General features: G+C 45.0%; 2 protein-coding genes across 3 annotated transcripts in view; one reads left to right on the top strand and one right to left on the bottom strand.

Moving 5' to 3' along the window:
• The window catches only part of LOC143766875 (uncharacterized), a 24,745-nt gene extending 11,720 nt beyond the window's left edge, over nt 1–13,025 (top strand). Inside the window, exon 7 of one of the 2 annotated variants that reach the window (XM_077254873.1) lies at nt 11,794–13,025. In XM_077254873.1, coding sequence (XP_077110988.1) covers nt 11,794–12,899 — 1,106 coding nt within the window. In that variant the 3' untranslated portion in view covers nt 12,900–13,025. The remainder of the gene's footprint in view (nt 1–11,793) is intronic. The other variant, XM_077254872.1, reaches the window with a different exon arrangement.
• Nucleotides 13,026–76,612: 63,587 nt separating this feature from the next.
• On the bottom strand, nt 76,613–138,546 carry LOC143766854 (uncharacterized). Its single transcript, XM_077254841.1, has 11 exons — nt 138,512–138,546; nt 120,802–120,951; nt 120,493–120,672; nt 120,287–120,410; nt 118,563–118,648; nt 117,585–117,734; nt 117,276–117,455; nt 117,070–117,193; nt 116,889–116,986; nt 116,600–116,690; nt 76,613–78,592 (listed from the first exon to the last, which is right to left on the bottom strand). Exons 2-11 carry the CDS (start codon nt 120,877–120,879, stop codon nt 76,812–76,814), a joined length of 2,892 nt encoding a protein of 963 aa, XP_077110956.1. The 5' UTR covers nt 120,880–120,951; nt 138,512–138,546; the 3' UTR covers nt 76,613–76,811.
• Between the last annotated feature and the right edge of the window lie 5,633 nt (nt 138,547–144,179).

Here is a 144,179-nt window from a genome sequence, read left to right as displayed (position 1 = left end):
GGTGACAGCAGCACAGAGTATTTCAGGAGAGCAGTGTGCTGGTCTATGGGAGGTCACAGAGGGAGATATATGGGGAAGGAGCAGGGTGACAGCAGCACAGAGTATTTCAGGAGAGCAGTGTGCTGATCTATGGGGGTCACAGAGGGAGATATATGGTGGAGGAGCAGGGTGACAGCAGCCCAGAGTATTTCAGGAGAGCAGTGTGCTGGTCTATGGGGGTCACAGAGGGAGATATATGGTGGAGGAGCAGGGTGACAGCAGCACAGAGTATTTCAGGAGAGCAGTGTGCTGGTCTATGGTGGTCACAGAGGGAGATATATGGTGGAGGAGCAGGGTGACCGCAGCACAGAGTATTTCAGGAGAGCAGTGTGCTGGTCTATGGGGGTCACAGAGGAGATATATGGTGGAGGAGCAGGGTGACAGCAGCACAGAGTATTTCAGGAGAGCAGTGTGCTGGTCTATGGGGGTCACGGGGAGATATATGGTGGAGGGAGCAGGGTGACAGCAGCACAGAGTATTTCAGGAGAGCAGTGTGCTGGTCTATGGGGGTCACAGAGGGAGATATATGGGGAAGGAGCAGGGTGACAGCAGCACAGAGTATTTCAGGAGAGCAGTGTGCTGGTCTATGGGGGGTCACAGAGGGAGATATATGGTGGAGGAGCAGGGTGACAGCAGCACAGAGTATTTCAGGAGAGCAGTGTGCTGGTCTATGGGGGTCACAGAGGGAGATATATGGTGGAGGAGCAGGGTGACAGCAGCACAGAGTATTTCAGGAGAGCAGTGTGCTGGTCTATGGGGGTCACAGAGGGAGATATATGGTGGAGGAGCAGGGTGACAGCAGCACAGAGTATTTCAGGAGAGCAGTGTGCTGGTCTATGGGGGTCACAGAGGGAGATATATGGTGGAGGGAGCAGGGTGACAGCAGCACAGAGTATTTCAGGAGAGCAGTGTGCTGGTCTATGGGGGTCACAGAGGGAGATATATGGTGGAGGGAGCAGGGTGACAGCAGCACAGAGTATTTCAGGAGAGCAGTGTGCTGGTCTATGGGGGTCACAGAGGGAGATATGTGGTGGAGGAGCAGGGTGACAGCAGCACAGAGTATTTCAGGAGAGCAGTGTGCTGGTCTATGGGGGTCACACAGGGAGATATATGGTGGAGGAGCAGGGTGACAGCAGCACAGAGTATTTCAGGAGAGCAGTGTGCTGGTCTAGGGGGGTCACAGAGGAGATATATGGTGGAGGAGCAGGGTGACAGCAGCACAGAGTATTTCAGGAGAGCAGTGTGCTGGTCTATGGGGGTCACAGAGGGAGATATATGGTGGAGGAGCTGGGTGACAGCAGCACAGAGTATTTCAGGAGAGCAGTGTGCTGGTCTATGGGGGTCACAGAGGGAGATATATGGTGGAGGAGCAGGGTGACAGCAGCACAGAGTATTTCAGGAGAGCAGTGTACTGGTCTATGGGGGTCACAGGGGGAGATATATGGTGGAGGAGCAGGGTGACAGCAGCACAGAGTATTTCAGGAGAGCAGTGTGCTGGTCTATGGGGGTCACAGAGGGAGATATATGGTGGAGGAGCAGGGTGACAGCAGCACAGAGTATTTCAGGAGAGCAATGTGCTGGTCTATGGGGGTCACAGAGGGAGATATAAGGGGAGGAGCAGGGTGACAGCAGCACAGAGTATTTCAGGAGAGCAATGTGCTGGTCTATGGGGGTCACAGAGGGAGATATATGGTGGAAGAGCAGGGTGACAGCAGCACAGAGTATTTCAGGAGAGCAGTGTGCTGGTCTATGGGGGTCACAGAGGAGATATATAGTGGAGTAGCAGGGTGACAGCAGCACAGAGTATTTCAGGAGAGCAGTGTGCTGGTCTATGGGGGGTCACAGAGGGAGATATATGGGGGAAGGAGCAGGGTGACAGCAGCACAGAGTATTTCAGGAGAGCAGTGTGCTGGTCTATGGGGGGCACAGAGGGAGATATATGGGGGGAGGAGCAGGGTGACAGCAGCACAGAGTATTTCAGGAGAGCAGTGTGCTGGTCTATGGGGGTCACAGAGGAGATATATGGTGGAGGAGCAGGGTGACAGCAGCACAGAGTATTTCAGGAGAGCAGTGTGCTGGTCTATGGGGGTCACAGAGGGAGATATATGGTGGAGGGAGCAGGGTGACAGCAGCACAGAGTATTTCAGGAGAGCAGTGTGCTGGTCTATGGGGGTCACAGAGGGAGATATATGGGGGAGGGAGCAGGGTGACAGCAGCACAGAGTATTTCAGGAGAGCAGTGTGCTGGTCTATGGGGGGCACAGGGGGAGATATATGGGGGAAGGAGCAGGGTGACAGCAGCACAGAGTATTTCAGGAGAGCAGTGTGCTGGTCTATGGTGGTCACAGAGGGAGATATATGGTGGAGGAGCCAGGGTGACAGCAGCACAGAGTATTTCAGGAGAGCAGTGTGCTGGTCTATGGGGGTCACAGAGGGAGATATATGGTGGAGGGAGCAGGGTGACAGCAGCACAGAGTATTTCAGGAGAGCAGTGTGCTGGTCTATGGAGGTCACAGAGGGAGATATATGGTGGAAGAGCAGGGTGACAGCAGCACAGAGTATTTCAGGAGAGCAGTGTGCTGGTCTATGGGGGTCACAGAGGAGATATATAGTGGAGTAGCAGGGTGACAGCAGCACAGAGTATTTCAGGAGAGCAGTGTGCTGGTCTATGGGGGGTCACAGAGGGAGATATATGGGGGAAGGAGCAGGGTGACAGCAGCACAGAGTATTTCAGGAGAGCAGTGTGCTGGTCTATGGGGGGCACAGAGGGAGATATATGGGGGGAGGAGCAGGGTGACAGCAGCACAGAGTATTTCAGGAGAGCAGTGTGCTGGTCTATGGGGGTCACAGAGGAGATATATGGTGGAGGAGCAGGGTGACAGCAGCACAGAGTATTTCAGGAGAGCAGTGTGCTGGTCTATGGGGGTCACAGAGGGAGATATATGGTGGAGGGAGCAGGGTGACAGCAGCACAGAGTATTTCAGGAGAGCAGTGTGCTGGTCTATGGGGGTCACAGAGGGAGATATATGGGGGAGGGAGCAGGGTGACAGCAGCACAGAGTATTTCAGGAGAGCAGTGTGCTGGTCTATGGGGGGCACAGGGGGAGATATATGGGGGAAGGAGCAGGGTGACAGCAGCACAGAGTATTTCAGGAGAGCAGTGTGCTGGTCTATGGTGGTCACAGAGGGAGATATATGGTGGAGGAGCCAGGGTGACAGCAGCACAGAGTATTTCAGGAGAGCAGTGTGCTGGTCTATGGGGGTCACAGAGGGAGATATATGGTGGAGGGAGCAGGGTGACAGCAGCACAGAGTATTTCAGGAGAGCAGTGTGCTGGTCTAGGGGGGTCACAGAGGAGATATATGGTGGAGGAGCTGGGTGACAGCAGCACAGAGTATTTCAGGAGAGCAGTGTGCTGGTCTATGGGGGTCACAGAGGGAGATATATGGTGGAGGAGCAGGGTGACAGCAGCACAGAGTATTTCAGGAGAGCAGTGTGCTGGTCTATGAGGGTCACAGAGGGAGATATATGGTGGAGGAGCAGGGTGACAGCAGCACAGAGTATTTCAGGAGAGCAGTGTGCTGGTCTATGGGGGTCACAGAGGGAGATATATGGTGGAAGGAGCAGGTTGACTGCAGCACAGAGTATTTCAGGAGAGCAGTGTGCTGGTCTATGGGGGTCACACAGGGAGATATATGGTGGAGGAGCAGGGTGACAGCAGCACAGAGTATTTCAGGAGAGCAGTGTGCTGGTCTATGAGGGTCACAGAGGGAGATATATGGTGGAGGAGCAGGGTGAGAGCAGCACAGAGTATTTCAGGAGAGCAGTGTGCTGGTCTATGGGGGTCACAGAGGAGATATATGGTGGAAGGAGCAGGTTGACTGCAGCACAGAGTATTTCAGGAGAGCAGTGTGCTGGTCTATGGGGGTCACAGAGGGAGATATATGGTGGAGGAGCAGGGTGACAGCAGCACAGAGTATTTCAGGAGAGCAGTGTGCTGGTCTATGGGGATCACAGAGGGAGATATATGGTGGAGGGAGCAGGGTGACAGCAGCACAGAGTATTTCAGGAGAGCAGTGTGCTGGTCTATGGGGATCACAGAGGAGATATATGGTGGAGGAGCAGGGTGACAGCAGCACAGAGTATTTCAGGAGAGCAGTGTGCTGGTCCATGGGGGTCACAGAGGGAGATATATGGTGGAAGGAGCAGGGTGACAGCAGCACAGAGTATTTCAGGAGAGCAGTGTGCTGGTCTATGGGGGGCACCATGTTCAGTGCGCGGAGCAGCCAGGGATTGTACATAGAGCGCTGTATTTTATACACATGGATGGACCGTCTGCTCCACAGAAATCCAGGAAACATTTCTGCGGATTGATGGCCTGTTCTGATCCAGACATTGCATGCAGACCCCATTCCCCTCCTCAGATCCTGTCTTCTCCATCCTGTCCTGGCGATGTGTGAAAGCGAGGCGACAGGCGCAGTCTGGGGTGACGCTGGGAAGGAAATGTCGCCATATAGTAACGATAAACATGAGACCCCTCTCTTCAGCTGCCTCACCAGCCCTCCCCTGACTGCACCTAACTGGAGGTCATGCTGCCCCCTCTATTACCCCAGACCCGCGTGCAGGTGCTCAGCCAGAACCACCATAGAATGGGTCCCCTTTATGAAGATAATACTGCCTTAGTGTTCTCACATAATACCGCCATATAGATCACACATAATGCCGCCATATAGATCACACATAATACTACCATATAGATCTCACATAATGCCGCCATATAGATCACACATAATGCCGCCATATAGATCTCACATAATACTACCATATAGATCTCACATAATGCCGCCATATAGATCACACATAATGCCGCCTCATACATCTCACATAATACTGCCATATAGATCACACATACCACCATATACGTCTCACATAATATCACCATATAATTTTCACATAATACTGCCACATATCACACATAATCCCACAATATAGTTCTCATATAATACCGTCATATAGCTTTTACATCATTCCACAATACTGATCAAGGATAATACTGCCATATAGATCACATATAATACAGTCATATAAATCACACATAATGCCATCATACAGGATGACCCCCGCAGCTCCTGTTATTGCACGCACTGAGCTGTGTGTGCAATGGGGAAAGACATGCAGGGGGGAAAGGAGTGCATAGGACAGGATTAGATACACAGCTCAACAGACAGTATTGCACAGGAGAGGATTAGATACACCACGGTCTGATGTCCTTGATCAGTGGCTGCAGTGAGAGGCTGGGCGGGATCAGCACAGAGAGACTCTTCCCCTCCCCCGTGTTACCTCTCTGCATGATTAGGACAACAGACCGCAGCACTTCATCTTCTCTAGGGATTCTAGAGATCACACACCAGGCAGCAAAGAAGAGGACAGGGAACGGCCGCTGACAGTGTGAAGGGGGGACAGCTGCCCCTCCAACAGCACGGCTCTCGGTCACAGTGGAGCTCACAGGTACACTCCACTGTGGGCTGAAGAATGATGGCGCCGACCTCCTGCCTCTGCTGTGATGTGGAGACAGCCCAGGGGGCGAGGCCGGATCGCAGCAGGGAGCAGCTCAATGATAGGTATGGGGTCGGCTCCCGACCGCAGCTTCCTATGCCCAGGGCTGCCGTATTTGCAGAGTGTAAGTGTCATGCTGGGACTCTTACACTCCTGCAAAGCAAAATGGCGGTGCCCAGTGGCTGCAAAAACAATTAATAATAAAAAAGATCTTAAAGTCAAAAAAATTAATTTTGTATTAAAAATAATTGTTTATATAAACAATCGTTTTTAATACAAAAACAAAATTACGGCACCTTCCCTTTAAGGACGGACTGGATGGGTGCGAGAGTGTTAGAAAATAGGCCACAGAGGAGGATGTTGAAATAGTCGAGACGGGAGATGACTAGGGCATGCACAAGCATTTTGGTAGAGTGAGGGTTGAGGAAAGGAAGGAATCTGGAGATATTTTCGAGCTGGAGGCGACAGGAGGTGGCGAGAGCCTGGATGTGCGGATTGAACGGCAGGGCAGAGTCCAGGATTACTGCGAGGCAGCGGATGTCCGGGACAGAGGAAAGTGTGATTTAATTTATTTTGATAGATAGATCAGGCAGGGAAGATGTGCGAGATGGAGGAAAGATAATTAGCTCAGATTTCGTTTAGCCAAGTGACAGCGTACGTAGAATGTGCTGACAAGATAGAAAATCACTTGAAGAAAAATATTATGATGGTCCTGTAAGAGAAAGCGGAGGGTAATGATGCTGTTGGCTTCCTAGAACCCTGAGATCTTATCGGATGAATCTCCCTTCTCTCCCTTCTGTGCTGCTGAATGTGATCATATGGACCCTACAAGACCAGGTCCAGTCTTTCTGGCCAAACTTCACTTTTATGATCGACAACATTAAATGTGCAGTGAGGCCAAGTGTGAATTTCTGGACAATAACAGAGTTTCCCTTTATTCTGACTTTTCACTTTGTATTAAAACCGACTAACTTCCAGGAGGATTGTGATAATCTACATAAACCCATCACACCGGTGCCATGATATATCTCTGAGCTGTGCGTGGCTGATGGCTGTAATATACATTTATTCCCGCCTGCAGGAGATGTGTTGGCTCCAGCCCTGGTTTCATGGATTCACTCCACCTCATAAATTACATTGTTTTATCCTAAGAAATTCAGATTACTGCACAATCTCTCCTGAAATGGGGAGAAATATTATTTTCTCTAATCTTCTGGTCAGGATTCATAGTAGCTCCAATGGTCCACCATAAATGAGTGCAACTCTGGTTTACTGTTGTTTAATCTGTATTTGTAGTTTTCAGTTAATGAGATTCTCGTGCTCTGGGGTGGGGCTGTGGGCGGGGCTTTATGTGGTGCTCGTGGGCGGGGCTTTATGTGGTGCGCTGATTACATATGCATCTGTATTGGCTTATGACAGGTCGCTGATCCCTCACTGACCTGCCCCCCATTTTTACATAATGCATATAATAGTGCTGATATTATTGTTGATAATGCCTATAATATTGTGGCTATTGGGATGCTTAGAAAAAAATTACATCCAGCAAAATGATACCAGCAGCATCTATCTCTTACTTATAGATGCTACTGCGCAGGCGCCGCCATTTACCTTATGACCTGCTATAAGCCAATACAGATGAATATGTAACCAGAGCTCCACATAAAGCCCCGCCCACAGCCCCGCCCCAGAGCACGAGAATCTCATTAGCTGAAAACTACAAATACAGATTAAACAACAACCACAAGACAGATTTCATCACCAGGTATCGGTGTAATCAGTATAACGGCAGCGACCTGACAGTGTCTGTAGTCACTGAGCACAATCCTGCTGACAGGTTCCCTTTAAGACATCTCCGCTCTGCACTATTATACACAGTTCTCTTTAAATGTGTAATATTTCTTCTTGAAACTCATCTGACAGAAAATATTGGAGCTTCCGATAGTTTAGATTGTGAAGTCACCGAGCCCCGTGCTCTAATTACCCCAGAGAGGTTTCACCACTAGCTCCTCATTTATTACTGATGGAGACTGTTCAGTTTGAGCATTTCAGTAGATGTTATTGTCTATAGTCAGTTTTTGATTACAGTAGTGTCCAAAATACTCTGATTTATCCTCTTCCCGCAGCCAGTTTTGTGTTCTTAATCAGGCCCCATTTTTACAATCTGACGTGGTCACTTTATGTGGTGATAACTTTGGAATTATTCACAAAGGATAATAGAAAACAAATGGATCTTACAAATTATTTTCCAACTTCTCACAATACCCTACATACGACTGTACACTACTCTCTGGGCACATGGCAGTGTTCAGGAGGGAAGGAGCGCCATTTAGCTGTTTGAATGCAGATCTAGCTGGAATAGTTTGCAGACACAATGTATTGGGAGCAATGTTCGTGGTCAACTGGCAGCTCAAAAGATTTCCACCATGAACATGCTTGGCACTATCTTCTCTGCTTTCCATATCCCAAGGATTGCCTTGCTCATCACCCTTTAACACCATTACATGGATCTGGACTTACACTGGGAGCCCTAGGCTTGGACCATGGTGTTACCTGCTATACTGTGGTATTAGATGGCAAGAAGAATAGTCAGGTAGCTGGGTCAGAACCAGAAGGACAGAATCAGAAGACACGAGTAGTCAGTAAACGGGCCACGGTCACAACAGGAAACAAATACACAAAGTGCAAGCTGAGCACAGAGGACTGAACCAGAGGAGAACAATGCTGTATCTGGCAGATTCCGGCCATGTGCTTTGAGCTTTAGTAGGGTGTGGTACTTTCCAATTGGCTGAAGTAGAGAGCAGATTACTCCAGCTGGACAGCAGGAACAGATCCCAGATGAGATTGGACACACCATATGCAGAAGCCCTAATATGACTAAATGACAGAAAACCAGAAGAGGCGAAATCCCCATAAAGTGTTTCCATTTTATAAATTAATTCACTGAGGGTTATAATCTATACATATGTTGTCAAAATTGTTGGTACCCCTCGTTTAATGACAGAAAAACCCACAATGGTCACAGAAATAACTTGAATCTGACAAAAGTAATAATAAATAAAAGATCTATGAAAAAGAACAAATGAAAGTCAGACATTGCTTTTCAATCATGCTTCCACAGAATTAAAATAAATAAATAAAACTCATGAAATAGGCCTGGACAGAAATGATGGTATCCCTGAAAATAATGTGACAAAGGGACATGTTAAATCGCGGTGTGTCCACTAACTAGCATCACAGGTGTCTACAATCTTGGAATCAGTGAGTGGCCGGTATATAGGGCTACAGATACTCACTGTCCAAAAACAGTTATTTCATAAAAATGACAAAGTTTATATTACACGAAAGTCACAAATAAATCATGATAAAACAGTTTATCAATGACAAGGCACATAGAGAGCTTCTGTGTGAAGGACACAAAAACAGTGGCACTGAGAAAAAGCAGGCTGGGCAAGCAAACAGAGGTCATAAATCTCCACCTCTATAAACTTCAAAGCAATAGCAAAAAGTGCATAGTGCAAATAATGTGCAAACATTATACCAATTATCCGAAAAAGTAGAGGGCTTAATATGGCTTAATGTGGGAGAGTATACATCACTGTAAATAAACCCATTAGCCAAATATCACTACCCTAGGGAAAAAAGCGACACTCAAACAAGTCCTACTTACCCATGTCGCCTGTCAGCGTGTGTCCAGGGCAGCCCTGATGCGTGTTTCGCATGGGCTTCTTCGAGAGGCTGCCTCCTGAAAGTGCGTCGGGGCTGCCTTGGACACACGCTGACAGGCAACATGGGTAAGCAGGACTTTGAGTGTCGCTTTTTTCCCTAGAGTAGTGATATTTGGCTAATGGCTTTATTTAGAGTGATGTATACCCTCCCACATTAAGCCATATTAAGCCCTCTACTTTTTCGGATAATTGGTATAATGTTTGCACCTTATTTGCACTATGCACTTTTTTGCTATTGCATTGAAGTTTATTAAGGTGGAGGTGTATCACCTCTGTTTGCTTGTCCAGCCTGCTTTTTCTCAGTGCCACTGTTTTTGTGTCCTTCACACACAAGCTCTCTATGTGCCTTGTCATTGATAAGAGGTTTTATCTTGATTTTTTTTTGTGATTTTCTTGTAATATCATGTTTTCAATAAACTGTTATTTTTATGAAATAATTATTTTTGGACATTTACTCCGTGTGTTTGTGCAGGAATTATCTAGTTTTGAGTGTCCTTGATCATGTTGATCTAATCCATTGAAAAGGTATGTATTTGGACCTGTTTAATTAGTATGTATCAGTGGTTTTTGTTCTCAGATACTCATTGTTCTGTTGGGTGACATGTACCAGGGGAAGCGAAGGAAAGAGTTGTCTCAGGAGAGTAGAAAGAAAATCATAGACAAACATGTTACAGGTAAAAGTTATAAGACCATCTCCAAGCAACTTCATGTTCCTGTGACTACAGTTGCACATATTATTCAGAAATGTAAGATCCATGGGACTGTAGCCAATCTCCCTGGACGTGGCCGCAGGAGGAAAATTGATAACAAATCAAAGAGACAGATAATACGAATGATAACATAAGAGCCCAGATAATCTTCTAAACAGATTAAAGGTGAACTTCAAGCTCAAGGAACATCAGTGTCAGATCACACCATCCGTTGTTGTATGAGCCAAAGTGGACTTCATGGGAGTCAACCAAGGAGGACACCATTGTTGAAAAAAATCATAAAAAAGCCAGACTGGAATTTGCCAAACTACATGTTGACAAGCCACAAAGCTTCTTGGAGAATGTCCTATGGACAGATGAGACAAAAATTGAACTTTTTTGCAATGCACATCAGCTCTATGTTCACAGACGGAAAAATGAAGCATATCAAGAAAAGAACACTGTCCCTACTGTGAAACATGGAGGAGGCTCTGTTATGTTCTGGGGCTGCTTTGCTGCATCTGGCACAGGGTGTCTAGAATCTGTGCAGGGTACAATGAAATCTCAAGACTATCAAGGGATTCTACCGAGAAATGGGCTGCCCGACAGGAAGCTTGGTCTCAGTCGCAGGTCATGGTTCTTGCAACAGGATAAAGACCCAAAACACACAGCTAAAAGCACCCCAGAATGGCTAAGAGGAAAACATTGGAGTATTCTGAAGCGGCCTTTTATGAGCCCTGACCTAAATCCTATTGAGCATCTTTGGAAAGAGCTAAAACATGCATTCTGGAAAAGGCAACCTTCAAACACGAGACAACTGGAGCAGTTTGCTCCTGAGGAGTGGGCTAAAATACCTGTCAAAAGGTGCAGAAGTCTCATTGACAGTTACAGGAATCGTTTGATTGCAGTGATTGCCTCAAAAAGGTTGTGCAGCAAAATATTAAGTTAAGGGTACCATCATTTCTGTCCAGGCCTATTTCATGAGGTTTATTTTTTTCTAATTCTGTGGAAGCATGGTTGAAAAGCAATGTCTGTCTTTCATTTGTTCATTTTTATAGCTTTTTTATTTCTTATTTCTTTTGTCAGATTCAAGTTATTTCTGTGATCATTGTGAGTTTTTCAGTCATTAAATGAGGGGTACCAGCAATTTAGACCACGTGTGCAGGAAGAATGAATACTTTGACTCCACAGCCACTTTCCAGAAATTAACACGCAGTGGATATTGGAGAGTGAAAATGACACATTTGCCATTTTATTACCCAGCACATAGTGCCCAGATTGTGCTCCAGGAAACACACACCGCAAATTAAGTGGATTCTTCTCACTATATAATATTGCTAAATACAGGAATCCTTAATGTTGTTTGAGCACACTGCAAGACTCAGAAGTGAGAGCGGGTTTGCTGGATTGGTTTATAGAAATTCTGTTACTTTTCAACAGCCTTTGAGCCACTTATAGTGTGGGAGCCTCTGTTTTTCCACTGACAGATGATAGACCTGAGCGGGGACTTGTTTTTGTGAGATGAGAATTGGTATTATTTTCGCCTACATAACATTAATTGGTTTCTTTTTATTCGATATTTGGGAGGCAGATTGAACAAACAGTTGAACACCACACACTACTGGTTCATACAACAAGGTTTTCTATTAGACTGTCAACTGTCATTGTCTTGGTAAATAATTAAAGTTTATTAGATAGCTTGCCATTTTTATGGACAGTTTAAGTACAATTGTTCAAAAATGTAAAACTCAAGGATATTTTATTTAAAAAAAGTTTATCTTCGTAGATGACTGTACCAGGATATCAGAGGGACAGCTGACATCTTCAATATTTAAATCTGATGATTTTGAGATCCTACAAGATACAACTGAAGTAATTGCTGTTACTCCAGATATATCATCATCCATTAACAGCAAAGATCTGTCATCTGATCCTATGAAACAGGTCCCATCTTCTGATTCATTACTGACTACTAAGGAAAATCAAAGTCACAAAAGAGGCATTAAAAAACAAACTGCTCCTAAACCAAATAAGTCGTTTTCATGTTCAGAATGTGGGAAATGTTGTACCTCGAAATCAGCTTTGGTTACTCACCATAGAACTCACACGGGAGAGAAGCCTTTTTCATGTTCAGAATGTGGGAAATGTTATAACCGGAAATCAGATTTGGTTAATCACCATAGAACTCACACAGGAGAGAAGCCTTTTTCCTGTTCAGAATGTGGGAAATGTTTTGCACATAAATCAAAATTTGTTAACCACCAGAGAGCTCACGCAGGAGAGAAGCCTTTTTCCTGTTCAGAGTGTGGGAAATGTTTTAACCGCAAATGGAATCTTGATGAACACCAAAGAACTCACACAGGGGCGAAGCCTTTTTCATGTTCAGAATGTGGGAAATGTTTTATCATGAAAGGGAATCTTGTTAGGCACCAAATAATGCACACAGCAGAGAAGCCATATTCATGTTCAGAATGTGGGAAATGTTTTAAAAGGAAATTAGATCTTGATCGTCATCAAAGAATCCACACGGGGGAGAAGCCTTTTTCCTGCTCAGAATGTGGGAAATGTTTTAAACAGAAATGGCATCTTTTTAAGCACCAGAGAACTCACACAGGGGAGAAGCCTTTTTCCTGTTTAGAATGTGGGAAATGTTTTCACCAGAAATGGCATCTTGGTAGTCACCAGAGAACTCACACAGGGGAGAAGCCTTTTTCCTGTTCAGAATGTGGGAAATGTTTTAACCAGAAATCATATTTGGTTACTCACCAGAGAACTCACACAGGGGAGAAGCCTTTTTCCTGTTTAGAATGTGGGAAATGTTTTAAATTGAAAGCACTTCTTGTTAAACATCAGAGCAGTCACACAGGGGAGAAGCCTTTTTCATTTTCTTAATGTGGGAAATATTGTACTTGGAAATCAACTGTTAATAAACATCAGAGCCGTCACATAGCAGAGAAGCCTTTTTTATGTTCATAATGTTGGAATAGTTTTAACCAAAATTGAATCTTCTTAAATGGGTTGTCTCTTGTCATTCCTCATGTTTGTTGAAAAAAGGGTAAAACTAAACTTTATTAATTCCAAATGTAAAACTATACCCATAATTTACCCTCTGAAGGTTAGTCAGCAGGTGACTAGTAGAAAAAACATGTACCCCACAGTTTAGTATATAGGGTGAGGTGATGTATACACACACACTCTCCAAGCCTCTCATTTCTACGGGTTTCATCGTCCTCACCAAAGGCGACTCATCAGGAGACTATTTAAGATTGACCTATATTCAAGCGAGACTAAAATCATGTTATCCGAAACAGTCAGAAAACCAGCCACATATTGGCAGATCCCAGACCTCAAACTATATACTTTGTAAGTTTATAAGCCACTCCAGTGTCAGGAATAGATAGTATGTGACAATACAGTATAATTCTTGTGTTTTTCTCCTATAGGGACTGGCCTACTTTGGTATTGTAACAGCTGTTAATTAGTAGTGCAGACAAATTGTCCGGGACTAAACTCCGGTTTTCAGACGGCCCAATATGTACCACTCAGGGAAAACTTACCTGCTCCAAAGATCAATAGCAGCTTCTAACTAATGGCCATGCTGCGGTCTGTCAAGGAATGAGTGCAATATCGTTATAAAGACTAGGGATGTGTGCAATCATAGTGTCTGGAAGATCTGTGCCAGTATTTAGTATGAATATGGAAATTATCTCTGAAAGTTTAGCGTTCCCTGAGTGGTATATACTGTATTGTCACATACTCTCTATTCCTGACACTGGAGTGGCTTATAAACTTACGAAGTATATGGTTTGAGGTCTGGGATCTGCCAATATGTGGCTGGTTTTCTGACTGTTTCGGTTAACATCATACATGATTTTAGGGTTTTCTTCATCTAGTCCCGCTTGAATATAGTTCAATATTAAATAGTCTCCTGATGAATGAATCCGATGAATATTAATTTCTCGTAAGTAGCGGCACACGTGACCGCCGGCATCAGCAGGAAGCCGGTGACTGACACTGCGCACTACTGAAGAGCAATGAATACTCACCGCTCTCTGTGCGCACAGTCCCGGCGAGTACTCTGGCAGCTGTGCTCTGCTTGTGATGTCCCTGCCATGTGCTGCTTACAAGCATAAAGGAGCTGACAGCATCGGAGCAGGACGCTGCGAAGGACCACCGGGTAGGTAAATGTGATGTTTTATTTTTAATGTTTTCTGATGGGGCCATGCATACCAGGATGGGGGTGGGGGCCAATTATAAGGATTGGGCCATGCATACCAGGATGGTGGTCGGGGGCTATTATAAGGATTGGGCCATGCATACCAGGACCGGGATGGGGGCCAATCATACCAGAATAGGTATGGTGCCTTACATACTACGACGAGATGGTGGACCCTGCATATCAGGATTAGGATGGGGCCATGCATACTAGTATAGGGATGAGGGCGATCATTCCTGCTAGGATAGGGATGAGGAGTAGTGATGAGCATACTCGTTGCTCGGGTTTTCCTGTGCATGCTCAGGTGGTCTCCGAGTATTTGTTAGTGTTCGGGGATTTAGTTTTTATTGCCGCAGCTGAATGATTTACAGCTATTATCCAGCCTGAGTTCATGTGGGGGTTGCCTGGTTGCTAGAGAATCCCCACATGTATTTGGGCAGCACGGTGGCGCAGTGGTTAGCACAGCAGCCTTGCAGCGCTGGAGTCCTGGGTTCAAACCCCACCAAGGACAACATCAGAGTTTGTATGTTCGCTCCGTGTTTGCATGGGTTTCCTCCGGATTCTCTGGTTTCCTCCCACATTTCAAAGACATACTGATAGGCAATTTAGATTGTGAGCCCCATCGGGGACAGCGATGATAAATAAAGATTATTATTATTATTATAAGCTGGCTAATAGCTGTAAATCATTCAGCTGAGGTGATGAAAACTAAATCTCCGAGTACTAACAAATACTTGCAATGAGTATACTCGCTCATCACTAATGAAGAGGAATGCATACCAGGATAGGGATGAGGGGGCCTTGTGTATCAGGATAGAGGTGAGGGGCCATGTGTATCAGGATGGGGGTGAGGGTACCATATATACCAGGATCGGAGATATTAATTACAGAATTGACCACAGTTTTTGCTTCAATTTTTTTTCCAAATTTCCTCCTCTAAAACCTAGGCGCATCTTATACCCCAAAAACTACGGTGTATATATCTTTTTTTCTCAGTGAACTTATTCCTCATGTTTGGCATCATTAAAATATAAGCACTCATATTCTGCTGGTTTGCCGGCTCCACTTCAGCAGTTTCGAGACTCACTGTACTGGGGCTTATGTGAGGTTCTTTCATCACACGAGCCCTGCACCCGATCAGCGGCAGCTTCACTGCTCCTTCCTTGGGACGTATTGAACATGAACAGGAAGCCAGGGTCACGGCTGCTCTCTGACTGCCTCATGATGCTTGATTTGTCCAAAGGTGGGGACAGTGACGTCAGCGCTGATTGCGCACAGGGCTCACATGACAAAAAAACCTCAAAATAGCCCCAAGAACACAAGTGCAACACCAGTGAAACGGCGCCACAATGGGAGGTTTGTATGAGGATTTTATTTTAACAGGACCAAACATGAGGAATGAGAAGGGCTTGTCCAACTAGTTGTCATTAAACCTTTATAAACATCTAAAATCCCACACAGGTAATAGCCTTTATTATACCTAGAGGGTGAGAAATGAATTACAGGAAAATCGTATTTTGTTGACCCTCAAAACTAACTCAGACGGGGAGAACCTATATATATTATTGACAAATTGTACAAAAACATGATGCGTGCAACGTGCGTTCAAGGAGAGAATATTATATGGGAGTTTTATAGGATAAACCAACAGAAAATAAATGACCCAAAACAAACATTTATCAGTAACAATAACTCATCTTTATTAGGTAAAGTATAAAAGATAAATAAAGGTAAAAAGCTGAACCGCACAGCCACGTCACTTAGAGCTACCACAGTCCATGAGTGGTGTGACCGGAGAGCCTGACATCCAGATGGAGGTGCTCACATGGAAAACAACAATGCAGCAGATAAGAACTAGAAAAAATGCGGCAGCACTCACCAGCTTCGGTGTGGTCTGAGTCCTTTATTGAGACATGTGAAACATCACCATTATCTTCACGGCACGGGGGAGTGTGAAAAGGGAGGAGGTGAGCAGGGATCGACGACGGCCGTTTCGCGCCAACAACAGCGGGACCCGTGGAAGCGCTGTTGGCGCGAAACGGCCGTCGTCGATCCCTGCTCACCTCCTCCCTTTTCACACTCCCCCATGCCGTGAAGATAATGGTGATGTTTCACATGTCTCAATAAAGGACTCAGACCACACCGAAGCTGGTGAGTGCTGCCGCATTTTTTCTAGTTCTTATCTGCTGCAAAGTATAAAAGAATTGCACCATTTTCCGATACCCATTGCATCTCCATTTTTCATGATCTTGGGTTGGGTGAAGGCTTATTTTTTGCATGCTGAGCTCACTGTTTTAATTATACCATTTTGATGCAGATACAATCTTTTGATCGCCTGTCATTGCATTTTAGTTTCAATAAGTTTTATTTAGATAGTATACAACAGTTTGGATAGGTTCTCCTACACAGGGGAGGTGTAAATTTCAGTAATAATTAACAAATACAAATTTTTACATACGGGGAGACAAAACAAAGATAGGAAGGGACAGTACAAAAGGAAGACAAACAGGTAATCCACGGTGTGTTTTACACGAGCTTATTGTCAACTATCGCAGGGAATGGCAACAACATAAAATAGTCAGAATTTCAGATTCAGATTAGGTCATTCAGGGGATGTTAATTTAAGGTAGAGAAAAAGAATATAATTTATAACAAGATCTGCTTAAGCACAGACATGTGATTAAACCCTAATCCCATGTTTGGACATCTTCCCCAAGTCCTTCAGGTCCCGTCTCATCAGGGTGACAAAAGCAAGGCCTGATTTAGTTGCGTGTTCGGATCTAGATCTATCCTCAGGTTCCATATCTTAACCCCTTCACCCCCAAGGGTGGTTTGCACGTTAATGACCGGGCCAATTTTTACAATTCTGACCACTGTCCCTTTATGAGGTTATAACTCTGGAACGCTTCAACGGATCTTGGCGATTCAGACATTGTTTTCTCGTGACATACTGTACTTCATGATAGTGGTAAAATTTCTTCGATATAACTTGCGTTTATTTGTGAAAAAAAACGAATATTTGGCGAAAATTTAGAAAATTTCGCAATTTTCCAACTTTGAACTTTTATGCCCTTAAATCACAGACATATGTCACGCAAAATACTTAATAAGTAACATTTCCCACATGTCTACTTTACATCAGCACAATTTTGGAACCAAAATTTTTTTTTCTGACGGAGTTATAAGGGTTAAATGTTGACCAGCAATTTCTCATTTTTACAACACCATTTTTTTTAGGGACCACATCTCATTTGAAGTCATTTTGAGGGGTCTATATGATAGAAAATACCAAAGTGTGACACCATTCTAAAAACTGCACCCCTCAAGGTACTCAAAACCACTTTCAAAAAGTTTATTAACCCTTCAGGTGTTTCAGAGGAATTTTTGGAATGTTTAAATAAAAATAAACATTTAACTTTTTTTCACACAAAATTTATTTCAGCTCCAATTTGTTTTATTTTACCAAGGGTAACAGGAGAAAATAGACCCCAAAATTTGTTGTACAATTTGTCCTGAGTACGCTGATACCCCATATGTGGGTGTAAACCATTGTTTGGGCGCAGGGCAGAGCTCGGAAGGGAAGGAGCGCCATTTGACTTTTCAATGCAAAATTGACTGGAATTGAGATGGGACGCCATGTTGCGTTTGGAGAGCCCCTGATGTGCCTAAACATTGAAACCCTGTACAAGTGACACCATTTTGGAAAGTAGACCCCTTAAGGAACTTATCTAGATGTGTGTTGAGCACTTTGACCCAACAAGTGCTTCACAGAAGTTTATAATGCAGAGCCGTAAAAATAAAAAATCATATTTTTTCACAAAAATGATCTTTTCGCCCCCAATTTTTTATTTTTTCAAGGGTAAGAGAAGAAATTGGACCCGAAAAATTGTTGTGCAATTTGTCCTGAGTACGCTGATACCCCATATGTGGGTGTAAACCATTGTTTGGGCGCAGGGCAGAGGTCGGAAGGGAAGGAGCGCCATTTGACTTTTCAATGCAAAATTGACTGGAATTGAGATGGGACGCCATGTTGCGTTTGGAGAGCCCCTGATGTGCCTAAACATTGAAACCCTGTACAAGTGACACCATTTTGGAAAGTAGACCCCTTAAGGAACTTATCTAGATGTGTGTTGAGCACTTTGACCCAACAAGTGCTTCACAGAAGTTTATAATGCAGAGCCGTAAAAATAAAAAATCATATTTTTTCACAAAAATGATCTTTTCGCCCCCATTTTTTTATTTCCCCAAGGGTAAGAGAAGAAATTAGACCACAAAAGTTGTTGTGCAATTTGTCCTGAGTATGACGATACCCCATATGTGGGGGTAAACCACTGTTTGGGCGCATAGCAGAGCTCGGAAGGGAAGGAGCGCTATTTTACTTTTCAATGCAAAATTGACTGGAATTAAGATGGGATGCCATGTTGCGTTTGGAGAGCCCCTGATGTGCCTAAACATTAAAAACCCCCACAATTGACACCATTTTGGAAAGTATACCCCCTAAGGAACTTATCTAGATGTGTTTTGATAGCTTTGAACCCCGAAGTGTTTCACTACAGTTTATAACGCAGAGCCGTGAAAATAAAAATTCTTTTTTTTTTTCACAAAAATGATTTTTAGCCCCCAGTTTTGTATTTTCACAAGGGTATCAGGATAAATTGGACCCCAAAAGTTGTTGTCCAATTTGTCCTGAGTATGCTGATACCCCATATGTGGGGGGGGGGAACCACTGTTTGGATGCATGACAGAGCTCGGAAGGGAAGGAGCGCCATTTGGAATGCAGACTTAAAAGGATTGGTTAGCAGGCGTCACGTTGCATTTGCAGAGCCCCTGATGTACCCAAACAGTACAAACCCCCCACAAGTGACCCCATATTGGAAACTAGACCCCCCAAGGAACTTATCTAGATGTGTTGTGAGAACTTTGAACCCCCAAGTGTTTCACTACAGTTTATAACGCAGAGCCGTGAAAATAAAAAATCTTTTTTTTCCCACAAAACTTATTTTTTGGCCCCCAGTTTTGTATTTTCCCAAGGGTAGCAGGAGAACTTGGACCCCAAAAGATGATGTCCAATTTGTCCTGAGTACGCTGATACCCCATATGTTGGGGTAAACCCCTGTTTGGGCACACGGGAGAACTCTGAAGGGAAGGAGCACTGTTTTCCTTTTTCAACGCAGAATTGGCTGGAATTCAGATCGGATGCCATGTCCCGTTTGGAGAGCCCCTGATGTGCCTAAACAGTGGAAACCCCCAATTATAACTGAAACCCTAATCCAAACACACCCCTTACCCTAATCCCAACAGTAACCCTAACCACTCCTCTAACCCAGACACACCCAACCCTATTCCCAACCGTAAATGTAATCCAAACCCTAACCCTATCTTTAGCCCCAACCCTAACTGTAGCCCTAACCCTAGCCCCAACCCTAGCCCTAACCCTAACCCTAGCAATAACCCTAGCCCTAACACTAGCCCCAACACTAGCCCCAACCCTAGCCCCAACCCTAGCCCCAACCCTAGCCCTAACTCTAGCCCTAACTCTAGCCCTAACTCGAAAATGGAAATAAATACATTTTTTAATTTTTCCCTAACTAAGGGGGTGATGAAGGGGGGTTTGATTTACTTTTATAGCGGGTTTTTTAGCGGATTTTTATGATTGGCAGCCGTCACACACTGAAAGACGCTTTTCATTGCAAAAAATATTTTTTGCGTTACCACATTTTGAGAGCTGTAATTTTTCCATATTTGAGTCCACAGAGTCATGTGAGATCTTGTTTTTTGTGGGACAAGTTGACATTTTTATTGGTAACATTTTCGGACACGTGACATTTTTTGATCACTTTTTATTCCGATTTTTGTGAGGCAGAGTGATCAAAAACCAGCTATTCATGAATTTCTTTTGGGGGAGGCGTTTATACCGTTCCGCGTTTGTTAAAATTGATAATGCAGTTTTATTCGTCGGGTCAGTACGATTACGGCGATATTTCATTTATATCATTTTTTTTATGTTTTGGCGCTTTTATACGATAAAAACTATTTTATAGAAAAAATAATTATTTTGGTATCGCTTTATTCTCAGGACTATAACTTTTTTATTTTTTTGCTGATGATGCTGTATGGTGGCTCGTTTTTTGCGGGACAAGATGACGTTTTCAGCGGTACCATGGTTATTCATATCAGTCTTTTTGATCGCGTGTTATTCCACTTTTTGTTTGGCGGTATGATAATAAAGCGTTGTTTTTTGCCTCGTTTTTTTTTTTTTTCTTACGGTGTTTACTGAAGGGGTTAACTAGTGGGGCAGTTTTATAGGTTGGGTCGATACGGACGCGGCGATACTAAATATGTGTACTTTTATTGTTTTTTTTATTTTATTTAGCAAAAGAAATGTATTTATGGGAATAATATATATATATTTTTTTCTTTATTTAGGATATTTTTTTTATTTATTTTTTTACACATGTGGGGACTTTTTTTTTAACTTTTTTACTTTGTCCCAGGGGGGGACATCACAGATCATTGATCTGGCAGTGTGCAAAGCACTCTGCCAGATCTGCGATCTGCTGTGCAGGGCTGCAGGCTTACCAAGTGTCTGCTCTGAGCAGACACTCGGTAAGCCACCTCCCTCCCTGCAGGACCCGGATGCCGCGGCCATCTTGGATCCGGGACCTGCGGCGAGGAGGGAGGTAGGAGACCCTCGGAGCAACGCGATCACATCGCGTTGCTCCGGGGGTCTCAGGGAAGCCCGCAGGGAGCCCACTCCCTGCGCGATGCTTCCCTATACCGCCGGTACACCGCGATCATGTTTGATCGCGGTGTGCCGGGGGTTAATGTGCCGGGGGCGGTCCGTGACCGCTCCTGGCACATAGTGCCGGATGTCAGCTGCGATATGCTGATATGCAGCTGACACCCGGCCGCGCTCCCCCCGTGAGCGCGGCCGATCGCGTATGACGTACTATCCCGTCGGTGGTCATACGGGCCCACCCCACCTCGACGGGATAGTACGTCAGATGTCAGGAAGGGGTTAAAGAAGGAGTCCAACATATTCGCTCTGGTGGCTTCAATACGCTCATATAGCATGATAGCATTCATCCTCTTTCTTACCAGAGATATAGAGAGTGAAGGGGACTTCCACTTCACCGCTATGTGGATTTTGGCGGCCATAAATAGAAAATTTACCAATCTGTGTAAGTTATTAGTGAATCCTGGAGGTTTTGCCCCCAGGAGAAAGAGAGAGGGGTCTAATTGGACTGTCCCTCCAAACATTTCTTCAACGAGAAGTTTCACTTCATGCCACAGGTCTGATACCCCTGGGCAAGTCCACCAAATATGTTTCATATCGCCTAGTAAATTGCATCTCCTGAAATATTTGTCTGAAACATTTGGGTAAATGCTATGAAGTTTTGCTGGGACACGATACGTTCTGTGGAGAACTTTCAGAGAAGTCTCCACAAGAGACGACTGGTGGCTACCTCTTGATAGCGTATCGCAGCATCGTTGCCAACTCTCCACAGACATAGTGAAGCCAAAATCCTCCTCCCATTGTACCATATATTTTATTTTTTTGTTGTCGTGTGGAGGATAGATGGATGGTTGAGTAGACTAATGATATTGTTCCCCTTCACAGAGGGTCATTTAGACATTTTTGTTCAAAGCTTGAAGCATTGAGAAAAGACTCATTTTGAAAAATTTGTTTGGCAAAGTGAAGAATCTGGTTTACACGTATGGCTTCTCTTGTTGGGGGGTTATATTTCTGAATAATTTCTTGCCTATTAAGTAATGTGTTAAATGGAGATAAAAGGTGTTTTAATATGGAGATCCCTTTTAGCTTCCACCATGAAAAGAGATGGGGTTCAAGGCCAGGCAGAAACATTGGGTTGTTAAATAATGAGATTAGAGGGGAAGGGTTGGACAGGACTTTAATTTGAATCTTACTTTCCTCCAGAGTATTAAGGAGTGGGCTGTGAAAGGCACTGTGATGGTCAAACCCTGTGGAAGCTTTTCTGTAGTCCATATGAGACCTGGTAACGAGAATGGCTTTGTGAGAAATGACTCCAAGAGAACCATCTAGGTTTGCTGGTATGTGTACATGTGTTAGTTAGTTGAGCTATTTGGGCTGACTTGAAATATAGTGCGAAGTTGGGCAAAGATAATCATCCCAATCTCCGGTGGTGAAACATAATTTTTGTGAGATTCTAGGTCACTTTCCTTTCCACACAAACTTAGAAATCATAGTATGTATATTGAGTAACGTTTTAGTTGGTACCGCAATCGGGAGGGATCGGAATAGATATAGAAAGCGAGGTAATGATACCATTTTTACTGCATGTTTTCTACCAAGCCAGGACAGTGTCAAGGGGGACCACCTAGCTAAGTCAGCCTAAAGGTTCTGTATAAGTGTGGTGTAGTTCTATTTGAACAGTGTCGACTTATTGGTTGTAAGGTTAATCCCAAGGTAGGTCAGGTAATGCTCCTTTCTTGTGAACTTATATTGGGAGATTATATTGCTTTGCACATCTTTTGGAGTGTTTACGAATAATGCTTCAGATTTTTCTATATTTATCTTAAGGCCTGAGATCAATTCAAAATCATGAAGGAGGGAGAACAGATTGGGAAGGGTGGTATGAGGATTGGTTAAGGCAGGGGTGGGGAACCTCAGGCCCCTCGATGACCTTCTATCAGGCACCCGGGCAGATTCTTAGGGACCGCATTTTTGAGCAGGAAGCTGTATTTTGATTGCCACAAGCTCATTATTTTATTCTTGCTCTTTTAGCACACACATGCAGTGTTCACTACTGAACAATGAAGGACATACAATGAAAGATTACGTCCTGAAACCAGTGCCAGTCAGGATGTACTTCGTGGGCGGAGTTTGTGTGCCCCCTGAAGTATGGTATAAATATCCAATTGGCCCTTGGCAGAAAAAAAGATTACCCACCACTGGGTTATGATCAAGAGGAGGTCATCCGCAAAGAGACTGACTTTGTAATGATCTCACAAGTTATCAGGGCCCGTTATGTTGGGGGTTCCATGGCTAGGGCAAAAAGGGCCGGTGATAAAAGACATCCCTGTCTATTGCCTCGTTGTGTATTTATAGGGATTGGATGTGTCAATGGATGCTTTAGATAAGCTGCAGGACTGTCATATAATAGCTGAAGACAAGAGATGAGTGTGGGAGAGATGCCGAGTTTGGACAGGACCATAAAGAGGTATGGCCAGGATAATGTATCAAAAGCTTTTTCGATGTCCAAAGCCAAAGAGAGGCTTTTTGTGGTGGTTTGCTGAGTGAATGATATTTAGATTCCTCCTGATATTATCTGGCGCTGGTCTCCAGGGTATGAAGCCATCCTGATCATGGTGGATAAGAGAGAGTCTTATTAAATTATTACAATCAGTAATGATTGATGTGAAAATGTTTAGGTCTATGTTTAATAGTGAAATAGGTCTGTAATTTTTTGTTAGTAAATGGTCTCTTTTAGATTTGGGGATCACAGTCACGTGAGCCACGTAGAATTAAGGGGCATGTGGGATCTATTTAAGAGTGAATTACAAAAACACTTAATGTTGGGCATAAGTATCTCACTGGATTTTTTATAGTAGATTGGCGTAAGGCCATCGGGTCCAGGTTCCTTTCCTTTTTTTAGGTTTTTAACTGCTGAGATTATTTCTTCTTCAGAGATATCAAGATGAAGTTGTTGGGCGTGGGTTCTGTAATGTTGGGGAGATGCAGGTCTTGTAAGAAGGATTGTAGGAGTTATGGTGGGGGTGGCTGCGGAGTGGAGTATAGTTTCTGATAATAGGCGTTAAATGTGTTGTACATAGTATCCGGGTGTGCTGATATCTGTCCTGTAGAGTATTTTATGGAGGTTATGGTGTTAAGCGATTCTCTCATTCTACGTTTACGTGCTAATATTCTATTGGATTTGTTGGCCTGTCTATAAAATGTAGCTTTGGTCCAAGTCAGGGCTCTCTCTGTCCTAGTGGTGAGAGTGGCTTCTAATTGTAGCTTAGTGTTCAGTATTTGCTTGGTTAGGTACAAAGATGTGGAAAGTTGGTTGGCTAGTTCGAGTTTTAGAAGTTTGTTTTCCAAATTTGTTTGCAAGCCTGTTCTCTACCTTTTCTTGTTAGCCGCTAGCTTGACTAGGGAACCAGTCATATATTTCTTGTGTGCTAGCCAAACTCTTCCTGGGGAGGATTCTCCTGTAGTATTGTCCTCAAAAAATCTACTCATATCCTCTATAATTAGGGTATTAACAATTGGATCTGTCAGTAACGATTCATTTAGCCTCCATCTATACAACCTGGATGTGGTTATATTGAATTTAAAAATCGAAAGGACCGCGTCGTGGTCAGACCATGAAGAAGTGTATAATATTGCTGAGAGTGAGTTAGCTATTTTTAGGTGGAGATCAATTCTGGAATATGTGTTTGTTTTATGGGGTGAGGAGGAGTATGTGTATCCAGGGGCGGACACAGATAGCTTGGGGCCCCTGTGCAGGAAATGTGTCTGGGCCCTTTTTTTTAAAGTGGCAAAGCTATATATATATATATATATATATATATATATATATATATATATATATATATATATTTTAAAATTTACTTTATTTAAGCTGGTAAAAGCATATATTCATGTACACATGTTGGAAAATATAAAAACAATATAATAGGTAATTTTAAAATATATAACCGTGCCATTAATTTCTTGGTATTTGGTCTTAAACTCTGGTGGTTGGTATTTGTTAGTTATGTGAGTGGTCCCCACTCAAATCTATTTGTCAGCACTCTGGTTTACTTTTAGAAAAATTGTTCTTTTTACACATATATTTATACTTGTAAGGATATATAGAACTTTTCACTCCCTAAAGTGCTAACAAATTTCTTGCCTATATATATATATATATATATATATATATATATATATATATATATATATATACTGTATATAGCCACACACACATACGTGTAAGTAGTAGAGCGTCGGGTGGTTTTGTCAAACTCAATTTGACAGGTGGACACGCCCCTATCAAAGTGTGTCAAAGTGTGTAACTCCCTCCCCTCCCTGTCAGCAGCTGTGTGCCTGCTCCCCCTCCCCTTTTGATATAGTTTAATTTGTTAATAACAGTGAATGTTATCCCAGTAATTGTTTTATATTAGTTGTTTATATGCTATATTAAGATTAGTCTTATTTGACAATCCGCTGGTAGGGAGAGTGAGGCTGTGTTTCTGCAGTATTAATGGCTAGTGGTGTTCTCATTTATATGTGATTTATAATGCGCACATTATGTATGTGGGCATATTACAACACCCGCAAGTATGACTGTGATTATTATCACAGTAAGTGTTTTTTATATTAGATCTTTCGTTTACTGGTTTGGGATTATTGAGTCTGATACTATATTTGATAGATTATCCCAGCTCGCTGTCTATTCTGAATGAGTCTGTGTACAGGATGCAGGGATGCAGTCAGAAAGTGGTGATAGAATAATTTTCAACACTGTCAGGGTGTGTGTTAAGAGGTGTTTACCAAATATGTGCTCTGACCAGCAGATAATAATTAAAATCGCATAAAGTGTGTTAAATAGACATCATACGGATATCGTAGTGAGTCAAAATGTATTAAATTGATTACTGATACGATTCCAGCAAATTGATAATAAATTGTTATCAAAGTGGCAGCAAAGCATATTAAATAGATATCACACCGAAATCATAGTGTATCAAAGTGTATTATTACACCTATTATTATATAGGCCCTTTTATTTATAGTACATGCATGTACTATTGGAAGCGTCTGCTTCATTCTGAAGAGCACCCGATCTGAGCATATGTGGCTGACAGTATAATGACTGTTGATTAGCGTTTATTTATATTTAAATAATATTTTTCTCTTTTATTGACAATTTGATACAGCTACAGTATTTATATAGGTAGGACCCTCTTTTATTGACAGTTTGATACTATAAACAGTGCTGATCTTTGTAAAATAAAGAACGAGAGAACTTTTTCAGATAAAAGTAATAACGTTTATACAAACTTCTTACAAAATAAATATCAATGCTGCATCGTACAAAATAAATAGCACGATGATTACACATCATTACACTTCTTATAATGCGCACATTATGTATGTGGGCATGTTACAACACCCGCAAGTATGAAGCGTGGTGTTTTTATACGTTTATAAAAAGCAAAGACACGGTAATGTAAAAATGTAAAAGATTTTTATTGTAAAATAAACACATCTCAGAGACATTTCAATGATTCTTGCAGAGTATAAAAGCAATCACATTAAATAGCATGAGGCTGTGTTTCTGTAGTATTAATGGCTAGTGGTATTCTCATTTATATGTGATTTATAATGCGCACATTATGTATGTGGGCATATTACAACACCCGCAAGTATGACTGTGATTATTATCACAGTAAGTGTTTTTTATATTAGATCTTTCGTTTACTGGTTTGGGATTATTGAGTCTCATACTATATTTGATAGATTATCCCAGCTCGCTGTCTATTCTGAATGAGTTTGTGTACAGGATGCAGGGATGCAGTCAGAAAAAATGTGTGAGTCTCCTCTATTCCTTAAATAAACACAAAACAGATGTGTGTCTGCATGACATACATTCGAGACAGAGTTTCTGAGTTTAACAAGATATAGTATCACTGATTTTACAAGTGTTCAGTAAGTGGTGATAGAATAATTTTCAGTTTAATTTGTTAATACAGTGAATATTATCCCAGTAATTGTTTTATATTAGATGTTTATATGATATATTAAGATTAGTCTTATTTGATAATCCACTGATAGGGAGAGTGAGGGTGTGTTTCTACAGTATTATTCTGCTGTGAGCTTGAATGAGTCTGGTACTATAATTGCTAACAGCTGCTAAGAGTTTCTGTGATGGAGATACAAACATTCCACTTGCTAGCAGCTGTTAAAATGTATCTGTACTGACCACTAACTAGACAGACAGACTTTCTGTGTTGGAGATACAAACATTCCACACAAGCACTCCTTAAACCACACAGAAATAATTTGATGTTGTGATTATTATCATAGTGTTGGTTTGTTTTATATTCTATTAGATTTTTATATTAAATGCAACTGCTATGAGTTGAATGAGTCTGATACTACAACTGCTAGATTATCGAAATTGTTATCAAAGTGACAGCTGCTAATAGTTTCTGTGATGGAGATACAAACAATCCACTTGCTAGCAGCTGTTAAAATGTATCTGTACTGACCACTAACTAGACAGCCAGACTTTCAGTGTTGGAGATACAAACATTCCACACAAGCACTCCTTAAACCACACAGAAATAATTTGATGTTGTGATTATTATCATAGTGTTGGTTTGTTTTATATTCTGTTAGATTTTTATATTAAATGCAACTGCTATGAGTTGAATGAGTCTGATACTACAATTGCTAGATTATCGAAATTCTTATCAAAGTGACAGCAAAGCATATTAAATAGATAACACACCAAAATCATAGTGTATCAAAGTGTATTATTTTATTTACAGTCCCAATAATATTTATTCTCTTTTATTGACATTTTCATACACCTATAGTCCCAATAATAGGGCATATTATGTATATTCTGTGTTTATGCATCATTATTTCATACTGTGATTCTCATTTTATGAGCTTTATAACACAGCAGACTGATTTACGGACATATTATGTATAATTATTAGTTAATTGGCCAGTCATTTATCAGTTTTTCATACGTATCACAGAAAGATTTTAGCTTGATCTGTCCGAGTTTGCGGGCAAATTATGTATATTCTGTGTTTACGCATCATTATTTCATACTGTGATTCTCATTTTATGAGTTTTATAACACATCAAACTGATTTACGGCCATACTATGTATAATTATTTTAGAATGAAGCAGGCCCAGAGACGCCCCAACCTGTACAGATAATGTTCAGTGTTAGTGTGATACAGCATTGTGTTATTATTCCAGGCTGTAACATTTCTATTCCCACAATTTCAACGATCTCTTGATTTTTATCAGAGTCGGTATTCACATATAATAATAATAATAACCATCGGTGATATTATGTATATCATGTGTTTTGACAGGTATAAAACGGTTATTTTATACATGACTGGTATATGAATATAAAAAGTAAAAATCATCACATGTACAATTAATATACATCATTACACTTCTTACAAAATAGATAATATACAGTATATAGTTCAGTGATAATTGTTACAGTATTTTATTTTCCTGGTGTTACTTTTGTTCATGTATTACCGGATTCTTCTGCAGTTGTGATTCTCACCTTTCTATATAAATAGTGCAATAATTCACAGCCACGGCCAGTTTTCCGTTAAAAATATGAATATTATTGAATATAATGTTTTACATATGTTACAGTTTTATTTTTTATTTTTATTTTTTATTTTTATTTTTTTATTTTCCTGATGCTACTTTTGTTCGTGTATTATCGGCGTCTTCTTCAGTTGTGATTCTTACCTTTTCTATATACATATGGGCAAATGAATTGTCCAGTGCCAGCATAATTTTTCAGCGTGGCCAGGGGTTGTGTTTAACTATCCTTTTAGAGTGTCTAGTAGTTTTATATTCTTTGTCTGACATATTTCTACACAAAGCTTCAAAACTATTTTGTAATTTATAATGTATCACAGTAGTTTCATATGAAGTTACATCTTAGGCTCTGTTCAGACTATTGTAATATCTGTAGCTTAAAATAGAGCCAAATAGCTACTTTCAAATCCGGACATACAACATTGATTTTAATGGGGTCTAAGGGGATTCTATCAAGCTTTTCCACATAATAGTTATGGAAAGAATAATGCTACAGAATTGGCCGCTCCAGTTATAAAACAAAAATGATGAAAATTATCCTTGATGATAATGTGAAAAAGGCTTATGCAGTGGGTTTATGGATCTCTACAATAAACACCATGTGTAGAAATTTGGTTCTAGAACTTGTTGGATTAGTGAATATAATAACGTTTGGCATATTTTATAACATACAGCTAATGATTCATGCTTTTAACTTGTATGTAACTGGCTAATGTTACTAATACCCTCTAACATGGGGTCATGGTTCTGCATTTTCTGAAGAGTTGAGCTTCATCTCCATCTTTCTTTAATTCTACATTATTTTATCACATATTAATTTCACAGTTGTCTGTGCGGGCTGTTTGCACACAGCCTTCTTGAATTCAATGTTTGTAGATTTTTTCTGTCATGGAAAAAAAAAAAAAAAAACGTGTACGTTAAAACATAATTAAAATAAAGAATAATGACCTAGCTGGTTGTTTGGGTGATATTGTAAAATAAAATACTGTAACATATGTAAAACACTATATTCAATAATATTCATATTTTTAAAGGAAAACTCTCCATGGGTGAGAATAGTGTACATTCAGAAGCTGCAAAGAGAATTGGCCATGAGTGCAGCGGTAATGCTCAGTGAGCTGCGGGTACGCTCACATCTTGTGCCGTACTACCTTATATGTTTTGTTTGCGGCAGTTCAGAGAAACCAAAAAACCATACTACAAGACCACATGTATTTATGTTACACAGTATGGCGTAGACTGGATAGAAATGTAACAAAGCTTTAAAAGTATACATAAGTTAGATTTCTTTGAATAAAAATAATTTGTCTTATATTATTCACTGAAAGGAAGCAAAATTTACGGTATACATAGAACGACAAAGAGCTGAAACAAACTATAACTAAAAGTCAAATTATAAAGAAATTAAGATTTATTATCTGCAAAAGTGGAGAAACAAACTTTGAATGTTTTGTAATTGTAATATTCAGGAGTCTGCACATTTATGTTACTTGGTGACTCTAAAACCCTATCTTGGGAGCAGAAATAATTGTAATGACTAACAAAATCCAAGGAAAAAAAAATAAATAAATAAATAAAAATAACTGAGTGTAACAATTGCCAAGTAGTAGAAACAGTAAATGATTTTACAATATCACCCAAACAACCAGCTAGGTCATTATTCTTTATTTTAATTATGTTTTAACTTTGTACACTTTTTTTTTTTTTTTTTTCCCCAAGACAGAAAAAATCTACAAACATTGAATTCAAGAAGGCTGTGTGCAAATAGCCCGCACAGACAACTGTGAAATTAATATGTGAAAAAATAATGTAGAATTAAAGAAAGATGGAGATGAAGCTCAACTCTTCAGAAAATGCGGAACCATGACCCCATGTTAGAGGGTATTAGTAACATTAGCCAGTTACATACAAGTTAAAAGCATGAATCATTAGCTGTATGTTATAAAATATGCCAAACGTTATTATATTCACTAATCCAACAAGTTCTAGAACCAAATTTCTACACATGGTGTTTATTGTAGAGATCCATAAACCCACTGCATAAGCCTTTTTCACATTATCATCAAGGATAATTTTCATCATTTTTGTTTTGTAACTGGAGCGGCCAATTATGTAGCATTATTCTTTCCATAACTATTATGTGGAAAAGCTTGATAGAATCCCCTTAGACCCCATTAAAATCAATGTTGTATGTCCGGATTTGAAAGTAGCTATTTGGCTCTATTTTAAGCTACAGATATTACAATAGTCTGAACAGAGCCTAATATGTAACTTCATATGAAACTACTGTGATACATTATAAATTACAAAATAGTTTTGAAGCTTTGTGTAGAAATATGTCAGACAAAGAATATAAAACTACTAGACACTCTAAAAGGATAGTTAAACACAACCCCTGGCCACGCTGAAAAATTATGCTGGCACTGGACAATTCATTTGCCCATATTTATATAGAAAAGGTAAGAATCACAACTGAAGAAGACGCCGATAATACACGAACAAAAGTAGCATCAGGAAAATAAAAAAAAAATAAAAATAAAAAATAAAAATAAAAAATAAAACTAACATACGTAAAACATTATATTCAATAATATTCATATTTTTAACGGAAAACTGGCCGTGGCTGTGAATTATTGCACTATTTATATAGAAAGGTGAGAATCACAACTGCAGAAGAATCCGGTAATACATGAACAAAAGTAACACCGGGAAAATAAAATACTGTAACAATTATCACTGAACTATATACTGTATATTATCTATTTTGTAAGAAGTGTAATGATGTATATTAATTGTACATGTGATGATTTTTACTTTTTATATTCATATACCAGTCATGTATAAAATAACCGTTTTATACCTGTCAAAACACATGATATACATAATATCACCGATGGTTATTATTATTATTATTATTATTATTATATGTGAATACCGACTCTGATAAAAATCAAGAGATCGTTGAAATTGTGGGAATAGAAATGTTACAGCCTGGAATAATAACACAATGCTGTATCACACTAACACTGAACATTATCTGTACAGGTTGGGGCGTCTCTGGGCCTGCTTCATTCTAAAATAATTATACATAATATGGCCGTAAATCAGTTTCATGTGTTATAAAACTCATAAAATGAGAATCACAGTATGAAATAATGATGCGTAAACACAGAATATACATAATTTGCCCGCAAACTCGCACAGATCAAGCTAAAATCTTTCTGTGATACGTATGAAAAACTGATAAATGACTGGCCAATTAACTAATAATTATACATAATATGTCCGTAAATCAGTCTGCTGTGTTATAAAGCTCATAAAATGAGAATTACAGTATGAAATAATGATGCATAAACACAGAATATACATAATATGCCCTATTATTGGGACTATAGGTGTATGAAAATGTCAATAAAAGAGAATAAATATTATTGGGACTGTAAATAAAATAATACACTTTGATACACTATGATTTTGGTGTGTTATCTATTTAATATGCTTTGCTGTCACTTTGATAACAATTTCGATAATCTAGCAATTGTAGTATCAGACTCATTCAACTCATAGCAGTTGCATTTAATATAAAAATCTAATAGAATATAAAACAAACCAACACTATGATAATAATCACAACATCAAATTATTTCTGTGTGGTTTAAGGAGTGCTTGTGTGGAATGTTTGTATCTCCAACACTGAAAGTCTGGCTGTCTAGTTAGTGGTCAGTACAGATACATTTTAACAGCTGCTAGCAAGTGGATTGTTTGTATCTCCATCACAGAAACTCTTAGCAGCTGTCACTTTGATAACAATTTCGATAATCTAGCAGTTGTAGTATCAGACTCATTCAACTCATAGCAGTTGCATTTAATATAAAAATCTAATAGAATATAAAACAAACCAACACTATGATAATAATCACAACATCAAATTATTTCTGTGTGGTTTAAGGAGTGCTTGTGTGGAATGTTTGTATCTCCAACACAGAAAGTCTGTCTGTCTAGTTAGTGGTCAGTACAGATACATTTTAACAGCTGCTAGCAAGTGGAATGTTTGTATCTCCATCACAGAAACTCTTAGCAGCTGTTAGCAATTATAGTACCAGACTCATTCAAGCTCACAGCAGAATAATACTGTAGAAACACACCCTCACTCTCCCTATCAGTGGATTATCAAATAAGACTAATCTTAATATATCATATAAACATCTAATATAAAACAATTACTGGGATAATATTCACTGTATTAACAAATTAAACTGAAAATTATTCTATCACCACTTTCTGAACACTTGTAAAATCAGTGATCTTGTTAAACTCAGAAACTCTGTCTCGAATGTATGTCATGCAGACACACATCTGTTTTGTGTTTATTTAAGGAATAGAGGAGACTCACACATTTTTTCTGACTGCATCCCTGCATCCTGTACACAGACTCATTCAGAATAGACAACGAGCTGGGATAATCTATCAAATATAGTATCAGACTCAATAATCCCAAACCAGTAAACGAAAGATCTAATATAAAAAACACTTACTGTGATAATAATCACAGTCATACTTGTGGGTGTTGTAATATACCCACATACATAATGTGCGCATTATAAATCACATATAAATGAGAATACCACTAGCCATTAATACTACTGAAACACAGCCTCATGCTATTTAATGTGAAAAAACATCGGTGGGAAGCAAATGCATTTTGCTGTACTGATTGATGAAACATGTGGATGCTGATGTTTGTCAATGCATGTTGTGTGTGTGTGAACAGGCTATGCGGACATATCCCAAGCAGTACGATCACAACTGCTTATGTGATTATGTAGGAGCCAGTCCCTGCTTGTCGTTTCTGCAATTAGAATGTGTTCAGTGATAATGAAGCACACCTTATAGTGGATAAAGACTTGTAACAACATATTATTTTGTAAGAAGTTTGTTGCTGTATATTCAAGCGATACTATTTATTTTGTACGATGCAGCATTGATATTTATTTTGTAAGAAGTGTGTTTACAATAAAAATCTTTTACATTTTTACAATAAGGTGTCTTTTGCCTTTTTTATAAAACACTTGTAAAATCAGTGATACTATATCTTGTTAAACTCAGAAACTCTGTCTGAATGTATGTCATGCAGACACACATCTGTTCTGTGTTTATTTAAGGAGTAGAGGAGACTCACACATTTTTTCTGTGTTACACCGCATTATGCCATTGTGTAACGTAGTCCGTCTAACGGATGCAAGTAATGTAATGTGAACCCAGCCTAAGCAGCACATGGCAGGGATGTCACAAGCACAGCACAGCTGCCGGAGTACTCACCGGGACTGTGCACAGAGAGCAGTGAGTATTCATTCCTCCTCAGTAGTGCGCAGTGTCAGCCACTATCTTCCTGCTGCTGCCGGCGGTCACGTGTGCCGCTACTTAAGAGAAATGAATATTCATTGGATTCATTCATCAGGAGACTATTTAGTATCTACTATATAAATGTCTAAGGGTCACTTCCGTTTGTCTGTCTTTCTGTCACGGATATTCATTGGTCGCAGCCTCTGTCTGTCATGGAATCCAAGTCGCTGATTGGTCTCGCAAGCTGCCTGTCATGGCTGCCACGACCAATCAGCGACGGCCACAGTCCGATTAGTCCCTCCCTACTCGACTGCAGTCAGTGCCCGGCACCCGCTCCATACTCCCCGCAGTCACCGCTCACACAGGGTTAATGCCAGCGGTAACGGACCGCGTTATGCCGTGGGTAACTCACTCCATTACCGCCGCTATTAACCCTGTGTGACCAAGTTTTTACTATTGATGCTGCCTGTTGTGAATTCTGCTCTTGGGTTCCCTCCGGTGGTTGTTGGTGGTAATACAGTTGTTCCTGGGTTGCAATCCTGGACAGGTGTCCCTGCTGATTGCAGCTCTGACTGGGGTATTTAGGTCTGCAGGATCCATTAGCCCTTGCCAGTTGTCCATTGTTCCTGGAGGTTTAGCACCTCTGTCTGTTCCTCCTGCCCTGCTGCCAATTCAACAAAGATAAGTGTCTGGTTTTGTTTCTTCAGCACACATGCAGTGTGCTTTACAATTCTGAGCTATTCATTGTGTTTTCTTGTCCAGCTTAGACTGTGTTTGGATTTTTTCAGTCATGTTGGATTCTCAGGAGATGCAGATATACATTCCATGTCTTTAGTTAGATGGTGGAATTTTTGTATTATCTGCTGTGGATATTTTTAGGGTTTTAATACTGACCGCTTAGTATTCTGTCCTATCCTTTACTATTTAGCTAGAGGTGCCTCTTTTGCTAAATCCTGTTTTCTGCCTGCGTGTGTCTTTCCTCTAATACTCACAGTCAATATTTGTGGGGGGCTGCCTATCCTTTGGGGTTCTGCTCTGAGGCAAGATAGAATTCCCATTTCCATCTATAGGGGTATTTAGTCCTCTGGCTGTGTCGAGGTGTCTAGGATGTGTTAGGTACACCCCACGGCTACTTCTAGTTGCGGTGTCAGTTTAGGGTTTGCAGTCAGTACAGGTTCCACCTACTCCTGAGAACGTCTCATGCGGCTCCAAGGTCACCGGATCATAACAGCTGCCTATGCAGCGTCAATAGTAAAAAGATCTAATGTTAAAAATAATTTAAAAAATAAAAAAATATTATATACTCACCTTTCGCCGCCTTTCCCGCTCCTCGCGAATCTCCGGTGACCGCTCCATGCAAGCGGCCGGTTTCGGTGCTAAGGATGGTATGCGACAAGGACCTGCCATGACATCACGGTCATGTGACTGCAACGTCATCACCGGTCCTGCGCGCCTGCGCGAGAGGGACCTGCCATGACGTCACGGTCATGTGACCGCGACGTCATCACAGGTCCTGTACTCATACCAACCCTGGGACTGGAAGGGACTACAAGGGGCCCTCAGAAGTTGAATATATGTTTATTTTTTAACCTGTGACATACGTGGCTGGGCAATATACTACGTGGATCTGTGCTGTATACTACGTCACTGGGCAATATACTACATGGATCTGTGCTGTATACTACGTCGCTGTGCAATATACTACGTGGCTCTGTGCTGTATACTACGTCACTAGGCAATATACTACGTAACTGGGCAATATACTATGTAACTGGGAAATATACTACGTGGCTGGGCAATATACTACATGACTGGGCAATATACTACGTGGCTGGGCAATATACTATGTGACTGGGCAATATACTATGTGACTGGGCAATATACTACGTGGCTGGCCAATATACTACGTGGCTGGCCAATATACTACGTGGGCTGTGCAATATACTACGTGGACATGCATATTCTAGAATACCCGATGCGTCAGAATCGGGCCACCATCTAGTTGTACTATATTCAAGCGGGACTAGACGAAGAAAACCCTAAAATCTTGTATCATGTTATCCAAAATAGTCAGAAAACTAGCCACTAGGGTTGAGCGATTTTTAGTTTTTTAGGGTCGAGTCGGGTTTCGCGAAACCCGACTATCTCAAAAGTCGAGTCGAGTGAAATCAGCCAATTATCGCAAATAGTCGGGGATCGACCAAAACACGAAACCCAATGCAAGTCAATGGGGAAGCATAGTCGGCAGTGAGTGGAGGCCAGGAAAATACCTACAGTGCCCATTTTAATGGCAAAAACATCCATTCTTGGTACTGAAGCTTGTCAATCTTAATGTACCTTATAATAATACAGTCATGGCCAAAAGTTTTGAGAATGACACCAAAATTATATTTTCACATGATCTGCTGCCCTTTGGTTTTTATTAGTGTTTGTCTGATGTTTATATCACATACTGAAATATAATTGCAATCATATTATGAGTACCAATAGGTTATATTGACAGTTAGAATGAGTTAATGCAGCAAGTCAATATTTGCAGTGTTGACCCTTCTTCTTCAAGACCTCTGCAATTCTCCCTGGCATGCTCTCAATCAACTTCTGGACCAAATCCTGACTGATAGCAGTCCATTCTTGCATAATCAATGCTTGCATTTTGCCAGAATTTGTTGGTTTTTGTTTGTCCACCCGTTTTTTGATGATTGACCACAAGTTCTCAATGGGATTAAGATCTGGGGAGTTTCCAGGCCATGGACCCAAAATCTCTATGTTTTGTTCCATGAGCCATTTAGTTATCACCTTTGCTTTATGGCAAGGTGCTCCATCATGCTGGAAAAGGCATTGTTGGGCGCCAAACTGCTCTTGGACGTTTGGGAGAAGTTCCTCTTGGAGGACATTCTGGTACCATTCTTTATTCATGGCTGTGTTTTTAGGCAAGACTGTGAGTGAGCCGATTCCCTTGGCTGAGAAGCAACCCCACACATGAATGGTTTCAGGATGTTTTACAGTTGGCATGAGACAAGACTGGTGGTAGCGCTCACCTCTTGTTCTCCGAATAAGCTGTTTTCCAGATGTCCCAAACAATCGAAAAGGGGATTCATCAGAGAAAATGACTTTGCCCCAGTCCTCAGTAGTCCACTCCCTGTACCTTTTGCAGAATATCAGTCGGTCCCTGATGTTTTTTCTGGAGAGAAGTGGCTTCTTTGCTGCCCTCCTTGAAACCAGGCCTTGCTCAAAGTCTCTCCGCCTCACAGTGCATGCAGAAGCACTCACACCAGCCTGCTGCCATTCCGGAACAAGCTCGGCACTGCTGGTAGTCCGATCCCGCAGCTGAAACAGTTTTAAGATACGGTCCTGGCGCTTGCTGGTCTTTCTTGGGCGCCCTGGAGCCTTTTTGACAACAATGGAAGCTCTCTCCTTGAAGTTCTTGATGATGCGATAGATTGTTGACTGAGGTGCAATCTTTGTAGCTGCGATACTCTTCCCTGTTAGGCCATTTTTGTGCAGTGCAATGATGGCTGCACATGTTTCTTTAGAGATAACCATGGTTAACTGAAGAGAAACAATGATACCAAGCACCAGCCTCCTTTTAAAGTGTCCAGTGATGTCATTCTTACTTAATCATGACTGATTGATCGCCAGCCCTGTCCTCATCAACACCCACACCTGTGTTAATGGATCAATCACTAAAACGATGTTAGCTGCTCCTTTTAAGGCAGGACTGCAATGATGTTGAAATGTGTTTTGGGGGTTAAAGTTCATTTTTTGGGCAAATAATGACTTTGCAAGTACAGTGATTGCTGTTAAGCTGATCACTCTGACATTCAGGAGTATATGCAAATTGCCTTTAGAAAAAATGAAGCAGTAGACTTTGGAAAAATTAATATTTGTCTCATTCTCAAAATATTTGTCCATGACTGTAGTTAGGCATTGGACATTGGGGTCATTTGGCTAAAGTTGTGGGGGATATGGCTGGGTCAAGTATTTAGTGGGCCCAGGAAATGTGGACCACGTCACGGCAGTGGAGCAGGGAGAGGTAAGTATTTCAACTTTGCAAGTGCTGTGATCCTGAGCAAGCAGGGGGGGCCCACTCGTTCACATTGGCACTGGCACAGGGCCCCTCAAAGTACGGTGGTGTGTTTGCACGGCGGGGGCGCCTCCCACCGGCAGCAACAGTTTTGCGTACTATGAGGGGCCCTGTGCCAGTGCCAGTGCCAATGCGAACGAGTGGGCCCCCCACCTGATGAAGGAACCTGCACTTTCATCTGCACCTTCCTCTTTGTCCCCGTGTAAGGTGGTATACTATGTGGGAAGGGGAACCTCACTTTCAACAGGGTCAGAATCTGGCTGTGTAGCGTGCAAGGGGAATGTAGCGGTCTGAGTCAATGTACCAGCAGAGTCATCTAGCACTGGCTGGGCAATGGGCAGGATGAGGAGGACACACAGATATAGGCCCAAATAATAAAGTGGGCTAAATGCAGTTCAAAATTGGTAACCGGACTAACCAGGTGGCATTGCTTTATTCAGTGGAGGACAACTGTAATGAGAGGCTGACACAGAGAGTAGGCCCAAATCAGTAAGTAGTCTAAATGCAGTTCAAAATTGGTAACAGTAGTAAACAGGCGGCACTGCTTTGTTCAGTGGAGGAGAACAGCAAGGAGCGGCAGACACCGTTAGTAGGCCCCAACCCAACTAGTAGGCTAAATGCAGTGTAATATTAACAACTACTTAACGAGAGTCTGAAAATGGAAGTTCAGGACAGGAAACCAGGAGAACAGCACGGAGCGGCATACACCATTAGTAGGCCCCAACCCAACTACTAGGCCAAATGCAGTGTAATATTAACAACTACTTAACGATAGCCTGAAAATGGAAGTTCAGGACAGGAAACCAGGAGAACAGCAAGGAGAGGCATACACCGTTAGAAGGCCCCAACCACACTAGTAGGCCAAATGCAGTATAATATTAACAACTACTTAACGAGAGCCTGAAAATGGAAGTTCAGGACAGGAAACCAGGAGAACAGCACGGAGCGGCATACACCGTTAGTAAGCCCCAGCCACACTAGTAGGCCAAATGCAGTGTAATATTAACAACTACTTAATGAGAGCCTGAAAATGGAAGTTCAGGAAAGGAAACCAGGAGAACAGCATGGAGCGGCATACACCATTAGTAGGCCCCAACCACACTAGTAGGCCAAATGCAGTGTAATATTAACAACTACTTAACGAGAGCCTGAAGATCGAAGTTCAGGACAGGAAACCAGGAGAACACCTTGGAGCGGCAGACACTGTTAGTAGGCCCCAACCAAACTAGTAGCCCCACTGCAGTTTTAAAATTCCGATAGGCTGAAAACCTGACAATTGCAGGTCATTTTTTTTAAGAGGACAGCTGTATTGAGTGGCACAGACAGACACTGCTAGTAGGCCTTACACCACAAAGTTGGCTCGACGCAGGTTTAAAAAAGCTTACATGGGTACATGGTCAGCATTGGTGTGCTCAGTGGAGGACAATTGGAAGGAGGGACCGCAGACAGACTTAGTAGGCCTAAAATAAAAAAAGTAGGCTCTATGCACTTTTAATTAGTTTCCAGGGGTACACAGGCAGCATTGGTGTGGTCAGCGGAGGACTATTGGAAGGAGGGACCGCAGACAGACTTAGTAGGCCTAAAATAAAGTAGGCTCTATGCACTTTTAAATAGGTTCCAGGGGTACACAGGCAGCATTGGTGTGGTCAGTGGAGGACTATTGGAAGGAGGGACCACAGACAGACTTAGTAGGCCTAAAATAACAAAATAGGCTCTATGCAGCTTCGATTATGTGGCAACCTGGAGACACCTTGGAGCGGCAGACACCTGTCATGATCTCAATGGCAAGAGAACATAGCATAAGCATATATAGGAACTAGCTCTTGGAAGATGGGAACTGAGCTGACCATGAACTAAACCTAACGCACAACTAGCAGTGGCCGGGTAGCATGCCTACGTTGATTCTAGATGCCCAGCACCAGCCGGAGGACTAAATAAAGCTAGCAGAGGAAAATATTAGTCCTAGCTCACCTCTAGAGAAATACCCCGAAAGGAGACAGAGGCCCCCCACATGTATTGGCGGTGAGTTGAGATGAAATAACAAACGTAGTATGAAAATAGGTTTAGCAAATTTGAGGTCCACTTACTACATAGCAGAAGACAGAAAGGACACTTTCATGGTCAGCTGAAAACCCTATCAAAAACACCATCCAGGAATTACTTTAAAACTCTGGCATTAACTCATAACACCAGAGTGGCAATTCCTGTTCACAAGAGCTTTCCAGACACAGTAACGAAACTACAGCTGTGAACTGGAACAAAATGCAAAAACAAACATGGACAAGAGTCCAACTTATCTAGTAGTTGTCTAGGAGCAGGAACAAGCACAGAGAGGCTTCTGATAACATTGTTGACCGGCAAGCAACTAACAGAGCAGCAAGGTTATATAGCGACTCCCACATCTTGATGGGAACAGGTGAACAGAGAAGATGAAGACACCAGTTCAATTCCACCAGTAGCCACCGGGGGAGCCCAGAATCCAAATTCACAACAGTACCCCCCCCTCAAGGAGGGGGCACCGAACCCTCACCAGAACCACCAGGGCGATCAGGATGGGCCCTATGAAAGGCACGAACCAGATCGGAGGCATGAACATCAGATGCATTCACCCAAGAATTATCCTCCTGGCCGTATCCCTTCCACTTGACCAGATACTGGAGTCTCCGTCTGGAAACACGAGAGTCCAAGATTTTCTCCACAACGTACTCCAACTCACCCTCAACCAACACCGGAGCAGGAGGCTCAACGGAAGGCACAACCGGTACCTCATACCTGCGCAATAATGACCGATGAAAAACGTTATGAATAGAAAAGGATGCAGGGAGGTCCAAACGGAAGGAAACAGGGTTAAGAATCTCCAATATCTTATACGGGCCGATAAACCGAGGCTTAAACTTAGGAGAAGAGACCCTCATAGGGACAAAACGAGAAGACAACCACACCAAATCCCCAACAGAAAGCCGAGGACCAACACGACGGTGGCGGTTGGCAAAAAGCTGAGTCTTCTCCTGGGACAACCTCAAATTGTCCACCACCTGCCCCCAGATCTGATGCAATCTCTCCACCACAGCATCCACTCCAGGACAATCCGAAGATTCCACCTGACCAGAGGAAAATCGAGGATGAAACCCCGAATTACAGAAAAACGGGGACACCAAAGTGGCAGAGCTGGCCCGATTATTGAGAGCGAACTCCGCCAATGGCAAAAAAGCAACCCAATCATCCTGGTCAGCAGACACAAAACACCTCAGATATGTCTCCAGGGTCTGATTAATCCGCTCGGTCTGGCCATTCGTCTGAGGATGGAAAGCGGACGAAAAAGATAAATCTATGCCCATCCTAGCACAGAATGCCCGCCAAAATCTAGACACGAATTGGGTCCCTCTGTCAGAAACGATATTCTCAGGAATACCATGCAAACGAACAATATTTTGAAAAAACAGAGGAACCAACTCGGAAGAAGAAGGTAACTTGGGCAGAGGAACCAAATGGACCATCTTAGAAAAACGGTCACACACCACCCAGATGACAGACATCTTCTGAGAAACAGGCAGATCTGAAATAAAATCCATCGAGATGTGCGTCCAAGGCCTCTTAGGAATAGGCAAGGGCAACAATAATCCACTAGCCCGAGAACAACAAGGCTTGGCCCGAGCACAAACGTCACAAGACTGCACAAAGCCTCGCACATCTCGTGACAGGGAAGGCCACCAGAAGGACCTTGCCACCAAATCCCTGGTACCAAAAATGCCAGGATGACCTGCCAACGCAGAAGAATGAACCTCAGAGATGACTCTACTGGTCCAATCATCAGGAACAAACAGTTTATCAGGTGGGCAACGATCAGGTCTCTCCGCCTGAAACTCCTGCAAGGCCCGCCGCAGGTCTGGAGAAACGGCTGACAATACCACTCCATCCTTAAGGATACCTGTGGGCTCAGAGTTACCAGGCGAGTCAGGCTCAAAACTCCTAGAAAGGGCATCCGCCTTAACATTCTTAGAACCCGGTAGGTATGACACCACAAAATTAAACCGAGAGAAAAATAATGACCAGCGCGCCTGTCTAGGATTCAGGCGCCTGGCGGTCTCAAGATAAATCAAATTTTTGTGGTCAGTCAATACCACCACCTGATGTCTAGCACCCTCAAGCCAATGACGCCACTCCTCAAAAGCCCACTTCATGGCCAAAAGCTCCCGATTCCCAACATCATAATTCCGCTCAGCGGGCGAAAATTTACGGGAAAAGAAGGCACAAGGCCTCATCACGGAGCAGTCAGAACTTTTCTGCGACAACACTGCCCCAGCTCCGATCTCAGAAGCGTCGACCTCAACCTGAAAAGGTAGAGCAACATCAGGCTGACGCAACACAGGGGCAGAGGAAAAACGGCGCTTAAGCTCCCGAAAGGCCTCCACAGCATCAGGGGACCAATCAGCAACATCAGCACCCTTCTTAGTCAAATCGGTCAATGGCTTAGCAATATCCGAAAAACCAGCAATAAATCGACGATAAAAGTTAGCAAAGCCCAAAAATTTCTGAAGACTCTTAAGAGAAGAGGGCTGCGTCCAATCACAAATAGCTTGAACCTTGACAGGATCCATTTCAATGGAAGAGGGGGAAAAAATATATCCCAAAAAGGAAATCCTCTGTACCCCAAAAACACACTTAGAACCCTTCACACACAAAGAATTAGACCGCAAAACCTGAAAAACCCTCCTGACTTGCTGGACATGAGAGTCCCAGTCATCCGAAAAAATCAGAATATCATCCAGATACACAATCATAAATTTATCCAAATAATCGCGAAAAATATCATGCATAAAGGACTGGAAAACTGACGGAGCATTAGAAAGACCAAAAGGCATCACTAAATACTCAAAGTGGCCCTCGGGCGTATTAAATGCGGTTTTCCACTCATCCCCCTGCCTGATTCGCACCAAATTATACGCCCCACGAAGGTCAATCTTAGAGAACCACTTGGCCCCCTTTATGCGAGCAAACAAATCAGTCAGCAACGGCAATGGGTATTGATATTTAACAGTGATTTTATTCAAAAGCCGATAATCAATACATGGTCTCAAAGAGCCGTCTTTTTTTGACACAAAGAAAAAACCGGCTCCTAAGGGAGATGACGATGGACGAATATGTCCCTTTTCCAAGGACTCCTTTATATATTCTCGCATAGCAGCATGTTCAGGCACAGACAGATTAAATAAACGACCCTTTGGGTATTTACTACCCGGGATTAAATCTATGGCACAATCGCACTCTCGGTGCGGAGGTAACGAACCAAGCTTGGATTCTTCAAAGACGTCACGATAGTCAGACAGGAACTCAGGAATTTCAGAGGGAATGGATGATGAAATGGAAACCACAGGTACATCCCCATGAGCCCCCTTACATCCCCAGCTCAACACAGACATAGCTCTCCAGTCGAGGACTGGGTTGTGAGATTGCAGCCAAGGCAATCCTAGCACCAAATCATCATGTAGATTATACAGCACCAGAAAGCGAATAATCTCCTGGTGATCCGGATTAATACGCATAGTTACTTGTGTCCAGTATTGTGGTTTATTATTAGCCAATGGGGTGGAGTCAATCCCCTTCAGAGGAATAGGAGTCTCCAAAGGCTCTAAATCATACCCACAGCGTTTGGCAAGGGACCAATCCATAAGACTCAAAGCGGCGCCAGAGTCGACATAGGCGTCCGTGGTAATAGATGACAAAGAGCAAATCAGGGTCACAGATAGAATAAATTTAGACGGTAAGGTGCAAATGGAAACAGATTTACCAAGCTTTTTAGTGCGCTTAGAGCATGCTGATATAACATGAGTAGAATCACCACAATAGAAACACAACCCATTTTTCCGTCTAAAATTCTGCCGCTCGCTTCGGGACAGAATTCTATCACACTGCATACTCTCTGGCGACTTCTCAGTGGACACCGCCAGATGGTGCACTGGTTTGCGCTCCCGCAAACGCCTATCGATCTGAATAGCCATTGTCATGGACTCATTCAGACCCGCAGGCACAGGGAACCCCACCATAACATCCTTAATGGCATCAGAGAGACCCTCTCTGAAAGTCGCCGCCAGGGCGCACTCATTCCACTGAGTAAGCACAGACCATTTACGGAATCTTTGGCAGTAAATTTCCGCTTCATCTTGCCCCTGAGATAGGGACATCAAAGTTTTTTCTGCCTGAAGCTCCAAATGAGGTTCGTCATAAAGCAACCCCAAGGCCAGAAAAAACGCATCCACATTGAGCAACGCAGGATCCCCTGGTGTCAATGAAAAAGCCCAGTCTTGAGGGTCGCCCCGGAGCAAGGAAATCACAATCCTGACCTGCTGTGCAGGGTCTCCGGCAGAGCGAGATTTCAGAGACAAAAATAATTTGCAATTATTTCGAAAATTCTGAAACCCGGATCTATTCCCCGAGAAAAATTCCGGCAAAGGAATTCTCGGCTCAGATACAGGTGCATGACAAACAAAATCTTGCAAATTTTGTACCTTCGTGGCGAGATTATTCAAACCTGCAGTTACACTCTGAAGATCCATTACAAACAGGTGGACACAGAGCCATTCAAGGGTTAAGAGGAGTTAAGAAGCAGCTAGACAGCAATTAAGGGCTAGGCAGCAAAACTCTGAGGGAAAAAAAAAAAATTTCCCTTCAACACTTCTTTTTCTCCTGCTTCAGCCCAAACAATTAACACTTTGCGGGCCGGTCAAACTGTCATGATCTCAATGGCAAGAGAACATAGCATAAGCATATATAGGAACTAGCTCTTGGAAGATGGGAACTGAGCTGACCATGAACTAAACCTAACGCACAACTAGCAGTGGCCGGGTAGCATGCCTACGTTGATTCTAGATGCCCAGCACCAGCCGGAGGACTAAATAAAGCTAGCAGAGGAAAATATTAGTCCTAGCTCACCTCTAGAGAAATACCCCGAAAGGAGACAGAGGCCCCCCACATGTATTGGCGGTGAGTTGAGATGAAATAACAAACGTAGTATGAAAATAGGTTTAGCAAATTTGAGGTCCACTTACTACATAGCAGAAGACAGAAAGGACACTTTCATGGTCAGCTGAAAACCCTATCAAAAACACCATCCAGGAATTACTTTAAAACTCTGGCATTAACTCATAACACCAGAGTGGCAATTCCTGTTCACAAGAGCTTTCCAGACACAGTAACGAAACTACAGCTGTGAACTGGAACAAAATGCAAAAACAAACATGGACAAGAGTCCAACTTATCTAGTAGTTGTCTAGGAGCAGGAACAAGCACAGAGAGGCTTCTGATAACATTGTTGACCGGCAAGCAACTAACAGAGCAGCAAGGTTATATAGCGACTCCCACATCTTGATGGGAACAGGTGAACAGAGAAGATGAAGACACCAGTTCAATTCCACCAGTAGCCACCGGGGGAGCCCAGAATCCAAATTCACAACAGACACCGTCTCTACAACCCAGACCCAACTTGTAGGCCTAATGCAGTGTTGTTTCAACAACTACTTAACAAGAGCTGCAAGATAGAAGCTAGGGATAGGCAACATGGAGAACACCTTGGAGCGGAAGACAGTTTGTAGACCACAACGAAACTTGTGGCCCCAATGCAGTTTTAAAATTCCGACAGGCTGAAAACCAGACAATTGCATTTTTTATTTTTTTAGAGGACAGCTGCATTGAGTGGCGCAGACAGACACTGCTAGTAGGCCTTACACCACAAAGTTGGCTGGCTGCAGGTTTAAAAAAGGTTACATGGGTACACGGGCAGCATTGGTGTGGTCAATGGAGGACTATTGGAAGGAGGGACCGCAGACAGACTTAGTAGGCCTAAAATAACAAAATAGGCTCTATGCAGCTTTGATTATGTGGCAACCTGGAGAACACCTTGGAGCGGCAGACACCGTCTCTACAACCCAGACCCAACTTGTAGGCCTAATGCAGTGTTGTTTCAACAACTACTTAACAAGAGCTTCAAGATAGAAGCTAGGGAGAGGCAACCTGGAGAACACCTTGGAGCGGCAGACACTGTCTCTACAACCCAGACCCAACGTGTAGGCCTAATGCTGTGTTGTTTCAACAACTACTTAACAAGAGCTTCAAGATAGAAGCTAGGGAGAGGCAACCTGGAGAACACCTTGGAGCGGCAGACACCGTCTCTACAACCCAGACCCAACTTGTAGGCCTAATGCAGTGTTGTTTCAAAAACTACTTAACAAGAGCTTCAAGATAGAAGCTAGGGAGAGGCAACCTGGAGAACACCTTGGAGCGGCAGACACCATCTCTACAACCCAGACCCAACTTGTAGGCCTAATGCAGTGTTGTTTCAACAACTACTTAACAAGAGCTTCAAGATAGAAGCTAGGGATAGGCAACATGGAGAACACCTTGGAGCGGAAGACTCAGTTTGTAGACCACAACGAAACTTGTGGCCCCAATGCATTTTTAAAATTCCTACAGGCTGAAAACCAGACAATTGCAGTTTTTTGTTTTTTTTTAGAGGACAGCTGCATTGAGTGGCGCAGACAGACACTGCTAGTAGGCCTTACACCACAAAGTTGGCTGGCTGCAGGTTTAAAAAAGGTTACATGGGTACACGGGCAGCATTGGTATGGTCAGCGGAGGACAATTGGAAGGAGGGACCACAGACAGACTTAGTAGGCCTAAAATAAAAAAAAGTAGGCTCTATTCAGCTTCTATTATGTGGCAGGGGTACACAGGCAGCATTGGTGTGGTCAGTGGAGGACAATTTGAAGGAGGGACTGCAGACAGACTTAGTAGGCCAAAAATAACAAAATAGGCTCTATGCAGCTTCTATTATGTGGCAGGGGTACACAGGCTGCATTGGTGTGGTCAGCGGAGGACAATTTGAAGGAGGGACCACAGACTTAGTAGGCCTAAAATAACAAAATAGGCTCTATGCAGCTTCGATTATGTGGCAAGGGTACACAGGCAGCATTGGTGTGGTCAGCGGAGGACAATTGGAAGGAGTGTCTGACACAGTTAGTACTCCCAAAAAATAAATAGATGTTAATGTGTCGCAAAACAACAAAAAAATAAAAAAGGGTGGCACACTTAGGTACAGGGGTGGGCTCCTCTGCTGACTTTCAGACATAGTAATTTGGCTCAAAGTATTTACTGGTGTAAACATAGGACACGGCCCCTGACTATTTTAACTAGCAGCATACATGTCAACAAATTGGTATTGGCACTCTCTTGCGGCCGGCGGTACAGGCCCAGGGCCCCTCATGTTACAACGGTGTGTCTGACGTTGGGTTCGCGCCACCACCGCCAGAGACACTTCATTGTACTATGAGGGACCCAGTGGCAATGCCGTCGACCAAAAGTGGGCACACCCACCTCTTCAGACAAACGGCACTCTCACGGGTGCTTGCACCAAGTGGCGAGACCACGGCCCCGTGGGGGGAGTTAGCCCATTTAGGGAGGTGTAAACATGTCGTATGCTGGACAAACGGCAGCTGCAAATTAAGAGATTGGAACAGTCAGTAAGACCAGTCCACAAGCAAGACCTTTTTATAGGAAAGCTAGCTGTCAGCCGGGAAAGGTGGGGCAAAATAATTAGAAATCCATGAGTGGTTCATTTTAATGAAGGTTAGATCATCAACATTTTGGGTAGCCAGAGGAGTCCTTTTTTCGGTCAATATTGAACCAGCAGCACTGAATACTCTTTCTGATAGCACACTAGCTGCTGGGCAAGCAAGGTCCTGCAATGCATATTCGGCCAATTCAGGCCAGGTGTCTATTTTGGATGCCCAGTAATCAAATGGGAATGACGGTTGAGGGAGAACATCGATAAGGGATGAAAAATAGTTAGTAACCATACTGGACAAATGTTGTCTCCTGTCACTTTGAATTGATGCTGCAGTATCTGTTCTGTCTGCGGTCATTGCGAAATCACTCCACAACCTGGTCAGAAAACCCCTCTGTCCAACGCCACTTCTGATTTGTGCACCTCTAACACCTCTGCCCTGTTGCCCCCTGCAGCTCGTGTGAGAACCATCACCGGCGCTGTGTGCTGGGAATGTCTGAATCAAACGGTCTACAAGACTTGCTTGTTTGGTTGCCAATATTTGTTAAAGGTTCTCATGTGGCATGATATTTTGCAATTTGCCTTTATAGCGAGGATCAAGGAGGCAGGCCAACCAGTAATCGTCATCGGTCATCATTTTTATAATGCGTGGGTCCCTTTTGAGGATACGCAAGGCATAATCCGCCATGTGGGTCAATGTTCCAGTTGTCAAATCTGCACTTGTGCTGGGTTGAGGGGCAGTTTCTGGCAAATCAACGTCACTTGTCTCCCTCAAAAACCCTGAACCTGGCCTTGCAATGCCACCAGATTCTATTGCCCCCTGAGAAGATTCCTCATCCAAAATATACTCATCCCCATCATCCTCCTCGTCCTCCTCCTCTTTGCCTGCCACCTCGTCCTGTAGACTGCCCTGCCCAGACAATGGCTGACTGTCATTAAGGCTTCCCTCGTCCTCGGCTGCAGACGCCTGCTCCTTTATGTGCATCAAACTTTGCATCATCAGACGCATTAGGGGGATGCTCATGCTTATTATGGCGTTGTCTGCACTAACCAGCCATGTGCATTCCTCAAAACACTGAAGGACTTGACACAGGTCTTGTAGCTTCGACCACTGCACAGCTGACAACTCCATGTCTGCCATCCAACTGCCTGCCCATGTATGTGTATCCTCCCACAAATACATAACAGCACGCCTCTGTTCGCACAGTCTCTGAAGCATGTGCAGTGTGGAGTTCCACCTTGTTGCATCGTCGATGATTAGGCGATGCTGGGGAAGGTTCAAAGACCGCTGATGGTTCTGCATACGGCTGGAGTGTACGGGCAAAGTCTGCGCACTTTGAGGAGCAGGTCGGGTAACCCCGGATAACTTTTCAGGACGTACTGCACCACCAGGTTTAAGGTGTGAGCCAGGCAAGGAATGTGTTTCAGTTGTGAAAGGGCTATGGCAGCCATAAAATTCCTTCCGTTATCACTCACTACCTTGCCTGCCTCAAGATGTACAGTGCCCAGCCATGACTGAGTTTCTTTCTGCAAGAACTCAGACAGAACTTCCGCGGTGTGTCTGTTGTCGCCCAAACACTTCATTGCCAATACAGCCTGCTGACGCTTGCCACTAGCTGTCCCATAATGGGACACCTTGTGTGCAACAGTGGCAGCTGAGGATGGAGTGCTCGTGCGACTGTGGTCTGTGGACGAGCTCTCGCTTCTGCAGGAGGAGGAGGAGGAGGAGGGGGGGCGAACGCCTACAGCCAACTGTTTCCTAGACCGTGGGCTAGGGAGAACTGTCCCAATATTGCTGTCCCCTATGGACCCTGCATCCACCACATTAACCCAGTGTGCCGTGATGGACACGTAATGTCCCTGGCCATGCCTACTGGTCCATGCATCTGTTTTCAGGTGCACCTTTGTACTCACAGATTGCCTGAATGCATGGACGATGCGGTCTTTTACATGCTGGGGGAGGGCTGGAATGGCTTTTCTCGAAAAGTGTCAACTGGGTAGCTCGTAGCGTGGTACAGCGTAGTCCATCAGGGCTTTGAAAGCTTCGCTTTCAACTAACCGGTAGGGCATCATCTCTAACGAGATTGGTCTAGCAATGTGGGCGTTCAAACCCTGTGTACGCGGATGCGAGGATGAGTACTTCCTTTTCCTAACGAGAGTCTCATGTAGGGTGAGCTGGACTGGAGAGCTGCAGATGGTGGAACTAGCGGGGGTGCCGGTGGACATGGCAGACTGAGAGAGGGTTGGAGATGGTATTCTAGCTGGTGCCCTACATGCAGTGTTTCCTACCACGAACCTGGTGATTCCCTGACTGCTTTGGCCTGGCGACGAAACCTGCACATTTACTGCAGGTGGTGCGGTAAACGGTGGGCTTACAGTGAGGGAAGGGATGTAGCGTTGCTGACTAGCTTCATTGGCAGAGGGTGCTACAACCTTAAGGGATGTTTGGTAGTTAGTCCAGGCTTGCAAGTGCATGGTGGTTAAATGTCTACGCATGCAACTTGTATTTAGATTTTTAACATTCTGACCTCTGCTGAAGGTACTTGAACATTTTTGACAGATGACTTTGCGCTGATCATTTCGATGTTGTTTAAAAAAATGCCAGACTGCACTCTTTTTACTATCAGATACCTTTTCAGGCATTGCAGACTGAGCTTCTTTAACCGGATGGCCACGCTGTCCTACAACTGGTTTTGGTTTTGCCACACGTTTTTGGCCAGATACGGGCCCGGTAGATGGAACCAGTTGCGATGTTGATGCCTGCTGCGGCTCCTCCTCCTCCGCTTCAGAGCTACTGCCGCCTTCACCCTGTTCCCCCAATGGCTGCCAATCGGGGTCAACAACTGGGTCATCTATGACCTCCTCTTCTATGTCATGTGCAACTTCCTCTGTGTTAGGCCGGCGTCACACTCGGCGTAAGACAATACGGTCCGTTTTTTACGGCCGTAACACGGGCAACGCCTCACCGCAACTCAATGTAAGTACAGATCACTCAGATTTCCTTCATTCCCCAGGGCTTACAACCACGAGCGAGTGCATTAGCGCCGCTCATGGCTGTAAGATAATTAACCCCTTCAGATGGATTACTTCGTGGGACGTGACGGTTCACCAGAGGGTATGTATCTTGTGCGTTTATTATTTTGCCAAGCGAGGGTGTTCTGATGGATTGAGAGAACAATAAAATACTTAAACAACCTGTGTGTTTATTTCATTAAAATAATTTTTAATAATGTGTGTGTGTGTGTTTTTTAACCCTTTCAGACAATTGGATTAATAATGGATAGGTGTCATCATTGACGCCTCTCCATTATTAATCTGGCTTAATGTCACCTTACAATAGCAAGGTGGCATTAACCCTTCATTACCCCATATCCCACCGCTACAGGGAGTGGGAAGAGAATGGCCAAGTGCCAGAATAGGCGCATCTTACAGATGTGCCTTTTCTGGGGTGGCTGGGGGCAGATGTTTTTAGCCACGGGGGGGGGGGCAATAACCATGGACCCTCTCCTGGCTATTAATATCTGCCCTCAGTCACTGGCTTTACCATTCTGGCGGAGAAAATTGCGCGGGAGCCCACGCCAATTTTTTCCGCCATTTAACCCTTTATTTTAGCAGCTACAGTGCCCACATTTTGCACATACACACTACTAACATTAGTAGTGTGGAATATGCAAAAAAAAAGGGGATATGAGATGGTTTACTGTATGAAAACCATGTCTCATATCATGTCGGGTTTAGGCAGGAGAAATGAAAAGCCGGCAATTGAATTACCGACTTTTCACTAACACCGCTGCGTATTTCTCGCAAGTCACACTGCTGGTCCGTGTGGAATCCGTATTTTTCTCGCCCCCATAGACTTTCATTGGCGTATTATTTGCGCAATACGCTGACAAACGCAGCATGCTGCGATTTTGTACGGCCGTAGAAAGCCGTATAATACTGAACCGTAATATACGGCTGATAGGAGCAGCCCCATTGAGAATAATTGTGCCGTTTGTTTGGCGAGTTTTACGGACGTATTTTCTGCACTCTTACGTCCGTAAGACTCGCTAGTGTGATGCCGGCCTTATCGTGTAAGCCGGTGCTATAGCGTTCGTGACGGGGCTCTATAGTCTCATCAGGGTCAGATTCTGGATCAGTACACTGCGAGGGCAATGTTCTGATCTGAGTCAAAGGAACAGCATAGTAATCTGGCTGTTGCTGTGCATCTGTGCACTCCATGTCCGATTCATCTTGTAATGGGCATGGCCTGTTAACAATTTCCCTTTCTATCCCAGGAACGGTATGTGTAAAGAGCTCCATGGAGTAACCCGTTGTGTCGCCTGACGCATCCTTCTCTGTTGTTCTTGGTGAAGAAGACAAGGAAGCGACTTGTCCCTGACCGGGAACATCCACTGACGACGCGCTGCTTTTACATTTAGCAGTTTCCGAAGAGGAGGCGAAAGAGCTAAAGGCAGAGTCAGCAAGGAAAGCCAAAACTTGTTCCTGCTGCTCCGGCTTTAAAAGCGGTTTTCCTACTCCCAGAAAAGGGAGCATTCGAGGCCTTGTGTAACCAGACGATGACGCTGGCTCAACAACTCGAGACTTAGGTGCTATATTGATTTTCCCACGACCACCTGATGCTCCACCACCACAACCATCATTACCAGCTGGCAATGACCGCCCACGGCCACGACCTCTTCCACCAGACTTCCTCATTGTTTGAAAAACGTAACCAAACAAACGGTATTTGTTACTGTAAAACCAGTTACAAGGTGTACTGAAACTTGTGGTGAATTTATATCTCCCTTTATAGGTAGGTGAGACTGCAGGGAAAATCAGGCCCAATGTATAACAGTACACAGCTTAAGTGGCAGACAGATATGCCACTAACAGGACTGACGCAGATGCACACACTACCATTAAAAATCTCCCCCTTTTTATTTTTTTCTGGGAGAATATTGAATAAATCAGGCCCACTCTTAGGCTGTGTGCACACGTAGCATATTTTTCGCGGTTTTTCGCTATAAAAACGCTATAAAACCGCGAAAAAAACGCTACCATTAAGCATCCTATGTAACAGAATGCATTCCGCATTTTTTGTGCACATGCTGCATTTTTTTCCTGAGCGGAATCGCATTCCAGAAAAAAACGCAGCATGTTCATTAAAATTGCGGAATCGCGGCGATTCTGCACCCATAGGAGTGCATTGATCTGCTTACTTCCCGCATGGGGCTGTGCACACCATGCGGGAAGTAAGCAGATCAAGTGCGGTTGGTACTCAGGGTGGAGGAGAGGAGACTCTCCTCCACGGACTGGGCACCATATAATTGGTAAAAAATAAAAGAATAAAAATAAAAAATAGGGATATACTCACCCTCGATGTCCCCCGCAGTCTTCCGGCCTCTCCGCTGCACGCTGCTGCTTCGGTTCCTATAGCTGCTGGGCGGTGAAGGACCTGCGATGACGTCAGTGTCTTGTGATTGGTCGCGAGACCGCATGTGACCGGTCACGCGACCAATGACGTCATCTCAGGCCCTTCACCGCACAACATCTATAGGAACGGACGCCTGCAGGTGAGTATAACCATTTTTTTTTTTATTATTATTTTTAAACATTCTTTTACTATAGATGCGGCATAGGCAGCATCTATAGTAAAAAGTTGGTCACACTTGTCTAACACTATGTTTGACAAGTGTGACCAACCTGTCAGTCAGTTTTCCAAGCGATGCTACAGATCGCTTGGAAAACTCTAGCATTCTGCAAGCTAATTATGCTTGCAAAACGCTAGTTTTCTGCGGGTATATGCATGCTAATTCTGCATGCGATATACCCGCGGCAGGAGGCGCAGAATTGCCGCGGAAATTTCCGCGGAAATTCTGCAACGTGTGAACTTAGCCTTATACAGTATATTTTCTGTGACAGAAAATGAAAGACAGATGCCACAGACAGGACTGGCAGGGCTGCAGATTTGACAATCTTAATCTCCCACTTGTTTTATTTTTTTCTGGGAGAATTGTGAAGAAATCAGGTCCACTGTATTAGAGTTTATTTTCTATGGCATAAAATAAAAGACAGATGCCACAGACAGGACTGGCAGTGATGCAGATTTGCCAATCTAAGGCTAAGTTCACACGTTGCAGAATTTCCGCGGAAATTTCCGCGGCAATTCTGCGCCTCCTGCCGCGGGTATATCGCATGCAGAATTAGCATGCATATACCCGCAAAAAACTAGCGTTTTGCAAGCATAATTAGCTTGCAGAATGCTAGAGTTTTCCAAGCGATCTGTAGCATCGCTTGGAAAACTGACTGACAGGTTGGTCACACTTGTCAAACATAGTGTTTGACAAGTGTGACCAACTTTTTACTATAGATGCAGCCTATGCCGCATCTATAGTAAAAGATAGAATGTTTAAAAATAATAAAAAAAAAATGGTTATACTCACCTGCAGACCTCAGCGGCCTCCGTTCCTATAGCTGTTGTGCGGTGAAGGGCCTGTGATGACGTCACGGCTTGTGATTGGTCGCGTGAGCGGTCACATGCGGTCTCGCGACCAATCACAAGACCGTGACGTCATCGCAGGTCCTTCACCGCACAGCAGCTATAGGAACCGAAGCGGCAGCATGCAGCGGAGAGGCCGGAAGACTGCGGGGGACATCGAAGGTGAGTATATCGCTATTTTTTATTGTAATTCTTTTATTTTTTACCAATTATATGGTGCCCAGTCCGTGGAGGAGAGTCTCCTCTCCTCCACCCTGGGTACCAACCGCACTTGATCTGCTTACTTCCCGCATGGTGTGCACAGCCCCGTGCGGGAAGTAAGCAGATCAATGCACTCCTATGGGTGCAGAATTGCCGCGATTCCGCAATTTTAATGAACATGCTGCGTTTTTTTCTGGAATGCGATTCCGCTCAGGAAAAAAATGCAGCATGTGCACAAAAAATGCGGAATGCATTCTATTACATAGGATGCTTAATGGTAGCCCTTTTTTTCGCGGTTTTATAGCGTTTTTATAGCGAAAAAAAAGCGAAAATATGCTACGTGTGCACACAACCTTAATCTCCCACTTGTTTTATTTTTTTCTGGGAGAATTGTGAAGAAATCAGGGCCACTGTATTAGAGTTTATTTTCTGTTGCAGAAAGTGGCTTGAAGAGATCTAACAAAAAAAAAAAAAAAAGGGACTGTACTACAATTACTATCTCCCTACAGTAATCTCAAAAAAGTATGGCAGGCAGCAATAAAAAGGATGCTGCACACAAAAGTCTAAAGTGTGGACAAACAAACAAGATAACTGTGCAGAAAGGAAGGAGTAACAGGATTTGTGCTTCGAAAAAAGCAGTTGGTTTGCACAGCGGCGTACAAACAGCAATGCAGCTATCAGGGAGCCTTCTAGGGCAGCCCAATGAGCTACAGAGATGAGGAACAAAAATCTAGCCTCCACTGTCCCTGCAAACAAAAGGTGGTGTTGGACAGTGGAAATCGCTACAGCACAAGCGGTTTGGGGCTTTATGTACCCTGCCTAATTCTATCCCTGCTTCTGACGAAGCGGCAGCAACCTCTCCCTATACTCAGATCGGCAGCAGTAAGATGGCGGTCGGCATGCACGCCCCTTTATAGCCACTGTGACGCCGCAGAAAGCAAGCCAATCACTGCAATGCCCTTCTCTAAGATGGTGGGGACCAGGACCTATGTCATCATGCTGCCCACACTCTGCGTCCACCTTCATTGGCTGAGAAATGGCGCTGAATGCGTCATAGAAACGTGACTTTGGCGCGAAGGTCGCCGACCGCGTGGCCGACCCCACAAAGGGATCGGATCGGGTTTCATGAAACCCGACTTTGCCAAAAGTCGGTGACTTATGAAAATGACCAATCCGTTTCGCTCAACCCTACTAGCCACATATTGGCAGACCCCAAACCTCAAACTATATACTTCGTACAGTAAGTTTATACACCACGCCAGCTTCAGGAATAGATAGTATGTGACAATACAGTATATACCGCTCAGCGAACAACTATCAGAGATAATCTCCATATTCATACTAAATAATGGCACAGATCTTCCAGACATTATGACTGCACTAGTGATGAGCGAATATACTTGGTACTCGAGATTTTCCGAGCACGCTCGGGTGTCCTCCTAGTACATGTAAGTAGTCAGAGATTTAGTTTTCAGTGCCAAGTACATGTGGGGATTCTCTAGTAACCAGGCAACCCCCATATGTACTTATGCTGGCTAATAGATGCAGCTCTGAAAACTAAATCTCCGAGTACTTACAAATACTCGAAGGACACCCGAGCGTGCTCGGGAAATCTCGAGTAACGAGTATATTAGTTTATCACTAGATTGCACACACCCCTAGTCTTTATAACGATATTGCCCTCATTCCTTGACAGACCGCAGCATGGCCATTAGTTAGAAGCTGCTATTGATCTTTGGAGCAGGTAAGTTTTCCCTGAGTGGTACATATTGGGCCGTCTGAAAACGGAGTTTAGTCTAGGACAATTTGTCTGCACTACTAATTAACAGCTGTTACAATACCAAACTAGGGCAGTCCCTACAGGAGGAGAACACAAGAATTATACTTTATTGTCACATACTATCTATTCCTGACACTGGAGTGGCTTATAAACTTACGAAGTATATAGTTTGAGGTCTGGGATCTGCCAATATGTGGCTGGTTTTCTGACTGTTTCAGATAACATGATACATGGATTTAGTTTTTTTGGTCTAGTCTGGCTTGACTATAGGTCAATATTAAATAGTCTGAGGCGCACAGCCGGCGGCCGGAACGCCGAGGAAGTATAAAGCTCTAGGCGATACTTCAAACCAACGGCAGGACAGTCAGTTACAGGCGGGCTGTCTCACCTAAATCACCTACGAAGACATAGGGGGCAACCTGTGGAGAGGGGCGACTCTAGGGTCCCGGAAGAGCTCCGAGCCTACCCGTCATACGGGTGCGTCCCAACCGTAACATCAGGGAGGGACGGATTAGCAGAACATCATCTAATCGAGTTGTGAGGGAACACGAGAAACAGACACAACAGTTGTGGGGACTATCCCGTAAGCACAGCAGGGAAGGACCACAACACACAGCGCTAGCAGGTAGGCACAGATTTCTACCTGCAAAGGGAATTCTGGAGGTGCCATCGGACCGGCCGGACTTGCGCAGCCTGGTTAACCGTATTCCGGATTGAGGACCCAGAGACCTTCAGTAAAGAGACTGCACCCCCTGTGTCCTCGTTATTTACTGCGACCTACACTGCACCGCAACATCACCACCATCTACATTGAACTGCAACCCCTTTCATCGGGCGCCCGTCGGCAGGGTCACGGACCGGGCCTAGCCACCGTGACAACCCCAGAACTGAGACAGAGAGGCCCGGGACCGGGTACCCCTCGACCCTGCGGCGGTGGGGGCGCTGCATATATATTCTGTATTTATATTTACTTCAGCGCAATCTATGTGAAAAGCCGGTAATTCATTTGCCGGCTTTTCATTTCTCCTGCCTAAACCCGACAGGATATGAGACATGGTTTACATACAGTAAACCATCTCATATCCCCCTTTTTTTTGCATATTCCACACTACTAATGTTAGTAGTGTGTATGTGCAAAATTTGGGTGCTGTAGCTGCTAAAATAAAGGGTTAAATCGCGGAAAAAATTGGCGTGGGCTCCCGCGCAATTTTCTCCGCCAGAGTGGTAAAGCCAGTGACTGAGGGCAGATATTAATAGCCAGGAGAGGGTCCATGGTTATTGGCCCCCCCTGGCTAAAAACATCTGCCCCCAGCCACCCCAGAAAAGGCACATCTGGAAGATGCGCCTATTCTGGCACTTGGCCTCTCTCTTCCCATTCCCGTGTAGTGGTGGGATATGGGGTAATGAAGGGTTAATGCCACCTTGCTATTGTAAGCCAGATTAATAATGGAGAGGCGTCAATTATGACACCTATCCATTATTAATCCAAAAAAGAACATATAAGGAAGTCATACGCCAAGTAAAATTACAAACAATTTTTATTGATATATTCTAACATTAACATACATAGAAATATAAAAAGGAACACAGACAAAGACACTGCCAACATAGGCATGTACCAAAAATTAGCACCATATAGTATCATACATATACAATATGTGTAGAGGAAAGCCACTACCATAAATAGATTCACCATTAATGTATCCTAAAAATTTTTGGTACATGCCTATGTTGGCAGTGTCTTTGTCTGTGTTCCTTTTTATATTTCTATGTATGTTAACCCCTTCACCCCCAAGGGTGGTTTGCACGTTATGGACCGGGCCAATTTTTACAATTCTGACCACTGTCCCTTTATGAGGTTATAACTCTGGAACGCTTCAACGGATCCTGGTGATTCTGACACTGTTTTCTCCTGACATATTGTACTTCATGATAGTGGTAAAATTTCTTTGATATTACCTGCATTTATTTGTGAAAAAAATGGAAATTTGGTGAAAATTTTGAAAATTTCGCAATTTTCCAAATTTGAATTTTTATGCAATTAAATCACAGTGATATGTCACACAAAATACTTAATAAGTAACATTTCCCACATGTCTACTTTACATCAGCATCATTTTGGAACCAAAATTTTTTTTTGTTAGGGAGTTATAAGGGTTAAAAGTTGACCAGCAATTTCTCATTTTTACAACACCATTTTTTTTAGGGACCACATCTCATTTGAAGTCATTTTGAGGGGTCTATATGATAGAAAATACCCAAGAGTGACACCATTCTAAAAACTGCACCCCTCAAGGTGCTCAAAACCACATTCAAAAAGTTTATTAACCCTTCAGGTGTTTCACAGGAATTTTTGGAATGTTTAAATAAAAATGAACATTTAACTTTTTTTCACACAAAATTTAATTCAGCTCCAATTTGTTTTATTTTACCAAGGGTAACAGGAGAAAATGGACCCCAAAAGATGTTATAAAATTTGTCCTGAGTACGCCGATACCCCATATGTGGGGGTAAACCACTGTTTGGGTGCATGACAGAGCTCGGAAGCGAAGGAGCGCCATTTGACTTTTCACTGCAAAATTGACAGGAATTGAGATGGGACGCCATGTTGCGTTTGGAGAGCCACTGATGTGCCTAAACATTGAAACCCCCCCACAAGTGACACCATTTTGGAAAGTAGACCCCCTAAGGAACTTATCTAGATGTGTGGTGAGCACTTTGACCCACCAAGTGCTTCACAGGAGTTTATAATGCAGGACCGTAAAAATAAAAAATCATATTTTTTCACAAAAATGATCTTTTCGCCCCCAATTTTTTATTTTCCCAAGGGTAAGAGAAGTAATTGGACCACAAAAGTTGTTGTGCAATTTGTCCTGAGTACGCTGATACCCCATATGTGGGGGTAAACCACTGTTTGGGCGCATGGGAGAGCTCGGAAGGGAAGGAGCGCCGTTTGACTTTTCACTGCAAAATTGACAGGAATTGAGATGGGACGCCATGTTGCGTTTGGAGAGCCACTGATGTGCCTAAACATTGAAACCCCCCCACAAGTGACACCATTTTGGAAAGTAGACCCCCTAAGGAACTTATCTAGAGGTGTGGTGAGCACTTTGACCCACCAAGTGCTTCACAGAAGTTTATAATGCAGAGCCGTAAAAATAAAACAAAAATTGTTTCCCACAAAAATTATATTTTAGCCCCCAGTTTTGTATTTTCATGAGGGTAACAGGAGAAATTGGACCCCAAAAGTTGTTGTCCAATTTGTCCTGAGTACGCTGATACCCCATATGTGGGGGGGAACCACCGTTTGGGCGCATGGGAGGGCTCGGAAGGGATGGAGCGCCATTTGGAATGCAGACTTAGATGGAATGGTCTGCAGGCATCACATTGCGTTTGCAGAGCCCCTAATGTACCTAAACAGTAAAAAAAAAACACAAGTGACACCATTTTGGAAATTAGACCCCCTAAGGAACTCATCTAGATGTGTTGTGAGAGATTTGAACCCCTAAGTGTTTCACTACAGTTTATAACGCAGAGCCGTGCAAATAAAAAATATTTTTTTTTCCACAAAAATTATTTTTTAGCCCCCAGTTTTGTATTTTTCCAAGGGTAACAGGAGAAATTAGACCCTATATATTGTTGTCCAATTTGTCCTGAGTACGCTGATACCTGACATCTGGGGGGGAACCACCGTTTGAGCGCATGGCAGAGCTCGGAAGGGAAGGAGCATCATTTGCAATGCAGACTTAGATGGATTGGTCTGCAGGCGTCACATTGCGTTTGCAGAGCCCCTAATGTACCTAAACAGTAGAAACCCCCCACAAGTGACCCAATATTGGAAACTAGACCCCCCAAGGAACTTATCTAGTTGTGTTGTGAGAACTTTGAACTCCCAAGTGTTTCACTACAGTTTATAACGCAGAGCCGTGAAAATAAAAAAATAAAAAATGTCCCCCCAAAATTATTTTTTAGCCCCCAGTTTTGTATTTTTCCAATGGTAACAGGAGAAATTGGACCCCAAAAGTTGTTGTCCAATTTGTCTTGAGTACGCTGATACCCCATATGTGGGGGGGAACCACCGTTTGGGCACATGGGAGGGCTCGGAAGGGAAGGAGAGCCATTTGGAATGCAGACTTAGATGGAATGGTCTGCATGGTGACATTGCGTTTGCAGAGCCCCTAATGTACCTAAACAGTAGAAACCCCCCACAAGTGACACCATTTTGGAAAGTAGACTCCCTAAGGAACTCATCTAGATGTGTTGTGAGAGCTTTGAACCCCCTAGTGTTTCACTACAGTTTATAACGCAGAGCCATGCAAATAAAATATTTTTTTTTTTCCACAAAAATTATTTTTTAGCCCCAGTTTTGTATTTTCCCAAGGGTAACAGGAGAAATTGGACCCCAAAAGTTGTTCTCCAATGTGTTCCGAGTACGCTGATACCCCATATGTTGGGGTAAACCCCTGTTTGGGCGCACGGGAGAGCTTGGAAGGGAAGGAGCACTGTTTTACTTTTTCAACGCAGAATTGGCTGGAATTGAAATGGGACGCCATGTCACGTTTGGAGAGCCCCTGATGTGCCTAAACAGTGGAAACCCCCCAATTATAACTGAAACCCTAATCCACACACACCCCTAACCCTAATCCCAACGGTAACCCTAACCACACCTCTAACCCAGACACACCCCTAACCCTAATCCCAACCCTATTCCCAACCGTAAATGTAATCCAAACCCTAACTTTAGCCCCAACCCTAACCCTAACTTTAGCCCCAACCCTAAATGTAGCCCTAACCCAGCCCTAACCCTAGCCCTAACCCTAACGGGAAAATGGAAATAAATACATTTTTTAATTTTTTTTAATTTTTCCCTAACTAAGGCTACATTCACATTAGCGTTCTGCGCCGCAGCGTCGGGCGCCGCAGCGTCGCCGCATGCATCATGCGCCCCTATATTTAACATGGGGGCGCATGGACATGCGTTGCACTTGCGTTTTGCGACACATGCGTCACTGCGGCGCACGCGTCATGGCGCAGAGGACGCAGCAAGTTGCATTTTTTGTGCGTACAAAATCAAGCAAAAAAAGGACGCATGCGTCGCAAAATGCAGCGTTGTGCATGCGTTGTGCATGCGGTGTTCCTGCGTTGTGCGTTGCATCGCCGACGCTGCGGCGCACAACGCAAATGTGAACGTAGCCTAAGCGGGTGATGAAAGGGGGTTTGATTTACTTTTATAGCGGGTTATTTAGCGGATTTTTATGATTGGCAGCCGTCACACACTGAAAGACGCTTTTTATTGCAAAAAATATTTTTTGCGTTACCACATTTTGAGAGCTATAATTTTTCCATATTTGAGTCCACAGAGTCATGTGAGGTCTTGTTTTTTGCAAAACGAGTTGTCGTTTTTATTGGTAACATGTTCGGGCACGAGAGATTTTTTGATCGCTTTTTATTCCGATTTTTGTGAGGCAGAATGACCAAAAACCAGCTATTCATTAATTTCTTTTGGGGGAGGCGTTTATACCGTTCCGCGTTTGGTAAAATTGATAAAGCAGTTTTATTCTTCGGGTCAGTACGATTACAGCGATATCTCATTTACATCATTTTTTTATGTTTTGGCGCTTTTATACGATAAAAGCTATTTTATAGAAAAAATAATTATTTTGGCATCGCTTTATTCTGAGGACTATAACTTTTTTATTTTTCCGCTGATGATGGTGTATGGCACCTCGTTTTTTGCGGGACAAGATGACGTTTTCAGCGGTACCATGGTTATTTATATCCGTCTTTTTGATTGCGTGTTATTCCACTTTTTGATTGGCGGTATGAGAATAAAGTGTTGTTTTTTGCCTCTTTTTTTTTTTTTTTTTTTTACGGTGTTCACTGAAGGGGTTAACTAGTTATGTAGTTTTATAGGTGTGGTCGTTACGGACGCGGCAATACTAAATATGTGTACTTTTATTGTTTGATTTTTTTTTTTATTTAGATAAAGAAATGTATTTATGGGAATAATTTTTTTTTTTAATTTATTTATTTAGGAATTTTTTTTTTATTTTTTTTTTTACACATGTGGACATTTTTTTTTAACTTTTTTACTTTGTCCCAGGGGGGGACATCACAGATCGGTGATTTGACAGTGTGCACAGCACTCTGTCATATCACCGATCTCACTGACAGGGCTGCAGGCTTACCAGCGTCTGCACTGAGCAGACACTCGGTAAGCCACCTCCTTCCCTGCAGGACCCGGATGCCGCGGCCATCTTGGATCCGGGACCTGCAGCGAGGAAGGAGGTAGGAGACCCTCGGAGCAACGCGATCACATCGTGTTGCTCCGGGGGTCTCAGGGAAGCACGCAGGGAGCCCCCTCCCTGCGCGATGCTTCCCTATACCGCCGGTACACCGTGATCATGTTTGATCGCGGTGTGCCGGGGGTTAATGTGCCGGGGGCGGTCTGTGACCACTCCTGGCACATAGTGCCGGATGTCAGCTGCGATAGTCAGCTGACACCCGGCCGCGATCGGCCGCGCTCCCCCCGTGAGCGTGGCCGATCGTGCTGGACGTACTATTCCGTCCTTGGGAAGTAGGGCCCACCCCACATGGACTGAATAGTACGTCCAATGACAGAAAGGGGTTAATGTTAGAATATATCAATAAAAATTGTTTGTAATTTTACTTGGCGTATGACTTCCTTATATGTTCTTTTTTGGTATAGTGATATTGGAAGTGCCATATATTTAGGCCTAGTGCTTTTTTGATATATTGCCATTATTAATCCAATTGTATGAAAGGGTTAAAACACACACACATTATTAAAAAGTATTTTAATGAAATAAACACACAGGTTATTTTAGTATTTTATTGTTCTCTCAATCCATCCGGAACACCCTCGCTTGGCAAAATAATAAACACGCAATATACATACCTTCAGATGAACCATCACGTCCCACGAGGTAATCCATCTGAAGGGGTTAAATCATTTTACAGGCAGGAGCTGCGCTAAAGCACTAGCTCGTGTCTGTAAGCCCCGGGGAATGAAGGAAAGCTGGGTGATCTGTACTCACATTGAGTTGCGGTGATGCGCCCTCTGGTGGATGAACTCATATGAACTCGAGCGTGGGAACTTTTCCAAGGCTGCAGTTCATGAGTTCATCCACCAGAGGGCGCATCACCGCAACTCAATGTAAGTACAGATCACTCAGATTTCCTTTCATTACCCGGGGGATTACAGACACGAGCTAGTGCTTTAGCACAGCTCCTGGCTGTAAAATAATTAACCCCTTCAGATGGATTACCTCGTTGGACGTGACAGGTCATCGGAAGGTATGTATCTTGTGGGTTTATTATTTTGCCAAGCGATGGTCTTCTCATGGATTGAGAGAACAATAAAATACTAAAACAACCTGTGTGTTTATTTCATTAAAATAATTTTTAATAATGTGTGTTTTTAACCCTTTCAGACAATTGGATTAATAATGGATAGGTGTCATAATTGACGCCTCTCCATTATTAACCTGGCTTAATGTCACCTTACAATAGCAAGGTGGCATTAACCCTTCATTACCCCATATCCCACCGATACAGGGAGTGGGAAGAGAGTGGCCAAGTGCCAGAATAGGTGCATCTTCCAGATGTGCCTATTCTGGGGTGGCTGGGGGCAGATGTTTTTAGCCAGGGGGGCCAATAACCATGGACCCTCTCCTGGCTATTAATATCTGCCCTCAGTCACTGGCTTTACCACTCTGGCGGAGAAAATTGCGCGGGAGCCCACGCCAATTTTTTCCACGATTTAACCCTTTATTTTAGCAGCTACAGCGCCCAAATTTTGCACATACACACTACTAACATTAGTAGTGTGGAATATGCAAAAAAAAAAGGGATATGAGATGGTTTACTGTATGTAAATCATGTCTCATATCCTGTCGGGTTTGGGAAGGAGAAATGAAAAGCCGGCAATTGAATTACCGGCTTTTCTAGAGAACACCGCTGCGTATTTCTCGCAGGTCACACTGCTGGTCCGTGTGGAATCTGTATTTTTCTCGCCCCCATAGACTTTCATTGGTGATTTTTTTTGCGCAATACGGTGACAAACGCAGCATGCTGCGATTTTCTACGGCCGTACAAGACCGTATATTACGGATGCGTAATATACGGCTGATAGGAGCAGCCCCATAGAGAATAATTGTGCCGTTTGTTTGGCAAGTTTTACGGACTTATTTTCTGCGCTCATAAGTTCGTAAAACTCGCTAGTGTGACGCCGGCCTTAAAGGGAAAGTGCCATCAAAAAAAATTTTTTTTACAGAAATTGTAAAAATGTAAAGAATTAATGTTTACATTTTCTTAAAAAATATTATCATTTGTTTATAATTTAGTAAAATATGAAAAATAATTTGAAAAGTTTTGGAATTTCAACTTTTAAACACTAGGGGGAGCAGCTGCTGAAATTTCAGAAAAACCTAGTGTCCAACTATCTCACATTACAGCACTGCAGTAATTATGGGCGGAGTCTACTGATGTGTGTGATCTCACTCCTCGCCTCCCCTTCTGGTGTTTGCTAAGGGATAAGAGAGGATGATATTCAGTAACCCAGTGAGCAGCCATTTTGTTGGTGACTCCAGGGTAAGGCTGTCGTAACACTAGCAGTATTTGGTCAGTATTTTACCTCAGTATCTGTAAGCCAAAACCAGGAGTGGAACAATCACAGGAGAAGTATAATAGAACCATAGGCTCCACTTCTGCATTTATCACCCACTTCTGGTTTTGGCTTACAAATACTGAGGTAAAATACTGACCAAATACTGAACGTGCGACGGCAGCCTTAGGCTACTTTCACACTAGCGTCGTTTGCAATACGTCGCAATGCGTCGTTCAGGAGAAAAAACGCATCCTGCAAAGTTGTCTGCAGGATGCGTTTTTTCCCCATAGACTAACATTACCGATGCATTGCGATGTATTGCCACACGTCGCAACCATCGTGCGACTTGCGTCGTGTTTTGGCGGACCGCCGCCACAAAAAACATTACATGTAACTTTTTTGTGCATCGAGTCCGCCATTTTCGACCGCGCATGCGCGGCCGAAACTCCGCCCCCTCCTCCCCGGACCTTGCAATGGGGCAGCAGAAGCATCGTAAGACTGCTTCCGCTGCCCACGTCGGGCATTTCTTTCACAGCATGCGTCAGTACGTCGGGCCGATGCACTGCGACGGGCCCGTATCGACGCTAGTATGAAAGCAGCCTTATACTGACAAGTAGACAGTCACCGAGGATGGCAGGCAGCAAGGATTCTGGGAGATATGTGGTGGAGGGAGCAGAGTGACAGCAGCACAGAGTATTTCAGGAGAGCAGTGTGCTGATCTATGGGGGGCACCATGTTCAGTGCGCGGAGCAGCCAGGGATTGTACATAGAGCGCTGTCTTTTATACACATGGATGGACCGTCTGCTCCACAGAAATCCAGGAAACATTTCTGCGGATTGATGGCCTTTTCTGATCCAGACTTTGCATGCAAAGACCCCATTCCCCTCCTCAGCTCCTGTCCTGGCGATGTGTGAAAGCGAGACAACAGGCGCAGTCCGGGGTGACGCTGGGAAGGAAATGTAGCCATATAGTAACAATAAAAAGGAGACCCCTCTCTTCAGCTGCCTCACCAGCTCTCCCCTGACTGCACCTAACTGGAGGTCATGCTGCCCCCTCTATTACCCCAGACCCATGTGCAGCTGCTCAGCCAGAACCACCATAGAATGGGTCCACTTTGTGAAGATAATACCGCCATATAGATCACACATAATACTGTCCTATAGTTCTCACATAACACCATCATATAGATCCCAAATAACGATGCCATAGTGTTCTCACATAATACCGACATATAGATCTCACATAATACCGCCATATACATCACACACAATACTATCAAATAGATCACACAATACTGTCATACAGTTCTCACATAATACCACCATATAGATCACACATAATACCGCCAGTGTTCTCACATACCGCCATATAGATCACACATAATGCCGCCATAGTGTTCTCACATAATACCACCATATACAGTTAGGTCCATATATATTTGGACAGAGACAACATTTTTCTAATTTTGATTACAGACATTACCACAATGAATTTTAAACAAAACAATTCAGATGCAGTTGAAGTTCAGACTTTCAGCTTTAATTTGGGGGTATCCACATTGAAATTGGATGAAGATTTTAGGAGTTTCAGCTCCTTAACATATACCACCCTGTTTTTAAAGGGACCAAAAGTAATTGGACAGATTCAATAATTTTAAATAAAATGTTCATTTTTAGTACTTGGTTGAAAACTCTTTGTTGGCAATGACTGCCTGAAGTCTTGAACTCATGGACATCACCAGACGCTGTGTTTCCTCCTTTTTGATGCTCGGCCAGGCCTTCACTGCAGTGGTTTTCAGTTGCTGTTTGTTTGTGGCCTTTCTGTCTGAAGTTTAGTCTTTAACAAGTGAAATGCTGCTCAATTGGGTTGAGATCAGGTGACTGACTTGGCCATTCAATAATATTCCACTTCTTTGATTTAATAAACTCCTGGGTTTCTTTGGCTTTATGTTTTGGGTCATTGTCCATCTGTAGTATGAAACGACGACCAATCAGTTTGGCTGCATTTGGCTGGATCTGAGCACACAGTGTGGCTCTGAATACCTCAGAATTCATTCGGCTGCTTCTGTCCTGTGTCACATCATCAATAAACACTAGTGACCCAGTGCCACTGGCAGCCATGCATGCCCAAGACATCACACTGTCTCCGCCGTGTTTTACAGATGATGTGGTATGCTTTGGATCATGAGCTGTACCACACCTTCGCCATACATTTCTCTTTCCATCATTCTGGTAGAGGTTGATCTTGGTTTCATCTGTCCAAAGAATGTTCTTCCAGAACTGTGCTGGCTTTTTTAGATGTTTTTTAGCAAAGTCCAGTCTAGCCCTTTTTTTCTTGATGCTTATGAGTGGCTTGCACCGTGCAGTGAACCCTCTGTATTTACTTTCATGCAGTCTTCTCTTTATGGTAGATTTGGATATTGATACGCCGACGTCCTGGAGAGTGTTGGTCACTTGGTCGGCTGTTGTGAACAGGTTTCTCTTCACCATGGAGATTATTCTGCGATCATCCACCACTGTTGTCTTCCGTGGATGCCCAGGTCTTTTTGCATTGATGAGTTCACCAGTGCTTTCTTTCTTTCTCAGGATGTACCAAACTGTAAATTTTGCCACTCCTAATATTGTAGCAATTTTTCGGATGGGTTTTTTCTGTTTTCGCAGCTTAAGGATGGTTTGTTTCACCTGCATGGAGAGCTCCTTTGACCGCATGTTTACTTCACAGCAAAATCTTCCAAATGCAAACACCACACCTCAAATCAACTCCAGGCCTTTTATCTGCTTAATTGAGAATGACATAACGAAGGGATTGCCCACACCTGTCCATGAAATAGCCTTGGAGTCAATTGTCCAATTACTTTTGATCCCTATAAAAACAGGGTGGCACATGTTAAAGAGCTGAAACGCCTAAACCCTTCATCCAATTTTAATGTGGATACCCTCAAGTGAAAGCTAAAAGTCTGAACTTCATCTGCATCTGAATGGTTTTGTTTAAAATTCATTGTGGTAATGTCTATAACCAAAATTAGAAAAATTTTGTCTCTGTCCAAATATATATGGACCTAACTGTAGATCACACATAATGCTGCCAGTGTTCTCACATAATACCGCCATATTGATCACACAATACTGCCACATACTTCTCACAATGCCGCCACATAGATCTCACATAATACCGACATATAGATCACACATAATACTGCCAGTGTTCTCACATAATACCGCCATATAGATCACACACAATACCACCATATAATTCTCACAATACTGATCAAGCATAATACCACCATACAGATCACATAATACCGTCATATAGATCTCACATAATGCCATAAGACAGCATGACCCCTGCAGCTCCTGTTATCACACGCACTGAGTTGTGTGTGCAATGGAGAAAGACATGCAGGGGGGAGAGGAGTGCATAGGACAGGATTAGATACACGGCTCAGCAGACAGTATGACACAGGATAGGATTAGATACACGGTTCACCAGACAGTATGACACAGGATAGGATTAGATACACGGCTCAGCAGTCAGTATCACACAGGAGAGGATTAGATACACGGCTCAGCAGACAGTATCACACAGGATAGGATTAGATACACGGCTCAGCAGTCAGTATCACACAGGACAGGATTAGATACATGGCTCAGCAGTCAGTATCACACAGGAGAGGATTAGATACACGGCTCAGCAGTCAGTATCACACAGGATAGGATTAGATACACGGCACATCAGTCAGTATCACACAGGAGAGGATTAGATACATGGCTCAGCAGTCAGTATCACACAGGAGAGGATTAGATACACGGCTCAGCAGTCAGTATCACACAGAAGAGGATTAGATACACGGCTCAGCAGTCAGTATCACACAGGAGAGGATTAGATACACGGCCCAGCAGTCAGTATCACACAGGAGAGGATTAGATACACGGCTCAGTAGTCAGTATCACACAGGAGAGGATTAGATACACGGCTCAGCAGTCAGTATCACACAGGAGAGGATTAGATACACTGCTCAGCAGACAGTATCATACAGGATAGGATTAGATACACGGCTCAGCAGTCGGTATCACACAGGAGAGGATTAGATACATGGCTCAGCACAGTATCACACAGGAGCGGATTAGATACACGGCTCAGCAGACAATCTTATACAGGATAGGATTAGATACACGGCTCAGCAGACAGTATCACACAGGAGAGGATTAGATACACGGCTCAGCAGACAGTATCATACAGGATAGGATTAGATACACGGCTCAGCAGACAGTATCACACATGAGAGGATTAGATACATGGCTCAGCACAGTATCACACAGGAGCGGATTAGATACATGGCTCAGCAGACAGTATCACACAGGAGAGGATTAGATACATGGCTCAGCAGACAGTATCACACAGGAGAGGATTAGATACACGTCTCAGCAGACAGTATCATACAGGATAGGATTAGATACACGGCTCAGCAGATAGTATCACACAGGAGAGGATTAGATACACGGCTCAGCACAGTATCACACAGGAGTGGATTAGATGCATGGCTCAGCAGACAGTATCACACAGGAGAGGATTAGATACACTGCTCAGCAGACAGTATCATACAGGATAGGATTAGATACACGGCTCAGCAGTCGGTATCACACATGAGAGGATTAGATACACGGCTCAGCACAGTATCACACAGGAGCGGATTAGATACATGGCTCAGCAGACAGTATCACACAGGAGAGGATTAGATACATGGCTCAGCAGACAGTATCACACAGGAGAGGATTAGGTACACGGCTCAGCACAGTATAGTGATAGATGCACGGTCTGATGTCCTGTCAGGAGCTAGAGTGAGAGGCAGGGTAGGAGCAGCACTGAGAGCCTCCCCCTCCCCCGTTACTTCTCTGCAGCTCCTGATAGAGGACATCAGACTGCAGCACTTCATCCTCTCTAGCGATTCTAGAGATCACAGCCACACACCAGGCAGCATAGCACAGGACAGGGAACTGCCGCTGCTGACAGTGTGAAAGGGGAGACAGCTGGAGCAGTGGAGCTGTCCCTCCTATAACAGCCCAGCTCTAAGGCCATGTGCACACGTTCAGGATTTTTCGCGTTTTATTTGCATTTTTTCGCTATAAAAACGTGATAAAAACGTAAAAAAACCGCTTAAATATGCCTCCTATTATTTACAGGGTATTCTGCATTTTTTTGTGCAAATGTTGCGATTTTTTCCACGAAAAAATCGCATCGCGGAAAAAAAAGCAACATGTTCATTAAAAATGCGGAATTGCGGGGATTCCGCACACCTAGGAGTCCATTGATCTGCTTACTTCCCGCACGGGGCTGTGCACACCATGCGGGAAGTAAGCAGATTATGTGCGGTTGGTACCCAGGGTGGAGGAGAGGAGACTCTCCTCCACGGACTGGGCACCATATAATTGGTCAAAAAAAAGAATTAAAATAAAAAATAGTCCTATACTCACCCTCTGATGGCCCCCGAAGTGTTCCCGCCTCTCCGGTGCATGCTCTCTCTTCGGTTCCTATAGATGGTGTGGTTCAGAACCTATGATGACGTCGCTGTCTTGTGATTGGTCGCGTGACCGCTCATGTGACTCACGCGACCAATCACAAGCCGCGACGTCATCACAGGTCCTGAACCACACCGGCATCTATAGGAACGGACGCCACTGAGGAGGTGTCTGGGTGAGTATAACCATTTTTTTTATTTTTTTTATTATTTTTAAACATTCTATCTTTTACTATAGATGCTGCATAAGCAGCATCTATAGTAACAAGTTGGTCACACTTGTCAAACAGTATGTTTGACAAGTGTGACCAACTTGTCAGTCAGTTTTCCAAGCGATGCTACAGATCGCTTGGAAAACTTTTGCATTCTGCAAGCTACTTACGCTTGCAGAATGCTAAAAAAAACGCGAAAAAAAACGATAAAAACCGCAAAAAAAAAAAATGCGGATTTCTTGCAGAAAATTTCCGGTTTTCTTCAGGAAATTTCTGCAAGAAATCCGGACGTGTGCACATACCCTCATACTGGAGCTCACAAACTGTGTTGGGCCTCTGCTCTGTGATGTGGAGACAGCCCAGGGGGCGTGGCCACATTAGAGCAGGGAGAAACAATGATAGGTATGCGGTCGGCTCCCAACTGCTGAGTCCTATGCCCAGGGCTGCCATATTTGCAGAGTGTAAGTGTCGTGCTAGGACTCTTACACTCCTGCAAAGGAAAATGGCGGCGCCCAGTGGCTGCAAAAATAATTAATAATAAAAAAGATATTAAAGTTAAAAAAAATTATTTTGTATTAAAAATAATTGTTTATATAAACAATAATTTTTAATACAAAAACAAAATTGCGGCACCTTCCCTTTAAGGAGAGATACATGAAAGGAATTAGGGATACGAAGAGAGGCAGGTAACTTAAGTTTGTAAGAGACGTTGTTAATACGTGCCAAAACCTCGAAAGGACCAATATAACGGGGACCCAGTTTATGTGAAGGGATTTTAAGGCGAATAAATCTAGAAGAAAGCCAGACCTTATCCCCAGGATGGAATACAGGGGAATCAAGACGCCTTTTATCAGCATGCCTCTTCATCCTATGCTGAGCTAGTTCGAGAGTAGACTTGGTCTCCTACCAAACCCTGGAGAATTCTTTAGACAGAAGATCTGCCGCTGGCACAGTAGACAGGAGGAACTGGTAGAGGAAGACCAGGGTGTTGTCCGTAGACAACAAAAATGGAGATTTGGTAGAAGCTTCACTGGTGTGGTTATTATAAGAAAACTCGGCCCATGGTAGTAAGTCAGACCAATCATTTTGATGAGCGTTGGAGAAATGCCGGAGATAAGTAACCAGGATCTGATTGGTATGCTCCACTTGGCCGTTAGACTGTGGATGATAGGCCGAAGAAAAATCAAGCGAAATGTTCAGTGACTTACAGAGAGATCTCCAGAAACGAGCAGTGAACTGAACTCCCCAGTCAGAAACAATGTGCTGTGGAAGACCATGAATGCGAAAAATATGTTGAACAAAAATCTTTGCCAGTTCAGGAGCCGAAGGCAGACCAGGAAGAGCAATGAAATGTGCCATTCTAGAGAAATGGTCCACAACCACGAGGATGACGGTACAACCACAGGAGCGAGGCAGATCAGTTAAGAAATCCATTGCAATATGTTGCCACGGAGCAGTAGGCATAGGAAGAGGAAGAAGAAGTCCGGAAGGAAGCCGCCTGGGTACTTTGTTCTTGGCACAGGAAGGGCAAGATACCACAAAAGCTTGGAAATCCTTCGAAAGAGGCGGCCACCAGTAGTAACGAGATATTAGATCAAGAGTTTTTTTGAAACCGACATGTCCCGCTAGCTTGGAAGCATGTCCTCAGATTAACACACGTCTCCTGTTCCTCTCAGAAATGAAAGTCTTAAGGTACCTTCACACGAAGCGACGCTGCAGCGATAGCGACAACGATGCCGATCGCTGCAGCGTCGCTGTTTGATCGCTGGAGAGCTGTCACACAGACCGCTCTCCAGCGACCAACGATGCCGAGGCCCCCGGGTAACCAGGGTAAACATCGGGTTGCTAAGCGCAGGGCCGCGCTTAGTAACCCGATGTTTACCCTGGTTACAAGCGTAAAAGTAAAAAAAACAAACAGTACATGCTCACCTGCACGTCCCCCGGCATCTGCTTCCTGACACTGACTGAGCTCCGGCCCTAACAGCAGAGCGGTGACGTCACCGCTGTGCTTTCACTTTCACTTTAGGGCCGGCGCTCAGTCAGTGTCAGGAAGCAGAGGCTGGGGGACGCGCAGGTGAGCATGTACTGTTTGTTTTTTTTACTTTTACGCTGGTAACCAGGGTAAACATCGGGTTACTAAGCGCGGCCCTGCGCTTGGTAACCCGATGTTTACCCTGGTTACCAGTGTAAAACATCGCTGGTATCGTTGCTTTTGCTTTCAAACACAACGATACACAGCGATCGGACGACCAAATAAAGTTCTGGACTTTATTCAGCGACCAGCGACATCACAGCAGGATCCTGATCGCTGCTGCGTGTCAAACGAAACGATATCGCTAGCGAGGACGCTGCAACGTCACGGATCGCTAGCGATGTCGTTTCGTGTGAAGGTACCTTTACCCGGAGGTAAAGAGGTCATAGATACTGGAGCAAGTGTGATGATTCTAGCGGGGTCAATGATGTGCGAGGATTCCTCCTCAGTGTCCACCGACAAGGACCTGGATAGAGCGTCAGCTTTGAAGTTCTTCTCTCCAGGCAGGAAGCAAAGTTCAAAGTCAAATCGGGAAAAGAACAAGGCCCACCTGGCCTGTCGTGGATTCAGTCGGTGCGCTGAACGGATGTATGCCAAATTCTTATGATCCTTAAAGATGACAAAGGGATGTAAGGCTCCCTCCAACAGATATCTCCACTCCTCTAAGGCCAATTTGATGGCCAAAAGTTCTCTGTTGCCAATGGAATAATTTCTTTCAGAAGAAGAGAAACTCTTGGAGAAGAAACCACAGGGCACAATACGACCAGTAGAAGACTTCTGAGAAAGCACAGCTCCGGCACCAACAGCAGAGGCGTCAACCTCTAGGAAGAACGGTTTATTAGCTTCAGGGCGATGGAGTAAAGGAGCAGAGGTGAATGCTTCTTTGAGAGAGTGGAAAACCTTTTCAGCCTCTGCTGGCCAAAGACGGGGATTGGCACCCTTCTTTATCAACGGGGAGATGGAAGCCGACAAGGAGGAGAAATGCGGAATAAATTGCCGATAGTAATTCGCGAATCCTAGAAAGCGCTGAATCGCCTTAACCCCAAGCGGACGTGGCCAGTTGAGTACGGCAGAAACTTTAGCCGGATCCATACACAGACCAAAATCAGAGATGATGAAGCCCAGGAATGGCAGGGACGACTGTTCGAAGGCACACTTCTCAAGTTTAGCATATAGACGATTCTCCCTCAGACGGAGAAGAACTTGCCGCACATGTCTCCTATGAGAAAGCAGATCCGGTGAAAACACAAGGATGTCGTCCAAGTACACCACTACACAGGTGTAAAGTTGGTCCCGAAAAACATCATTCACCAACTCTTGAAAAACTGCAGGAGCATTACATAAGCCAAAAGGCATCACCAAATATTCATAATGACCGTCTCTGGTGTTAAACGCAGTCTTCCATTCGTCACCCGAACGAATTCGGATCAAGTTGTAAGCTCCTCTGAGATCCAGTTTAGTGAAGATTCGTGCTCCACGCAGACGATCAAAAAGTTCTGGGATGAGAGGAAGTGGATACTTGTTTTTAATGGTGATGTTATTGAGGCCACGGTAATCAATGCAGGGATGAAGGGAACCGTCCTTCTTCTTGACGAAGAAAAATCCAGTGCCTGCAGGTGAGGAGGACTTCCGTATAAAGCCTCTGGCCAGATTCTCTTGAACGTATTCAGACATGGCTAAAATCTCGGAGGGTGATAGAGGATAAATATGACCTCTAGGAGGAGTAGAGCCGGATACAAGATCTATCGGACAGTCGTATGGGCGATGGGGAGGTAAGACTTCTGCTCCTTTTTGTTGAAAACGTCCGAAAAAGAGTGATATGCTGCGGGTAGATTCGCTAGCTCCGGAACCGAGGGAGAGAGACTAGCAGGCTTGACGGGAAGCAGGCATCTGTCTTGACAAAACTGTCCCCAGGATAGGACATCCCCAGTATGCCAATTCAGAGTAGGTTCATGGTTTCTTAGCCAGGGGAGTCCTAAAAGAAATGCATGGGATAAAGACGGTAAAACATAAAATGCCAACTATTCTCGATGTAAAGCTCCAATTTGAATCTCAATCTCGTCTGTGACAGAAGAAACGACCTCCCGCAAAGGCTGACCGTCGACAGAAGCTATATGCCTAGGAACCTCCAAGGATCTGACAGGAATCCCAAGCCTCTCGACCAGCTCAAGTTGAACAAAATTTCCAGCCGCACCGGAATCCACATAAGCCTCAAGAGAGAAACGACTGGAACCCATGTGTAAAATTACAGGCAAAATCAAAGGTGGAGAGGTATCATGGCTACCTAGGGAGGCCTCTCTTACCTGACCTAGGCGGAGGCGTTTCCCGGCTTCTGGGGACAAGAACGCAGAAGATGAAGTCTCTCCTTTCGGTGTTGTTCGGCAGGCTTGAGGCGATCAACCTGCATAGGCTCAGGGGAAGAAGAGGAAGAAGCTGCAGTGGTTTGGGAAAGAGAAGTACCACGTGTAACGGAGGAAAAACGAGGAGGTCTCCTCTCTCTGACAACCTCACGAGAACGCTCCTGGAACCGCAAATCAATGTGAGTCGCCAAAGAGATAAGGTCATCTAAAGCAGAAGGAGTATCCCGCCCTGCCAGCTCATCCTTAATACGGGAAGACAAACCTCGCCAAAATGCTCCCACCAAAGCCTCATTATTCCAACCTAAATCAGAGGACAGCATCCGGAAACGGATGGCATATTGAGCTACAGAAAGGATCCCCTGACAAAGGTTGAAAAGGGACTCAGTAGTCGATACCAGATGACCAGGGTCATCAAACACCTTGCGAAAGGTGTCTAAAAAGAGAGCAAGTTGAGAAACCACAGGATCAACTCGCTCCCAAAGAGGGTTCACCCACGCCAAAGCCTCGCCCTCCAATATGGGACACCACAAAAGCCACCTTAGCACGGTCAGTTGGGTACAGTAGCGAGGATAATTCAAAGTGTAGTTGACACTGGTTGAGAAACCCGCGACAATTTAGGATCCCCACCATACCGAGGTGGCCTGGCAAGACGGGGCGAGGGCTGTGGAGCGGACACCTGTACAGGAGCGAAAGCGGCAGTCTGAAGAGAGAGAAGTCGATTATCGACAGAGGCCATAAAATTCAAAATATGGGACTGAGTGTCCCGTTGTTGACTTAACTCTTGCTGAAGAGACGCCAACTGAGTAGTGTTACCAGGGTCGGTAGACTGTAACATCGCGAGACGAGACTCCATGTTCTTGAGAAAGGACATGATTCTAGTCTGGTTCTCTCGCAAAAAAAGTAACTCCTTTTGAGTGGCAGAGACAACAGCGGGGTCCATGGCCTGGTTATACTGTTATGCTGTAAGAATCAGGCTGCACTCGGATGTCACCCGAGTGCAGTTCTATAGTGAGTGTGACGATTCACAGGAGGAAAACGGGAAGTGGACCCTCTAGACCGCGATGACGAACCCCTCATGGACGAGCTGACCAGATGGACCGCCCCCTATACAGGGAGAGTTAGGGGCAGGCCCGTGAGGGACTATCGCCACGGAAGCTGGAGGACCAGGACGGGAGAAGACCAAGAAGAGGAGGAGATAGTAGGACCACAGTGTTATGCAATAAGAATCAGGCTGCACTCAGATGTCACCCGAGTGCAGTACTATAGAGAGTACTGCAGAGACTCAGGACTGATTGGTTCACTGCAGCAGTACAGGGACTGGCGGAGGAACTGAGGAAAACGCAGAGGCTAGCAGGATACAGGAGGAACACAGGATTGGCAGGACTCGGCAGGAACACAGGACTGGCAGGACACGGCAGGAACACAGGACTGGCAGGACATGGCAGGAACAAAGGACAGACAGGATAAACCCAAAGTCAGAGGGAAGGCGAACTTCATAGAGCCTAAGAGCGGCCAGGAACACCTGAAGGAAACAAATGATAACCAGGCACAGAGGGACGGCAGGAAGCAGTTTAAATACCTACAGGCAGGGTAGCACTTCCAAGTAACAGACCTCCAGTACCATAGAGAGGACAATAAGGAGAACCGACCTCAGGGTATTAGTCCTCCAAGACCATAGAGGAGACAGAAGATCAGAAGTGCACACGCGCAGCACTGAACCTGGTATGCGCGTGCGCACGAGAAGCAGAGGCCGGGAGCGAGCGCGGAGAAAGAGACGCTGACTGGGGAGGCGGCAGCAATGGTATGACATTAGTCACCTACAGAATAACCTTCAGAGGGTGAATTATGGGTATAGTTTAACATTTGGAATTAATAAAGTTTAGTTTTATACTTTTGTCAGCAAACATGAGGAATGACAAGAGGCAACCCATTTAAGAAGATTCAATTTTGGTTAAAACTATTCCAACATTATGAACATAAAAAAGGCTTCTCCCCTATGTGATGTCTCTGATGTTTTTTAACAGTTGATTTCCAAGTAAAATATTTCCCACATTAGGAAAATGTAAAAAGCTTCTCCCCTGTGTGACTGCTCTGATGTCTAACAAGAAGCACTTTCCATTTAAAACATTTCCCACATTCTGAACAGGAAAAAGGCTTCTCCCCTGTGTGAGTTCTCTGGTGACTAATAAGTTGCACTTTCCATTTAAAACATTTCCCACATTCTGAACAGGAAAAAGGCTTCTTCCCTATGTGATTTACCTGGTGTCTAACAAGATCTGGTTTCCAGTTAAAACATTTCCCACATTCTGAACAGGAAAAAGGCTTCTTCCCTATGTGATTTACCTGGTGTCTAACAAGATCTGATTTCCATTTAAAACATTTCCGACATTCTGAACATGAAAAAGGCTTCTCCCCTGTGTGAGTTCTTTGGTGTCTAACAAAACTCCCTTTCTGGGTAAAACATTTCCCACATTCTGAACAGGAAAAAGGCTTATCCCCTGTGTGAGTTCTCTGGTGACTAACCAATTCTGATTTCTGAGTAAAACATTTCCCACATTCTGAACAGGAAAAAGGCTTCTCCCCTGTGTGAGTTCTATGGTGATTAACCAAATCTGATTTCCGGTTAAAACATTTCCCACATTCTGAACAGGAAAAAGGCTTCTCCCCTGTGTGAGTTCTCTGGTGACTAATAAGTTGCACTTTCCGTTTAAAACATTTCCCACATTCTGAACAGGAAAAAGGCTTCTCCCCTGTGTGATTTTTCTGGTGACTAACAAGATCTGATTTCCGGTTAAAATATTTCCCACATTCTAAACAGGAAAAAGGCTTCTCCCCTGTGTGATTTCTCTGGTGACTAACAAGATTTGATTTCCGGGTAAAACATTTCCCACATTCTGAACAGGAAAAAGGCTTCTCCCCTGTGTGAGTTCTATTGTGATTAACCAATTGTGATTTCCATTTAAAACATTTCCCACATTCTGAACAGGAAAAAGGCTTCTCCCCTGTGTGAGTTCTCTGGTGACTAACAAGATCTGATTTCCGTTTAAAACATTTCCCACATTCTGAACAGGAAAAAGGCTTCTCCCCTGTGTGAGTTCTCTGGTGACTAATAAGTTTCACTTTCCATTTAAAAGATTTCCCACATTCTGAACATGAAAAAAGCTTCTCCCCTGTATGAGTTCTCTGATGACGAACAAGAAGCACTTTCCTTTTAAAACATTTCCTACATTCTGAACAGGAAAAAGGCTTCTCCCCTGTGTGAGATATTTGGTGTCTAACAAGATGCCATTTCTGGGTAAAACATTTCCCACATTCTGAACATGAAAACGGCATCTCCCCTGTGTGAGTTCTATGGTGATTAACCAAATCTGATTTCCATTTAAAACATTTCCCACATTCTGAACATGAAAAAGGCTTCTCCCCTGTGTGAATTATTTGGTGTCTAACAAGATTCCATTTCTGGTGAAAACATTTCCCACATACTGTACATGAAAAAGGCTTCTCTCCTGTGTGAGTTGTTTGGTGTCTAACAAGATGCCATTTCTGGTTAAAACATTTCTCACATTCTGAACATGAAAATGACTCCTTTGCTTTAGGAGCAGTTTGTTTTTGAATGCCTCTTTTGTGACTTTGATTTTCCTTAGTAGTCAGTAATGAATCAGAAGATGGGACCTGTTTCATAGGATCAGATGACAGGTCTTTGCTGTGAATGAACGATGATGATATATCTGAAGTAATGGCATTCACTTCAGTTTTATCTTGCAGGATCTCAAGGTCATCAGATTTAAAAATTGAAGATGTGAGCTGTCCCTCTGATCTCCTGGTACAGACATCTGCTAAGATAAAAAAAAAATGTTAATAAAATATCCTTGAGTTTTATATTTTTGAACATTTCTACTTAAACTGTCCATAAAAATGGCAAGCTATGTAAAAAACTTGAATTATTTACCAAGACAATGACAGTCTAAGGGTACTGTCACACAGTGGCACTTTGGTCGCTACAACGGCACGATCCGTGACGTTGCAGCGTCGCTTAATTATCGCTCCAGCGTCGTAGACTGCGGTCACACTTTGCAATGCACGGCGCTGGAGCGATAATTTCATGACGTAGTTGCGATGTAGAAGTCATATGGGACATTGGGAATATCGTGCACACCTTTGTTACACGCTGCGATCATGCCGCCACAGCGGGACACTTGACGACGAGATAAAGTTTCAAACGATCCGCTACGACGCACGATTCTCAGCGGGGTCCCTGATCGCAGTAGCGTGTCAGACACAGCGAGACCGTAACTATATCGCTGGAACGTCACGGATCGTGCCGTTGTAGCGACCAAAGTGCCACTGTGTGACAGTACCCTAAAAGAAAACCTTGTTGGATGAGCCAGTAGTGCTTGGTGATCAGCTGTTTGTTCATTCTGCCTCCCAAATATCGAATAAAAAGAAACCAATCAATGTTATGCAGGCGAAAATAATACCAATTCTCATCTCACAAAAAACAAGTCCCCACTTAGGTCCATCATCTGTCAATGGAAAAACAGAGGTACCCACACCACTAGTGGCTCAAAAGGCTGTTAAAAAGCAATAGGGTTTATATAAACCAATCCAGCAAAATCCGCTCTCACTTCTGAGTCTTGCAGTGTGCTCAAACAACATTTAGGATCCCTGTGTTTACCAATATTATAGTGAGAAAAATCCACTTAATTTACGGTGTGTGTCTCCTGGAGCGCAATCTGGGCATTATGTGCTGGGTAGTGTTGAGCGAGTATACTCGTTGCTCAGGTTTTCCAGAGCACGCTCGGGTGGTCTACGAGTATTTGTTAGTGCTCGGAAATTTCGTTTTCATCGTCCGCAGCTAAATGATTTACAGCTTGATTACATGTGGGGATTCCCTAGCAACCAGGCAACCCCCTCATGCACTAAGCCTGGATAACAGCCATAAATCATTCACCTGCGTCAACAAAACCTAAATCTCTGAACACTAACAAATACTCAGAGACCACCCGAGCGTGCTCTGGAAAACCCGAGCAACGAATATACTTGCTCATAACTAGTGCTGGGTAATAAAATGGCAAATGTGTAATTTTCACTCTCCAACATCCACTTTGTGCTAATTTCCAGAAAGTGGCTGTGGAGTCAAAATATTCATTCCACCTACATACGTGGTCAAAATTGTTGGTACCCCTCGCTTAATGACAGAAAAACCCACAATGGTCACAGAAATAACTTGAATCTGACAAAAGTAATAATAAATCAAAAATCTATGAAAATTAACAAATGAAAGTCAGACATTGTTTTTCAACCATGCCCCCACAGAATTAAAAAAAATAAATAAAACTCATGAAATAGAGTGTTACAAGTGCTGCTCGCAACAGCTGTGTCAGTCAGCGATCTTGTTATAAAAGTAAAAAAAAAACAGATAAGGCAGGTTAGGGTTAGTGTTATAGTTAGGGGTAGTGTTGAGGGTAAAGTTAGGGTTACTGTTAGGGTAAAGTTAGTGTTACTATTAGGCTAAAGTTAGGGTTACTGTTAGGCTAAAGATAGGGTTAGTGATACTATAAGGCCATGTGCACACGTTCAGGATTGTTAGCGTTTTTTTCGCGTTTTTTCGCTATAAAAACGTGATAAAAACGCGAAAAAAAACGCTTACATAAGCCTCCTATTATTTACAGGGTATTCCGCATTTTTGGTGCAAATGTTGCGATTTTTTCCGCGAAAAAATCGCATAGCGGAAAAAAAAGCAACATGTTCATTAAAAATGCGGAATTGCAGGGATTCCGCACACCTAGGGGTCCATTGATCTGCTTACTTCCCGCACGGGGCTGTGCACACCATGCGGGAAGTAAGCAGATTATGTGCGGTTGGTACCCAGGGTGGAGGAGAGGAGACTCTCCTCCACGCACTGGGCACCATATAAGTGGTCAAAAAATAAGAAATAAAATAATAAACAGTCCTATACTCACCCTCGATGTCTTGCCGCCTCCTCGCACGCTGCCGTTCGGTTTCTGTACCTGGTGTGCGCTGAAGGACCTCGCCGAATGACGTCACTGTCCTGTGATTGGTCGTGAGCGGTCATGTGACCGCTCACGTGACCGTGACGTCACGGGAGGTCCTGTGCGCACAGACCAGCTATACGGAACGGACGCCGGTGAGATGTCTGGGTGAGTATAAGCATTTTTTTATTTTTTTTATTATTTTTAAACATTCTATCTTTTACTATAGATGCTGCATAGGCAGCATCTATAGTAAAAAGTTGGTCACACTTGTCAAACGCTATGTTTGACAAGTGTGACCAACCTGTCAGTCAGTTTTCCAAGCGATGCTACAGATCGCAGGGAAAACTTTAGCATTCTGCAAGCTAATTACGCTTGCAGAATGCTAAAAAAACGCGAAAAAAACGGAAAAAAAACGCAAAAAAAAAAATGCGGATTTCTTGCAGAAAATTTCCGGTTTTCTTCAGGAATTTTCTGCAAGAAATCCGCAACGTGTGCACATACCCTTAGGGTTAGGGTTACTGTTAGGCTAAGGTTAGGGTTACTGTTAGGGTTAAGGATACTGTTAGGCTAAAGTTAGGGTTACTGTTAGGGTTAGGGTTGCTGTTAGGGTTACTGTAAGTCTAAAGCTAGGGTTACGGTTAAGGTTGCTGTTAGGCTAAAGTTAGGGTTACTGTTAGGTTAAAGTGAAGGTTACTGTTAGGCTAAAGTTAGAGTTTATTCTAAAATTAGGGTTAGGCTAAAGAATTAGGCTTTTCTCAATTGTATCCCCAATAATTTGGTCACCTCAGTCACGTCACGTCAGTCAGTGTTTTCTATTTCCGGAAAAAAATAAATAAAAACGAGTAAAATGGCCCATCAGTATTATAGTGCAGAGGAGGTTTATGCATGTTTATGTCCTGAAAGTGCAGTGCCAGATGGCGATATGGATTTCGAGGACTTTGGCAGCAAAGTCAATCCTCGCACACAAGGACCAGTACAACAAGAAGGACAAATAGCGCTTCTGAAGAAATGTCTGCAACTCAGGGAACAATGCCCAGTACTAGTGCTGTCCCTAGTGCTCGTGAATTGGTGCACATCAATTTCCAAGGGGCTTTGCATTTTGATGTAGCATTTCCCAGATGGGAGACTTTGGATTCTGCTACTCCATTCATCCCTAATTTTAATGCCATTCCTGGTATAAATGTGGAGGTGGAAAATTTTGGGCCAGTTCATTTTTTTATTTTTTTTCTGACAGATAGCTTGCTAGAGCATATTATCCTACAAACAAATTCATATACTGTATGTCCCAATTCATCAGCCAGAATCCACGATCCTATTATGCTAGGTCAAATTTATGGACACCAACTAATGTCCTAGAAATGAAAACATTTGTAAGACTTACATTAGCTATGGGGCTAGTTAACAAAAATTCAGTCCTATTGGTCCAACCACCCTGTTCAAACCACCCCAATGTTTTCTGCCATTCTTCCTAGGACCCATTATGAAATGCTTATGAGATTTTGTCATTTTAACGACAACAATCGATGCCTGCCCGAGATGCCCCAGAACATGACATACTATTCAAAATCAGACTCATCATCAAAGACTTGACAGAAAAGTTATTAAAGCTCTACAACCCAACAGAAAATATTTCCATTAATGAGTCCCTTGTAAAATTCAAAGGAAGACTGCACCTCAAGCAATTTATTCCTTCTAAGAGGGCAAGGTTTGGAATAAAACTCTAAAATGTGTAAGAGTTCAAACGGATACACATCAGCTTTTTGCATTTATGAGGGGAAAGATAGCCAACTAAACCCACCAGGATGCCCTTATCTGGGGACATCTGGAAAAATCGTTTGGAAGCTGATAACTCCATTTTTACAAAAAGGCTACAATCTGTATGTTGACAACTACTATACCAGCATACCCCTATTTAAACGTCGGGTTGAACATAACACGGAGGCAAAAAACGTCAGGGATTTCCACAAACATTGGTCCATGAAAAGTTCTGAAAGGGGCAGTCAGGGGCTCTATGCAATGGAGAGTTGCTAGCCCCTAAGTACAAGGATAAAAAAGATATTTTTATCCTGAGCTCGATGCACACAGATGCCACAAGGGCCACTGCAGATCAACAGGGATCCACTACTCCAAAACCTGTGCCTGTCATTGACTACAACAAATATATGGGGGGCGCGGACCTTGCAGATCAGGTTGTGATAGAAATATATATATCATGTAGATCTCATTTGCATGTATACTCATATATACTCACAGCTAATATATACATTATAATCAATGGCTTAAAATGGCTGACATAAACTGATATAAGGCAGACAGATTGTATGGGGGGTTTTCCAGGCAAAAGCAGAACAACGCCAGATGTATTAAGTGATGATCAGATGTCTCAACTTTGTCCTAGATGCAGAAAGATGCAGAGAGCTACATTTTAGTTGCTTAATCAGCATCCATATGTGCATTAATCACCATATTCCATATATATTTAGATAACCAATAACAGAGGAGCTAGACAATATGGTAATTAACTAACCACCCCTTTCTATATGCAATTATAAAACTATGTATGTATAATAAATCATCAGTATTGATGGAATGCTTTTCTGTCACAATGGTGTACAGTCCATTCTTGATGAGCGCTCAAAATACTCAGTCTTATTGGGAACGGCCGCAGCACACACTGGGATAGATTTATCCAAAGCAAATTTCCATAACATCTGGCGTCTGCTCGCGGGGCGTGGACGAAACACACGGGGACCCTGCTGACCGGAGAGACGGAGGTGTTTGCCACGACCTTAGCTTACGGGACGGAGACTGCGCAGCTCCATAAGTAAGGTAAGAAAATGTTATCATCTTACTTGAAAGTCCCCTGTACCCAGTCCGGGTCTATACCTCTTGCTGGTCAGGTGTGGTCACCACTGCATTCCCAGGTAGTGTAAAAAGTCCAAGCCCATATCCAAACCCTGGGATATAAGTCAAGGTGTCTGCTATGTGCCGTGTATGTGTTCTGTGTTTGTGTAAGATCTGGGAGAAAGTTGGAACGGTGACTGTTTTGCTTGTGGTTGCTGGGTAACAGACCGCAGGAGGTCAAATTGCTTGATAAGTTATTGCAGGATTCCCATGCATAGGAGGGACAGGTAGTCCCGGGGCAGGTGGTCCCAGGCTCCAGGCTCAGGTAGTGTTAACTTAGAGGGCTACTGCAGATTCCCGTAGTGCCGGCAAGCCAGTCAGGACGACCGGACCGGGATGGTAGATTTCCCGCTTGTGTTTCTCACTCAGGCGGTCCGGGCACAGGTGTGCCCAGTGCGATTGGCAGTAGTCTGTTCCCAGAGTAACCTGCACGTGTCACAGAATAATAAAAAGGCATCGGTTTCTCCGGGACGTCTGTATCTGTTCTGTTCATGTCACGTATTGCTGCTTTAAATGCATACAATTGTATAGAGAAGGGTTTTTTTTCCTTCCCCTTCTGCTGTAGCAAAGATATATGCATTGTAAATCAGACTGTCACAACTGTTTTTGCAAAGTTTCCTGTTTCTGCATTCTGAGTAGTGCTACAGTGTAGCCATTTTTTTGAAGAAGTGAAACTATGTTATCTATCATTTTTGCTGTGACATACTTGTTTTCAGATACATGATTTTAGTGACATTAGATACAGCAGCATAAGAAAAGGGGAAGTGTGTTATGATCCTTAGTGGTTGAGGATCACAAATTACTCCAGCTAAGAAACTAAACATAGGACAAGCTCTAGGGAGGTGGCAAACTGGACTGACCGCAAATCTGAACCTATCCAAACACACTAGAGGTAGCCGGTGAACGTGCCTAAAAATCCTAGACGTCTCGAGCCAGCCTGAGGAACTAACTACCCCTAGAGAGAAAGAAAGACCTCTCTTGCCTCCAGAGAAATAATTCCCAAAGATATAGAAGCCCCCAACAAATATTAACGGTGAGGTAAGAGGAAGGCACATACACAGGGGTGAAAACAGATTCAGCAAATGAGGCCCACTAATACTAGATAGCAGAAAATAGCAAAGGGGTCTCTGCGGTCAGTAAAAAACCCTTACAAAATATCCACACTGAGATTTCAAGAACCCCCACACCAACTAACGGTGTGGGGGGAGAAACTCAGTCCCCTAGAGCAAACCAGCAAGCGAGAAAATCACATTTTAGCAAGCTGGACAAAAAACATGATGAATGCTGATAACAAACAAAAACTTAGCTTGTCTTGGAGAGACTGGGAGCAAGGTAGTCACAAGGAATCTGAAGAGCACTGAATACATTGATAGCAGGAAAGGAACTGAATATCCAGGTGAGCTAAATAGGAAACCAACCAAGGATAACGAACCAGCTGATGCAGCCAACATGCAGAAATACAACACTACACAGTACCGCTTTTGACCACTGGAGGGAACCCAAAAATAGAGTTCACAACAGTACCCCCCCAAGAGGAGGGGTCACCGAACCCTCATCAAGACCCCCAGGGCGATCAGGATGAGCAGCGTGGAAGACACGAACCAAATCGGCCGCATGAACATCAGAGGCGACAACCAAGGAATTATCCTCCTGACCATAGCCCTTCCACTTAACCAAATACTGAAGCCTCCGTCTAGAGATACGAGAATCCAAAATCTTCTCCACCACATACTCCAATTCGCCCTCGACCATCACCGGAGCAGGAGGCTCAACAGAAGGAACCACAGGCACCACATACCTCCGCAACAAAGACCTATGGAACACATTATGAATGGCAAACGATGCTGGGAGATCCAAACGAAAAGACACCGGGTTAAGGATTTCCAAGATCTTATAACGACCGATGAAGCAAGGCTTGAACTTAGGAGAGGAGACCTTCATAGGAACATACCGAGAAGACATCCATACCAAATCCCCAACACGAAGTCGGGGACCCACACCGCGGCGGCGGTTGGCAAAGCGCTGAGCCTTCTCCTGTGACAACCTCAAATTGTCCACCACATGGTTCCAATTCTGCTGCAACCTATCCACCACAGAATCCACCCCAGGACAGTCAGAAGACTCAACCTGACCCGAGGAAAAACGAGGATGGAAACCAGAATTGCAGAAAAAAGGCGAAACCAAGGTAGCAGAACTAGCCCGATTATTAAGGGCAAACTCGGCCAACGGCAAAAAAGTCACCCAATCATCCTGATCAGCAGAAACAAAACATCTCAAATAAGTTTCCAACGTCTGATTAGTTCGCTCGGTTTGGCCATTAGTCTGAGGATGGAAGGCCGACGAAAAAGACAAATCAATGCCCATCTTAGCACAAAAAGTCCGCCAAAACCTGGACACAAACTGGGATCCTCTATCAGACACAATATTTTCAGGAATGCCGTGCAAGCGAACCACATTCTGAAAAAATAGAGGAACCAAATCGGAGGAGGAAGGCAACTTAGGCAAGGGCACCAAGTGGACCATCTTGGAAAAACGATCACACACCACCCAGATGACAGACATTTTCTGAGATACTGGAAGATCCGAAATAAAATCCATGGAAATGTGCATCCAAGGCCTTTTCGGGACAGGCAAAGGCAAAAGCAAACCGCTGGCACGAGAACAGCAAGGCTTAGCCCGAGCACAAATCCCACAAGACTGCACAAAGGAACGCACATCCCGCGACAAGGAAGGCCACCAGAAGGACCTAGCCACCAAATCTCTGGTACCAAAAATCCCAGGATGACCCGCCAACACCGAATAATGAACCTCGGAAATAACTCTGCTGGTCCATCTATCCGGGACAAACAATCTCTCTGGTGGACAACGGTCAGGTCTATCCGCCTGAAATTTCTGCAGTACTCGTTGCAAATCTGGGGAAATGGCAGACAAAATCACTCCCACTCTGAGAATACCAGCCGGCTCAGCAACTCCCGGAGAGTCAGGCACAAAACTCCTAGAAAGTGCATCAGCTTTCACGTTCTTCGAACCAGGCAGGTATGAGACCACGAAGTTGAAACGGGAGAAAAACAACGACCAACGAGCCTGTCTAGGATTCAGGCGCTTGGCAGATTCGAGGTAAATCAGATTTTTGTGATCAGTCAAGGCCACCACACGATGTTTAGCTCCCTCGAGCCAATGTCGCCACTCCTCAAATGCCCACTTCATAGCCAACAACTCCCGATTACCAACATCATAATTCCGCTCGGCAGGCGAAAATTTTCTTGAAAAGAAAGCACATGGCTTCATCACAGAGCCATCAGAGCTTCTCTGCGACAAAACAGCCCCTGCTCCAATCTCAGAAACATCAACCTCGACCTGGAAGGGGAGAGAGACATCTGGCTGACACAAGACTGGAGCTGAAGAAAACCGGAGCTTCAGCTCCCGAAAGGCCTCCACGGCCGCAGGAGACCAATTAGTCACATCAGAACCCTTCTTGGTCAAATCCGTCAAAGGTTTAACCACGCTAGAAAAATTTGCGATGAAACGACGGTAAAAATTAGCAAAACCCAAGAACTTCTGAAGACTCTTAACAGACGTGGGCTGAGTCCAGTCATGAATAGCCTGGACCTTGACTGGGTCCATCTCCACAGTAGAAGGAGAAAAAATAAAACCTAAAGGAAACCTTCTGTACTCCGAAGAGGCATTTTGAGCCCTTCACAAATAAAGCATTAGCACGCAGGACCTGAAACACCATCCTGACCTGCTTCACATGGGACTCCCAATCATCAGAAAAGACCAAAATGTCATCCAGATAAACAATCATAAATTTATCCAGATATTCTCGGAAGATGTCATGCATGAAGGACTGAAACACAGAAGGAGCATTAGAGAGTCCAAAAGGCATCACCAAGTACTCAAAATAGCCTTCGGGCGTATTAAATGCTGTTTTTTCCATTCATCTCCCTGCTTAATGCGCACAAGGTTATACGAACCACGGAGATCTATCTTGGTGAACCAACTGGCACCCTTAATCCGAGCAAACAAATCAGACAATAGTGGCAAAGGATACTGAAATTTGACTGTGATTTTATTCAGAAGACGATAATCTATACAAGGTCTCAAAGAACCGTCTTTCTTGGCCACAAAAAAAAATCCTGCACAAAGAGGGGAAGAGGATGGGCGAATGTGTCCCTTCTCCAAAGACTCCTTTACATAACTCCGCATCGCGGCATGCTCTGGTATAGACAAATTAAAAAGTCGTCCCTTAGGGAATTTACTACCAGGAATTAAATTTATAGCACAGTCACAATCCCTATGAGGGGGCAGGGCACTGGACCTGGGCTCATCAAATACATCTTGATAGTCAGACAAAAACTCAGGGACCTCAGAAGGAGTGGAAGAAGCAATAGACACCAACGGAGTATCGCCATGAATTCCCTGACAACCCCAACTTGACACCGACATAGCTTTCCAATCTAAAACTGGATTATGAGCCTGCAGCCATGGCAGACCCAAAACGACAACATCATGCAAATTATGCAGAACAAGAAAGCGAATCACCTCCTGATGTACGGGAGTCATGCACATTGTCATTTGTGTCCAATACTGAGGTTTATTCTCAGCCAATGGCATAGCATCAATTCCCCTCAGAGGAATAGGAAATTCCAAAGTCTCCAGGACAAAACCACAGCGCCTGACAAACGACAAATCCATCAGATTCAGGGCAGCACCCGAATCCACAAAAGCCATAACCGAGTAGGACGACAAAGAACAAATCAAAGTAACAGACAAAATAAATTTAGGCTGTATAGTACCAATGGTGACAGGTTTAGTGATTTTTTTTAAACGTTTAGAGCATGCTGAGATAACATGAGTAGAATCACCACAGTAAAAACACAACCCATTTTGACGTCTATGACTTTGTCGCTCAATTCTGGTCAGAGTTCGGTCACATTGCATAGACTCAGGTCTCTGTTCAGAAAATACCGCCAAAGGATGAGCAGATTTGCGCTCCCGCAAACGCCGATCAACCTGAATGGCTAAAGCCCACCATAACATTCTTAATGGCTTCAGAAAGACCTTCTCTGAAATTTGCAGCCAGGGCACACTCATTCCATTGAGTAAGCACCGACCATTTCCGAAATTTTTGACAATACACCTCTGCGTCATCCTGACCTTGAGAAATAGCCAGCAACGCTTTTTCTGCCTGATTCTCAAGATTAGGCTCCTCATAAAGCAGTCCAAGAGCCAGAAAAAATGCATCTACATTAAGCAATGCAGGATCTCCTGGCGCCAGAGAGAAAGCCCAATCCTGAGGGTCGCCACGCAACAAGGAGATAACAATTTTAACTTGCTGAGCGGAATCACCAGAGGAACGAGGTCTCAGAGATAGAAATAACTTACAATTATTCTTAAAATTCATAAACTTAGATCTATCTCCAGAAAACAACTCAGGAATGGGTATCTTTGGTTCTGACATAGGGCTATGAATAACAAAATCCTGAATACTTTGCACCCATGCAGTAAGATGATCAACACTAGAATTCAGAGTCTGAATGTTCATGTCTGCAGCTGAGCTGAAAACCACCCAGAGTTCAAGGGGATGAAAGAAGCTAAACAGACTGCAGCAAAGGAAAAGCGGGAGGAGGAGAAAAAAAAAATGTACTCAGGTCTTCTTTTTATCCCACTTCAGCGATGCATTAAACACTTTTTGGCCTGCTATACTGTTATGATCCTTAGTGGTTGAGGATCACAAATTACTCCAGCTAAGAAACTAAACATAGGACAAGCTCTAGGGAGGTGGTAAACTGGACTGACCGCAAATCTGAACCTATCCAAACACACTAGAGGTAGCCGGTGAACGTGCCTAAAAATCCTAGACGTCTCGAGCCAGCCTGAGGAACTAACTACCCCTAGAGAGAAAGAAAGACCTCTCTTGCCTCCAGAGAAATAATTCCCAAAGATATAGAAGCCCCCAACAAATATTAACGGTGAGGTAAGAGGAAGGCACATACACAGGGGTGAAAACAGATACAGCAAATGAGGCCCACTAATACTAGATAGCAGAAAATAGCAAAGGGGTCTATGCGGTCAGTAAAAAACCCTTACAAAATATCCACACTGAGATTTCAAGAACCCCCACACCAACTAACGGTGTGGGGGGAGAAACTCAGTCCCCTAGAGCAAACCAGCAAGCGAGAAAATCACATTTTAGCAAGCTGGACAAAAAACATGATGAATGCTGATAACAAACAAAAACTTAGCTTGTCTTGGAGAGACTGGGAGCAAGGTAGTCACAAGGAATCTGAAGAGCACTGAATACATTGATAGCAGGCAAGGAACTGAATATCCAGGTGAGCTAAATAGGAAACCAACCAAGGATAACGAACCAGCTGATGCAGCCAACCTGCAGAAAGACAACACTACACAGTACCGCTTGTGACCACTAGAGGGAGCCCAAAAATAGAGTTCACAACAGAAGTGTGTGTGTCTGACTGCTTTTGAGCACAGAGGAAAAAAAAAAAAAAGAAGCCGTTTTAACTTTTTACTCTTTTGAAGGCTTCCTTCTGTCTTTTTACATTTTAAAGTTTTTTTTTAAGTTTTTTTTTTTAGATTTTGCCAAAGTTTTTCCTTCTGTATCAAAATTTTAAGTTTTTGGTTGTGTGCCAAGTTTTTTTGATGGTTCTCCTTCCTTTGGTTACAACTCCTTGCACCAACTTTTTTCTTTTTTGTGTTTTTTATACACCAATTTTTTTGAAGTTTTTGTTGTTGTCTTTTTTTATTTTTCCTTTCGCAAAGGGAAATAAGGAGGCCAAGCAACAGGAGGGTCTTTTACTTCCTGATAAGAAAATGGCCCCCAGATAGTGGCAGAACACGAAGGTGTTAAGTATGTGAAGAATTTTAGAAGGCATAAAGTATGTGAAAGCCATCAGAATGGCAGACTTCAAGCTGCGGATTGGCATGATGTAGAAAGCAAAATAAGGGAAGGTAGCTGATGTTAAATTGCTGAATACTAATACATGGTATGAAGTGGCAGCAGAGCTTACATCGTTTAGGTGGTACAGAAAGATATGTGAGCAAACCAGGAAGTGATTTTTATGTGTATCAAATGGGGAAAGGTATTAAGCCATCAGCGCCTCCCCATATATTAGACATGTGCAGTCTGCTCTCAACAGAGTCCATAGTATAGGGAGTTTTTGCTCAATATGTGGTGCGCCCCAACCCTCCCTACAGAGAGAAGGTATCATTATTCTAACTATGCCCTAAGAGACTGCACAGAGGGGAGAGGAATTCTCTCTATCCTCCTTTTTCTCTGTCACTCTTTCTCTCCTCCTTCCTCTCTCTCACTCTCCTTTCTTCTCCTTTTTCTCCACACTTTTCTCTTCTCTCTCCCTCTCTCGGCTCTACACCTCTACTCCTCCTTCTCCTTCTTCTCCACACCTCTTTCCTCCTTCACTCACCCTCCTTCTCTCCACACCTATCTCCACACCCTCCAACCACACCTATCTCCTCCTGCTCTTCCTTCACACCCATCTCCACCCCTCTCTTCTCCTCCTTCTCTCTCTCTTCCACACCTCCCATCTTCTCCTCCCTCTGTTCCTTTTTTTCACTCCTCACCTCCTCCTCCTATACACCTTTCATCAACCCCTCCTCCTTCTTCATCTCCTCCTTCTTCTCTGCCCCATATATCTCCTGTTTCACACTCTTCTTTTTCTTTGTTGCCGGCTGGGCCAACGCCCAATTCAAACAATGTGGTGCTTACAGCACAAGGCACCCCTTCTATGTCCCTGGCACAGTCCAGCCATTGCCAGTTGTGATATCGGGGGAAGGAGAAAATCCCCCTACACACAATGCAGTAGGCAACCCCCAGACACATCAGGCAGCAGACAGCTCAGCCCTGGGTGCAGAGGGGGGAGGACTGACATCACCATCTGCTGATAATGTACAACTTCAGCACCGGTCAGAGCTGCCTACATTAACACCAACATAGAACTATAAGCCTATGCTTCAGCAAGGGGGGTGACATCCTCACACAAAAAGGCAACTTCTAAGTCCAAAAATCAGCCAGTGTATGACCCCAGCACACGCTATCACAACTATTCCTCTGATGAAGATGGGGAGGCAACATCATACATGCTGCCTAGTACTAGGAAAAGAAACCACAGGCACCAAGAATGCAGGGGCAGATAGAGGCACCACCATTACATTATGTGCACTTCACACCAAGTCTGGTGACCAGCATTCTCAACAATCTTCCAGACCCAGGGATGCATCCCATGCCATTTTACCGAAGAATGTAGCAGAACCAGTGAAATATATAGCCACCTGGAATGATCTCTGGGCCATAAATGGAAATAAAAAGCAGGTGATGCACTCTGGCCAATCATGAAGGAACAATTCAAACTTCCAGCAGAATTAGATGTACATGCTTGGGAGTCAGGGCCACAGCTAATTGAACAGCTCAGAGAGTGGGTCAAAGGCAGATTGGCAGGACAAGCCCTCAGCTTACATGACATGAGCCAAGACAAGACAGAGTCTGTAAAGAAGTTTCATGGCAGAGTAATGCAAGTATTCCAAGACTTGGACTTCACCATTCATGACCAGATACACAGGCAAATGTTGGCACACGCCTTTGTGCATGGACTGAGACAGCCAATCAGGAAACCACTGGTAGTGGCTAGGCCCGAGAACAGGTCAATAGCAGTGGACTGACCCAGCAAAACGGGTTATGTGCGCCTAGGAGACTGTTTATTGCCAATTGTCGCCAAAACTGCCGCCATCATAGCACCACAAAGAGCGTGAAGAAGGAAACGGGATCTGCACTGCTGAGAACGCCGGAAGGGGAGCCAGAAGTGAAGACGCTGCAAAGTGCCGAGCGACACACCGGAAGAACCGCTGCAGACTCCGGAGAGGAGAAACCGACCTCAACAAGGTTAGCAATAGGGAGAAGCTATGTCAAACCAGGGGGAAGAAGTGGTGGCAGATGCAGCCGCAGCCCCTGTAATGGCCCAAGACCTCGGGTTGGATGCAGCCGCCGGTTTCATGGAACCCCCGGGCCTCGCCACGGACGCACCTGCAGGCCCCATCTTACCACCAGGCCCCGCAGCTTTAATCAGCAGGCCGGACCCTGCTGCCGCTACAGTGCCCATCATGCCGTTTTCCACAGTAGCCAAAGGGATTGAGTCCCAACCAGGAGTGCAGAAGACGGCCCTTCTCATGGTGACCAATCACCTGGAAGCGCAACCACCCTACGAAGACAGAAGAAGTGTCAAGTGTTACAACTGTGGCAAGTTTGGCCATTTCCGGAACCAGTGCAGAGCACCCATGCAACCCAAGAGTTGGTCCAGAGAAACAGGTCAAGGAAGAAGTACAGAAAGCAGTGAAGAACCCTGTCCATAGGACAGAGGAAAGCAAGCCAGGTCTGCAAGACACTACGCTCCTGACATGTAAAACCCCATCTGCAGGACCAATACCTCAAAATTACCCTCTAAGTGGATGGGGTCAGATCTTTTCTTCTGCACACCGGTGCAGCCAGAAGTGTGATGAGACCTGTGGAACTCCCCGATCCCACCTGCCTATCAGAATCCTCTGTGTCTCGCATGGGCATTGATGGTCAAGTCAGACATTCCCAGCCTACAAAGCATCTGAGTGTGTGCACTCAGCCAGGACACTCTATCCTGTCCCAGTTTGTGGTGTCAGGGACCAGCCACTCAACCTGCTGGGAGCGGACCTACTGCAGAAGCTGAAGGCAACCACAGTGTTCCAGGAAGATGGGACCGTGACACTTTCTTCATCCCTGACGCAAGAAGAACCATGCTGGCAGCCCTACAAGAACCTCAAACAACCGACGGAGGCCTACCCAAGGAGGTACTGGACGTAGTACCAGAAAGTTTATGGTCTAAGGGACCTCAGGACGTGGGAAAACCTCAAGTTGCCCAGTACGGGAGTCACTCAAGCCAGGTACTCCGTACCCTCGTAAGGCCCAGTATCCCCTGTCCATCGCCTAGAGTCAAGATGCCTCTGACCAACTGAAGGTCTACTTGGAAATAGGGGTCGTTATCCCCTGCACGTCGCATTGCAATACCCCGCTTTTCCCGGTCAAGAAAAGAAAAAGACTGTAAAAGGAGAGCCAGCCAAGTTCAAAATGGTACATGACCTGAGAGATGTCAATGACACCACGGTGTTTGAAACTCCAATTGTGCCGAATCCACACACTGCTCTCAAATGTGCCTGCCACAGCAAAAGTGTTCACAGTGACCGACCTGGCTAATGTTTTCTTCAGTGTTACCCTTCACCCAGATGACCAGTACCTGTTTGCCTTAACGCACCAGGGGGGACAGCACACATGGACAGTGATGCCACTGCGGGCCCAGAACAGCCCCTCACAATTCAGCAAAGCAATGTCCACAGTCTTCACCAACTGAGTCACAGAACACGCAGAAGTAACCCTGCTACAATACGTGGACGATCTACTCCTTTGTGAAGTTGACTTTGACATGTGTAAAGCCCATTCCTTGTCTCTCCTACTCTACCTGGCGGAGCAGCACTGCAAGGTCTCAAAGAACAAAGTTCAGTGGTGTCTGAAGCGAGTTGCGTTCCAGGGACACTGTATTGCTTACCAGATGAAACACCTGACAGATGACCGGAAGACCACCGTGGAGAAGATGGTTCCTCCAACAACTCCAAAGGCGCTACAGGCCTTCCTTGGTCTAGTTTCGTATTGCAGAGCCTGGATCCCTGATGCCTCAGTCCTAATGCAGCCTCTGTATGATTGCATCAACGTAACCCCGTTCCTCCTGACGGATGCAGCCTTCAGCTCGTTCAAGAAGTTAAAAGGCTCTGTAGTCTCAGCACCAGCACTAGGCCTACCTGACTACGAGAAGCCATTCCGTCTACCTGATGGAAAAAGAAGGCCTTGTTACTGGAGTCCTGACGCAGCTTCAGGGGGGAAAGCAGAGACCTTTGGGCTACTTTTCAGCTCGCCTGGATCCAGCTGCAAGGGAAGCCCCCTCCTGCATGAGAGCAGCATTTGCAGCACATGCCCTCCTGGACAAGACTGCTGACATCATTCTTGGACATCCATTGGAAATCCTGGCTCCGCATGACATCTCAACAATCCTCAACCAAACAGCCAAAACATCTCTCCACCGCCAGGCATCTTCGCCTCCAGTACTCTCTACTCTTGCCCGACAATGTCACAATCTCCAGATGCACAGCCCTCAGATCAAAATTCTGATCAAAATCTGCATGCTACCTTCCACAAGGACGGATTTGCGCCGGACGGATGACCATGATTGCTTCAGCATCATGCAACAGGAAACAGCAGGACTACCCAAGGTGGCAGAAGAGCCACTGACCAACCCAGAGTTGATCCTCTATGTGGATGTCTCCAGATTTGCAGATGATGAAGGAAGATTCCACACGGGATGTGCAGTGACCAGCACTCAAGAGATCCTGTGGTCCAGAAGTATGCCCCCTAGTCTGTCAGCCCAGGAAGTAGAGCTGACCGTGCTGACGAAGGCCTGCCAGATTGCAGAAGGCAAGACTGCAAACATGTATACCGCTTCTAGGTACTCGCATGCCATAGCACACAATTTTGGACCCATCTGGGCTGCAAGGGACTTCATCACAGCAAGCAGAACAACTGTGAAGCATCATGGAGCCATCAAGGACCTGCTGGACGCACTCCAACTTCCAAAAATGGTGGCAGTACTAAAAGTCAAAGCACATGGAAAATTGAACACAGTAGAGGCACGGGGTAATAACATGGCGGATATGGCAGCCAAAGAAGCAGCCAAAGGAAGACAATATGGAGAAGTGGGAGAGGTCGTAGTGTCGGAAGGCTAATACATGACGACTGAAGACAAGAAACCTGACCAGATGGCGTCCTGGGATCTGCTCAAAAAGCTGCAAGAGCAAGCCCCAAAAGGATAAGAAAGAATGCTGGATGCGGAAGGGAGCAACACATGAAGAAGGAAGGGTATACGCAATGGACTACAAACCCTGTTTACCCCGAAGCATGTACCCTATGGTGGTCCAGTGGGCACATGGGCCCACACACAGATCAAAGACACAGATGAATGATCTGATTGGTGCTTACTGGTTCGCTCCAGGGATCTCCACCCTAACAGCCAAATTCACTAGCAGCCATCTGACCTGCGGCAAATGCAACCCTGGAAGAATGGAGAATGTTCCCACACAACATCTTGCCAGATCACTGTACCCCTTCCAGAGGATTCAGATAGACCACATCCAAATGCCGCCAAGTGGAGGATTCAAATATGCCCTTGTGGTCATGGACGTGTTCTCAGGATGGCCAGAAGTTTTCCCAGTGAGGAACAAGTCAGCAAAGACTACTGCAAAGAAGCTACTCTCAGAGATGAGATATGCAGATATGGGGTCCCAGAAGTGATAGAGAGTGACCAGGGACCCGCATTCACAGCAAATCTCACACGGGAGATCTGGTCAGCAGTAGGGTCAGACTTAGGCCTACGCACTCCCTACAATCCCCAGAGTAGCGAGAAATTGGAAAGACTGAATGGGACACTTAAGTACAAGATGTTGAAAGTTGCCCAAGAGACAAACAAACCATGGCAGGAGACACTCCCAATCACACTATTTAGTGTTAGGCACACTCCCAGAGGTACAGAAAAGCTGTCACCATATGAAATTTTGTTTGGGTCTAGTCCCAGGTTAGGGTTATCCTTTCCCTCAGCAGCTGACTATGCTATATGATACTTTGTCTGCTTATGTAACTGAACTCACCAAGAAACTTGCTAATATCCATTCTCAAGTTTTTTTCTTCATTGCCAGATCCAGATTCAGTATACGGTACGCACTCCCTGAAGCCAGGAGACTGGGTGTTGGTGAAAAAAGTTTGTAAGGAGAACACCACTCAATCCCAGATTTGATGGTCCTGTCCAAGTGCCGCTGATGACACCAACCTCTGTGAAACTGGAGGGAAGACCCACTTGGATCCACTCATCGCATTGCAAGAAAGCTTCCCTACCAGAGGATGACACCCAAGCCAGAATGATGTTGTGGATGCCCTGCCTGACCGGATAGATGACCTACCTGATAAAGAATACCCACCGCTTACTATACATGCTGTTGACTAAGAGACTGATTACAATTAACCCCCGTTAGGGACAGATCTCCTGACCGCCCATTTGCGAAAAGTCTGTACGGAGTGGGGCGTATGCGCTAGGCGTGCGTCAGTTCACCGGCAGCACAAAAGAGTTGCAGCGCTTTGGGACAGGAGGCTAGGATTAGGGCAAGTGATATCTAAGGGGGGCTTGTGATAGAAATATATATATCATGTAGATCTCACTTGCATGTATACTCATATATACCCACAGCAAATATATACATTATAATCAATGGCTTAAAATGGCTGACATAAACTGATATAAGCCAGACAAACTGTATGGGGGTTTTCCAGGCAAAAGCAGAACAACGCCAGATGTATTAAGTGATGATCAGATGTCTCAACTTTATCCTAGATGCAGAAAGATGCAGAGAGCTACATTTTAGTTGCTTAATCAGCATCCATATGTGCATTAATCACCATATTCCATACATATTTAGATAACCAATAACAGAGGAGCTAGACAATATGGTAATTAACTAACCACCCCTAACCACTCCTTTCTATATGCAATTATAAAACTATGTATGTATAATAAATCATCAGTATTGATGGAATGCTTTTCTGTCACAATGGTGTACAGCAGGGGTGTCAAACTGCATTCCTCAAGGGCCGCAAACAGGTCATGTTTTCAGGATTTCCTAAAGGTACCGTCTCACAGTGGCACTTTGGTCACTACGACGGCACGATCCGTGACTTTCCAGCGATATACGTATGATCTCGCTGTGTCTGACACGCTACTGCGATCAGGCACCCCGCTGAGAATCGTACGTCGTAGCAGATCGTTTGAAACTTTATTTTGTCGCTGGATCTCCCGCTGTCATCGCTGGATCGGTGTGTGACACCGATCCAGCGATGCGTTCGCTTGTAACCAGGGTAAACATCGGGTTACTAAGCGCAGGGCCGCGCTTAGTAACCCGATGTTTACCCTGGTTACCATTGTAAATGTAAAAAAAACAAACAGTACATACTCACATTCCGGTGTCCGTCAGGTCCCCCGGCGTCCGCTTCCCGCACTGACTGGGAAGCGGACGGCGAGGGACCTGACGGACACTGGAATGTGAGTATGTACTGTTTGTTTTTTTACATTTACAATGGTAACCAGGGTAAACATCGGGTTACTAAGCACGGCCCTGCGCTTAGTAACCCGATGTTTACCCTGGTTACCCGGGGACTTCGGCATCGTTGGTCGCTGGAGAGCTGTCTGTGTGACAGCTCTCCAGCGACAACACAATGACTTACCAACGATCACGGCAAGGTCATATCGCTGGTCGTGATCGTTGGTAAATCGTTTAGTGTAACGCTACCCTTAGCATTGAAAAAGGTGCTGCAATCATTATGTGTGTAGGTGATTAAATTATCACATGTGCAATACAAGGAAATCCTGAAAACATGACCTGTTTGCAGCCCTTGAGGAATGCAGTTTGACACCCCTGGTGTACAGTCCATTCTTGATGAGCACTCAAAATACTCAGTCTTATTGGGAATGGCCGCAGCACACACAGGTATAGATTTATCCAAACCAATTTCCATTTGTTCCATTTGTTCTACTGCCATACCAGATATAAAGAAAATCATACACCTGGTATAAAAAGTTAGTGATTTATTTGTTTCAGGTGGCCACATATAATTCTTTTGTGTTATACAAGAAAGCCGGAAATGCAGATACTTTCCTTGATTATCAGGAAAAGGTCATTGAAATTCTTGTTTTTGAAAATTTTGTCCCCGCCAATCCTTTATAATCTGAAGATGTCAGAAGACTCACTGAGGGACATTTTATTGCACTCATTCCAGCAACTGAAACAAGAAAGAACCCCAGAGAAGATGTTGTGTATGTTCCAAAAGAGGAATGAGGCATGATACCCGCTATTATTGCCCACAATGCCCATCATTGCCAGCCTTAGGCTAGGTTCACATTGCGTTAGGGCAATCCGTTTAGCGCTAGCGCTTGCGGATTGCGCTAACGCAATGTTTTTGTAGGGGCCGCATTTAGGGGTCGCGCTAACGTTACCGCTCTCGCAGATCCCCGATCTGCGAGAGCGGGGAACGGACCTCGGGCGCGCCGCGGACGCTGCAAGCAGCGTCCGAGGCGCGCTACAAAAGAACGGCACATCGCTAGCGCGAGCCGAAAAAGGCACACGCTAGTGATGCGCTACAGGCGAAATTTACATTGCTGTCAATGGGTGCGCTAACGGACCCGTTGCACGGCGTTAATTGCGACATTTTCGCCGTGCAACGCTGTCCGTTAGCGATCACCCACTAACGCAATGTGAACCTAGCCTAATGCCTCCATGACTGCTTTAAAATCTTCCACATAGACCCACGTTTTTAAACTGTTTTGACAGTCAAGCATTTGGTTTATTTAGTGACAGACACATCTGAGTAGAGCTGACTTAACAATTTCTGGGGGTAGGTGGGGGGATGTCTCCAGAGACGCAAGCTGGACACAATATATTGGGTACTACAATGACATTTTTGCAATTTAGCGGCTCTCCAAAGTGCCATAACAGCAGAATCCCTTCTGAAGTGACCCCATTTTGGAAATGACACCCCTCTGGGAATTCATCTATGGGTGTAATGACCATTTACCTATCTACCTATTTTCCAATGTAAATTCTGGGGTTAAAACAACATTTCAGTGGTAAAAATGTAATTATTTTTCTTCACTGTCCAATGGTATAATTTTCTATGGAACAGCTGTGGTGTCAGTATGCTCACTGCACCACTAGAAGAATTCATTCAGGGAAGTATTTTGTAAAATGCAGTCACTTTTGGGGGCTTATGCTGTTCTGCCACCTCAGGGGCTCCGACAATGTGACATGTCACCCACAAACAATTCCAGCAAAATATGCTCTCCAATAGGGCGCTCCTTCCCTTCCGAGCTCTGCCATGCACCCAAACAGTGGTTTACCCCCACATATGGGGTGTCAGCATACTCAGGACAAAGTTCTCAACAATTTTTGGGGTCCAATTTCTCGTCAGCTATTGGAAAAAAAATTGAGGGCAAAAATATAATTTCTTGTGGAAAAAATATGATTATTTTCACAGCTGTACGTAATTAACTTCTGTGAAGCATTTGAGGGTTCAAAGTGCTCACTACACATCACAAAATGGGGTCACTTGTTGGGGGTTTCCACTGTTTAGACACGTCAGAAGCTCTGACAATGTGACATGTCACCCACAAACAATTCCAGCAAAATCTGCTCTCCAATATGGCGCTCCTTCCCTTCCGAGCTCTGCCATGCACCCAAACAGTAGTATTCTCTCACATATGGGGTATCAGCGTGCTCAGGAGAAATTGCAGAATATATATAATCCATTTTCTCCCGTTACCCTTGTGAAAGTAAGAAAAAATTAGGTCTAAAGGTAAATTTTTGTGAAAGAAAAGTATATGTTTATTTTTTTCCTTCCACATTCCTGTGAAGCACCTGAAGGGTTAATAAACTTCTTGAATGAGGTTTTGAGCACCTTGAGGGGTGCAGTTTTTAGAATTGTGTTGTTAGGGGTCAAGTTCCCGCTTCTTCACAGGGGGAATCTCGGGCCGTTTCTGCTGCGGTACCCATTCTTCTCCTGCCGCAGTGGAACCTGCTCAGCGGAGACGTCGGTCCTTGCGTCTGGCTCAGTCTCACTCTGTGCTTAGGCTTGCTGTTGCTTTTCCAGCTTGTGCCATTAAAGCCAGTGCTGGGCAGCGGCGAGCGAACGCTTTTAGGACTAAGTCCTGCTTTTTCCCTTCTGAGCATGCCCAGGGTGAGATCTCCCGTTGGAGATTGAGGGTCACATGCTCAGATGCTGCAGCGGTTCCCATTGGTCCTCCTGGAAGGTCCTGAAGGTGCTAAACTTCTGTGGCAGCTTCTCATTGGTCCTTTTTTGGAAGGTCCTATACGTGCTGCAGCTATATAAGCTTCACATGACCGCACGGCCATGCGCTAGTGTACAATTGTATACGTGTGTTTGTTGATGAGTGCAAGTCTTTCCTTAAATATCCCAACCCTATTGTATGACTGCTCGCATAAGGTGTATGGCTGCTATCTAGCGCCCGACTATCCTCACAACATGTTACACACGAATCAGCGTCCATTGCTGTGACCGCCAGTGCGGCGCCACGCGCCAGTAGTGCGCTTCCTAACCCACGTCCGGGTGCTTAGTGGTGTCTGCCAGCACGGCACAGTTCACACTTCGGTGCTTTAAACTATTTTGTTTCAGTTACCTATTACACCCAGTTGCGGTGTTGTGCGCAAGTAGTCAGAATGGACTTCAACCCTGAGTCTTGGGTCTGAGTTCCCTGACTCCTTGCTTGCACTCTTTGGTGCGGTATTGCGGTCCTGTGACTTAACAGGGTTCGCTTCCACCGCCATATAGCGCTGCCATTTACTAGCAGCAGGTTTTCACCTGCACGGTGGACCCCGGACTGCGAACGCACCTACACCTATATTATTTCACCTTTTACTTGGTGCGTTCTGCCAGTCCTAACAGAACACTAGCGCCAGGGTCTGGCTAGTAAATGGCGGACGATCAGCGTTTACAGCGGTACATCCAGCAGCTGGAGGGAAGGTTGGCGGCTCTAGAGCGTTCAACCTCAGCTGTGGATGTCACTGCTGTCGCTGTTCAGGCTGCAAGTGTAGCCGCAGCCAGTTTGTCTGCTGCCACCCCTGCTCCGACTATATCCCGTCTCCCGCTTCCTGACAAGTTTGCTGATGACAGTAAACAATGTCGCGGATTCATGAGCCAGTGCTCTATACACCTCGAGCTCCTGGCGTCACGTTTCTCTATGGAACGGGCGAAAGTGGGATTTATTCTCTCTCTCTTGTCGGGCAGGGCGTTGGAGTGGGCAACGCCACTTTGGGAGCGTGATGATTGTGTGGTACAGAGTGCTCCTCTCTTTCTGGATGTTCTGAAGCAGGTCATTTTAGGACCCCGTGTTAACCACGATACCGTGCTCCAGTTGTTGACTATTACTCAGGGCTCGTCCGTGGTCAGCCAGTTTGCCGTCCAGTTCCGGACTCTAGCCTCAGATTTAGAGTGGCCAGATAAAGTTCTAATTCTGGTGTTCTGGAAGGGACTGGCAGACCACGTGAAGGACGCCTTGGCCACCAGGGAGATACCCGCCACACTGGAAGAGCTTATTTCTGTATCTACCAGCATCGAACTCCGTTTTCATGAGCGGAGGTTAGAGCGGACCCAGTGTAGGCAGAGGTTTTAGCTGGCTCCCACCTTCGCCAGACCTCTTGAATCTCCTGTTTTGGCGTCCGACTCCCATGAGGCCATGGAGGTTTCTCGAGCGGGACCTAAGTCTCAGGCCGCTCGAGTACCCGTGGTTTGTAAAAATTGTCACCAACTAGGACATTACGCCAATAAATGTCCACGGCGGTCGGGAAACGATCGCGTCTAGTAACCATTGGGGGAGGTTCACTAGACACAACGGCATTTTCCTCCAAACTGTCCTTTAAAGGGACAATCCTGTTAGGCTCATCCACTCTAACAGTCGAGCTTTGTGTGGATCCAGGAGCAGAGGGAAATTTCATGTCCTCTGCGCCACGCTATACCACTAGTAATGCTCGCCAAACCTGTAACAGTTAGAGTTGTGAATGGGTCGACACTTCCACAGCAAATCACTCATCAGACTGTTCCATTCTTGTTGTTCATGTCCCCTTCCCACCAGGAGATTATTTCCCTTCTTGTCCTTCCAGAGGGAATGGATGAGATTTTACTGGGAATACCCTGGCTCCGTTTCCACTCCCCACATATTGACTGGTCCTCAGGGAGAATATTGGGTTGGAGTGAGTCTTGTATGGGCAGGTGTGTGAGTGAGTGTGTACAGGTTTCGATTACCGAGATACCCGCAGACCTTTCTTCTCTTCCCAAGTGCTATTGGTGCTATGCTGACGTATTCTCTAAAAAGGCTGCAGAGATTCTACCGCCTCATCGCCCCTACGACTGTCCTATTGATCTTTTGCCTGGAGCAGAACCTCCTCGGGGAAGGGTATATCCCCTCTCTCTCCCTGAGATGGAGGCTATGTCTCAATACATCCAGGAGAATTTGGCAAGAGGGTTCATTAGGAAGTCAGTGTCTCCTGCAGGGGCGGGATTCTTCTTCGTACAGAAGAACGGGGAATTACGTCCTTGCATCGATTACAGGGGTCTTAATGCCATCACCATTAAAATAAGTACCCGTTGCCCCTGATTTCTGAGCTCTTTGACAGGCTAAGGGGAGCAAAGGTATTCACCAAACTAGATCTGCGGGGTGCCTACAACCTGATTCGCATCCATGAGGGGGACGAATGGAAAACGGCTTTTAATACCAGGGATGGGCACTATGAGTTTCTGGTGATGCCCTTCGGGCTCTGTAATGCCCCAGCCGTTTTTCAGGACTTTGTCAACGATATCTTCCGGGATATGCTTTCCACCTCGGTCGTAGTCTATCTGGATGATAATCTCATCTTCTCTCCAGATATTGACTCCCACCGGAGAGATGTTGGCAGAGTCTTCGAACTCTTACAGGCAAATTCCCTTTATGCAAAGTTGGAGAAGTGTGTGTTTGAGCAGGAGTCTTTACCTTTCCTGGGCTATATCATCTCCGCCCAGGGATTGGCTATGGATCCTGCCAAACTACAGGCTATGATGGACTGGCAAGAACCCCATTCTCTTAAAGCGGTGCAGCGCTTTATGGGGTCCATAAATTATTATCGCCAGTTGATTCCCCACTTCTCAACTTTGGTAGCTCCCTTGGTATCCCTCACCAAGAAGGGAGGGAATCCCAAATTGTGGTCGGAAGAGGTCTCCAAGGCCTTCACTTCTATAAAGTCTCATTTTGCTAGCACTCCCAACTTACATCGTCCCGATGTGGATAAGCCATTCCTATTGGAGGTGGATGCCTCATCCATTGGTGCTGGAGCAGTCCTTTATCAAAAGGATGCTCAAGGTCGGAAGCATCCATGCTTCTTCTTCTCAAAGATCTTCACACCAGCGGAGAGAAATTACTCCATCGGGGATATGGAGTTGCTAGCAATGAAGTTGGCCTTTTCAGAGTGGAGACATCTTTTGGAAGGAGCTCGGTTTCCCTTCCAAGTCTTCACAGACCACAAAAATTTGGTCTATTTGCGTACAGCTCAGCGGCTGAATTCTCTTCAGGCCAGATGTTCCTTGTTATTCCCCCGGTTCTACTGCACTCTCCATTATCTCGCCGGGGAGAAGAACATTCGTGCTGACGCTCTCTCGCTCCCTTGTGTCAACTGAGGAGGAGGAAGAGGAGCCTCGGCTTATTGTCCCTTCAGAGAGTCTTGAGAATAGGAGCTCCGGTTTCGCTGGAATCTGTGCCTCCGTGCAAGACTTTTGTTCCCATCAATTTGCGACCGGAGGTTCTCTCTTGGGCTCATTCGTCCAGAGTGGGTGGACACTTTGGGGCAAAGAGGACATCTGAGTTGCTGGCGAGAATGTACTGGTGGCCGCATATGGTTCGTGACATCGGAGACTATGTTCGGGCATGTGTCTCCTGTGCCAAAAATAAGTCTCCTCGACAACGGCCAGCTGGATTGCCGGTGGCAGACAGGCCCTGGGAGATGGTCGGGATGGACTTTGTGGTGGGTTTGCCCAAGTCACGTGGCTGTACCGTCATTTGGGTAATCACCGACCATTTTTCTAAAATGGTGCATTTGGTGCCGCTTCCTCAGCTACCTTCTGCACGGGCCTTGGCAGCGTTGTTTATTAAACATATCTTCCGCCTTTACGGTATGCCGGACAAAATTGTCAGTGATCGGGGTCCCCAGATTGCGTCTCGGTTCTGGAGAGCGCTTTGTCATCTTCTCAGTATTGAGTTAAATCTCTCTTCTGCCTATCATCCCGAGACGAATGGGTTGGTAGAGAGAGCCAACCAGACCTTGGTCACATATCTGCGACATTTTGTCTCTGCTAGGCAAGATGACTGGGCATCTTTGCTATCATGGGCGGAGTTTGCTCTGAACAACGCTGTAGCCGACTCCACTGGACAGACTCCATTCCTCCTTAACTATGGTCAGCATCCGCGGGTACCTGTGCCCATGCCCGTGTCTTCCGCCGATTCCAGGGTGGCAGACTGGGCTGTGGAGGCACAGGACATTTGGGATCGCACTCAGGATGCCATTCGCGTTTCCAAGGAGAGAATGAGGTCCTCCGCCGATGCACATCGGCGCCCCGCTCCGACCTTTGCTCCTGGTGACTTAGTGTGGCTCTCCGCCCTTAACATCAGGCTGCGAGTTGAGTCCACTAAATTTGCACCTCGCTACTTGGGTCCTTTTAAGGTCCTCGAACAGGTTAATCCTGTGGTCTACCGTTTAGCCCTTCTGCCTCGCCTAGGTATCACGACACCTTTCATGTGTCTCTTTTGAAGCCCGTATACATGTCCCAGTTTTCCGAGTCATCTGCTGGGACCTCGGGTTCGTCTACGGACGATTACAAGGTGAATGCCATTCTGGGATACAAGGTGGTATGTGGCAAAAAATGTTATCTGGTTGATTGGAAGGGCTGTGGTCCTGAGGACAGGTCTTGGGAGCCTGCTAAGCACATTAGGGCTCCGCAGCTCTTTGCTGCCTTCGAGCTTAGCGAGGTCCGAGGAGGGGGGGCCCTAGAGGGGGGGGTAATGTTAAGGGTCGAGTTCCCGCTTCTGCACAGGGGGAATCTCGGGCCGTTTCTGCTGCGGTCTCCCATTCTTCTCCTGCCGCAGTGGAACCTGCTCAACAGACGTCGGTCCTTACGTCTGCCTCAGTCTCACTCTGTGCTTAGGCTTGCTGTTGCTTTTCCAGCTTGTGCCATTAAAGCCAGTGCTGGGCAGCGGCGAGCGAACGCTTTTGGGACTAAGTCCTGCTTTTTCCCTTCTGAGCATGCCCAGGGTGAGATCTCCCGTTGGAGATCGAGGGTCACATGCTCAGATGCTGCAGCGGTTCCCATTGGTCCTCCTGGAAGGTCCTGAAGGTGCTAAACGTCTGTGGCAGCTTCTCATTGGTCCTTTTTTGGAAGGTCCTATACGTGCTGCAGCTGTATAAGCTTCACATGACCGCACGGCCATGCGCTAGTGTACAATTGTATACGTGTGTTTGTTGATGAGTGCAAGTCGTTCCTTAAATATCCCAACCCTATTGTATGACTGCTCGCGTAAGGTGTATGACTGCTATCTAGCGCCCGACTATCCTCACAACGTGTTACACACGAATCAGCGTCCATTGCTGTGACCGCCAGTGCGGCGCCACGCGCCAGTAGTGCGCTTCCTAACCCACGTCTGGGTGCTTAGTGGTGTCTGCCAGCACGGCACAATTCGCACTTTTGTGCTTTAAAACTATTTTGTTTCAGTTACCTATTACACCCAGTTGCGGTGTTGTGCGCAAGTAGTCAGAACGGACTTCAACCCTGAGTCTTGGGTCTGAGTTCCCTGACTCCTTGCTTGCACTCTTTGGTGCGGTATTGCGGTCCTGTGATTTAACAGGGTTCGCTTCCACCGCCATATAGCGCTGCCATTTACTAGCAGCAGGTTTTCACCTGCACGGTGGACCCCGGACTGCGAATGCACCTATATTATTTCACCTTTTACTTGGTGCGTTCCGCCAGTCCTAACATGTGTTACTTTTAGGTATTTTCTGTCATATTGACCCCCCAAACTCACTTCCAATGTGAGGTGGTCCCTAAACAAAATGGTTTTGTACATTTTGTTGTAAAAATAAGAAATTGCTGGTCAAATTTTAACCCTTATAACTTCCTAAAAAAAAAAATTTGAATCAAAAATTGCGCTGATGTAAAGTAGACATGTGGGAAATGTTATTTATTAGCTATCTTGTGTGTTATGAGTCTCTGATTTAAGAGCATAAAAATTAAAATTTTGAAAATAGCAACATTTTCTAAATTTTCGCCAAATTTAAATTTTTTTTTAACAAATAAACGAAAGTTATATCAGAGAAACTTTACGACTATCATAAAGAAAAATATTTTGTGAATGTTTTTCCCAGCAACATGCGCTCCTGAAGGATGATGATGGAACTTGATATTCTGATTCAAGGATGATTTTTATTTCAAACTAAAATACAACCGGTTTGGACTTCTAAGGCTGGGATCACACATGCGAGAAACTCGTCCGTGTCTCGCATGTGAAACCCAAGCTCTGGCGCCGGCACTTGGGAGCGGAGCGTGCAGCTCCATGTGTTCCTATGCGGCTGCACGCTCCGCTCCACAGTGCCGGCGCCAGAGCTTGGGTTTCACATGCGAGACACGGACGTGTTTCTCGCATGTGTGATCCCGGCCTTAGAGTCTTCCTCAGGTGTAATGTCATGCATATAAACAGATCTATCTGAACACATTTTATAGCAGATATCCCTGCATGTCAATTTGGGTGGGGGCTGAAAGATCTGTTTGTCAGACACACCCAGGTACTCAGGAATTTGCACTCTGAGAAATCTAACAAAATTCATATAACAAATACATTTTATACTTTTCTTTTTTTCCCCCACACAAGGAAAAAAAAAAGTGTTAAAAAAATTCCACACTAAAAATTTTTTTACACAAATTCTTCAGTAAAATGATTTTTTCTTTTCTAAGAGCACTATAAATATAATTATACTATACTAGCTATTGCGCCCGTTCTACGCCCGGGTGGCGAGCATTTATATTGGTATATGGTCTCCATCCTGGTATGTGCTGCTCCCATCTTGCTCTCCCATCCTGTCATGTGCTGCTCCATCCTGCGCCCCCATCCTGTCATGTGCTGCTCCATCCTGCATCCCCATCCTGTCATGTGCTCCCATCCTATCCTGCGCCCCCATCCTGTCATGTGCTGCTCCATCCTGCGCCCCCATTCTATCATGTGCTGCTCCATCCTGCGTCCCCATCCTGTCATGTGCTGTTCCATCCTGCGCCCCCATCCTATCATGTGCTGCTCCATCCTGCGTCCCCATCCTGTCATGTGCTCCCATCCTGCGCCCTGAGTGTGGGCGGCTGTGCAGAGTGTGGGCGGCTGTGCAGAGTGTGGGCGGCTGTGCAGAGTGCGGGCGGCTGTGCAGAGTGCGGGTGGCTGTGCGTGGCGGTGCTGAGTGCGGGTGGCTGTGCGTGGCGGTGGTGAGTGCGGGCGGCTGCGCGTGGTGGTGGTGAGTGCGGGCGGCTGCGCGTGGCGGTGGTGAGTGCGGGCGGCTGCGCGTGGCGGTGCTGAGTGCGGGCGGCTGCGCGTGGCTGTGCTGAGTGCGGGCGGCTGTGCAGAGTGCGGGTGGCTGTGCGTGGCGGTGCTGAGTGCGGGTGGCTGTGCGTGGCGGTGGTGAGTGCGGGTGGCTGTGCGTGGCGGTGGTGAGTGCGGGCGGCTGTGCGTGGCGGTGGTGAGTGCGGGCGGCTGTGCGTGGCGGTGGTGAGTGCGGGCGGCTGTGCGTGGCGGTGGTGAGTGCGGGCGGCTGCGCGTGGCGGTAGTGAGTGCAGGCGGCTGTGGTGAGTGCGGGCGGCTGCGCGTGGCGGTGCTGAGTGCGGGCGGCTGCGCGTGGCAGTGCTGAGTGCGGGTGGCTGTGCGTGGCGGTGGTGAGTGCGGGCGGCTGCGCGTGGTGGTGGTGAGTGCGGGCGGCTGCACGTGGCGGTGGTGAGTGCGGGCGGCTGCGCGTGGCGGTGGTGAGTGCGGGCGGCTGTGCAGAGTGCGGGCGGCTGTGCAGAGTGCGGGAGGCTGTGCGTGGCGGTGCTGAGTGTGGGCGACTGTGCGTGGCGGTGGTGAGTGCGGGCGGCTGCGCGTGGCGGTGGTGAGTGCGGGCGGCTGTGGTGAGTGCGGGCGGCTGCGCGTGGTGGTGGTGAGTGCGGACGGCTGCGCGTGGCGGTGGTGAGTGCGGGCGGCTGTGGTGAGTGCGGGCGGCTGCACGTGGCGGTGGTGAGTGCGGACGGCTGTGCAGAGTGCGGGCGGCTGTGCAGAGTGCGGGCGGCTGTGCGTGGCGATGCTGAGTGTGGGCAGCTGCGCGTGGCGGTGCTGAGTTCGGGCGGCTGCGCGTGGCGTTGCTGAGTGCGGGCGGCTGCGCGTGGCGGTGGTGAGTGCGGGAGGCTGTGCGTGGCCGTGGTGAGTGCGGGTGGCTGTGCGTGGTGGTGTGCAGGCGGCTGTGTGTGGCGGTGGTGAGTGTGGGCGGCTGTGCGTGGCGGTGGTGAGTGCGGGCAGCTGTGGTGAGTGTGGGCAGCTATGCGTGGCGGTGGTGAGTGCGGGCGGCTGTGCGTGGCGGTGGTGAGTGTGGGCGGCTGTGCGTGGCGGTGGTGAGTGAGGACGGCTGTGCAGAGTGCGGGCAGCTGTGCAGAGTGCGGGCGGCTGTGTGTGGCGGTGGTGAGTGCGGGAGGCTGTGCGTGGCCGTGGTGAGTGCGGGCGGCTGTGCGTGGTGGTGAGTGCGGGCGGCTGTGTGTGGCGGTGGTGAGTGCGGGCGGCTGTGCGTGGCGGTGGTGAGTGCGGGCGGCTGCGCGTGGCGGTGGTGAGTGCGGGAGGCTGTGCGTGGCCGTGGTGAGTGCGGGCGGCTGTGCGTGGTGGTGAGTGCGGGCGGCTGTGTGTGGCGGTGGTGAGTGCGGGCGGCTGTGCGTGGCGGTGGTGAGTGCGGGAAGCTGTGGTGAGTGTGGGCGGCTGTGCGTGGCGGTGGTGAGTGCGGGCGGCTGTGCGTGGCGGTGGTGAGTGTGGGCGGCTGTGCGTGGCGATGGTGAGTACGGGCGGCTGTGCGTGGCTCTGGTGAGTGCGGGCGGCTGTGCGTGGCGGTGGTGAGTGCGGGCAGCTGTGTGTGGCGGTGGTGAGTGCGGGCGGCTGTGCATGGCGGTGGTGAGTGCGGGCAGCTGTGGTGAGTGTGGGCGGCTGTGCGTGGCGGTGGTGAGTGCGGGCGGCTGTGCGTGGCGGTGGTGAGTGTGGGCGGCTGTGCATGGCTCTGGTGAGTGTGGGCAGCTGTGCGTGGCTCTGGTGAGTGTGGGCAGCTGTGCGTGGCTCTGGTGAGTGTGGGCGGCTGTGCGTGGCGGTGGTGAGTGTGGGCGGCTGTGCGTGGCTCTGGTGAGTGTGGGCGGCTGTGCGTGGCGGTGGTGAGTGCGGGCGGCTGTGGTGAGTGCGGGCGGTTGTGCGTGGCGGTGGTGAGTGCGGGCAGCTGTGTGTGGCGGTGGTGAGTGCGGGCGGCTGTGCATGGCGGTGGTGAGTGCGGGCAGCTGTGGTGAGTGTGGGCGGCTGTGCGTGGCTCTGGTGAGTGTGGGCGGCTGTGCGTGGCTCTGGTGAGTGTGGGTGGCTGTGCGTGGCTCTGGTGAGTGTGGGCGGCTGTGCGTGGCTGTGCTGGCGGCCTGAGCAGGCGGGGACACCGGCGCGCTGGGGGGTCAGGTGCCGGAGTCGCCGCTAGCTCAGGCCCCCGGCACTTGCTATATTTACCTGTCCAGCGTTCCACTGCTACGCGCCGCTCCATCTTCCGGGTCCCCTGCCTGTTCAGTCAGAGGGCGGCGCGATGAAGCGTTTTTTCTTTTCTCTTTATACATTCCTGTTCCCCATCTTTGGTCATTCTGAGATTACTAGGGGCAATTATACCCTTCACTGTTTGGCCCCTAAGAAAAGTAATATTGGGTTTGTCTGGTAAAAGTTTCTTCAAAAATGTCTCTTTTTTCAATAAGTACCCATATTTATTTTGAACTATATGAATGAAATTTCGAAAATTTGTATTTGGCATTTGGAAATAGTCCCAATATGAAAAAAGTGTTTTGGTTTTTTTTTTGGTTATGATGTATATATTTGTAGGATTTTACATTTTAGTATGAAATCACACTTCAGTATGTTTAATAACATTTTAAAAGAAATTTTATATATAGTATAATTATATTTATAGTGCTCTTAGAAAAGAAAAAATCATTTTAGTGAAGAATTTGTGTAAAAAATTTTTTAGTGTGGAATTTCTTTAACACTTTTTTTCTTCCTTGTGTGGGGAAAAAAAAGAAAAAGTATAAAATTTATTTGTTATATGAATTTTGATAGATTCCTCAGAGTGCAAATTCCTGCATATCTGAGTACCTGGGTGTGTCTGACAAACAGATCTTTCAGTCCCCACCCAAACTGACATGCAGGGATATCTGCTATAAAATGTGTTCAGATAGATCTGTTTATATGCATGACATTACACCTGAGGAAGACTCTAAGAAGTCCAAACCGGTTGTATTTTAGTTTGAAATAAAAATCATCCTTGAAATCAGAATATCGAGTTCCATCATCATCCTTCAGGAGCACATGTTGCTGGGAAAAACATTCACAATGTGTTATCGCCTATGAAAGCACTGCTCAGTGCGCTCATCAGTTCCCAGATCTTTTGCAGCAAACTGAGTGGAAAGAGGAATGGAGTGATCCATGGATTGGATCTATACACAGTATATCAAGACACCAAAAAGGTGAGTGGATTCACACTGAGTACACACCTTGGGAAACTAACTACTACACTCAGAAGTCTGCGCTTCCCATTTCTCTCCCTATAATCCCCTCTTTTTTTTTACAGAAAAATATATCAAAAGAAAACAATCTCAGAATCACCAGGATTCGTTGAAGCGTTAGAGTTATGACCTCATAAAGTGGCACTGGTCAGAATTGAAAAAATTGACCCGGTCACAAAGGCAAAAACAGGCTCTGGCGCGAAAGGGTTAATATTTTGCTGCACAACCTTTTGAGGCAATGAAACGATTCCTTTAACTGTCAATGAGACTTCTGCACCACTCGACAGGTATTTTGGCCCACTCCTCAAGAGCAAACTGCTCCCGTTGTCTCATGTCTGAAGGTTGCCTTTTCCAGACGGCATGTTTCAGTTCTTTCCAAAGATGCTCAATAGGATTTATATCAGGGCTCATAGAAGTCCACTTCAGAATAGTCCAATGTTTTCCTCTTAGCCATTCTTGGGTGATTTTAGCTGTGTGTTTTGGGTCATTGTCCTGTTGCAAGACCCATGACCTGCGACTGAGACCAAGCTTCCTGACATCGGGCAGCACATTTCTCTCTAGAATCCCTTGATAGTCTTGAGATTTCATTGTACCCTGCACAGATTCTAGACACCATGTGCCAGATGCAGTAAAACAGCCCCAGAACATAACAGGGCCTCCTCCATGTTTCAAAGTAGGGACAGCGTTCTTTTCTTGATATGCTTCATTTTTCCGTCTGAACATAGAGCTCATGTGCCTTGCCAAAAAGTTAAATTTTTGTCTCATCTGTCCATAGGACATTCTCCCAGAAGCTTTGTGGCTTGTCATCATGTAGTTTAGCAAATTCCAGTCTGGCTTTTTTATGATTTTTTTTCAACAATGGTGTCCTCCTTGGTCGTCTCCCATGAAGTCCACTTTGGCTCATACAACGACGGATGGTGCGATCTGACAATGATGTTCCTTGAGCTTGAAGTTCACCTCTAATCTGTTTAGACGTTTTTCTGGGCTCTTTTGTTACCATTCGTATTATCCGTCTCTTTGATTTGCCATCAGTTTTCCTCCTGCAGCCACGTCCAGGGAGGTTGGCTACAGTCCCATGGATATTACATTTCTGAATAATATGTGCAACTGTAGTCACATGAACAGCAAGTTGCTTGGATATGGCCTTATAACTTTTACCTTTAACATGTTTGTCTATAATTTTCTTTCTTATCTCCTGAGACAACTCTTTCCTTCACTTCCTCTGATCCATGTTGGGTATGATACACACCATGTCACCCAACAGCACAGTGAGTATCTGTAGCCCTATTTACAGGCCACTCACTGATTCCAAGATTGTAGACACCTGTGATGCTAGTTAGTGGACACACTGCGATTTAATATGTCCCTTTTGTCACATTATTTTCAGGGGTACCATCATTTCTGTCCAGGCCTATTTCATGAGTTTTATTTTTTGGTTAAATTCTGTGGAAGCATGGTAGAAAAGCAATGTCGGACTTTCATTTGTTCATTTTCATAGATCTTTTATTTCTTATTACTTTTGTCAGATTCAAGTTACTTCTGTGACCATTGTGGGTTTTTCTGTCATTAAACGAGGGGTACCAACAATTTTGACCACATATGTATAGATTATAGCCCTCAGTGAATTAATTTATAAACATCAACAAAAAATTTGAGGGGCACCCGCTTTCTAAACACTTTTTGACGCACCATAAAGGGTCAATATGCGGCACCATTATCACTGGTCTTAAAGTAGTAAAAAAATGCTGGAGAGGAGGTGATTGCATCCGAAAAATGTCCAGAGAAGAGACCAAAATGATTTTTGAGTTTGATACTTTAATCCCGAGGGGTTTGAATAGTGACATTGAACTATTTGCCTTCAATTCTTAAATTTGGTCATGTGACTGTTGCAGGCTATATAGGTATACATCACCCAGGAAGGACCATCCCTGATGACGGAGCACGTTTGTCTCCGAAACGCATAGGATTTGGTCCTATACACTTTCCATAGCCTGTCACGTGAGTAAGCACGTGACCGTGACGTCACGCAAGGTCCTGCAACTGCAGAGTACCCAGCGGCTAAGCCTAGCAACATTGACCTACTCCAGAGAATACGCGAGCGCAGGATCTTTTCTGCCACCGGCCGGGGCAGTGCCTGTAGCCCGCTACTCTAAAGGCAACACACGGCATTTACTGGATTCCTCTCCCCTTTGGGAACGTAACTGCACGGTACCATGGAAGATCGTGCATTGTAACGGCAGCCGGACCTGTTGCTGCAGGAAGGCTACATACAGCATTCATCTGATCCCGTCCCCTTCAGGTGGGCATTACGAGTGAATCCAATTACAGAAGACTTTCATCTTACAGGGAAAGCCTTATCAGGTACATAATCTATTTTCTAACGTCCTTTTCCGTTCCTACGGTATATTTTTAAATCTTTTATAGCGGTTACATTTACGTTGGTATTTATTCATTTACCCTCTTTCCTGGGATTGCTATTTTTAGAAACCAGTTATTTGGGCCTCCTCATACAGAACAGCAAACTCTAATCCAGCGCAGATAGCTTTCCCTTTTTATTTTAATTTATAAAATGCAATCTGTTATGATCCTTAGTGGCTGAGGATCACAGATTTGACCAGCTAAGTAACTGAACATAGGACGAGCTCTAGGGAGGTGGTAACTGGACTGACCGCAATCCTAATCCTATCCAACACACACTAAAGGTAGCCGGTGAACGTGCCTAGAATTCCTAGACGTCTCGACTCAGCCTGAGAAACTAGCTACCCCTAAAGAGAGAGAGCAAAGACCTCACTTGCCTCAGAGAAAATACCCCAAAGATATAGAAAGCCCCCACAAATAATAACGGTGAGTTAAGGGGAAAATACAAACGTAGAAATGAAACAGATTCAGCAAATGAGGCCCGCTAATCACTAGATAGCAGAAGATAGATAGGAAGCTGTGCGGTCAGTAAAAAACCCTATACAAAATATCCATGCTGAGAATTCAAGAACCCGCACACCAACTAACGGTGTGAGGGGAGAAACTCGGTTCCCCAGAGCTACCAGCAAGCGAGGAAATCACATGTTAGCAAGCTGGACCGAACTCATCATAAACAAGAAACATATTGAACGCTGATGAGCAAAAAATGAACAAATAGAAACTTAGCTTCTCTTGGAGAGACTGGTAACGAGTGTAGTCAGGAGAAATCAGACTAGCACTGAATACATCGACAGCAGGCAACAACTGAAGGTCCAGGTGAGCTAAATAGGAAACCACCTAGCAGATAACGAAACAGCTGATCCCAGCCACAGACCTGCAGAATGACAAAAAGAGCCACCAGAGGGAGCCCAAAGATAGCACTACACAGTACCACTTGTGACCACAAGTGGGAGCCCAAGAACAGAGTTCACAACAGCAATCACTTTATGGGGTTTCAACTATTCTGGTTTTCTGCCATTTAGTCATATTAGGGCTTCTGCATATGGTGTGTCCAATCTCATCTGGGATCTGTTCCTGCTGTCCAGCTGGAGTAATCTGCTCCCTACTTCAGCCAATTGGAGAGTACCACACCCTACTAAAGCTCAAAGCACATGGCCGGAATCTGCCAGAAACAGCGTTGTTCTCCTCTGGTTCATTCCTCTGTGCTCAGCTTGTGGCTTGTGTATTTGTTTACTACTGTGACCGTGGCCCGTTTACAGACTAATCTTGTGTCTTCTGATTCTGTATTCTGTCCTTCTGGTTCTGACCCAGCTACCTGACTATTCTTCTTGCCATCTGATACCACAGAATAGCAGGTAACACCATGGTCCAAGCCTAGGGGTCCCAGTGTAAGTCCAGATCCATGTAATGGTGTTAAAGGGGGATGAGCAAGGCAATCCTTGGGATATGGAAAGCAGAGAAGATAGTGCCAAGCATGTTCATGGTGGAGATCTTTTGAGCTGCCAGTTGACCACGAACAGTGCTCCCAATACATTGTGTCTGCAAACTATTCCAGCTAGATCTGCAGTCAAACAGCTAAATGGCGCTCCTTCCCTTCTGAACACTGCCATGTGCCCAGAGAGTAGTGTACAGTCGTATGTAGGGTATTGTGAGAAGCTGGAAAATAATTTGTAAGATCCATTTGTTTTCTATTATCCTTTGTGAATAATTCCAAAGTTATCTCCACATAAAGTGACCACGTCAGATTGTAAAAATGGGGCCTGATTAAGAACACAAAACTGGCTGCAGGAAGAGAGAGATGCTACTGGCCAGGCGCTGCTGGTGTCATTTTGCTGGATGTAATTTTTTTTCTAAGTCTCATAATAGTCACAATTTTATAGGTATTATCAACATTAATATCAACACTATTATATGCATTATGTAAAAATGGGGGGCAGGTCAGTGAGGGATCAGCGACCTGTCATAAGCCAATACAGATGAATATGTAATCAGGGCACCACATAAAGCCCTGCCCACAGCCCCGCCCCAGAGCACCACATAAAGCCCCGCCCACAGCCACGCCCCAGAGCACGAGAATCTCATTAACTGAAAACTACAAATACAGATTACACAGCAGTAAACCAGAGTCGCATTCATTTATGGTGGACCATTGGAGCTACTATGAATCCTGACCAGAAGATTAGAGAAAATAATATTGCTCCCCATTTCAGGAGAGATTGTGCAGTAATCCGAATTTCTTAGGATGAAGAACAATGTAATTTATGAGGTGGAGTGAATCCATGAAACCAGGGCTGGAGCCAACACATCTCCTGCAGGCGGGAATAAATGTATATTACAGCCATCAGCCACGCACAGCTCAGAGATATATCATGGCACCGGTGTGATGGGTTTATGTAGATTATCACAATCCTCCTTGAAGTTAGTCGTACAAATTGAAAAGTCAGGATAAAGGGAAACTCTGTTATTGTCCAGAAATTCACACTTGGCCTCACTGCACATTTAATGTTGTCGATCATAAAAGTGAAGTTTGGCCAGAAAGACTGGACCTGGTCTTGTAGGGACCATATGATCACATTCAGCAGCACAGAAGGGAGAGAAGGGAGATTCATCCGATAAGATCTCAGGGTTCTAGGAAGCCAACAGCATCATTACCCTCCGCTTTCTCTTACAGGCCCATCATAATATTTTTCTTCAAGTGATTTTCTATCTTGTCAGCACATTCTACGTACGCTGTCATTTGGCTTTATAGATCACAGATCTGGGCAGGTAACAGCATCCCCTAAACCCAGGGGGTAGGTGGATCCTCCAGGTTGTAAGTTCTATAGAAAAGGGCTTTCAATGACCAAAGTTATTTGAACAGTTTTGGGTGGAGGAGAATGTTGTGGTCTAGAAGCAAAATGGTGATCATGGTAATACAGCCGGACTACACCACCGATAAAGCAGCCACAGCCGGTGACTGAGGAGAATCTGTGACCTCTCTGCATTTAGTGGTTACTACTCACCTGGGTAGTCATATATAGGAATCTCCTCTTTACACCACTCATCCCCCCTCACATATGTCTCTGTAGTATTAATATGGGTCAGATCTTCACCCTGAAACAAATATTATAAAAGTCACCGACAGATGGAGAAGTCACATCTATGATCAGCTCTGATCCGGCCATCTCCACCGTTCTCATTACACAAGTATAAAACATATAATACTGGTGGATAAAACAAGACTGAGCACAAGACCTTCACCAGGGTCTACCCATCATAGGGGAGATCTCCTGACACCTTCTCCCCATCTACCTGATGATCCTGAGGAACATTGGGATCTTCTTGGTTACAGTCCTGTGGAAGAAGAGGACGGGGACATCTCTCTGGTGTTGTCCTCTTACTGGATAGATCTGGAGGAAACACATACAGGGAGTGAATTCATTCTTTACATACAGATAATTATAGGCCGTGTGTATTTAGTCCTGTCTATTACCTGGAGATGTGAGGGGCTGGGGAACCTCCATTATGACGTTCTTGTACAGATCTCTGTGTCCTTCTAAATACTCCCACTCCTCCATGGAGAAATAGACAGCGACATCCTGACACCTTATAGGAACCTGACACATACAATGATACCGTCATCCCCCGATCCCTTCATAGTGTTACTGTATAATGTTCCAGCATTCCCAGCAGTGTCACCTCTCCAGTCAGCAGCTCAATCATCTTGTAGGTGAGTTCTAGGATCTTCTGGTCATTGATGTCCTCATGGATCAGGGGGTGAGGTGGAGGCCCCGTGATTGGGCTCAGGGGTCTTCCCCATCCCTCAGACACAGGGTCCTGACAGCGATCACTAGTGGTCTTCATCACCACTGTGTAATCCTGGTAATGGAGAGACACATTAATAAATTTCACTACAGACATTTCCAGAGTCTTCACCTCTCCAGTTCTGTCCATCTGTTATTCCCATAGATAAGAATGACGTAATGTGACGTCATCAGAATCTCTCACCTCTCCAGTAAGCCGGAAGAGGATCTCTAGGGTGAGGTGTAATATCCTCTCCGCCATCTTGTCTCTGTCCATATCCATCTTTGATGGGTAAATCAGGAAAATGTTCTTTTGTAGAAGATCTTCACTGAGAGGATCCGATATTGTAGAGACCTGAATGAGAAGATCAGCTGATGTAACATCATAAAAATCATGTGTAATATTTGGGGGCACACAGGTGACATTACTAATATATGGGGACACATAGGGGACATTACTAATATATGGGGGCACACAAGGGACATTACTAATATATGGGGGCACATTGAGGACATTACCAATATATGGGGACACATAGGGGACAGTACTAATATATAGGGACACATTTGGGAGAGTACTAATATATGGGGACACATAGGGGAGAGTACTAATATATGGGGGCACATAGGGGACATTACCAGTGATTAGCGAGTATACTTGTTGCTCAGGTTTTCCCGAGCACGCTTGGGTGGTCTCCGAGTATTTATGATTGCTCAGAGATTTAGTTTTCCTTGCCGCAGCTGGATGATTTGCGGCTACTAGACAGCTTGATTACATGTGGGGATTCCCTAGCAACCATGCAACTCTCACATGTACTCAGGCTGGCTAGTAGCCGTAAATCATCCAGCTGCGGCAAGGAAAACTAAATCTCTGAGCAGTCATAAATACTTGGAGACCACCTGAGCGTGCTTGGAAAAACCCGAGCAACGAGTATACTTGCTCATCATTAGACATTACTAATATATGGGGGCACAGAGGTGACATTACTAATATATTGGGGCACACAGGGGACATTACTAATATATTGGGGCACACAGGAGACATTACTAATATTTAAATATATGGGGGCACATAGGGGACATTAGGAATATATGGCGGCACACAGGGGACATTACTAATATATGGGGGCACATAGGGGCCATTACTAATATATGGGGGCACATAGGGGCCATCTCCTGACACCTTCTCTCCATCTTCTTGCTTGCAGCCTTGTGGAAGAAGAAGAGGACGGCGACATCTCTCAGGTGTTGTCATCTTACTGGATAGAGCTGGAGGAAACACATACAGGGAGTGAATTCATTCTTTACATACAGATAGTTATAGGCTGTATGTAGACTGCTCAAAAAATAAAGGGAACACTCAAATAACACATCCTAGATCTGAATGAATGATATATTCTCATTGGATACTTTGTTTTGTACAAAGTTGAATGTGATGACAACAAAATCACACAAAAATCATGAATGGAATTCAATTTATTAACCAATGGAGGCCTGGATTTGGAATGATACTCAAAATCAAAGTGGAAAATCAAATTATAGGCTGATCCAACTTCAGTGGAAATGCCTCAAAACAAGGAAAAGATGCTCAGTAGTGTGTGTGGCCTCCACGTGCTTGTATGACCTCCCTACAATGACTGGGCATGCTCCTAATGAGGCGGCGGATGGTCTCCTGAGGGAGACCTGGACTAAAGCATCCACCAACTCCTAGACAGTCTGTGGTGCAACGTGACATTGGTGCGAGACATGATGTCCCAGATGTGTTCAATCGGATTCAGGTCTAAGGAACCGGCGGGCCAATCCATAGCTTCAATACCTTCATCTTGCAGGAACTTCTGACGCACTCCAGCCACATGAGGTCTGGCATTACCCTGTATTAGGACGAACCGAGGGCCAACCGCACCAGCATATGGTCTCACAAGGGGTCTGAGGATCTCATCTTGGTACCTAATGGCAGTCAGGCTACCTCTGGCAAGAACATGGAGGGCTGTGTGGTCCTTCAAAGAAATGCCACCCCACACCATTACTGACCCACTGCCAAACCGGTCATGCTGAAGGATATTGCAGGCAGCAGATTGCTCTCCACGGTGCCTCTAGACTCTGTCACATCAGGCACATGTGCTCAGTGTGAACCTGCTTTCATCTGTGAAGAGCACAGGGTGCCAGTGGCGAATTTGCCAATCCTGGTGTTCTGTGGCAAATGCCAAGCACGGTGTTGGGCTGTGAGCACAACCTCCATCTGTGGACGTCGGGCACACAGACCATCCTCATGGAGTCGGTTTCTAACCGTTTATGCAGATACATGCACATTTGTGGCCTCCTGGAAATAATTTTGCAGGGCTCTGGCAGTGCTCCTCTTGTTCCTCGTTGCACAGAGGCTGAGGTAGCGGTCCTGCTGCTGGGTTGTTGCCCTCTTACGGCCTCCTTCACGTCTCCTGGTGTACTGGCCTGTCTCCTGGTAGCGCCTCCAGCCTCTGGACACTACGCTGACAGGCACAGCAAACCTTCTTGCCACAACTCGCATTGATGTGCCATCGTGGATGAGCTGCACTACCTGAGACACGTGTGAGGGTTGTAGAGTCCCTCTCATGCTACCACGAGTGTGAAAGCACAACCAACATTCAAAAGTTACCAAAACATCAGCCAGAAAGCATTGGTACTGAGATGTGGTCTGTGGTCCCCACCTGCAGAACCACTCCTCTATAGGGGATATCTTGATAATTGCTAATAATTTCCATCTGTTGTCTATTCCATTTGCACAACAGCATGTGAAATTGATTGTCAAACAGTGTTGCTTCCTAAGTGGACAGTTTGATTTCACAGAAGTTTGATTTACTTGGAATTATATTCTGTTGTTTAAGTGTTCCCTTTATTTTTTTGAGCAGTGTATTTAGTCCTGTCTATTACCTGGAGATGTGAGGGGCTGCGGAACCTCCATTATGACGTTCTTGTATAGATCTCTGTGTCCTTCCAAATACTCCCACTCCTCCATGGAGAAATAGACAGCGACATCCTGACACCTTATAGGAACCTGACACATACAATGATACCGTCATCCCCCGATCCCTTCATAGTGTTACTGTATAATGACCCAGCATTCCCAGCAGTGTCACCTCTCCAGTCAGCAGCTCAATCATCTTGTAGATGAGTTCTAGGATCTTCTGGTCATTGATGTCCTCATGGATCAGGGGGTGATGTGGAGGCCCCGTGATTGGTCTCAGGGGTCTTCCCCATCCCTCAGACACAGGATCCTGACAGTGATCACTAGAGGTCTTCTTCACCACTGTGTAATCCTGGTAATGGAGAGACACATTAATAAATCTCACTACAGACATTTCCAGAGTCCTCACCTCTCCAGTTCTGTCCATCTGTTATTCCCATAGATAAGAATGATATAATGTGACGTCATCAGAATCTCTCACCTCTCCAGTAAGACGGAAGAGGATCTCTAGGGTGAGGTGTAATATCCTCTCCGCCATCTTGTCTCTATCCATATCCATCTGTGATGGGTAAATCAGGAAAATTCTCTTTTGTAGAAGATCTTCACTGAGAGGATCCGATATTGTAGAGACCTGAATGAGAAGATGAGCCGATGTAACATCATAAGAATCCTGTGTAATAATACAATTACTGGAGATAATAAGGGAAACATATGAGGAGATTTATTATTTTACAGTATTTAGTTTCCTTCTTTACATCTACTAATAAATCCTATATATTTAGGCCACAGACAACAAGCAGTTTCCTCCTCGGAGTCGGCAGCTGAATATGTTTCTCATAGACTCATCTTCCATAACGCTAATTCTCATCTCATTTACCGACCCTGGAATCGGCATTAGCAATACTGCAGGAGATATTCATTACACGCGACATGAGAAATAACTACTTCATGATGAGGACGACATCTCCATCTTCTACTACGGCTCTAGAAACATATTTGGCCAGAGTCGGTCACTGACTCCATCACCACCGGCCGTCTATATGAAGGTTTCCCGTCTTCCCCGCACTGTAATCTTCTGTCATGTTAGATCTCAGGTCTGATTCACATACATAAGTTTTCTTATAGCCTAGGAAGGGGGTAATACCCATGGGGCATCCCAGGCTATTATTATCAGCTCACAACTGTATACTTAGCCTTTAGTGGCTATTAAAACGGGGGACCCCCAAAAAAGTGACGTAGGGTCCCCCTATATTTAATAACCATCAAAGGCTATGCAGACAGCTGCGGGTTGATATTAATAGCCTAAGAAGGAGCCATGGATACTGGCCCCCTAGGCTAAAAACATTAGCTCTCAGCCACCTCAGAAAAGGCACATCTCTAAGATGCACCAATTCTAGCACTTAGCCTCGCTCTTCCCACTTGCCCTTTAGCGGTGGCAAGTGGGGTAATAGTTGGGGGGTTGGTGACACCTTTGTATTGTAAGGTGACATCAAGCCTCGAGGTAAGTAACGGAGAGGCATCAATAAGACACCCCCATTACTAACCCCATAGTCACATTGAAAGAAAACACAAGCACCCAGAAAAAAGTCCTTTAATTGAAAGAATAACACAGACTCCTTTAATAATCTCAATTAAACCTTACTTACGACCTTGCCCAATTCAACCGAAGCCCGCAATCTCCTCTAATAAACCAAAAATAATAAAACAGCAATATCCCTCTCATCTCCATCAATCTGTCCCAAGCTGTAATCCATGTCTGGGCGAGAAATAGTTTCCAACATGGACGGTGCCAAGATGTGACCGTACAGGCTGAGAACCACTGGTGAATGAGCTGCTGCAAGCACAGCGTCGGTGTCTAGCGGTGACATCACTGAAGCTCCGTTCCCAGCCGGGCTGAACTGCGGTGACCTCGGTGAGAAGCCCTGCTAGCACCGTGAGAAAGTCGTGCAGAGGCGAGTTCACCGGGAGAATTATTAAAAAATACAGTGTGGGGACCACTCTATTCTTGATAACTAGCCTTGCTGAAGCTGACAGTTGAGGGTTGCAGCCCCCAGCTGTGAGTTTTGCCTGGCTTGTTATCAAAAATAGAAGGAAACCCACGCAGTTTTTTTTAAACTATGTATTTACCGCACAGAAGCAGCTGATGAATACTCCTGTCATCCACTCCTGCTCTCACTGTTATTAGCGGCAGCAGGTGTCGGATGATAGGAGCAGTTGTCCCATCAGCTGACACCAGTGAACGGAGGTAACCTGTATACCCCCAATCACAGCTGAGCGATCCCGCTATCTTTTGACAGTGGGGGAACTGCGGCTCTGACCGGCGGGGATGGTTTCACCGCCGTTAAGAAGAGGTGCTTGCCGTGCTGTCATGCATATGACAGCGTGTCAAACACTGTATTGTCGGGACCCCCATTCAAATGAATGGGGTTTGGGTCCACTCTGCTCAATGACAGGCTGTATGGATGCATCAAGCAGCCTGCCATCTAGAGGTAGCAGAGCCGAGCTACAAAAAAGGTCAACCTGCATATTTGCAGCGTTATTTTTATCATCCATTCAAAGCAATGGGTGAAAAATGCTGCAAAAACTCTGAAAGAAGTGACATGCCCTATGTCAAAAGCACGCAGCAAAGCACAAAATCCTGATGACAAAAAAACAATGTGTGTATGAGATTTCTGAAATCTCATAGACTTTGATGGTAATGGAAAAAGCAGCTGAAAATTAGCATATAAAAATGCAGCAAAAACGCCCAGTGTGAACATACCCGTGAGAGCAGGAGCGGATGATGGGGGGTATTCATAAACTGCTCTTGTGCTGTAAATAAATAATAAAAAAAAGGTATGGGGTCCCCACTATTTTTGATAATCAGCCAGGGCAAAACTCACAGCTAGGGTCTGCAACCCTCAGCTGTCAGCTTCAGCAAGGTTGGTTATCAAGAAAAAAGGGGTCCCCACGCTCCTTTTTAAATTATTTAAATAATTTAAAAAAATGGCAGAGGGTCCACCCCATTTTGTGACCACCAGCCTTTCTAAAGCTGACAACTGGGGGCTGGTATTCTCAGGCTGCTAAGGGGCCACGGATATTGACCCCCAAGCCTAACAATAGCAGACCGCAGCTGACCAGAAAAGGCACATCTATTAGATGCGCCAATTCTCGTGCTTTGACCGGCTTTTCCCACTTGCAAGTGGGGTTCAAATTTGTGTAGTTGATGTCACCTTTGTATTGTCAGGTGACATCAAGCCCATGGCTTAGTAATAGAGAGTAAGACACTGATCCATTACTAATCCTATAGTTATATGGTAAATAAAGACACAGCTAGAATAAAGTGAATTGAAAAAAATGGGACAGACTCCTTTCATAATCTCAATTAAACCATACTTACGACCTCGCCTAATTCCACCAAAGCCCTCGATCTCCTGTACTAAAACTAAAATAAAAAAACAACAACATACCATACTTGTCTGTCGCTCTGTCCTATGCAATAATCCATGTCTGGGGAGAAAGTTTTCAACCTGGACGGTGCCAAGATGTGACCGTCCAGGCTGAAAACCACTGGTGAATGAGCTGCTGGGAACGCAGCGTCAGTGACTAGCAGTGACATCACTGAGGCTACATTCCCAGCCGGGCTGAACTGTGGTGACCTCAGTGAGATCCCCGCTAGCACCATGTGAAAGTCGCACAGTGCAGAGGAGAGTTGAAATTCACCGCATTGAAATTCTTCCGTGACCTCACCTCTGCACCGTGCGACTTCCTCACGGTGCTAGCGGGAATCTCACAGAGCCCACACCATTTTTTTCAGAAAAAATATAATTTATTATTTAAATACATGTACAGTAAGTTGCACACACTGTACTAATTGTATTTGTCACTGACATCTATATATCTACCTATTCTATTTGTATTTACTGTATGTAATCCATTTCTTCTATCCTGTCGCCTCCTGTAGTGATTTTACACTACCACGGCTTCAGAATTATAGACTTTTCTTTTTCTATGTAATATATTTATACACTGTCACCAAAATCTATAAAAAAAACTTCCTTCTCACCCCCAATGGGGGTGGCCTTTTTTGTTCTTGCTCATTCTCGGGTCCTCTACCAGAGGCCTTGGAGTTTGAGGGTTCTTCAGCAGGATCTTAGTTGTTACCAGCATTGCGCTTTACTAGACAGAGAGCTCAGATGTTGCTCCTGGGATCTGTTGTAGCCATTCTTCCAACTTAGGGGTCACTGCTCCAAGTGCTCCTATCACCACTGGAATCGCTGTTGCCGTCACCTTCCACATCTTCTCCAGTTCTCCTTTGAGGCCCTGGTATTTCTCCAGCTTCTCATATTCCTTCTCTCTGATGTTGCTATCACTTGGCATTGCCACATCTATTATCACTGCTGTCTTCTGATCCTTGTCTACCATCACAATGTCTGGTTGGTTAGCCAACACCGGCTTATCCATTTGGATCTTGAAGTCCCACAGGATTTTAGCCCTTTCATTGTCCACCACTTTTTCTGGGGTCTCCCACCTGGACTTAGCCCATATGCTGTGCATACATACAACTCAAGCTACTTGGTTGTGGTGTTCTGTATACACTGTTCCTGCTTGCATTTTGCATCCTGCCACTATGAGTTAGATAGTTTCTGAGGTTTCTTTGCATAGTTTGCACCTTGGGTCTTGTGTGGTAGATTCCAGCATCTATGGATGTGGTACTTAGTACTTGCTCTTGTGCTACTATGATTAGTGCCTCTGTGCTGTCTCAGAGTCCAGCTTTCTCCAGTCATTGATAGGATTTCTCCATGTCAGCCACCTCCATTATCAGTCGATGGTGCAGCCCATGCAGTGGCATGTCTTGCGGTGGCGCTTCATGTTCCTGTTCTTCCTTTCAGACCTGTTGTTGCTGACTTAGGCTTTCTCTCAGCATCTCATATTTTGGTGCCATTTTTCTGATGTATTCCTGGATACTCCTTGTTTTATCAGTGATGGTGGCCTGGATGCTTATCAAGCCTCGACCACCCTCCTTTCTGTTGGTATACAACCTTTGGGTGTTAGACTAAAGGTACCGTCACACTCAGCGATGCTGCAGCGATATAGACAAGGAGCCAATCGCTGGAGCGTCGCTGTTTAGGTCGCTGTAGAGATGTCAAACACAGCAACTCCAGAACAATGCAGGAGCGATCCTGTGATGTAAGGGCTACTCACTTATCGTTCTCACAGGTCGTCACAGGTCGTTAGCTCCAAGTAAATCATTGCTGGCATCGTTGCTTTTGCTGTCAAACACGACGATACACGCCGATCTGACGACCAAATAAAGTTCTGGACTTCTAGCTCCGACCAGCGATATCAGAGCAGGATCCAGATCGCTGCTGCGTGTCAAACACAACGAGATCGCTATCCAGGACGCTACAACGTCACGGATCGTTGTCGTTCTCGTTGGAAAGTTGTTTAGTGTGAAGGTACCTTTAGGGTGGAGACCTCCATGCATTGTGAGGAGCTTTCATGTTTTCACATCTGCAGCATCCATCTCCTTTTTTGGCCAGCACGGTATCTGATAACTGGCAGGGAATTTGTATTGATGGATTTTATTCTTCCCATTGAGCTGGCTCTTAAGGACCTGTCTTACCCTTTGATATTATTTGGATGGTGCTGCTTTCCTTTCGTCCTCATCATGGCTACCATATCCCTGTGGAATGCCGAGGTACTTGTAGCATGTCTGTACATCTGCTATGTGCCCTACTGGTAATTCCACTCCATCAGTCTTGACTACCTTGTCTCTCTTTATTACAAACCAGCCGCACTTCTCCAGTATAAAGGACAACCTGATGTCTTCACTGTAGATTCTTGTCACGTGGATCAGTAATTGAGGTCTCGTTCGTTTTTCGCATACAGCTTGATGTCATCCATGTAGAGGAGGTGGCTGATGGTGCGTCCACTCTTGAACTTGTATCCATAGCCAGACTCTGGAATTATCTGACTGAGGGGGTTCAAGACTATGCAGAACAGCAATGGGGACAGTGCATCACATTGTTATATGCTGCATTTGATGGTCACTTGTGCTAGTTGTCTTGAGTTGACTTCCAATGTTGTTCTCCAAAGCCCCAGTGAGTTTATGAGGAAGGTTCTTAATTTCATGTTGACATTGTACAGAGCCAAGCATTCACAGATCCATGTGTGTGGCATTGAGTCATAGGCTTTCCTGTAGTCAATCCAGGCTGTGCTGAGATTGGTCTGTCTGGATCTTGAGTCTTGAGCGACTGCTCTAGCTATCTACTGGGAGCTGTTGCTTAGAGCCTCTGGTGTCAGTCCCAATGCCTTTCTGAGCTGCATTCATGTACTGGTTTATATGGTTCTGTAGCTTGGTGGCTATGATGCCTGACAGAAGTTTTCATGTTGTTGTAAGGCAGGTTATTGGGAGGTAGTTGGATGGAACTGTTTCTGTGTGAGGATCCTTCATGATCAGCACTGTTCTGCCTTGTGTTAGCCAAGCTGGGTGGTGGCCTGCTTCTAGCAGTTAAATCATCTCCTTTGGCATGCTTTCATGTACCGCTGTGAATTTCTTTAGCCAGTAGGTAAGGATCATGTCTGGGCCAGGTGCTGTCCAGCTCTTCATGTTCTTGATCCACTGTTGGATGTCTGTTTCTGTAATGGTGACTGGAACTCCAGAACTGTTCAGTCTCTGCTATTGGTGGAGTTGCTGCCTTTGTGCTGTTCCTCTGTAGTTGGGAGTACACTTTGGATGTTTTTTTGGAGAACAGGGCATTTATCTCCCTAGTCTTGCAGCGAGTGCTGTGAGCTTTTGTTTAGCAGTCTCTTCAGTTGGGGTAAAGGTACCTTCACACGAAGCGACGCTGCAGCGATAGCGACAACGATGTCGATCGCTGCAGCGTCGCTGTTTGGTCGCTGGAGAGCTGTCACACAGACCGCTCTCCAGCGATCAACTATGCCGAGGTCCCCTGGTAACCAGGGTAAACATCGGGTAACTAAGCGCAGGGCCGCGCTTAGTAACCCGATGTTTACCCTGGTTACCAGCGTAAAATCTAAAAAAAACAAACAGCACATACTTACATTCACGTCCCCCAGCGTCCACTTCCTGACTGACTGAGCGCCGTACAGTGAGAGCAGAGCGGTGACGTCACCGCTGTGCTGCTTTCACTTTCACTTTGCGGCGCTGAGTCAGAGGAGGAAGCAGACTGCAGGGGACGCAATGTGAGTATGTGCTGTTTGTTTTTTTTACATTTTACGCTAGTAACCAGGGTAAACATCGGGTAACTAAGCGCGGCCCTGCGCTTAGTAACCCGATGTTTACCCTGGTTACCAGTGTAAAATATCGCTGGTATCGTTGCTTTTGCTTTCAAACACAACGATACACAGCGATCGGACGACCAAATAAAGTTCTGGACTTTATTCAGCGACCAGCGACATCACAGCAGGATCCTGATCGCTGCTGCGTGTCAAACGAAACGATATCGCTAGCGAGGACGCTGCAACGTCACGGATTGCTAGCGATATCGTTATAATGTCGTTTCGTGTGAAGGTACCTTAAGGCCTTTGTACTTGTCCAGCTTGGTCTTATTCTTGATCTTTACACACTTCTGTATTTCTGATAGTTGGCTGACTTCCCTTCGTGGCACCTTGACCTTTGTCTAGTCTTCTTTTCCAAGGGGAGCACGTACTTCTGTTGTTATTGCTGGTTGTATAGCCAAGTATTTCCATGATTGCTGAGGCAGTAGCATAGATCAGGTTATTAGTTTGAGTTATGGTGGTGGTAGGTATTCATGCAAGTGCTGCTCTATTGGCATCCTCTAGCATACTGTTTTTTGGACTTTCCTTGCTGAGCCTTGGCAGTCGATCACTGTTATTGATGGTATTTAGTTTATCTAAGATCTTCTGTTTCAGACCAGCTGCAGTGCTCTCTAGTTGCAGGGTTGGATCAGGATCTTCAGGGGGTTTCACGTGTTTCTTCCAGGTCTTCATGTGGGGTGGATCTACAGTGCAGTTGATCCATCTCAAGTTGTGATAATAGCTTTCTCTTTATGATATTGAAACGCTGGGTGACTATATGTTTCTCAGTGGACATGCAGGTCTTCTATCCATCCAGAGTTTCCTCATACGCCTCATATATCCTCTCCCATTTGGTCTTCTGTTATAGTAGCATTTCACCAGATCCAGGTTTTCTTGCCATGTCCATGTATGGTTTAGTCCAGTAGCCCATTTATCATCAGATTGTCCTGATTCCTCGACATCTGATGCAGACCTTGTTAATCAGGCGATGTCTGAGCCGGCATGACTCTCTTTGCTCGTGACACTCAATGTTTATTGAGGTAGGCACCATAGTGTTATAGACCACTACTGGTATATTATGTCCAACAGGGCAGAGCCAGGATTTGAACCCCAGTCTCCCACATTGGTGGCTGTGATTTTACTGAACGCGGCACATGTATTGCTAGCTTCTTTTATGTGTTTTACCGAATGTTACCGACTTTTTCCGATCTTAAGAAACATGCTCATGTTACCGATCATGAATCCGAATGTACCATATTTGTGCCAAATTTATGTTTCGTTATTGTTTTCCAAACATATTCGCTCATCTCTAATTATGACCAAGACAACCTGCTACACAAAATAAAACCCCCCACTCAGTATGGAGGCATTTACAGTCCACCACAACCCCAGTATAATGGCCCCTACCAGCCACACATTCAGTATGAGAGTCCCAACAGCACTTCTCTTAATATGATGCCCCCACAATCACTGATATTTGAAAAAAAAACCACACATAGTACTCAGCCAACCTGGTTCCTGAGGAGCGCTGCTCTGGTCTGTGCGGTGTGAGTACTGAGGCTCCGTACTACAGGTGTGATGTAGTGACGTCATTGTGCCTGCAGTGCACGGAGTCTCAGACTCAGAAGTGAAGGCTGAATGGTGGATCAGGAGCTTACCACTCCCTGATTCACTAATCTATTCAGTGGTATCACCGTCATGGGAGTGTGGATATCGCTGAAATTGTGATGATGGGAAGGAGAGGGTGACAATACCGCACCCCACCGAGCCCTGTCAATTCATAGGCATCATAGCAACCGAGTGGGCTACCTTTATGGATGATACACTCCTGCCTATCCAACTATCGTATGGTAAATATCTCATACAGTTAGGTCCATATATATTTGGACAGAGACAACATTTTTCTAATTTTGGTTATAGACATTACCACAATGAATTTTAAACAAAACAATTCAGATGCAGTTGAAGTTCAGACTTTCAGCTTTCATTTGAGGGTATCCACATTAAAATTGGATGAAGGGTTTAGGAGTTTCAGCTCCTTAACATGTGCCACCCTGTTTTTAAAGGGACCAAAAGTAATTGGACAATTGACTCCAAGGCTATTTCATGGACAGGTGTGGGTAATCCCTTCGTTATGTCATTCTCAATTAAGCAGATAAAAGGTCTGGAGTTGATTTGAAGTGTGGTGCTTGCATTTGGAAGGTTTTGCTGTGAAGTAAACATGCGGTCAAAGGAGCTCTCCATGCAGGTGAAACAAGCCATCCTTAAGCTGCGAAAACAGAAAAAACCCATCCGAGAAATTGCTACAATATTAGGAGTGGCAAAATATACAGTTTGGTACATCCTGAGAAAGAAAGAAAGCACTGGTGAACTCCTCAATGCAAAAAGACCTGGGCGCCCACGGAAGACAACAGTGGTGGATGATGGCAGAATAATCTCCATGGTGAAGAGAAACCCCTTCACAACAGCCAACCAAGTGAACAACACTCTCCAGGAGGTAGGCATATCAATATCCAAATCTACCATAAAGAGAAGACTGCATGAAAGTAAATACAGAGGGTTCACTACACGGTGCAAGCCACTCATAAGCATCAAGAATAAAAAGGCTAGACTGGAATTTGCTAAAAAACATCTAAAAAAGCCAGAACAATTCTGGAAGAACATTTTTTGGACAGATGAAACCAAGATCAACCTCTACCAGAATGATGGAAAGAGAAAAGTATGGCGAAGGCGTGGTACAGCTCATGATCCAAAGCATATCACATCATCTGTAAAACACGGCGGAGGCAGTGTGATGGCTTGGGCATGCATGGCTGCCAGTGGCACTGGGTCACTAGTGTTTATTGATGATGTGACACGGGACAGAAGCAGCCAAATGAATTCTGAGGTCTTCAGAGACATACTGTGTGCTCAGATCCAGCCAAATGCAGCCAAACTGATTGGTCGTCGTTTCATACTACAGATGGACAATGACCCAAAACATAAAGCCAAAGAAACCCAGGAGTTTATTAAAGCAAAGAAGTGGAATATTCCTGAATGGCCAAGTCAGTCACCTGATCTCAACCCAATTGAGCATGCATTTCACTTGTTAAAGACTAAACTTCAGACAGAAAGGCCCACAAACAAACAGCAACTGAAAACCACTGCAGTGAAGGCCTGGCAGAGCATCAAAAAGGAGGAAACACAGAGTCTGGTGATGTCCATGAGTTCAAGACTTCAGGCAGTCATTGCCAACAAAGGGTTTTCAATCAAGCACTAAAAATAAACATTTTATTTAAAATTATTGAATCTGTCCAATTACTTTTGGTCCCTTTAAAAACAGGGTGGCACATGTTAAGGAGCTGAAACTCCTAAACCCTTCATCCAATTTTAATGTGGATACCCTCAAATGAAAGCTGAAAGTCTGAACTTCAACTGCATCTGAATTGTTTTGTTTAAAATTCATTGTGGTAATGTCTATAACCAAAATAAGAAAAATGTTCTCTCTGTCCAAATATATATGGACCTAACTGTAGATCCTGGATTCATTAGTATCTGCACCAAGAATGAGGGTAAGTGAGTATTTATTAATTGTCAGTGGTCGGAGGTAGTCAGTGAGGTGGATGGTACCATATTGTGCATGTAGGGGGCAGTACTATGGGAACATTAAAAAGTGGGGGGATGGCAGTACTGTGGGGACACACTGTGTGTGAGGGGGATGTGTTGTGAATTTGGTTTCTGGGCTCCCCCGGTGGTCACTGGTGGTACTGAACTTGTGTGCTTCATCTCCTCTGTTCACCTGTTTCCATCAGGATGTGGGAGTTTTCTATTTAACCTTGCTCCTCAGTCATTTCTATGCCGGCCATCAATGTTACCAGAAGCCTTTCTGTTGCATGTTCCTGCTCCTAGACTACTATCAGCTAAGTTGGACTTGTAGTCCTAAGTTTGTTTTGCATTTTTGTTCCAGTTCTCTGTGATTGATTATTTCTGAGGCTGGAAGCTCTTGTGAGCTGAAATTGCCACTCTGGTGTCATGAGTTGATTTTAGAGTCTTAAAGTAATTTCAGGATGGTGTTTTGAAAGGGTTTTCAGCTGACTGTGAAGTTCCCTTTTCTGTCTTCCTACTATCTAGTAAGCGGACCTCAATTTGCTAAACCTATCTTCATACTTCGTATGTCAATTTCCTCTGAAATCACCGACAATATATGTGGGGGCTACTGTCTGCCTTTTGGGGAAAATTTCTCTAGAGGTAAGCCAGGTCTGTATTTTCCTCTGCTAGGGTCAGTCAGTTCTCCGGCTGGCGCTGGGCGTCTAGGGATAAAACGTAGGCACGCTACCCGGCCACTGTTAGTTGTGCGATAGGTTTAGCTCACGGTCAGCTCGAGTTCCCATCTTCCAAGAGCTAGTCCTTTTTGTATGCTTTACTACGTTCTCTTGCCATTGAGAACCATGACAGTTTGGCCGGCCAAGGGTTAAAATAATTGGCAGAAGAAAGGAGAGAAAAGAAGTCTGCAGAGAATTTTTTTTTTTTTTTCTGAGTTTGCTCATTAGTTGATTCACTAGCATCTCTGCTTACTGCAGCCTTCGTCTCTCTCTCCTTCTAATCCTTGAATGGTTCTGATTTCACCTGATTAAAATGGATCCTCAGAGTTTAGCTACAGGTTTGAATAATCTCGCTATGAAGGTTCAAAGTTTACAGGATTTTGTAATTCATGCTCCTATATCTGAACCTAGAATTCCTTTACCTGAATTTTTCTCCGGGGATAGATCTCGCTTCCAGAATTTCAAACATAATTGTAAATTATTTTTGTCTCTGAGATCTCGCTCCGCTGGAGATCCTGCACAGCAGGTCAGGATTGTAATTTCCTTGCTCCGGGGCGACCCTCAGGATTGGGCATTTGCTTTAGCACCAGGGGATCCTGCGTTGCTCAATGTGGATGCGTTTTTCCTGGCTTTGGGGTTGCTTTATGAGGAACCTCATTTAGAGATTCAGGCTGAAAAAGCCTTGATGGCCCTGTCTCAAGGGCAAGATGAGACTGAAATATACTGCCAAAAATTTCGTAAGTGGTCTGTGCTTACTCAGTGGAATGAGTGCGCCCTGGCGGCGAATTTCAGAGAGGGTCTCTCTGATGCCATTAAAGATGTTATGGTGGGGTTCCCTGTGCCTACAGGTCTGAATGAGTCCATGACAATGGCTATTCAGATTGATCGACGTTTGCGGGAGCGCAAACCTGTGCACCATTTGGCGGTGTCTACTGAGAAGGCGCCAGAGATTATGCAATGTGATAGAATTCTGTCTAGAAGTGAACGACAGAATTTTAGGCGAAAAAATGGGTTGTGCTTCTATTGTGGTGATTCAACTCATGTTATATCAGCATGCTCTAAACGTACTAGGAAGGTTGATAAGTCTGTTTCAATTGGCACTTTACAGTCTAAGTTTATTCTATCTGTGACCCTGATTTGCTCTTTATCGTCTATTACCGCGGACGCCTATGTCGACTCTGGCGCCGCTTTGAGTCTTATGGATTGGTCCTTTGCCAAACGCTGTGGGTTTAATTTAGAGCCTCTGGAAGTTCCTATACCTCTGAAGGGTATTGACTCCACGCCATTGGCTAGTAATAAACCACAATACTGGACACAAGTAACTATGCGTATTAATCCGGATCACCAGGAGATTATTCGCTTCCTTGTGTTGTATAATCTACATGATGTGTTGGTGCTTGGATTGCCATGGCTGCAATCTCATAACCCAGTCCTCGACTGGAAAGCAATGTCTGTGGTAAGCTGGGGATGTCAGGGGACTCATGGGGACGTACCTTTGGTTTCCATTTCGTCATCTATTCCCTCTGAGATTCCGGAATTTTTATCTGATTATCGTGACGTTTTTGAGGAGCCTAAACTTGGTTCACTACCTCCGCACAGAGATTGCGATTGTACTATAGATCTGATTCCGGGCAGTAAGTTTCCAAAGGGTCGTTTATTTAATCTATCTGTGCCTGAACATGCTGCTATGCGGGAATATATTAAGGAGTCCTTGGAAAAGGGACATATTCGTCCTTCGTCATCTCCCTTAGGAGCCGGTTTTTTCTTTGTATCTAAAAAAGATGGCTCTTTGAGGCCGTGTATTGATTATCGGCTTTTGAACAAAATCACGGTTAAATATCAGTATCCTTTGCCACTGCTTACTGATTTGTTTGCTCGAATAAAGGGGGCCAAGTGGTTCTCTAAGATTGATCTTCGTGGGGCGTATAATTTAGTGCGAATTAAGCAGGGGGATGAGTGGAAAACCGCATTTAATACGCCTGAGGGCCATTTTGAGTATTTAGTAATGCCTTTTGGTCTTTCAAATGCCCCTTCAGTCTTTCAGTCTTTTATGCATGACATTTTCCGTGAATATTTGGATAAATTTATGATTGTGTATCTGGATGATATTTTGATTTTTTCGGATGACTGGGACTCTCATGTCCAACAGGTCAGGAGGGTTTTTCAGGTTTTGCGCTCTAATTCCTTGTGTGTAAAGGGTTCTTATTGCGTTTTTGGGGTTCAAAAGATTTCGTTTTTGGGGTACATTTTTTCCCCCTCTTCCATTGAGATGGACCCTGTCAAGGTTCAGGCTATTTGTGATTGGACGCAACCCTCTTCTCTTAAGAGCCTTCAGAAGTTTTTGGGCTTTGCTAATTTTTATCGTCGATTTATAACTGGTTTTTCTGATGTTGCTAAACCGTTGACTGATTTGACTAAGAAGGGTGCTGATGTTGCTGATTGGTCCCCTGCTGCTGTGGAGGCCTTTCGGGAGCTTAAGCGCCGCTTTTCTTCCGCCCCTGTATTGCGTCAGCCTGATGTTACTCTTCCTTTTCAGGTTGAGGTCGACGCTTCAGAAATCGGAGCTGGGGCGGTTTTGTCGCAGAAAAGTTCCGACTGCTCCGTGATGAGACCTTGCGCGTTCTTTTCTCGTAAATTTTCGCCCGCTGAGCGAAATTATGATATTGGTAATCGGGAGCTCTTGGCTATGAAGTGGGCTTTTGAGGAGTGGCGTCATTGGCTTGAGGGGGCTAGACATCAGGTGGTGGTATTGACCGACCACAAGAATTTGATTTATCTTGAGTCTGCCAGGCGCCTGAATCCTAGACAGGCGCGCTGGTCGTTATTTTTCTCTCGGTTTAATTTTGTGGTTTCTTACCTTCCGGGTTCTAAAAATGTGAAGGCGGATGCCCTTTCTAGGAGTTTTGAGCCTGATTCCCCTGGTAATTCTGAACCTACAGGTATCCTTAAGGATGGAGTGATATTATCTGCTGTTTCCCCAGACTTGCGACGGGTCTTGCAGAAGTTTCAGGCGGATAGACCTGATCGTTGCCCGCCTGGTAGAATGTTTGTTCCTGATGATTAGACCAGTAGAGTCATCTCGGAGGTCCATTCTTCTGCGTTAGCTGGTCATCCTGGAATCTTTGGTACCAGGGATTTGGTGGCTAGGTCCTTCTGGTGGCCTTCCCTGTCGCGAGATGTGCGAGGTTTTGTGCAGTCTTGTGATGTTTGTGCTCGGGCCAAGCCTTGTTGTTCTCGGGCTAGTGGATTGTTGTTATCTTTGCCTATTCCGAAGAGGCCTTGGACTCACATCTCCATGGATTTTATTTCTGATCTCCCTGTTTCTCAGAAGATGTCTGTCATCTGGGTGGTGTGTGACCGTTTCTCTAAGATGGTCCATTTGGTCCCCTTGCCTAAATTGCCTTCCTCATCCGAGCTGGTTCCTCTGTTTTTTCAAAATGTGGTTCGCTTGCATGGTATTCCGGAGAATATCGTTTCTGACAGGGGAACCCAATTCGTGTCTAGATTTTGGCGAGCGTTCTGTGCTAGGATGGGCATTGATTTGTCTTTTTCGTCTGCTTTCCATCCTCAGACTAATGGCCAGACCGAGCGAACTAATCAGACCTTGGAGACTTATTTGAGGTGTTTTGTGTCTGCGGATCAGGATGATTGGGTTGCCTTTTTGCCCTTGGCGGAGTTTGCCCTCAATAATCGGGCTAGATCTGCCACCTTGGTTTCTCCTTTCTTCTGTAATTCGGGGTTTCATCCTCGTTTCTCTTCCGGTCAGGTGGAGTCTTCGGATTGTCCTGGAGTGGATGCTGTGGTGGAGAGGTTGCATCAGATTTGGGGGCATGTGGTGGACAATTTGAAGTTGTCCCAGGAGAAGACTCAGCATTTTGCCAACCGCCGTCGTCGTGTTGGTCCTCGTCTTTGTGTTGGGGACTTGGTGTGGTTGTCTTCTCGTTTTGTCCCTATGAAGGTTTCTTCTCCTAAGTTTAAGCCTCGGTTCATCGGCCCGTACAAGATATTGGAGATTCTTAACCCTGTGTCCTTTCGTTTGGACCTCCCTGCATCTTTTTCTATTCATAATGTCTTCCATCGGTCATTGTTGCGCAGGTATGAGGTACCGGTTGTGCCTTCCGTTGAGCCTCCTGCTCCGGTGTTGGTTGAGGGTGAGTTGGAGTACGTTGTCGAGAAGATCTTGGACTCCCGTGTTTCCAGACGGAGACTTCAGTATCTGGTCAAGTGGAAGGGCTACGGTCAGGAGGATAATTCTTGGGTGACAGCCTCTGGTGTTCATGCCTCCGATTTGGTCCGTGCCTTTCATAGGGCTCATCCTGATCGCCCTGGTGGTTCTGGTGAGGGTTCGGTGCCCCCTCCTTGAGGGGGGGGTACTGTTGTGAATTTGGTTTCTGGGCTCCCCCGGTGGTCACTGGTGGTACTGAACTTGTGTGCTTCATCTCCTCTGTTCACCTGTTTCCATCAGGATGTGGGAGTTTTCTATTTAACCTTGCTCCTCAGTCATTTCTATGCCGGCCATCAATGTTACCAGAAGCCTTTCTGTTGCATGTTCCTGCTCCTAGACTACTATCAGCTAAGTTGGACTTGTAGTCCTAAGTTTGTTTTGCATTTTTGTTCCAGTTCTCTGTGATTGATTATTTCTGAGGCTGGAAGCTCTTGTGAGCTGAAATTGCCACTCTGGTGTCATGAGTTGATTTTAGAGTCTTAAAGTAATTTCAGGATGGTGTTTTGAAAGGGTTTTCAGCTGACTGTGAAGTTCCCTTTTCTGTCTTCCTACTATCTAGTAAGCGGACCTCAATTTGCTAAACCTATCTTCATACTTCGTATGTCAATTTCCTCTGAAATCACCGACAATATATGTGGGGGCTACTGTCTGCCTTTTGGGGAAAATTTCTCTAGAGGTAAGCCAGGTCTGTATTTTCCTCTGCTAGGGTCAGTCAGTTCTCCGGCTGGCGCTGGGCGTCTAGGGATAAAACGTAGGTACGCTACCCGGCCACTGTTAGTTGTGCGATAGGTTTAGCTCACGGTCAGCTCGAGTTCCCATCTTCCAAGAGCTAGTCCTTTTTGTATGCTTTACTACGTTCTCTTGCCATTGAGAACCATGACAGGGATGCCAGTCCTGTGGAAACATTATGTCTGTGGGAAGCCACTATTGTGGAAACAAAATACTGTATGTGGTGGGATGAAGGTACTGTGGGAACTTTATACTGTGTGTGGGTGTATGCCGGTACTATGAGAATATTATACTGTGTGTGGGGGTATGGAGGTACTGTAGGAACATTATACTGTGTGTGGGGGAATGGAGGTACTGTAGGAACAATATACTGTGTGTGGGGGTATGGCGGTACTATGAGAACATTATACTGTGTGGGGGTATGGCGGCACTGTGGGAACATTATACTGTGTGTGGGGGTATGGCGGTACTATGAGAACATTATACTGTGGGGGGGTATGGCGGTACTATGAGAACATTATACTGTGTGTGGGGGTATGGCGGTACTATGAGAACATTATACTGTGTGTGGGGGTATGGCGGTACTATGAGAACATTATACTGTGTGGGGGTATGGCGGTACTATGAGAACATTATACTGTGTGTGGGGGTATGGCGGTACTATGAGAACATTATACTGTGGGGGGGTATGGCGGTACTATGAGAACATTATACTGTGTGTGGGGGTATGGCGGTACTATGAGAACATTATACTGTGTGTGGGGGTATGGCGGTACTATGAGAACATTATACTGTGTGTGGGGGTATGGCGGTACTGTAGGAACAATATACTGTGTGTGGGGGTATGGCGGTACTATGAGAACATTATACTGTGGGGGGGTATGGTGGTACTATGAGAACATTATACTGTGTGTGGGGGTATGGCGGTACTATGAGAACATTATACTGTGTGTGGGGGTATGGCGGTACTATGAGAACATTATACTGTGTGTGGGGGTATGGCGGTACTGTAGGAACATTATACTGTGTGGGGGTATGGCGGTACTGTGAAAATACCTTAATTACGAGAGATGCCAGTACTGTGGGAACATTATACTGTGTGAGCGGCATCATATATATTACATAAGGGGTGTAATAAGGAGAGTCATAAAGAAGCCTCCTCAGGGCTGTGCTGCATTTGTACAGACTGCTATCTGCCGTCCAGACGGGACCATGTGACACCAATGGGGAGAGGGAGGTTTCCAGAGGGAAGAGTCTAGAGGGTGCACCTGGTCAGGAGACCTTGATGGCGCAGTTACTGATATTATAAAGGCCGGAGCCCCAAAGGCAGAACAGATTTGGCGCCAAGCAAAGGAAAGGGGTGCGGGGAAGAATCTGAGGTACCAGCTCCTGGTAAAGTGCCCGAGGCAGCTGGGTGTGGGGCAGAACCTGCTTACAGGGCATAATGGGGGCATTACACTGTGTGGGGCCAAGAAAGGGGCCCTGTACTAGAAGAACACTCCGCTCCCTCACTTCCTGTCCTCCATAGTTGGCTCGTATGTATCTATTACAGGAAACAGAACAACAACGTTATGGTTCTTATAAAGGGGCAACAACGACCCCAAAAGAGTCTCCTCCGTGCAGAAGGGGTTAATGTCCCCGGCTGCGCTCAGTAATGGGGAATCTCCACATACCTCCACCTGCAGAGCCGCACTCCACAGATATGACTGCCAGAGGAGAATTGCAGGGCGGTAAAGGACCTGGATGACGTCAAGCCCATGTGACCGGAAGGGGCGGCGCCTCTTCCTCCATAGAACAGACAGAGCAGACAGGGTTGAGCCTCCCTAGACTGTATGGGCTCTTTCCTGGTTTCCTGACTGCAGCCCATACAGTGTAGCTGGCTCACTACTGAAGATGCTAGACTGTATGGGCTGCTTCTAGGTATATATTATTGTAGATACAGACTGTACGGGCTCCTGTCAGGTATATATTATTGTAGATATAGACTACGGGCTCCTGTCAGGTGTATATTATTGTAGATATAGACTGTACAGACTCCTGTCAGGTATATATTATTGTAGATACAGACTGTACGGGCTCCTGTCAGGTATATATTATTGTAGATGTAGACTGTACGGGCTCCTATCAGGTATATATTATTGTAGATACAGACTGTACGGGCTCCTGTCAGGTATATATTATTGTAGATACAGACTGTACGGGCTCCTGTCAGGTATATATTATTGTAGATACAGACTGTACGGGCTCCTGTCAGGTATATATTATTGTAGATACAGACTGTACGGGCTCCTGTCAGGTATATATTATTGTAGATACAGACTGTACGGGCTCCTGTCAGGTATATATTATTGTAGATACAGACTGTACAGACTCCTGTCAGGTATATATTATTGTAGATACAGACTGTACGGGCTCCTGTCAGGTATATATTATTGTAGATATAGACTGTACAGGCTCCTGTCAGGTATATATTATTGTAGATATAGACTGTACGGGCTCCTGTCAGGTATATATTATTGTAGATACAGACTGTACGGGCTCCTGTCAGGTATATATTATTGTAGATACAGACTGTACGGGCTCCTGTCAGGTATATATTATTGTAGATACAGACTGTACGGGCTCCTGTCAGGTATATATTATTGTAGATACAGACTGTACGGGCTCCTGTCAGGTATATATTATTGTAGATATAAACTGTACGGGCTCCTGTCAGGTATATATTATTGTAGATATAAACTGTACGGGCTCCTGTCAGGTATATATTATTGTAGATATAGACTGTACGGGCTCCTGTCAGGTATATATTATTGTAGATACAGACTGTACGGGCTCCTGTCAGGTATATATTATTGTAGATATAAACTGTACGGGCTCCTGTCAGGTATATATTATTGTAGATATAAACTGTACGGGCTCCTGTCAGGTATATATTATTGTAGATACAGACTGTACGGGCTCCTGTCAGGTATATATTATTGTAGATATAGACTGTACAGACTCCTGTCAGGTATATATTATTGTAGATACAGACTGTACGGGCTCCTGTCAGGTATATATTATTGTAGATACAGACTGTATGGGCTCCTGTCAGGTATATATTATTGTAGATACAGACTGTACAGGCTCCTGTCAGGTATATATTATTGTAGATATAGACTGTACGGGCTCCTGTCAGGTATATATTATTGTAGATATAGACTGTACGGACTCCTGTCAGGTATATATTATTGTAGATACAGACTGTACAGGCTCCTGTCAGGTATATATTATTGTAGATATAGACTGTACAGGCTCCTGTCAGGTATATATTATTGTAGATACAGACTGTACGGGCTCCTGTCAGGTATATATTATTGTAGGTACAGACTGTACGGGCTCCTGTCAGGTATATATTATTGTAGATACAGACTGTACGGGCTCCTGTCAGGTATATATTATTGTAGATACAGACTGTACGGGCTCCTGTCAGGTATATATTATTGTAGATACAGACTGTACGGGCTCCTGTCAGGTATATATTATTGTAGATACAGACTGTACGGGCTCCTGTCAGGTATATATTATTGTAGATATAAACTGTACGGGCTCCTGTCAGGTATATATTATTGTAGATATAAACTGTACGGGCTCCTGTCAGGTATATATTATTGTAGATATAGACTGTACGGGCTCCTGTCAGGTATATATTATTGTAGATACAGACTGTACGGGCTCCTGTCAGGTATATATTATTGTAGATATAAACTGTACGGGCTCCTGTCAGGTATATATTATTGTAGATATAGACTGTACGGGCTCCTGTCAGGTATATATTATTGTAGATACAGACTGTATGGGCCCCTGTCAGGTATATATTATTGTAGATATAGACTGTATGGGCTCCTGTCAGGCATATATTATTGTAGATATAGACTGTACGGGCTCCTGTCAGGTATATATTATTGTAGATACAGACTGTACGGGCTCCTGTCAGGTATATATTATTGTAGATACAGACTGTACGGACTCCTGTCAGGTATATATTATTGTAGATATAGACTGTACGGGCTCCTGTCAGGTATATATTATTGTAGATATAGACTGTACGGGCTCCTGTCAGGTATATATTATTGTAGATACAGACTGTACGGGCTCCTGTCAGGTATATATTATTGTAGATACAGACTGTACGGGCTCCTGTCAGGTATATATTATTGTAGATATAGACTGTACGGACTCCTGTCAGGTATATATTATTGTAGATATAGACTGTACGGACTCCTGTCAGGTATATATTATTGTAGATACAGACTGTATGGGCTCCTGTCAGGTATATATTATTGTAGATATAGACTGTACGGGCTCCTGTCAGGTATATATTATTGTAGATATAGACTGTACGGACTCCTGTCAGGTATATATTATTGTAGATATAGACTGTACGGGCTCCTGTCAGGTATATATTATTGTAGATATTGACTGTACGGGCTCCTGTCAGGTATATATTATTGTAGATATAGACTGTACGGGCTCCTGTCAGGTATATATTATTGTAGATATAGACTGTACGGGCTCCTGTCAGGTATATATTATTGGAGATACAGACTGTACGGGCTCCTGTCAGGTATATATTATTGTAGATATAGACTGTACAGGCTCCTGTCAGGTATATATTATTGTAGATATAGATTGTACGGGCTCCTGTCAGGTATATATTATTGTAGATACAGACTGTACGGGCTCCTGTCAGGTATATATTATTGTAGATATAGACTGTACGAGCTCCTGTCAGGTATATATTATTGTAGATATAGACTGTACGGGGTCCTGTCAGGTATATATTATTGTAGATACAGACTGTACGGGCTCCTGTCAGGTATATATTATTGTAGATACAGACTGTATGGGCTCCTGTCAGGTATATATTATTGTAGATATAGACTGTACGGGCTCCTGTCAGGTATATATTATTGGAGATACAGACTGTACGGATTCCTGTCAGGTATATATTATTGTAGATACAGAATGTACGGGCTCCTGTCAGGTATATATTATTGTAGATACAGACTGTACGGGCTCCTGTCAGGTATATATTATTGTAGATACAGACTGTACGGATTCCTGTCAGGTATATATTATTGTAGATACAGACTGTACGGGCTCCTGTCAGGTATATATTATTGTAGATACAGACTGTACGGGCTCCTGTCAGGTATATATTATTGTAGATACAGACTGTACGGGCTCCTGTCAGGTATATATTATTGTAGATACAGACTGTACGGGCTCCTGTCAGGTATATATTATTCAAAAGAAGAAACACACTGGCGCTCCTAAAATAAACAAGATGGAAAGCTGCTGGTGCCTAGACGAAGAAGGTCCGGAGACCTTCGAAACGCGTAGGCACTGTGATCCCTATCGGCACCCGTCCTCTGCTCTTTCCCCCTTTTCCATCCTGGTGACGTCACCCTTACTACACGCCCCCCTACTCCACCGCTCTGCCTAGCGGTATTCTCGCAGCCCACGTGTGCCGGTCTGACAGCGTTCCAGGCGTGTGTAAGCAGAGCACTAGCTAGGGAGGACGCTCCCGAACCAGTGAGTGCTTCTGCCGCCCGTCATCACCGCCTGGACCTTCCTGCTCCGGACACGCAGCTGGCAGCTGCCCCTGCTCCTATCTACACCAGCACTACGCTAGCACCTGCAACTTAACAGTAAGTGTATTAACTTTAATTCATCTGTTATACACTCACATACAGATTGCACCTACCATAGGCAATAAGTCATTGGGCGGTCGGTGATTGCTGGCAACGGCGGTCTGGCATTTGCTTATCTTCATCTGTGGAGCTGTGACTAGCAGTGTTATTGTAGGGACAGAGCCGCTTCCTCATTGTTGTTAGCTGCCTATTAGCAGCTCCTGTGTATCCATTCTCAGGTTTCTTATTCTTTAGGCACTTTGATCCTATTGTACGTTTCCAGCTGGTTAGCGCGGTGTCCTTATCTATTTTACAGGTATATATTATTGTAGATACAGACTGTACGGGCTCCTGTCAGGTATATATTATTGTAGATACAGACTGTACGGGCTCCTGTCAGGTATATATTATTGTAGATACAGACTGTACGGGCTCCTGTCAGGTATATATTATTGTACATATAGACTGTACGGGCTCCTGTCAGGTATATATTATTGTAGATATAGACTGTACGGGCTCCTGTCAGGTATATATTATTGTAGATATAGACTGTATGGGCTCCTGTCAGGTATATATTATTGTAGATACAGACTGTACGGGCCCCTGTCAGGTATATAGTATTGTAGATACAGACTGTACGGGATTTTTCCATGAACCGTAGCGGTGATAAGCAGCCGTGAGGGTGACATCCCTGGGGATGCCTCACCACCTGGGATGCCCTGTAACAGTAAGCGGCCGACGCGGCCGACGCGGCAACAGTTAACAGGAAGCACCCGCCGCGGCGCGCAGGTGAGGCGGCTCGTCGCTGAGGTTACCTCAGGTCCCAGCGGCGTGCAGATTTACTCGCTCTAAAAGCATATATTTTCGGACGTTCACGCTGAATTCGAGTGCGGGAAACACTTCCACATGGAGCGGTAAGTAGAAGCCATTCTTTGACCACATTTATGTGTAGTTAGCGACTACTAAAAGTTTGCATTTAGAGCCTGGTACGGGTGTACCTTTTAGCGGGGTTGTATGGCTGCAGCAGGGAGTGACATTTATATTTCTGCTGCCCCCATAGCCACAAACGGACACCACTTACCTGCCCCAAGTGCCACAAAGTTACCAAATATATGTCCACGCATTTGAAAAGAGTGTGCCTGAGAACCGAGAGTGATTCTGAGGTACGAAATGCCTTAGCTACCGCCAAGGATACCCTTCAATGTATTGCGGAAAAGGGAACCAGTATCCAGTTCAGCGACATCAAGCCTCTCAAATCCCTGTGGGAGACTGTCTCCTTTGTGGAAGGTCGCGGCTTCTTAGTAGTAAATAAGCCGAGTTTTGAGTCGCACGACACGCCATTAACCTGTGAGGGGCCCGCTCAGGAACAAACAGACAGTTTGGAGCCCTGCTCCCCTGGCGGAGCCAGATTCTCCTATGGCGGACACTCCTATGGCGGACACGCCTGCCAATTTACAGCCGGCAGGCGGGTTGGAGGGAGACCCATGCCCGGAGCCTGAACACACAGGGAGATTCTCTGACCACATAGCCGATGAGGAGATCGTGGATGGCAGTGCTCGAAGGATTCAGGCCAGGCAGTGGAAAAACCAAAAACGCCTGGCTACACAGACCGCCAGCTTGTACAAGCGCCATTCGATGGATCACCCCATACTGAAGGGTTTCCACT

Source organism: Ranitomeya variabilis, chromosome 4 (assembly GCF_051348905.1).
Source record: "Ranitomeya variabilis isolate aRanVar5 chromosome 4, aRanVar5.hap1, whole genome shotgun sequence".
Classification (NCBI taxonomy): domain Eukaryota; kingdom Metazoa; phylum Chordata; class Amphibia; order Anura; family Dendrobatidae; genus Ranitomeya; species Ranitomeya variabilis.
The sequence above is the reverse complement of the archived record's forward strand: the minus strand, read 5'-3'. Positions and strand labels throughout refer to the sequence as shown.

Bases quoted from the DNA above. Each gene is read 5' to 3' on its own strand.
- LOC143766854 (XM_077254841.1), bottom strand. From the start codon at position 120,879: ATGGATATGGATAGAGACAAGATGGCGGAGAGGATATTACACCTCACC. The intron at 117,456-117,584 runs GTGAGAGATTCT...CTCCATTACCAG, and splicing joins TCTTCCGGCTTACTGGAGAG to GATTACACAGTGGTGATGAA. The intron at 117,194-117,275 runs GTGACACTGCTG...TGTATGTGTCAG, and splicing joins TTGAGCTGCTGACTGGAGAG to GTTCCTATAAGGTGTCAGGA.